Source organism: Cataglyphis hispanica, chromosome 2 (genome assembly GCF_021464435.1).
Source record: "Cataglyphis hispanica isolate Lineage 1 chromosome 2, ULB_Chis1_1.0, whole genome shotgun sequence".
NCBI classification, from domain to species: domain Eukaryota; kingdom Metazoa; phylum Arthropoda; class Insecta; order Hymenoptera; family Formicidae; genus Cataglyphis; species Cataglyphis hispanica.
In genome coordinates this window covers 9,340,733-9,456,003 of record NC_065955.1, presented here as the reverse complement: position 1 = coordinate 9,456,003, position 115,271 = coordinate 9,340,733, and the positions used below count along the sequence as shown (strand labels likewise).

The 115,271-nt window shown below is 34.1% G+C and overlaps 5 protein-coding genes across 8 annotated transcripts; 3 read left to right on the top strand and 2 right to left on the bottom strand.

Moving 5' to 3' along the window:
* Positions 1 to 2,835: 2,835 nt before the first annotated feature.
* LOC126855714 (monocarboxylate transporter 4-like) lies at positions 2,836 to 71,087 on the top strand. Its single transcript, XM_050603582.1, has 11 exons — positions 2,836 to 3,357; positions 35,270 to 35,719; positions 36,332 to 36,497; positions 39,355 to 39,465; positions 40,676 to 40,849; positions 56,129 to 56,297; positions 57,218 to 57,382; positions 63,153 to 63,435; positions 63,981 to 64,155; positions 64,736 to 64,942; positions 66,416 to 71,087. Exons 2-11 carry the CDS (start codon positions 35,549 to 35,551, stop codon positions 66,850 to 66,852), a joined length of 2,058 nt encoding a protein of 685 aa, XP_050459539.1. The 5' UTR covers positions 2,836 to 3,357; positions 35,270 to 35,548; the 3' UTR covers positions 66,853 to 71,087.
* A 375-nt stretch (positions 71,088 to 71,462) lies between these two features.
* Positions 71,463 to 84,477, bottom strand: LOC126855846 (beta-1,3-galactosyltransferase 5). 3 transcript variants are annotated; one of them, XM_050603863.1, is made up of 3 exons: positions 84,230 to 84,477; positions 74,483 to 75,079; positions 71,463 to 74,132 (listed from the first exon to the last, which is right to left on the bottom strand). In XM_050603863.1, exons 2-3 carry the CDS (start codon positions 75,039 to 75,041, stop codon positions 73,618 to 73,620), a joined length of 1,074 nt encoding a protein of 357 aa, XP_050459820.1. In that variant the 5' UTR covers positions 75,042 to 75,079; positions 84,230 to 84,477; the 3' UTR covers positions 71,463 to 73,617. The 3 variants fall into 3 exon arrangements, with proteins under 3 accessions (XP_050459820.1, XP_050459830.1, XP_050459838.1); XM_050603873.1 differs by lacking the exon at positions 84,230 to 84,477 and adding an exon at positions 83,777 to 84,194; XM_050603881.1 differs by lacking the exon at positions 84,230 to 84,477 and adding an exon at positions 76,260 to 76,514.
* A 612-nt stretch (positions 84,478 to 85,089) lies between these two features.
* Positions 85,090 to 89,765, top strand: LOC126855831 (NAD-dependent protein deacetylase Sirt6). Its single transcript, XM_050603823.1, has 7 exons — positions 85,090 to 85,567; positions 85,749 to 85,876; positions 86,371 to 86,489; positions 86,589 to 86,712; positions 86,900 to 87,073; positions 87,301 to 87,424; positions 87,513 to 89,765. The coding sequence occupies exons 1-7, from the start codon at positions 85,502 to 85,504 to the stop codon at positions 87,987 to 87,989; spliced, it is 1,212 nt and encodes a 403-aa protein (XP_050459780.1). The 5' UTR covers positions 85,090 to 85,501; the 3' UTR covers positions 87,990 to 89,765.
* Positions 89,766 to 90,908: 1,143 nt separating this feature from the next.
* Positions 90,909 to 97,933, top strand: LOC126855862 (uncharacterized). The gene is made up of 2 exons (XM_050603894.1): positions 90,909 to 91,164; positions 93,307 to 97,933. Exons 1-2 carry the CDS (start codon positions 91,134 to 91,136, stop codon positions 94,206 to 94,208), a joined length of 933 nt encoding a protein of 310 aa, XP_050459851.1. The 5' UTR covers positions 90,909 to 91,133; the 3' UTR covers positions 94,209 to 97,933.
* On the bottom strand, positions 94,894 to 114,902 carry LOC126855577 (ras-responsive element-binding protein 1). Of its 2 annotated transcripts, none has more exons than XM_050603384.1 (4): positions 114,151 to 114,900; positions 103,669 to 103,745; positions 98,937 to 103,370; positions 94,894 to 98,619 (listed from the first exon to the last, which is right to left on the bottom strand). In XM_050603384.1, the coding sequence occupies exons 1-4, from the start codon at positions 114,233 to 114,235 to the stop codon at positions 98,023 to 98,025; spliced, it is 5,193 nt and encodes a 1,730-aa protein (XP_050459341.1). In that variant the 5' UTR covers positions 114,236 to 114,900; the 3' UTR covers positions 94,894 to 98,022. The 2 variants fall into 2 exon arrangements, with proteins under 2 accessions (XP_050459341.1, XP_050459349.1); XM_050603392.1 differs by lacking the exon at positions 94,894 to 98,619 and adding an exon at positions 98,623 to 98,761 and having other exon boundaries at positions 114,151 to 114,902.
* Positions 114,903 to 115,271: the final 369 nt, after the last annotated feature.

The window sequence follows — 115,271 nt, the reverse complement described above, 5'->3', positions numbered from 1 at the left end:
AAAAATGCCTCCTCTAAGAACGTATCCGCGATAAAGTCCTTTTCTCGGGAGCGTGCGGTGTATTTGAAAATCCATACCGCGAGGTTTCGATCAATATTGAAAATTAATATTTTATACACCTATACAGCGAGAAGGACTTTACCTCTTTTCTCCGCCTGTCATCAAAATAGCTCGTTAACACAATGTCAGCTGTGTACGCGCTCCTGTGGCGAGGATAAAATGCGATCAGCGATATTTAGTTCGTGGTTTTCCCGGAAAATCTAAAGTCCAAATAACGCAAATATCTCCTTTAAACTCATATCTATCAGAATGTAATTAAGTCAAACTTTTTTTTTTTTTTTAATTGATATATTTATATTATAAAGTGTCTTTTCTAAATAATTTTCTGAAAACAAATTAAAAGGAAGTCAACAACAATTCTTTGTATGATCGAAGGTTTCTTCTTTATATAAAAAAGTAGCAAATTTTATATAAATTACTACTGAATTAATTATATTCCAATGTATATATATTTTTTCACTAGAATTTGTCTCTTCTAATCAAGTTGATTATACCAAAAAAAAGTAATTACAGATTTTTAATTACAAAAAATGTAATAAATAGAACGTGATATTTGTAAAACGCGAAATATATTGGTATCTACATATAATGGAGCGAACTACGAAATATGTTATACATGATGATCAAATAGCGCACCGCGTTGCAAGAAAAAAAGTGGCATTACTCTGCAGAATTGATCGCGCGTTCGTTCTTTTGACACGATCGAGATAGAATTGCATACGGGTAAGCAAGTACATAAGGGGCTAAAAAAAGTTTTTTTTTTGTACTACGAGCATGGTTACATAAATATTTTGCTGATGAAAGAGTGTTAGCATAGCAAGATACAAGAAACTTTGGTAGCTGCTTCAGTATGCAACAGTTTTATCGGTACACTTGATAAAATAATCTACTAAAAAAATTACTACATAGTAATAATAAATTATTGAGAAAAATTGACAAGTAGATAAATGCATTATACAATTAATGTGCTATTTAACTCGTCAGTTCTCTGCACGAAAAAAAAAGAATTTATAGAGGAATTATATTGAGCGGAAAAAAAAAATATGTATTATATATATGTATATATGACGAATAAAGTACCTGTCTAGACTTTCAGGTCTTTTTCTACAAGGATGATGTCATCTTCACCTTTCGTATACGATATCAGTATCGAAATTGCTATTTGCAGACAGATCTCCGTGAGAAGCATGAATTTATCGTATCGCAGAATATAAATCGGCAGCTGGATTGACACTGTGGAGTGAGAGCGCAAGAAAGTGCACTTGCGTTTCTCTGGGTTTTTACCAAGAAAACGAGTCGAATAAAAAGTATCGTTTCGTAAAGGCTATTCGTGCTACTTTAATGGATTATAATGATCCGTTAATATAAGAAAAGAAATTTTATAAGAGCGTCGGAGATAGCGGAAAAAAGAATCGGGAACAATTACAATAAAAGTGTGCGTTAAATTTTATCATTATTCCGAAAAAATCCTGCTCGTGAATATAAAACTTGGACAAAGTTTATCTTCAAATTCCAATTTAGAAGAAAAGTAGTTTTGCATAAATTGATGAAGTAATCATTATTAGACAGATAGAAAGTACGGATAGTACGCGGAGTGAATGGGGAATAGATTACGGAATAGATGAATCCTATTTTAAGTTAAAAAGTCTCCTAATTTTTTCTCTCTCTCTCTCACACACACACACACACACATACACGTACACTTACATTCAACTTATAAGGACCGCTTGAACTAACGTCGATAATCTCTAATCCAGTTTTCCTTCTTCGTCTATATCATAGGCAGGATCATAGTTTATAGAAAGGGATAGCGAAATTGTTAAGTCGGGTTGTGAACTAATTCCTACTGTTGGTGTGCTATTCGGTTTAACTCCCATACTCGCTGGGGAATAGTTAGTGTTACCTAATAATCGTATTTCCTTTGAGACGCGGGTTTTCAAACTTGCTCCAATTCCTCCTTCAAATCCAATTTCCCCGCCTTTACATAACTATATTCTCTTTATAATTTAATAGATGGGAAGATATGCGTGTGACGTAGATTATGCGTGTGTGTGCATCATATTTCAATTCTGAAATAAGTGCTATCGATGTTATCGGTACCTAAATAAAACCAATGTTGTACTTCGTATCGTAATACATTATTAGTTTGAAATAATAAAAACAAATTTTTCGCAATAATGAATTAATGACACAATATCAAAATATATTTATATATGCATTATAATGCATTATGTACATCGCATAAAATGATATATTGAATAAAAAAAAAAAAAAAAAACTAAAGTTTAAATCAAGAAAATATTTTTATATTTTATATTCGATACTAAATGTCAAATCTAGATAATGTCACAAGTTTATAACATCCACATAATGATCATTTTCGAAATGTCATCGAAACAATGAAATCAAAGAAAGGAGTATCCTATTTCTCATCAATACTTAATGTCAGAATACTTAAAATTTTCTAATAGTGTTGAAAGGGAGAGAGAGAGAGAGGAGAGAGAAAATTATAGCCAATCTACATATACACACTAAAATTGCAGAACATGACACGCGCGAAAGAGGATATGGAAGTGGAAGGATGCGGAGTAATGGAAAGAGGATGGTGGGGAAGAGGAGGAAAGAGGTGCCACCACAACCGAACCGAGGGGTGGAAAGAGAGGCTAAAAGAGAGTCTCGCGCCGTGGGACGGCAGAGGGTGCGGATGTACCGCGGGGGCAGGCAGAATAGGGATGCTGCGAGTGAGCACAGAGAGAGGTGTTTCAGTCGCGCGACGGCTCTCGCCCCGGCCAGTCGATACAGCTGATCGTTACGTCAGTGGGAAATAGCCGTAACACGAGAGGCGCTTCTGCCGCGCAATTTTTATTCCCGCGGCCTCAACTCTAATAGCGTCCGTTCTCGCGCTCTCTCTCTCCCCCTCTCCTGTCTTTCTTTTTTTTTCTCTCGAGTACAAGCAAGGTCAAATAGTCCCGCGCGTCAACCACCTGTGTCGTGTCGTCGCAATCGTCATCGTTATCGCATCCTCGGATATAGACGGCGAGATGCGGACGCGTACGTATCGCGAACGGATGGCGCGCGACTCGTAAACGCGCGCATTTCCGGACGCGGCCGTTCCGCGCGGAAAAACGCGGCCGCGTAAGCTCGTCGCGAGAAGTAATTCCGGAGTCAAGGTCGTCCAGTGTAGCCTCTGTTTTCTTCCCGTCGCTCTCCCTTCCCGCGACCTCTCGAGGGCGTTGGAAATTCGACGAGTCTGCGGATCGTCGAGGGGATACGAAGGGGGACATCTTCTCGATGGAGGTAAGATTATTATTTTCTGCGCGCGTTATACTGGAAAAAAAAAGTCGCGCGCGCGAAGGTTTGTCTCTCTCGTGTTTTTTTTTTCTTCTCTGTTTTTCTTTCTTTTTTTTTTTCGCTTACCGCGAAGCGTGTTGATTTGAATGCAACAGGAAGATGGATCTCGAACGAGAAACAGAGAGATTCTCCCGCGGCAATTTGCCTGACAAATGCCGTTTTTTTGTTACGCGACGATTCGGCATTCTAGTTTCGATCGAAATTATCAAGTTTGAGAAAATACCGTAAATTCGCGCGCTGACCGTTAATGCGAGTTTACATTAAGGTAAGAATTGAATGCATCTGCTTTTGATCTCGACAAAATGCCGCAATCTAATTAATATTTGTATGTATGCATGTATATACAATATGTACATACAATATTATATATTATATATTATGTTCAATACGCTCGTGTTAATATTATATATTATGCTCAATACTCTCGTAATTTATTGCACTTTAGTTTAATACGCGCGAGATAATTATTAATCTATTGTATAGATTATATGATATTTTCAACTTGACGCATTCTTAAAATTTTACATGTTATTGGGGGTAGGTACTTTCCCGGCAATACACGGAAATTTAAATTGCTCGATAATAATAATAATATTGAAAACCGATGTATAACGGATCATACGCGATGTATATGGAAGAGAGAAAATGTCAAAAGTTCCTTTCTTCCTCTCTTTCTATTACAACAACATCGCTTCGTGATAATAATATTTTTAAGAAATGAAAATGTTATCTCGCTGTCTTGAACAACCTTGTCAGAGCAAACTTTAATTTGTTCAATTATGACTTGCAATCAACAATATATGTTAATTGTTTTTTTTTTTATTTATAACACAAGCGAGATAATTATTAATCGCAATAATTTCACTCGCTTTTTTATAATTGATTATTTCATAGCAAGAAAACTGTATCACGAAATATTTGTTCAATTCTTTTTTATGTCAATCTTATTAACGAAATCAATGTCATTCGTCCCGAAAAGAGTGTTAGGTAATCGTGTTTACGATTCGCACTCAGCTTTGCGATTAGCGAGTGTGTGTGTATTTGATGACTTTCTGATTGATGTGCCCAATTTAGGCAGCTTGTGAAATTTTAATTGAGATATGCGTGAGACCAATTATTTTTGTGGAAAATATTTCTTTTTTTTTTTTTATGAATACTAACTAATATTGGCTCATAAAATGTCGATTCATCACACATGTGTCATTTAAAGCAAACATGTGTCTCGCGCTGAGCTCGTATTCCAACATAAAATAATTAATATATGAAGGACACTTATTTTAATGATGGCATAAAATTTCATTTTTGTCTCTGAGTTCAAAAACAATAGTTTTCCATTTATTAATTAACCTTTATTCAACTATCATATTCACTTACATTTTTAAAGCATTAATTTTTTTTATTATAATTTATTAATTAATGATGTGTACGAAGGATAGATATATTATTGCAGCTATTTATCAATTTATAACTCACAGCGTAAAATATCTCACAAATCAATACTTTTATCAAACATTCCCTCGACAGTTAATATGAAATTTTATGGTTCGGGATTATATCAAAATATTATTCTAATAAATTTTCAATGTCGGGTGATACATACATATATCATGGAACACACAATTTTCGAATAGATTTCTCGCACAGCTTTCTCTCAAAAACACGCGTGTTGTATTTCTCTCAAAAAACATTGAGATGTTGCGATGTATGTACGTAGTAATTGCTTTCGTGTGCGCTCGATCTTTTTTCCATCGGCCAAGCAATTGATCAACGTAATCTCGCTCGTATCTCGTGCGAAAGGCAAAAAAAAGGGAGAGAGACGATGAGGTATCGTACGTATATCGCTACGGGGATTCTCTTCTAGGAAAATGTCTGACGCGCTTTCACGACGATTTGTGTGCATAATCAATTTGCACGTACGGATTGGCGAGAGCTCGATAAAGCGCGACGACGTTTGATCGCATATGTAGGTAGGTAGGTAGGTAGATGGAGAACTAGTTGAAAAGCCCCGCACACAAATGCCGGCGTAGGCGAAACCTCACCCAAGTGTACCTACCAACCCTATACCTACTCGACGCGTACAAAGCGTACGGCTTGCGTGCTTGCATTGCGTACTCGGCGCGTCGCGAGCGCGCGTGTATAGCAAATGCCTCAAAGCCATCCGCGCCGCGCGCGAGTAGGTGTGCCCAAACAGACAAATACATTTTCATGGAATGCAAAATATGGAGCGGCGGTTACTGCCGCATGAATTAGTGAACACACAGTCTCCATCTCCATGCGCATATTTCACCGGGCTGATAGCGAAATTCCTTCCTCGCCGTCTGACAACCATAATTCATAGTTCACGCGGTTAAATGTAACCTTTGCCCATTCAATCCGCCTACTGTTCGCGAAATCACTCAATCAGCGTAATATTGAAACGTTTCATTTGAAAATACGTACTAGTATTATGTATTTCAATCTAATTGGATTTGAATTTGAGCATTTCAGCGTTATATGAAAGAAAATTGGAGATTTTATTAAAATTTTTTATTAATTTTAATTGAGACATTAATTTAAATTTGTTAAATAATGATAAACGATAAGTTTCAATTTTATAAAATATGTACAGTCGTACGAGATGCATTTTCTTTAAAAATTTTTATTTTTATGAAAAATTAATTTTAATAAATTCGAAAGATGAGAGAAACTTTTTTTTGTTCTCTCTCTCTCTCTCTCTCTCTCTCTCTCTCTCTCTCTCTCTCTCAGTTCATTTTGAACCAAATACTAAGGCCAGTTAATCTGTGAAACAAGTTTACTCACAATTTATTATTTACAAAGTAAATCTTTTATTGTTCATAAAATCTTTATAAAAATAAATTTCTCGATATTGTAAGAGAAAACTCACAATCAGATCTTGTACGATTTCACTCTCGGAGTATTTGGTTGTTATATTTATCTATCAGTGGAACGGTGGAGAATCGTTTTCTTGTCGTCTCATGTATGTGATTTGTAGCGGTTTTTCTGCAAACACGTGTGTATTCGATTACAAATACTGATAATACATGTTTTATCCGATAAAATCAATTTATCGTGATTATATTACACAGAGCCGGGATTAGTAGATCTCCGTCTTGCATCCGCATTTGCTTAAAATCTCTATTACTTTTTTCTTTCGCATTTAAGGCCACTAGTTTTTATATTGGCAACATATAAATTAAAATATCGAATATTTTTGATATTTAAGAATAAAATGGTATTTTTATAAACATATACATATAGAATTTTTTAAGAAATCGTAAGATGTAGTTCGATTATTTATAAATTAAAAGAGATATAAATTTTTTAATTTTATAATATAATATTAAAGAAACAGTACTATACTGTTTGTTACTATTATTGCTATTTATTACATTGCAAAATAAGAATTATTTTTTAACTTATGAAAACTAATCAATTATTTGAGTTAAATACAAAGACATGTTTGAAAAACAATATTGTCTTTCTCTCAAAATATAAAAATATTTTATTTAAATACAAGTATGTTTAAAAAAATATGATTCATTATAATTGAAATATATTCGAAAAAATGCACACGTGTCTATATATTTATATTGAATATTATATGATTTTTACGTGGCAATATATTTACCGTACCATAAAATATTAGCATAACGCGAAATGATAAAATTTACACCGTTCCATTATGAGGCTGTAATAAAAAACGATAATCTTCTCGTTATTAATCTCTCGGAGATCGAGATGAAAGAGAGATAAAGATAGGGAGAAAAGGGCCTACTATAAAATTACGTTAAAATTATTACCTCCACGGTATGATATAATTAATATGTCAGCCGAATAAAATGCACGTACTACGAAAGTATAATCCGTCATATATAATTAAATACTCGAGAAAGAGAGAAATACTTTTCAAAAACATAAGCGAGAGCAACATATTTTTTTTTTCTTTTTTTTTAAATGTACGCTACAAACTACGAATTTTAATGACTGGTTTCATGATTTTACATATCTCACTGATAAATGCGCGCGCGTAACATCGGCCGCAAGAATTTCCACGACTTTATAGCTCGTATATTTTATTATCTGTAATTTTTCTCGTGTCACACGCGCGACTGTTAAATGGTTGACCGAGTTTTATGTTTCGAGCAACAGACTCCGTGAACATAATCAAAGGTAAAATAACACGGGATCGAAATCAACTAGACTGGAAATCTGTTATTGTTGCAGCAAGATAATTTTCGATTCTCTCTCTCTCTCTCTCTCGTTTCAAAACATAATAGTTGTTTTTATTGAAAAAAAATTATATTCTCGATCATGAATGGTATTCGTTTCATCATATGTTAAGGGGACATGTTCATTACGTTAATTACGAGAGGATATCATAAACAAAAAAGAAAAAAACAAACAAGACCATCGAGACAATTAACACGAGAACATCTTATTCTCATGTTATATCGAATCTTGGCGCATTGATTTCCATGAATGTACCAATTTTATGGTTGCAATGTATCGTTGGTTCGCTCAATAAATACTGTAAACCCGCGGCAGAGTCTTGCGGTTCACCGAATCGATTCATTAAGGGATAATCCGACGACGGACTGTGCTTAATCGACTGTGCTTAAACAATGCACCTTCTCCGCGCTCTGCTATCGTGCTATAAATAAACAAGCACTTTCTCGCCGAAATTTTCCCCTAAATCCGTTACCATTTTCACGCGGAACGGCGCATTTAGGCCGATGAAATACATAATCTCTGTATATGTCTGTGTCTCCTTTGCATATTTAACGCCAAATATGGTTGCCCGATTCTCTAAACCTTCGTTTACATTCGGCAGAATACCACGTAACCGTGTTCGGTATTAAATTCGGGATAGCAATACGAGCTGAACACCTCATGCATACCATCTATATACCGTGTGTGCTATTTCTCCTCTATGTAATGTCTGTGTAATATCTCTTTCTTATAACGTAGCGGAGAACAATGTTTTATGCACCCATTAAATATATGTGATGATGCTGTCAATCAATACAAAGTGCCTAATAATTGATGCTAAATATTTTTAAATTTTCCTCGTTTCGCTAAAACGATGCAAATGGAAAACGTCCTTTCCTTAATTAAAAAAGTACGAATTGTATAAACACTTTTGTATAATACTTCTGCATTTTTGAAAATTTTGATAAGGACAATCATATTAAAGTTGCATGCAATTAGGCACGCATTATGAATGTATCTCTGTGCGTGATAATAAGTGCGCAAGGAAATTAGAGAAGAGCACATTTTCCATATTACGTAAAAAGACAAAAAGTAAACAGTATAAAATCCATTCCGGATTTTTACTCGAAAATAACGAAATGTTTGAATTTTGCACGACTGTTCGTTTTATTGCATTCCGCGCATCTTTAGTTCCAAGTCGGGCGCTATTTTAGTTAAACAACTTCTCTTATTAATCGCGTCAATATCCCTGCTTCATCGAGAATGCGGTTCGCGACAATGAAAATTTTGCTATTTTAAAAGACGCTATAAATTATTTCACATTGGCCTATATTCTGACTGCACTTTTATCCAAGTTTCCAATATAAAATTCAGTTCAAACGTTAACATAATATTTTATATTAACGTCATACATTTTATTTATACAGTGCTTTGTGGAGAGAGAGAAGAGACTCTTTTATTGATCAAATTAAAACGTTATTAATTTTATTGGATCTTTTTTATTTTTAATATTGAACATTTTGCTAACGAGGAGCTTTGTGCGAAAATTCCCTTTTGTAGAGATATAGATTAATAAATAATTATTTGCCGCATTAAATTTTTCTTCATTTTTAACATGAATTTTTATAATTGAAAAAAAAAATATATATATATTTTTTTTTTAAATTAAATGTAACTACTATTTATACATATACAAAAATTAATTTAGCAGATAAGTACATTTCTGAAAATTGCAATCACCGTTACAAAAAAGCGAAAATATATTTCGTCATCAAATAAAGCTTTAATCTTTGTGTATGTTTGACACAAGAGCAAAAGCGCTCGGCTTGAACCGTGGACTTTATCGAGTAGGCGGAAAAACAATTGAATTTTTATTCTATCGCGTGTTTCACGGACGGCATTGGGACGCAGCATATTTTTGCCTCTGTTCATTTATGGGAACCGTGCCAACCGATAGAATGGCAATGAATACGATGAATTATTAGCCGTTGTGTCTCTCCTTTCACGCGCGAATGCCAAGCGTAAGATTCGATGAAAGCATTTTTGCGCATTTGGCATATTCAATGAACGTCTTTTATAACTCGCCAATTTGCCGTTAAAATCTTTTTGAGCGATTAAAAGATTACTTTTGTGAAAGGAGAAGCTATATTCTTTGAGTAACATATGCCATTAAATATGCCGAATAAATTCATACAAATGATACTCACGGCATACATTAAATTCACAGGCACTCTGTTAATAAATACAAATGGCAAGGCCTTAGCACGTCGTAGCTGCCGTATATGAACCGCTTTGTCTACCAGATTATGATCATAAATGGTGCCATTGTAATATGCATATCATGAGAGAAGGGCAATCTTAGCGCGTTTAAATCTTTTAAGCTTACAGGGAGCGACATAATTCTCGCTCCATCATCAGCTTATTTACTATTAAACGAATTATTTGTAAAGCCCTCTTGTATCGATCATAAAAGATCAAATGGCAACGTAATCATTAAATGAACGCGGTTAGGCAAGATCAACACATTTACGAGCAACGTCATATTTGAATGATATATGTGACCGAGCCGGTTTGCGGTTTCGCTTCTCATCATATATATACCACTGTCGTATATCAGAGTAATCAGAGAAATATATCCGTGCTTCACGCACAAGGGATATATGCAGTGATAGTTTTTCTTATTTAATTAATTAACCGTAATTTTTTTCACAATTAAATTAAAATTTTAAAAATAGCCTGTTTAAGATCGGACATTATATTAAAATATAAATTTCATTTCGCCAAATATTGCAGTTTATTATTAAGCCGAATTTTTCGACATTATTTCACCAGCTTAATTTATTACTAACTCACATCTCGCGATCATGCCATCATCATGCAGCAGGATCCGTGTGGCATCCTTTCTGGCGCTCGACTGCGTGCACGGGCGAATAAATTTCCGTCACCGCCGCGCTCCGGTGATTCATTTCTAGCCGGCGATGACGGAGAAAGGTCGGCTTCTTGTCGGCCCGGGTAAAAGAGCGGGGGCGGGTCCGCATCTCGTACACGGGAAAAACGCGCCTAGCTCGTCGGCAAACTAGGAACTTAGCCATTGAAATATCGTCTCGGGGAAGATGTTCACGGGGAGGTAGGGGGTTTGCAAGGGCAATTAGTTACTGCCATAAATTACCATTACGAGGACGCGCGCGCGCGCCGAGTGCGAGGCGGCGTCGGCGTTTTCACTAGCCGGGCCGATCTTTTTTATTCATCGTCCTCCTGATATCGGGTTAATGAAACGATGCACTGCGAGCCATCGCAATCGATTTTAGTTAGATGCGAGGGCTGTGACATCGCCCGCGCAAATAACGCGTCTTATAACGCGCGCCGCGAAGAAGGATAGCGATCTGGAAAAAGATAGAGCGCGAGACTATTAGGCTGGAAATAACATTTCTTTAGAATGACTTTTCCTTTTCCAATAACATTTGGAATCAGTAAGAACGGAATGAATCTTTTTTTCGGATGTTGTGAGAGAGAATCAGCGGCTTGATTAATAATTTTAGTATTGGAATTGAATATAACATTATTCCGTTTATTGATTTATGAATATACGTTCATATCATTCAATGTGAATTATATTTTATTATAACAAATAATGTGTTGAAACAAACATATGTGTTTACAAATTAATGCCTAAAATAATGTCGGTTTCCGTATTGGAGAATTATTATTCAAGCTGAAAAATTTATAATATCTATTGATCTAATTTATTATTGCTGATATATACGTCAATTATTATTAGGGTACTTTAAATGTATATCGCAAATTTGATTTAATATATATTGATAATATATATATTGATTTATTTTGTGGGACAAAGATAAACATGGCATTTAAAAGCTTGTTTATTCTCTTATCTAAAACGTTATTAATTTAACGTAAATATTTGCAAACCGAACGGCTAGTATCATAAATCATTAGTTAACGATGACTGCTGCTGTCAGGGTGTGCGGTCATTTGCGAGATATCGACGTGTCAGGATTTCGGGGTACTGTCACACCGGAAACACTCGTTAATGGACCGGCTGGAGGAAACGCCGGAGATACGCGATGTCGACCGGCGCGCCAGGGATTTTTCCGGTGACAATATTGAGGGTGGAAATGCGAGCCATTGTCCCTTGGGTTCATATAAATCTAAACTTGTTCGCGGATTGTTATATACACATGAATCTTCCGCGCGAATGCGCATACACGCGGTGTCGAAAACGTATTAAAACGTGTGAAAATGCCTCGGCCGCTGAAATAAAAATGAGAACGTGTTACTGCGTACAGTGTATTTTTCAGTCCGTCGAGACATATATAAAACACTTCTTCTGCTCTCTTCTCACTTTTCTTTCTACTATTTGTTGCCTTTTGTTACGAGCAATTTAATTTTCTGTTTTCGAAATTATTTCCTCACAATTATAACACTTGCATCTCGAATCAATTCTTTATAAAAAAAAAAAAATTATATTAATTTTATATTATATATATTTTATAAATATTAATTTATCTATATATCTGCATATTTTGATTCTAAAATTTAAATAGCTTACCTGTGTGTTATTGACATGAATATCAGATAAAAAAGAATTCTAAGAAAGAATCAACATGTGGAAAATGGAATTTGACATTAATTAACAAACATATATTCTCCGTTGTTATCTTTTCGCTCGAGACGAATTAAGGAAAATTCAATCGTTATAATATGAAAGATATGTCGTGGGCAAATCGTCGTACCAAAGAGCTATTCGCGTTCGCGGTTACCGAATTCGGCCATACATTTCGTTAATGAGACGGGACAGGCGCTCTGTAGCGGGGAACGATTAAGGCTTGTAACCTGTGGTTAAGTCTCGGTGGTACCTCCGGTTCACACGAGCGAACGTCAGCTCTGCACGAACACACGCGCACATACGCATACATATACATATACCGTTGGCGCGGGAATCACCGAAAATGGAAGCGAATTATCGAATTTTCAGGATATTGGCAACCGGAGCGACGTCGCATCGTCTCGACATTATGCAGGATACGTAATATGCAAGGATAGAAAATGCAAGCGTGACTGGAATAATGTTTGTTTGCAAAGATAATTCGCAAAGTTGCAAAGGATATTGTTTTAATAAAAATCTAATTTAAAATTTCGTGCGCTCAAACTTTTTGACATTGAATATTCTCTCTTTTAATAAAAGTCTCGTTAAGCTAATGACTCTGGTAAAAGATGTTAAGAATATATTTAATACTGACGTAAAATTGCCTAAAGACCTCTGGTTTAGAACTTTGTAATTTCGAAATTCTTTTCGATCAGAATATTTTATGTTTTTCAGAATCTTAAAATGAGAAAAGAGTCCGTAAAAATTGTTTAATATCTTGTCGTTTAGAAAACGCGCGGTTTATTTGCAACTTCGTGATATTCGAAAATGTTACTCAATTGCGGCTTATGGGGAGAAAGGTTAATTCTTCAGGATTAACGCTTAAGCTTTATTGGATCATTGTAATTCGCACCCGGCCATTTTCCCTTTCATTCATTCATTTGCGAGATTCGAATTGGCTGGCTTTGCGTAGATCTCATAAAATCGCGTTCCGCAAGATACGTGGTATGCAGTTGCATTATTCAAACAATCACCGAGCGACCGCTCACCAAGTTTTCTCACGGTTCAAATGTTTTTCTACACAACAAAATCCACAAAGCCTCCTGCCTCTCAGCCCCAACGAATTTAAATTCTTCTGCATTTTCATAAATATTTCTGGCATATTTGTTTCGTAAATCGCGGAGCGACGCTTTTTTTTTTTTCCAGAAAACTGGTGACCGTAAATGTTGCACTGCGAGATAAAACAAACGCGATCTCGTTGCGGTACACGTGATCTCGCGTACATACATGTTTTCGGACAAATCTGTCGGGTGTTGGTTTAATATCTCTCGTTGAAAAACCAGCGTGATTATTTTCAAATTTACCGATTATCAAATACCACGGTGAATATTTTGATTCGCGGCTCTTTGCAGTTTACTCACCGGTTTACTTTTTCTATATTTTATACGGAAGCTTCATTAATTGAATCGAACGACGAGCAATTTTCTCGGATATTTGCCTTTAAAAAAAAAAGAAAAATGAAAAAATAAATTTTCGACATGATGTCCACGCATTAAGAGGGAATGTAACAAAGCGAGTTGTAAAACAAAAAATTAAAAGTAATTTTTCCTCTCATATTTCAAGTCCCTGATGGTGGTAAATGTCACAGTAAATATGTATAAATATGAAACGTTACTTTTTGTTTGCGGGTGAAACTTGGCGGTGACATTACTTCGTAGTACACAAAGGAAATGGTTCCACGTTTCCACAGAAGAAGCATCTGTTGTTTATTTTATAAAAAGACATTACGCTGCTTAATATCTCGAGAAAGTAATCGTTCTTTTGTAAAAACATACATAAATTTTCTTAAATCTATCTGTCAAACACACATTAAAATGATTTTCTAAAATTTGTATGCAATCGTGCCAACGTAAAGAGAGATAGATATCTGTGATATAGAATAATTTTAATTAATTTTAAGAATTTGTCTTTTTTTGAGGGGGAGATGATATTCGCAGCGATGTTACTTTCCTAGCAAAGTGCAAAGGAAAATTAAATATTTATCGCGTATTTTGCATCGCTCATATTACGCGTACGCTATAATATTAAAACTGATAATACACATACATAGATATGTATCCTGCGAACGATGTTTTCCTACGCGGAAGCACGGGTTCGTTCGGGTCAAACTGGGACTCGCAACAACCAATTTCCCGGCGTGTCGTCGCATGCGAGTGCAACGTAATGGCGCGGGTATCACGGTCGGGTTTCTTGCTCCACGAGCGCGATCGAATCTCATCGAGCGGAACAATGTAAAAAGGGGATTGAAAAGGGAACAGCGTCGGCGGGAAAGAGCGGCGTTTATACTTCTGTAGAACGACTACAAACAAGAAATACTTTCTCGCGCCAGACACATGCACACGCACACATACGAGACTCCGAAGATTAATTTTCCAAATGCACGGTCATTCGCATGTTCCCACCACGGCCAACCAACCCATTCGATATCATTTACCTCGTGTGACCCGAGATCGAGCTCGATGCGGTGATTGCTATCCTGTCTATATTTCGAATCCTGTAATCTTAATTAATGGGAAGACACGTAATTATAACGTTAATGCAATTATTCGAGATGAGATGGTTGTTAAGATATTAATAATGCATATCTGTTTTTATCAAAATTAAATATATATATATATATATATATATATATATATATATATATATATTGTTAAGTCAATTTAATCATTATCTTTAGTATCTAAAGTATGTGTCTTAATGATTTACATGACATTCTTTGGGCTTTTTTTTTTTAATGATATAATGCATCGCTCATTTTTAAGGCCGTTTTTATTCGAATATTACATATTAAATATTCGAAGGGACAGATATATGTCTGTGATACATAAAGCATCTTTCTTTCACATGAGCTTTGAACAGTTTAGGATTACGAGATAAATGGATAATACCGCATTCTTTGCCTCTTTCGCGAGTTGCGCGAGGATGGTTTTTCAAGCGGCGCTTAATGGGAAATGGACGCTAAGATAAATTCAGGCTAACTCCTCAGAACGAATAAAATCAGCGAACTCTCTTGGTCCTCCTGCGGTTCCTTAGTTTCCTATCGTATACGCTTTTTTCGCGGACTTGCCGAGTGAGTGCAAGCTTTTAAAGATCTTCAACACTGACGGTTTCAACTCCGCTTCACCTAAATCTTTGTTCCATCGACTGGAAAGATACTCTCTCTTTCTTTCCCTTTCTCTCTTTCTCTGGCACAAAGTTGTAACGAAGAGATGAGATGAAGAGACTGCGCGAGAGCTCATTGACAATGCGTTGAAGAAACGTTTATACAATTATTCGTATAGATTATAAATTGCGGATGTCAAATTGAAAATGATTAAAAGTACGATAAAATAATAAATAATAATCGGATATTAACGTCATGTTTAAAAAAAAAAAAAAATTGTTTTTTAAAACGTCACGCTCATCTTAATTCTTGTTTATACTCTTTTTCACTTAAAAAATTTAAATAAAGCTTCTTAAATAAGACTTAAAAATGTTTTAAATAAAGCTCGAAATATTTTATAATTCTAAATATTAATATTATTAATTTGAAATATTAATAAAGCAAGAAATATTTTCGTACAAAAATCGAACATTGCATCATTTCAATCAATATAACATTATTTCTGGCTCTTGATCAAAATTCAAAATTTACAAATTGACGGGCATATTTTTGATCACACAATTGATACAATTAATAGTCTATTTCTTTCTTATCTCGATAGATTTGCAGACGATTATAATGGCGGGTATTTTATTTCTCTATTTTCTTTTCTCCATCGATCTGCCTTCGAGTTGCGTAAAAAAGGATTTAATATCGTGAAAATATCGGTTAACCGACGTTCTCAAGACGTAAAAACCCTTGAGAAATTGGCGCACATGTTCTTGAACGCGCAATGTTAGATATCATTGTGAATGTATCTCTCAAGATGCTTTAATTTGCCCAGATCTCTTCGTTCCTTCTTAATCCCTATGGATTTCAATGACGGTGTATCTACGAATCGAGGCAATTACCGAGGAAAGGCTAGAATCGAGAAAACGAACGTCATATAGTATTATCTAACGATGCTTCTCAATACACTAACTAGATTTTTTTATCACGCTAATTGATGCGATGGATAATTGTATATTATACAAGTCTAGATAGGTAGATGTTCTGTAAAAAAATATTTTACGATAAAAAAGATCCGTTGCTTGCACAATTTATTCCCGATCGCTCATTAGTCGTTTGTCGGATTTAAATTGAGAATTATTCGGTCCGCGAGCAACGCAAATATCGCCATGAAGAGATCGTAAAATTGCTTAAAAGGCATCTTGATCTTTTAAAACGTGCCTTTCAAACGTTTGTTGTCCCCTGTTGTTTGAATTTTTCTTCTTAATTGAATAGGACATCCTTCGAATATATATTTTAACGAAAGAATTGTGCACTGTACAAAAGAGAATTTTAAAGCTAGATATACAATTACTACGTACATATGCGTGCCGCATCGTGGATGGAATAATATTTGTGAACTCTTTTAAATTATGCCGCGTAGCAACAGTTTATTCTGTAAATATATCTTTGTATTCTACACTCATACTATTTATTTATAAAGAAATATATCATCCAAATGATAAATGTTTGATCGGACGCGTACATTTAAATATAATCATATGGAATTTCATAGAGTGAGTTTCTTAAAGTTCAATGTGACCAATCGATCAACGATGATAATAATAAAATCGTACAAAATCAATTTGGATGACATCATCGCCGACATTTATTGCGCGCAACAAGTTTTGAGATAACGGAGCCAACTATGCGTGCGATGTTTAAATAAAATTGAGATTAACGTGTATGTGTGTGCATACATACGTACAACGCGAGAAAGAAATCAAGCTCGAAACGCAATTGATATTGCAATTGTAATTTGATGCGAATTAATAAACGCATAGCTTTCGAATCAGATGGCGGGAAAAAGGGCAATGAATCAGCTAAATGACAGAAGCGGCGAAGAAATTTGCGCGCGCGTACCTGACACGTATCAGCTGTTTAATACATATCTGGCTGTGATACGTGTCGCTGTGTGTTTCCCCTCGACTCGACTCGGCTCCCCCCGCCCTCCCCCCCCCCTTCCTCGCTTCGCCATCATCGGGATTCTGACGCCCACATTCCCGTGACTGGGGATCGCGACAATTAGGCGAGAATCGTCGGGAGCTGGAGCACAACCTGCCTCGAAATTAATCCGCCGGGAGAATAACGTCCGTTCGCCATTTTGATACCTGGCGGCGATGAGCCAGCTGTTCGCCATCGAGTCGCACTCGCGCGCTACGATGTGAGAAGTACGCGTTACTCTTTTCCGCGCATATTGAGTGTTGCAGAAATAATGTAAAAAATAATTCAGCGAGTTATTAATTACTTAATTTTTAATAGTGAGCGATCAAAAAAAGCATATGGAAAATTTTAAAGGTTTTTAAGTGTAGAAAAATAAAGGAGAACACTTTGTGTTTTAGCAGAATTTTATATCGAGCATCCCAGGGATATTTGTTGTGTAATAAAATTAATATATAATAATATAGAAAAAAAGTCGACATCAAATTTCGCCAAAGAATCTTTGAATGAAAGAAATGACTAGGTAATTTTATAAGATAATTTTAAAGAAAAAAAAAAACAGAAGAAAGAAGTATTTATTTTATAAATATTTAATTTACATGATCGTTAACGCAAGAGATAAATGACAGCGAGAAAAAAAATCTATGTACGAGACTGTCTCAAAACGCTTCGAAGATGGATAGGACCCGGACGTGCGGCCGTTCCGTTTTCGAGAAGAATTATGCACAGGTTGCATAGATATCACAGTTACTTTCCAACCGTGTCGCTATCCCGCGCACGGGAAGTAATTAATAATTGACTGTCCGAAAACAAAAGATTTAGGCTCCGGACATCGTGGCCGACCTCTGAATCGTGCGGGAACAAAGAGCTCTTCCAGCTCGCGCGCTCATAATTCAATCCCCCGTATTGTCCGCGCGCGACACCGCGTTTCTCGACGGGTGTCGTCTTTCGCCATTAAGCAGAGTAGCTGGACAAAATGGACGCGATTCGCTATTAACCCTTTCGGCTTTAAGAGCGAGAGAGAGAGAGAGAGAGAGAGAGAGAGGAAAGTGTGCTCGCGGTGCATCGTAACTCTCGCCGACCGGCCACTCTTGCACGGTCGATGCATTTAGCACTAGTCGCACATAATGCACTCCAAGTAATTCCATTTGTTGCGTTTCCTCGGAGATTAAATCGTAGTGTATATACCGTCGAAAACGTTTCGGCCTGTTCACTCTAATAGCGAGATCTCTATCCTCTTTTAATACGTACAATCCTGCAATTGAGATGGAAAATTACTTCTTCATACGCGATCTAGTTTGAATTTGAAATGTGGCGTATCACATCCCTATTCGCGTATAATTTATTCGGGAAAGAATAGAATAAAAAGAGCATGTAGGATATATGCAGCGGTGAATATATCTTGAATGAAGCTCGGACTTGGATTGCGACGCGTCTAGTGAAAGAAAAGAAAAAAAAAAAAATCCGATGAAACGGCGATTATATTTTTCTCACGTACGTTAAGTATCGTGATTTGATGCGAAAGAGCTGCTTTAATTATCACCGCTGCAAAGAACTTAAACGTTGCGTTCACCGATCCGTTATAAATGGCGAGCTTTATTAAAGAACTTTTAATTAATTATGGGATTATATAAATCCGTATAAACATCAAAGAGACAAAGTTTTCTTTTATAATCCCTGTCGATGAAATGTTTTATCTTCTGTTCGGTATTTACAAGAATGAACTAGGATACTATTGTCAATAATGTATAATGCCAGAGCACAGAATAAGACTGTTAAGGAGCGATCTTTTAATGAATGCTTAGTTCTGTTTAAATAGTAATTATAGACATTTAACTGATCTTATATGTTTTATATATATTTTATATTTTTCAAGTCTATAAGGAAAGACTTGTTATGACGACTAAAAATCAATAATTAAATTTCCACTATAGTAATATTAGTACATACATATATATATTGTATATATATTGTAAATGCGCACTCTATTCTAATTTAGAGATCCTAGACATGCAGATTAGTCTTTTGATCGAATGAATCTGACTCTTCGCGATCATAGTCTATCTTCGAACTTGTTGAATTAGTCGACAAATTGAGGACCGATGTTGCCGAATGGATAGAAGTTTCGTGTACAGGCAAAGCTTAAACATGCTTCCGAAACTATGTGATCTCAGTAATACTGCATGAGAAATAGAAAGAAGATTGATTGAGTGTTAATGTAATATCATATTACTTGCTTCTCTTTCTTCCCCATCCTCTTCTTCTCTCTCTCTCTTTCTTCCTTTCTTCTTTCTCTCTTACTCTCTCTTGAAGCGTGATATTAATAATACATTAATATGATAAAAACTTTATTTTATTTTATATTAAAATATATATATATATATATATAAAAGTTATTTATATATATTTATATACATATATATTATTTTATATATATATATTATTTTATTAATATTATATTTTTATATGTACAATATGCTATTAATCCCGAAGAATATTTTCATTATATTATTTCTATCATATATCATGCTCTTGTAACAGAACTTTTTTTAATCATGCAAATTTTTCATCATTTTTCATATTAAGAAAGCTAAATGCGTTTACATAAGCATTAATAAAAGTATTAAAACGTTAATAAAAAAGCTCATATTTCAGATCGATTGGTGTATAATTTAATTCTATTATTCTATATCTATTTTATTGTTTCAAAATATATATCTAAAAGTACGACAAGGAGGACTTATATTCATAAGAATAAAAATTTGTTAGTGATAGTAATAATAATGTATACGCATAATTACAGCATTATATTACTTAGCTATTAATTTAATCACTACTGTTCAATTTAAATATCGAATAATTATTTGAATTATCGAATTAACGTTCAATCACATCTTACAATCTAATTAATAATTAATTACTACATAAAATAATTATTACATATTTATTACATAATTCGTTAAATAATCGCGGGCTTTTATTGAAATTAAAATCAGAATGTAATCTGTCTGTCGCCTCTTGTTCACGATACAGTTTCTATTTATCCGTTTGACAATGCGACGCGCTGTAACTGCGCTTTCGAACGTGTTTACAATGACACCAGCCTAGATACACGATTCTTATTGTCTTATACTTAACGAATCGACAGTGCCTTCTCCATGCTGTGCCTCTTTTTTATGATTATGCAACTGACAACTTCTAAAATTCAAATTGAAACAGAATTACGCGGACGAGATCGAAAATAAATGAAAATGGGAACACGCGATACTGAAAAACATCGCCCTCTTCTTTCCAGCACTATTTACGATATCATCCAACTTTTATAGTGCCAGCAATGTGCGTCCAATATAATAGCTGTATGCACTCGGGACTTAGTAATGACGGCTGAAAAATGAGTTTTACTCGTGCATGACGAACGCGCGCAAGCGACGAAAGATACGCCTATCTCGAAGCTGAGTTTGCAAATCGCGATACCATCGCCCCTTTAATGGTCCATCAACAAATATCGACAGCTATTTTTTACGCTAGCTCGACGCCGCAGAGATTGGCATAACTGCGTTTTAGTGTAACGCGTTCAAAAGCCGCAAAATGGTGCCAGCGATCGGTCCGCCTGATATATATTTGGTTCGCCGAATCCGGCATTTTTTGTCGTAAATTTTTCAAACGGCATTTTCACCTGCGAGAGTGAGTTTTTATTATTTTTAAATAAAGCCGGATTGTTTAGGCGATTATTTGATAATTCCAATTATCAAATAATATCCGCGTTGAATTCTTTCATTAAATAATTTATAAAACATTACCTTTACGTAATTGAATAATTGATTCCAATACCGAGGGAAAATAATTGCGCGCATGTTTGTTCTAGAACAGCTATTTTATACGCATTCTCTCCATCTATCTCGTGCTTCTAAAACCGCAAGTAGAAATACCACAGTCACAGGACAGACGGTCCATTTCTTCTCGTGCTGTCTCCAAGCATGTCCCCGTTTAGTTGCCACTCTACTAATGGTCCTCTATCTTTGTCTTAATTCTTCGAGCTACGACAATGCTGGTAGACAAATGGCATCGTGCGCATAGTTTCGAGGGGGGAAAAAAAAAAAAAAAAACTCACATTTGGTCATTTGAATTGAAAGAACGATAGCACTGATGATAGCACAATGTCGATAAGTTCCATTTGGTTATAATTAAATATGCCAATTTTTATCTCATAAAAATTGAGAATTTTTAATTCTGGTAATTTCTTACCCGGCGCTCGTTATGTGAAATTAATCTTCTGAAAATAAATTAAATTTTAGCATCGTGAAATCATTAGTACAATTTTTAATCGACGCGAAAGATTACCGCACGATTAAAATTAAACTTGAAGGACTTTCTAATTTTGTATCTAATAACGTATCGCGTCATTGAGAGTGCTTATCGATTAATGTATAATAAAACAGGTGAGGATGCTCTTATTGTTGATATCGCTATAATCACGGATTTGCATGCTTCCGCCCTTATAATGATATAATTAGCAAGAAATGCCAATTAGCATCCATGTCGTCAAACATGAAACTAATGTGCGATCTACGCCTTGTTTACTGAAACGAACGATCGAATGCTCGGCTACAAGCAGAAATTCGCAATCCGTTCGAGCGTGCACGAATATTAACGGGATATAATCTGCGTAAAGTATCGCATCGTTCACACATATCTCTATTTGCAATCCGCGAACCATCATGATTTATGGTGCGAACTGATTATCTCTTACCGAACGTTTTTGCTCGCACAAAAAGCCTATTTATTATGCCCCGCTGAAAGAGAAAGAGAGAGATTTCAAAGCTTATCTAGGGATTTATGAACAAAATGTTCCAGATCTGTAGTACTTTATTTTAGTTTGAAATTCGTATATGTGTAATAACGCTTTTGTAATATTATTTAACGTGTAATCGTAATATATTTTTTTTTTTTCATATTAATGTAACTTTAAATTTTATATGAATTGTCGAAGCGAATTCTTGCGTGGAACTAACTGGAAATTAAGAGTCTTAATTACATTCCTATCGTCTAGAAAAAGAGAATTAAAATAGAATTAATGAATTTTTGTATAACGCAGTTATGAATAAAAGCGATAAAAGAAATTGTTCCCCTTTCTTTTTTTAGTTATTTACATTTTTATTTGCACAACTTGTATTTCGGAGAATTAGATTGGATTATATATCACGTACTCTGTTGCGGAGAGCCCTTAAATTGCTCAATTACCGCAAGGTACTTCATAACACCCGCAATAATAATTGAATTAAATAGCACTTGGCGCAATAATGCAAGTACGGAATCGAGCGACCTTATTTTTTGCTATGTGCGCAAAGAGCCGGGCGTCCGAGATTTTGACAGGCAGCTGAAAAAAAAAATGCGAAGCTTGTCTTTTTTTAAAAAAAATTCCCTTTGCCGGTATCGATCTCGAGCCTAATTAATCGGCTCAGCGCGCGCGCGCGAACACGTCAAGCGCGTCCACGAATTGCGCGTTGAGATTCTTGGTGCATTAGCATCGTTGCATTTAGTTCATTTCGTAGTCCTTCGATGTTCAGTGGCGCTTGCGATCTTTCTGATTTAACTATCGATTTGAGAGATTAGCTATTTATTTTGTTTCAGAAGTGTCGATGGAAAGACGCTTCCGATCATATAATATATTGGTCGCTTTAATATATTTTGTAATTATCATATAATATATTTCAATGTAATTTATACTCAGGTAAATTTACCACCCCAGTAATGAGATAATTTAATACTTGAAATGCTCTTCTTTCTGCTAGAATATGCAAAGCAATTGCTAATTATGTGAAAATGAGCGAATTACACGCCAAGCATATGGAAGCTTTGAATAAATAAAGTTTAGGAGATAAAATTTCACGTTACTTATATATGTTTATACATGAATGATATTTTATTTTAAATTTTCTAATTAAACTCATGTTCGCATAATATTATTTAGTTACAAAAATTGTGTGATTTTGGCGTCGAAAAAGTTACCTAAAATACATACACATTGCAAAGAATAATATCTCGAAGAGATAAAACGTCTCGTTAGTTTTTCGAAAAACATAGGGGAGTTAGTTACCTCTTTACATCGGTGCTTATTAAGTTCAAGAGAGCTCGGATGCGCCGAGAGATCGTAAAATCGAACTGTAATGTGCGCCGAACGACCTATTTATCGGATTAATTCGGCCTGCTAGTCTCTTTGGTGCCTACCATCCGAAGTTTCCATACTTTTCCGATCTATCATTGGGTAGAAGACGGAAGTTGGCGACGATGGAATGGAAATCGAATTAAAAAAAGAGGACGGGAAATTTGCGAGAGCGAGCTGGATGTGTGTTAGTGTGATTCGATTCGATCTGCTGTGCTCGCTCAACTGTGTATGCATTGCCTCTTGAAAACTCACTTCCGTTTATGATTGCTTTAAGGATTTGTTAATGAAGTTCAAACCTAAACGAAGAGCAGAGCACACTAACTCGATCTAGTCATTGAGGGTTAATAACGTCCAGTTTATTTGACCTAATTCCATTCGTCTTTCTCTTTATTTGAGCTTTTTTAAATTAAGAAAAATATTGAGCAATCTCTTATCTTATATCGTTTAAAATCGATATAAACTAAAAATAATGAATCTTGCAAATTTTATATTATGATGTAGAATCGATTTTAAATATTCAATTCAATTTTATATGAAACAAAAGGTAAAATTTTTTTATATTATATATATATATATATAAAATTTTTTTTATATACAATTAAATTTGCAAACACGCAACTCTCATCGCATGATAATCTCTTATACATAAAAGAATTTTAAAGGAACACTATTTTGAAATTCTAGTCGCATTTCGTTGAAATTGCATGAAAATAGAATTCTAACATTTTTCTACTAGCGAACTTTGCATGCGTGTTAACAAAGGACTGCTTTTTTTTCGACCGAATTCTCTCGATAATTCGGCCGCATTCAGTTGCGCGCGAAGATCGAAGGGCAATCGGATTAATTCCGAGTGGTCGATCGCCCATTCTACTTTTTCTTTCGTTTTCCGTGGCCACGAATAGACAGGATAACGAATAGCACGAACGACGATCGAAGACAAATAGCGACTTGTTCGCTATGTATACGGGGAAATCTTCAGTCAATGGTCTAACTCGTACGTTTCGGATAAATGCCTTCAACAATCCGTTCGTGCACGTATCGAATTGCACGTAGTATCAGTTGAAAAATATTTATGAAAATCGATATTTGTCAAATAAAAAATATTTTCGTAACGATTGTTTTCATATTCATACACATTTTCATACACATACACGAAGAAGTAAAAAAATTGTCTATCATCAATAATTCATAATAATTAATAAAATTAATTAATTTTATTTTTTTTTTAATTTTTATTTTCTGAAATTTTCTGAAAATAATCTTTCTTTTAAATGAGGAACAAAATTAATAAGTGTAACACTGCTTTATTTACAAAAGATATAATCGGAGCTTTAGAAGAATAGACAACTTTTGAGAGATAAGAAGAAATAAGAGAGATAAATATTTTATCTACATATGTATAATAATAGGAAATGTCGAAATCTAGAATTTATTTTAAATTATTTTACGTCGAGAAATTGTTTGTGCGCTACATTGTTACCGACATTGTATGAAATAAAGAGATGATTCGAATTATCTAGCCCAATTAGAGTGACAATTAATTACACGTTGTCGCTGCATGCATTTGTAAAGTTGTGAAACTCGTTAATTTTGAAATTGTAGAGAATAAGCGTCGGCAATGTTTCCGTATTTAAATTAAGACCTTTTATTTTGCTTTCTATCGCAACTTTCTACCGCATGTATTATTTGTTTCTTTTTTTTTTTTCACGTCTAAAGTCGTGCGATATTATGAAACTCATTAAACTACCGTTGTTCTGTTATAAAGTTATGTAAATCTGTCTCTCTGTTAATTTGAAGCAAACAAAAATAAAAAAAAAAGACTTTATTCCAGTTATTTTTATTAATTCAATTTTAATGTTTGCAAGAATAGCTTTCTATTATTTTTAAACTGAAACATTTAATTTAATAATCAATCTTGATAGCTTCACTTTTAATAGGTGAAAACTTGTCAAGCTTGTTATGTAATTAAAAATTGAATTCAAACATTTAATATCAAACATTTGATGTCTGAAGAAACTAAAATCCTCTCAGCAATTTTAATTTATAATATTTATTATATCTTTTAGAACAAAGTTTTTAATATTTTAGCAATACTTGTATTATTATTATTATAATTAATAATAAAAAAAATTAATAATATTAATAAAAATCAATAAAAATTAATAATAATATTAATATAAATTAATATTATTATTATTATAACATTGTAAGTATTTTAATTTATTAACATAGAAAAAAAAAAGATGAAGAGAAAATCTTGTAGTAAATATAATGAATTGTATATAATTATACATATACTCATCTTTTTCCATGAAACAAAAGTTCTATCGGAAATGTTTGTGCATGAAAATTTGTTTGACGCCTAATGCAATTATAAACCATGCGGAAAGAAAGGGAAATTTCTCCCAAGAAGCATGCAGAAAACCGATAATCCAGCCATAATAACGTCAGGATCAGCACGTGCATCTTATCCTTTCCGTCATCCTCGTATCCATCTGAATCGCGCGGCGTCGAGAACTTTATCAATTTTTCCGCGATATATATCCAGCGATAAGCTCACTACCCTTATATTCACATCGAAATCTCTCGTGGATTGTTTCGAAATAACGTATAACGGAGATTTGAAACGATCCAAAGCGAGATCGCGTTATGTTTGTGATGATCTCTTTTTAATTAAATTTAAAAAATTGGCAATTTTGAAAGTTATAAATTCCGCAGTGATCGTCGATCTTTTCGCGCTTTTGTTCCCCGCTGCACTATCTATTCAATGTCCATCTAACAGCTGTTACACGCGCGCTTCTCCTATATTATCCGAGATCCCCAAATATATGTCCGCGTTTACATTCGCCGTGCAAAACGTAAACCAGCATCGATATCACTGCCTGGGTCGACGATGGGTGGGTTTTTCGCGACTTTTGGGACATCCTGTACGGAAAGGAGCGTGGGAGAGAAGAGGGTTTCACGGGATGAAATCAATAATACGCCTCCATTTAAAGCCGCCGTCAATGTCCTTATGGTCGTGTACGATAAACGTACCCCGGCATCGCTCGCCTCGTTTAACATCTTAATTACCTGTGTTTCGGGAAACACTTTCAATCTCGAAGACGCGCCCGATGTGTGATTAGCGACGCAGCAGTGATACCCTTGCCTGGGGTGTACACGAATACTTGAGAGGCACGTACATCAATCTTCCGCGAGGCATTCCCGTCTGATGCAACACGCGCTCCAACATAGTATCAGTTTTCTTGAGGGAGGTATCAGTTCGCCGGCAGCATCATAAAATCGAAGATACCTCATCTCTCTCTCTCTCTCTCTCTCTCTCTCTCGAGTGAAATATCGTGTAGGGATCTCTATATGCTTGTTTGTTATTGCGTTATCGATTATCTGGATTATTGGGAGCGGTGGGAGAATAATTAGGACGATGGTGAATAAATTTGTCATTGCAATTTTCTCCAGTAATACAATTAACGATCGTTACGTGAAAAATGGTAAATTGATAAAACGGTAGACTTCGATATGTTTGCATGAAGAAATAATTAAAAAGTAATAGCTCGTAATTATTAAGGATGATATTTATCTGTAGCGATTATTACGATCCAATCTATATTTTTTTTTTATTACAATTTTAAACGTTTTAAATTTTTATTTACCATACTTTTATTGATTCGTATCACATTTATTTTCGATATTTAATTGTATAAACAAATAAAAAATAATAACTTGATTATTGAGGCTGATATGTTCTCTCTCTCTCTCATAATTGCTGCGATTAAATCTATATTGCAGTTTTTTATTGACCGTACATTTTTCTCTTTTTCTATATTTCACGCGCATCATATTTACTTCGATATTTACATTCGCGTGGAAAAGAAAAAGAATAATTAAAGAGAATAGTAATTTGATTACCGAGAGTGATAATTTTTTATTTGTTGTTTTTGCGATCATATTGCGAGCTCCGGTATCCATACTTTATCGCAGTTTACTTTTAACCAGTACTTTCATATTTGCTGTATCTCATGCGTGTCACATTATACCGAAGAAACTGTTCTAGATGAAGATAAGTATTTATTCATGCAGATCAGCGGCAGCGCAGAGACTTCTTTCAATTTCCGCGCAAAGCTCGCCGCAATTTTAATAGTTGCCAAGTACACGTCGGTTTCTCTTCCACGAGCAACTGTAACTCGGCATTGAAAGAAGGAGAGGAGAGGGCTTCGCTTGGAATTTGCAAGTCGATATCGGCTGCTGGAGCAGCTCGTCGTCACTCGCAGTTTATTCCCGAACGCATGAATCGCGCTCCGCCAATCCGATGAAGATGAATAGATACGCGCGCGCGTATCGACAATTAGAATCTATATCTTAATCACATCAAGAGAGAGAGAGAGAGAGAGAGAGAGAGAGAGAGAGAGAGAAAGCATTCGCGATATGGGTCATGGAGTTTTATCGATTGGCGCTCTCTGAAAAAGATGAGTATCGGGAACACGACGCGTTTTCTTGTTATCAATTTGCCAGATACACACGTTTTGTTTAAACGCTTTTTTGCGTGTAGGAAATCGGAACAAAAACGACGCGCACGCAGCTTAAACGAATTTCGACGCAGAGGATTAGTTCCCACGAATTAATAATCGAATTAATAATCGAATTAATAATCAATTAAGAAGATGATTTATTTATTTTGCTTCGTCGTATTACAGAGGAATGTGGATTATTAGAACCATAAGCTCGACCACGCATGTAAAAAGATGTTAATTATAGATTAACACATATTATAGAGATGCAAATTCCTCAGCCTATTTTTATAGATTGACGGAAAAATATATTAGTACATGTATATACATGTATTATGATATTTATATATATATTTTATATTTTATTATATTTTATATTTGTCTTTTGTTTTCAAAAAATATATGAGTGTTTTTACCCAATTTATTTATTATTATAGATTTTTATTATTGCTACTAAACTACAAATCTATTTTTCACATTTTCACATCTTGAATATCATAATAAATATATATTAATTAAAAATTATTTATTTTTAAATATTTATATATGAATATTTATAAAAATTGAAATTTCCGCATTTTATTAAATTAGTGGCATGTGATTGCAATTTCACAGCCTTTGTATAAAAAATTCATAATTTTTTGGATTTTACTCTTTGTATTTATTCGTTAAATCGACAGACTGATCGTCAAGCAAATAATTAATCTGAAAAGTTGATGCGAGCAATCAATCAGAAAACGCACGATCGCTCGCGTATATATATTTAACCCCAAGTGGCACATATTTAATCGTAATCGTGAGCGACGAGATATTCATAATGCAACGATCAGCGACAAATGTGTCGAATCGTGATCTGTGATAAATAGATAGCTCGTGATTCAATAGCTCTCTCTACTTTATTTTGACCGGTCAATAATGCATTTCGGCATCAGTTACCTCTGCGAACACATAGGAATAGCCACGATACGATCAAACGGCGCTGATATAGTCTGTTTAAGTGTTTAATGTTTAACGAAACAGCATGATTCAGGTTATAGGTTTTTTTGTCTCATGGAAAATATCGTGTCACGATATCGCACAGCTTGTTAGATCGATCATAAATCTTAAAGAATTTTCCGAGCCCTTCGAAAATGGCTTTTGCCTTTATTTCGCATATCAAGATATTTTCAATTTTTCAATCTGAGAAAATTTTTCATTATGAGAAAATTTTCCAATACGTTCTGAAACAAATATCAGAGGAATTTGTTGAAAAGCTTAATTATCTTTGTTCGTTCGTTAGGAGTAAGGAAAATAAACGAATTGATTAATCCAATTGAAACGAATTAATTATTTTTGTTGAACTAAGGACTATGATTTGTAACTGCGAAATATTTCATAACTGTGATAATAGGACTACGAAATATCTTGTAATCTAATGCGACGCGAATAGGTTGAAATCGGGAAGAACTCCCGCACGTTTTGCGGTTAACAGCGTTCGCATTTAAACTGTTTCACCTGACGTGGTGTCAGTTTCGCATTGCGGCCATGTCGGACCAGCTTGATGCGTACGTTTTGTCCCGGAATTACGGAAGCGTTTCGTTTAACAGCGCAACGATATCTTATTTCAAACGATACTTACTCAACACCGATTTTAGCTATAAATTCATCCGAATTTATTTAATTTGTCACGTACATTTTTTGAATATTTGATGAAATATTTTGTTTTTGTTGCATATGTGTGGGGCAAGTCAAAGTTTTTTTTTCTTTTTTGGCGTTTTCAAGCGATAACTTGGAATTATTCGTCTGGTGACATCAATAATTTTTTTTTTCTTTATTTATTATCACGGATTAAAAGTTGTTCTAATTAACATATTATATATATATATATACTATATATATTATATATACGAAAACATATTATATATATTATATATTATATTATATTATATTATATATTATATTATATATTACATATTATATTTATATTATATTATATATTACATATATATATTATATATTATATTATATTATATTATATATTATATTATATATTATATTATATATACGAAAACATATTATATATATACTATATATATATTATATATACGAAAAACTTGTTAAAAATATTTTAAATTTTTAAATATGAAAATATATTTATTTCATATATTTACTTTATTTTTTAGATCAATATTGTCACTGTGGTAATAATTAATTCGTACAAATCTAAAATGGTGATTAGTTTAATTTAATAGAAATAATTAATATATATATATATATATATATATATATATATATATATATATATATATAATAGCTTTATATCAAATTAATATAATAGAAATAATTAATAGCGTTCTATCAAATCAATTTACATAACATAGTACTGCTTAAAAATATAATATTTATTAAATTAAATTTATATATGTATAATTATATGAGAAAGAGATTATATTTAACAAATTAAAAATATCTTTATTATACGATATCGCACGGTTAATACATTATAATACGAATATACGAGTAATAAAATATTACTTTAATCAATATTTTACATAAAATAATTTATGTGAGATTAATTAAAGTTAACTGGTTTCACAGATTCTCTACCCCCTACTAATTTCGTTTCAACGAAGGTCTGAGAAAATCACATAATTTTTCACTAATCTTAACTTAAATGTTTATGAGAATTAATTATAACTATGTTTATGAGAATTAATTATAACTATGTTTATGAGAATTAATTATAACTATATACACGCGGGTTGAAGGACTCTTACTATGATTAGGACAGGCGTCGTCGTGCACCTCTGAATGATTCGTGAAACGCATTTGTTTCCGAAACAACTATTGCTCTTGGCACCGTCTCAACTGTCATCCGAGAATGGCCCGGCTGCTATTTCGCGCTTCAAGTTGCTCGACAGAGACTCGAGAGTCGACGGTATCTTTTGCTCGCACATCCACCCATCCCTCGGGCAAGAGGGATGTTTTCATAGAAAATTAGACGAGGACGATGAGGGAGGAGGAGGCTAGAGAGATGACGGCTCGTGACGGCGATAGTTACACGATCATCCACCGTGATCACGCGGGGGATGCTCGGGGGTGGATTCAATCTAGCGGGATTACCCACGACTCGGTCTCTATCGTCTGCTGTCCGCCCCCTGCGTACCCTGTCACGGACGAATCCTTCCATCGGCCTGCTATTCTGAGCCAGACCGGAATTTCCTGTGTGTCAACACGCATCTTTTCGTCACGCCCGACCGCAAAGTGTCTTAATCCTTCGCGCGCCGATAATCTCGCGCGAGAAATAGAGCGATATTAAATATTCTATTTTTGGGATGCTTCTAGCGCCTGACACATATCTTTCGAATTTTCAATATTTCATTTTAATTATATAATATATTTTTTTATATGGATTTTATGCCAGATATGGAATAATAATTTCTATCAGTAATATAAGTGATATTAAATTATTATAAGAATATATTAAAATTATTTTTTTTAATCAAAAAATTTAAAAAATTGGACGGATTAATTAGCACAGACTGTTAATGATTTTAAATTTTTAAGCAGTATTGATCTCTATTGATGCTTCCCCTTGAAAATTTGTTTTATCAATGTTCGAAAGAGAGGGAGAGCGTGTGATCACATTTGTACAATCAATATACACTGTGTCCATTACACGCATGAAAGAACCCGGCAAAAGCAGTAAGGCAATGTAAGCGTATATCATATACAATAAAGCGATTGCGCGTATCCAGTTAATTTCGTGCCTGCGTGCATAAATGATAATTATATAGCGTCGCTTTATTTGTGTTGATACAGATTTGTTTTACGACACGCTTTTGCGCATGCTCGCTAATTATAATGTTATTCGATATTCTAGTCGGCCAGCATATGAAAATCCAAAACATATTTACCGAGGATACACTCTTCTCCACTCTCCGAAGGACTCGTAAATGCCCTATAATTAGAAACTCGGTTATATCATATGTGTATCTCGGCAATTATAATGAGTCGAGGATAATGAGGTGCGCTTTTCATTTGTTATATAATCAGTTCGTTACATATGCGCAACGCATTTATTTATCTTTTCAAATTTGATTATTTTTTTTTATTTTGTTAGCATAAGAATCTGCGCGTAATATTAATCTGCTAGACATGATTTAACTTTAACTCACGTATACAATTCTTTCTGTTGTATTATGTATTTAATTTAATCGCGAGTGATAATTAAACGGTGTAGCGATATTTGAGATGAAAATAATAAAGGAGCAAAAAAACACTATATTGATTCCTCACATAAAAATATACTTGAAGTTTGAAACTACGATGTCCATCGTATATCCAGTCGGTAAGAGAATTCTAGCCATTTCAAATTATTTATTTAAACGAATACCGAGTCATAGCGTCGACTGAATTTGATTTGCGTTTGAAACTCCGGAAGACGAGAGGGATTATATTAATATTCCTTTCGGGAAAGATTATGTACTCATCAAAATGATTTTCTTGCGTTACTTTTTAAAGTTACGCTGGATGATGTAAGATTGAAAAATGCTTTGAAATTACATCGACAAATATTACAATTTTTTTTTTTTTTTTATTAAAGATTTGTCAAGGATGTTAATGAAATAACGAAGCGAGTTTTTTTCTTTTTTTTGGGGTAGAGGGGGGGGAGCAAAGAGGATGGTGACAAGGAGAGAAACTCAACATACGCGTTGTCGGCGCAACGTCGTGCATTTCTGGACTTCATCCGTTTACTGTGCCGATTAAAAAGCGCTTTGTGAAAGGATTTATGATCGCGGTATTCTTAGGATCGTTGCGAAAATTTTCCTCTTTTCCGGCGCGATGCTCGTCGACATGAGTGCTGAAATATACGCTGGAGAGGCGAATACAAATCTGCCGCTTGTTTTTACCGTTTGTGTTATTCTTATTTTGCGAGAGACTTCACTATATGTATACGGTATATGATATCGAGCTCGCAACAGAGCAAGACGAAGGATAAACGGTGTGCACGATGGCGGGCATAAATCTTGCGGGATAAAAATTGCAGGAGATCCGATGATACGTAATCTAATTCTAAACGCAAATGATATAATGCGAATGAATGCGATTTATTATTTATATTTTTCCGATATATCCAAATGTGGTTAGTAAAAATTACTATTGGTAAAAATATATCACAATTGCACAATTTTTATAAAAAGAATATAAAATTCATTGTTATAGGATAATTTTTTTTTTTTTTATTTAAGATTTTTATATTTTTTTTAAGCATTATTTTTACATTACTGTATATATATATATATATATATATATATATATATATAATACAATATATATATATATATATATATATATATATATATATATATATATATATATAATATATATATAATATAATATATAATATTATATATATATATATATATATATATATATATATATATATATATATATATAATATATAATATATATATATAATATATAATATATATAATAATATAATATAATATATATATATATATATATATATATATATATATATATAATATTATATAATAATATAATATTATATATATATATATATATATATATATATATAGAAAGTAATAAAAGGTAAATAAATTTTATATTGATAACTTCTCTACATGAAGCACAGATGGATATAATATTTGTAAAAAAATGTTAAATATAATAGCGATCACATGTATCAGAGAGATTATAGGGAATTTATAATTAACCAGATCATTGTATAATATTGTTATCATTATAAGCTATACATCCTATGAATATTTCAGAACCAGAAGCGATACAGGCTTGCGGTAATGCGGTAATGCATAAATATTAATATAGTTAGATTGATGGAAATGCACCTATAGTTATTATGATGTTACGTGCGATTGAAAGATCACAAATGCTTTTAATCCTATTAATTGATTCAAAATTCTTTTTTGTAAATTATATACTTTTAGGAGAAAATGGCTCAATTTTTAGGAGAGAATCAAAATCGTATAGTATACATATAAATGTCAGGAAAACTTTATCGATCTAATTGTAGTCAGAGTCTTAGTCTTAGCTCGAATTTCAGTTATAATAATTCTTTTAGTTATTAATTTGAATTGTAATAAATATTTGATGGGAGATATTTATGTCGCGTGATTTCTTCAAAATAATAATATGAGATATTAAACATAAGCCACGTAATTTACGCAATAAATTGCAAAAGGATTTTTGCTGAAAGTGCAAGATTCATTGTTGATTAAAATTGCGAAACGGTCAGAAATTAATTGAATTTCTTCTGCGAAATGGAATATGTTTTCGGCGTATATGCCAATAACTCCAAGCAACATAACTTGCGCATACGTGTCCGCGCGATATAAATCCGATATCAATTTTATTCATCCTTATCAACTCTCTTCTTGAAGTACATACATAAAACATTTATTCTATAAATCTTCGTCTATAGATCCAATGAATTTTATCTGCATATATTTGATATATATTTGATTTTATATTTAATCAGAGTGTCTACTCTCTGGAAATATAGGATTTCTCAAGTATTTTCTTTGTATCTGGGAAAAATCAGGGAATAATTCTATTCCCATAGAATTTTATTGAAACTCGGAAAATTAAAAAAAAAGTTTTTTTTTTAATAATTTTTTTTCCTATTGTAAATAGCCGGCAGGCCAAGTAAATTATGCGTTCAGAATATATTATAAATATATATTTATTTCTGTTTATCCTATATTTAATATTTTAACAAAATATTAAATATGGAATACATATTTTTACCTTTTCACTAATAATCAATTATTTTTAATGTTATAACGTGATCCATAAAATTTTATCATCTTTATTTGCGGTATAATAATACAAGGATATTGCTGCTTGTTTTAATATAATTGTACATTGAAATTCATATTGCAAAAATCCATTTGAGAAATGATTATACTAATTAATCAAAGGGAGTGATAATAAACTAGTTTTAACACAGCATAACCAAATGCATCAGAAAATTTGCGCATCGATTCTAAGCATTAAAGTTTTTACTGATTAAATTAAAAATTATAATTTTCCTGACATATATTGCATACTATATCGAAATACATTATTTAAATAAGAAATATTGTATATACCCACCTGAATAGAGAACAAATTCAAGAAATTTATACGTGGATATGTATATATAATATAATTAATAATTAATTAAAATAAATTAAAATTACAAGTCAGCACAAACGTTTTCTCTTCTCTGCTTACAGATCGAAATGGAAAATATTTTCCTAATTTCGAGCATGCCGTCAAATGACTGTCTTCACAATCCGCCGAGACTCGTCTAACCGTTGTCTAGCCCGTAGGCGGAACTCGAGCCGAATTTGACAGTAAGCAGGAAGGATGTAATTTACCTTTCCTCCGATCCTCGACGACGAAAAGGGGGTAACGTGACGTGAATAAAGGTACATCGAGCGAGAGAATAGAAGCGATCGTTGACAAGGGCGATGTCGGAAGCGTAAAACGCGGCGCGACCATTCGCCCCGAAGATGCTGGTAGACGACTGCGGAAACGGAATGGGGTGGACTTCGGCTAGCGTGCGCGGGGGATGGTCCACCCCGGGAGGATGCAGAAATTCAGCCATGAGCTTCGGCGGCAGCGTGCCATCCTTGCATCCGACCGGTTCGATGAGATCGTTGCGCTCGCAACATTCTATGCAGGTGAGCGAATAAAGCGGCGCCGGCGTCGTCTATTATTATCACGTCTGTTGCAATCAATCTCTAATTAATGCATTCTTTAATCTCTAATTAATCTAATGAGTTTTTCGCAATTGTTGGTTAAAATCAATAAAAGGTTTCTTTTAATTTTATTTTTGGAAATAAAATTAGAATTACAAATAGAAATTTGTAATATTTTTAATGAATATTAATATTTAAACGCGAATATTATAATTTTAAAGGACTTTACTTTGTATACAGATGTAAGTAAATTTTTAATTAAAAAATAAATATCATTTTTTTATGAAAAGTATCATAAATAATATGATACTTTTAAATGTCAAAGATTTTTCGGAGAGAGTAATATGAATTTTTAGTTTAGAATTTTGAACGCAATACTGATAGATTGCATTAATTTTTTAATAATATTAGCAGTGCTAAACAATTCCTCTTGTGTTATATTGCATCTTAACGTCAACGCGCGCTGAGCAATATTTCGTCATAATAATAATAAACATGGATGATTGTACGTCTATGAATTTCTCGACATCGTGTTCTCTCTCTCTCTCTCTCTCTCTCTCTCTCAAGCGCTTTGAAAATTTATCTTGCTTGCAGCCTCCGCCCGAGACACCGCGAAGATGCATACATTGTCATCCGGTACATGTTGCCAGCACCCCCAATAATTACATGCAACATCCTATGCAGTATTATACGCCGACTCATTGTATGGAGGGTCAAAATGGCACGTATACGCCGCATCGTGGAAGTTCATATCACGGCGGTGAGTTTACTTTTCAGTTGATAATTAAATGAATTTTTCAAATAATATTGATCTTGAATACTCTTCAGTAAACTCTCGTTATACAGGATTTCAAATATTATATTCTATTCTTTTTACTCGTTTACATAATTTAATATTAAAATATATTCTGGATATTATATTATCATTACGCATTTATAAATTTAAATTTAATGTATAACAAGATTATTTTGTTTATCAAACTTGTGGGCGTTGATATTCAGATATTTAATTAAATTTACTCTAATTATACTAAATATATTAAATTTAAATTAATCTAAAATAATACAACATATTTCCAAGAGTTTATCATAATTTCGCGAATCATGTACTTAATTTTTGCGAAAAATATAATATCTGATGACGGTAGAGACGGTTATATATTGCAGAATTCTTTTAGAATTCTTCTAGAATTTTCTTAATAAAATATTTTCCTATCTGCGCTTTGTACACAGTGGACGCGTTATTCTCTCGTAGAGTGTATCGATAACTTTAGAATTTTTAGCGAAAACTATTGTTCAGTTATCATTTCTTTTGTGTCTACACAAAAGCGAAAGCCAAAGGAAATGGGACAAGATGAAAAAGGTTGTACTATGAGAGATACGGTAGAGTAAAAATCAATTCCACTTAACAGTGCCAAAGAGATACCTGAATGCCGAGCTTGATGTATCGTCGAAAACAGTGTCTATCAAAAATATAGGTCGACCGTTGGTTTTCAATCTCGACCGACGGAGGTGAATCTGAGTGGCGCGCTCGTACTTTGCCTTACTTCTTTTGTTCGAAAGAATCAACAATTCCTATTATGAGAGGCAAAAAAAAGTTCATTATTTTTTTATATATTGAATTATGCAGGAATACAGAAAATGTCAATGCGTATACGACTTTACTTCAATTTTTCGAGGATGTAATATAAATGATACAATAAGAAATAATGAAAACATCGTTGATTATCATTTTATTGCAAGATATTTCAAATAACGAAAAAGAAATATTTTTATAAAAACAAAAAAACAAAAAAATTTGGAAAATATCCACGAAGCCGAAACTATCGTATTTATTATTCAATAACGTATTCGCGCACATTCGAGAGCCCTTTTATATCCGAGCCTCTTGGGCATTTATGCATTTATTGCAATCAATGCACATTCTCGATGCTCTTCGCCGCAGGATTTTAGACATTTCGTTTGAATTGCACACTGCGAAAATGTGTGGCTGTGATTCCACTAAGGATGCGGCACGTTCGCAAGAACTGCGAACGTGCCGTACCTTTTACGGCATCACGAGGGCATCCTCGTAACTCGTTCCACGGCAATTTCGCTTTCCCGGCACCCAGGATCATCCCCGACAATTTCTGTGTCTCACATCATTTTCAACAAAATACCTCGTGTCGCTCGTCCATTCTTTTCCACTCCTCGGCGCGTTCCTCGCATTACGCGTGCTCTCTCTCTCTCCTTTCGTTCCTTATTTTCATTATATACCGGGTAATGAAGAATATCTCTCGTTCTTGCTGTTAATTTTTCCTTCGGAAAGCGTACGCCTGTCCTTATCAGCGACGACGACAACGTTGACGATAATGTGGCGTCGTACAAATAATCCGCCCCCTAAATGATTTTACGCGCTGAACGTTAATAAGCAATAGAGCTCGCGTAGAAACTTATCCACTTATGAACATAGCTGGGATTGAATTGCATTGCAGCTTAACTCGCGTTTGCTGACACAGTGGTACGATAATTTATAACGGATGTCAAACCGTCATGTAACAAACCATACGAGCGAATTAATGAAAAACTACGAAATATACATTTACCAATCCAGCGTTATAATTGCGTGAATAAAACAAAGCGATGAAATTAATTTGCGTGTACCAAAGTATATTTTACAAAGTATAAAATGAAAAAAGTTTAATATATATGTTAGAGAATCGCTGGGGAACAGGAAAAAAGGCGATTTCATTTTTTTTTTTCATTTTAAATTCTCTCTCTTTCTGGAAAAAATATTATTTTCTTTATATTTTTAATTAAAACGGACCAAAATATTAATTAAACGGATTAAAATTATTTGATAAGATTAATTATCAGACTTGCAAATTTAAATGATTCAATGTGGATCGAAATGAAATTTTTGCCAAGACGCATGAGAATATGAAAACCCATGGGTGTCACATTTAATGCGGCTAATGGAAAAGTTTATACTGGTTAGGACGCGACTAAGGGCGATCTCATACACGGGGTCGCCCATAATTCAGTTAGATATTTTTCCTCGTTGCAAAAAAAAAAAAAAAGAAAAAGTAAAAGAAAAACAATACAGCGACCGGACGCCGTAGTCTTTATTTCACAATGTGGAACGAGGCAAACGCCGCTTTTCTATCTCGCGATCATCAACCCTTCCTTTCCTTCCGCGACCTGCCCTTTGCCCTACCCGACGTTACCTTTCAACCCACCACCTTCGCCCTTTCAAAAGTGCATTTACCTAACCCTCGCCTCCACTTTCCACCTTCGCGCAGTTTCTTTCAACTCGTTTCTTACCCATCTCGCGCCCTGTCTCATGCAAACCATGTTGCCAGCCACAGGAACCGTCGCCACGAGCGTCTAACAGCGCTCGCATTGTGCGGAGGAAAATTCCATGCGAAAAGTATTGTCTCAAGTATTAAACATTTCAATCCAACTCCCTGCTCGAACGATGGCGGTAATATTTAATAAGGACCACCCAAGGTTTCCTTCAGCAAACTGTATTTCAAGAATTATTATGGAAAGTCGCCCTTCTCTTAATCAATGCCCCCTCCCCCCAATTAAAAAAAAATTGTTTAAATAATTCTGTTTTAATTTATGATTTCTTTCAGATACTCGTCTGCGTTACATAGACGGGGACGAGAGCATGGGCGCTAATACCAACTGGGTTCTGGGCGATCTACGCAGTTTGCATCGCTGCGTACCCGCACTTCGTCGTACAGGTAATCTTCTTCTCGAATAATTATACAGGGTGAGTCTAAACGTTGAGTCAGAGTCTCTTTGAGATTTTATAGGAAATTTAATTCTACATAAACGGTTTTCTATATGCATGGGTTGAAAAATACTTTCTTAAAAGATTAGCATCTCCAAAAATCTCTGTAATCGCGGTTTTATTTTATATATTTTTACAAATATCAGTGAAAGAATGTGTTTTTTAATCAAAAGTACCGAAAAAAAATTGTAGAGAATTAAATTATCTTTCAAATGAGATTAAAATGATTGTAGTATGTTCCATAGGTTTGAAATAACCAGTCAAATGTACAAAAAAGTTTTTCAACTATCGACGATAGAATTTTTTAAAAATATTTTTGTTTTTAAAATATTTTATAGTAATACTTTAGTGTAAAAAGAAGAATTATTTTATTTTTATGAAAGAAAAAGATTGTTATTTTTTATCTTTATTGATTTTTTTTCCACGAAATTTATTAAGTTTTTTTTAAATTTTCTTTTCTTTTCACTTTCTGCTCTTCCTTTCATCCTGCTGTGGTGATTTGTTTAAACAATGCAGAAAAATAAAATTTTTTTAAAATAACCAACATCTACAACCATCTCTACAACCTTTGTTTGGATATTTTTTGTTAAAAAATGCATATTTTTTCCTGATATTTGTAAAAATGTATAAAATAACCGTGATTTTGTTGGACGGTAAGTTTACCTAAGAAAAAGAAAACATTTTTTGACCTATATTTATAGGAAACTTTTTGTTCAAAACAAAATTTCAAAATCTGGCCGGTACGTTTAATTCCATCCTGTATACATATATTCGAATATTCATAATAATAACAGAGATAGATGTTTATTATTTACAATATCGTCGCTCAGTGTGCATATTTTTTTGCAATGTTACATGAATAAAAAATTAAATAATGTGATGATTGTGAAATAAAATTAATATAATATAATTATATAGACGACACAATAGATGCTGGTTATTAATAATAAATTACACGCAAAATTTAATTACTAATCGAAGATTTTTACATCAAGACGTATAAATTTCTATTTTTCTCCAAGTTTTTCTTTTGTTTTTACTCTTTTACATCTAAAGATAAATGCAAAGCATCAAATCCGTTGCCCTTACGAGATATTCCATTATTGATCGGGACGCGATTTATCTCCGAATTATAAAGAGAATAATCTTTTCTATCTCAGGCATAGACGTCGCCGGTATGCGGACGCATTTCTATCCGGAGGGTGGTTGGGGCTGGTTAGTCTGCGCCGCCGGTTTCCTCGCCCTGTTGCTCACCACCGGGATGCAGCTCGCCTTCGGAATGCTCTATCTTTACGCCATACGACATCTCGGTGACGTCCACCTGATGGATATAGGTATGTCAAGCATCTTAAATATATATATATATATATATATATATATATATATATATATATTTTATATATATATTTTAAAATTATATCCTAACTCATTGTCAGAGTGAGAAAAAATATAATAATAAATAAATCGTGTAAGTAACTATATCTATATTCTCACAGTGAGCAATAATGGCGAGTTTCTTCGCAAATGCTTCTTCGCGTATTTGTAAAAAAAAAAAAAAGAGAGAAAAGGAAAAAGTCGTTTGTCGAAACGATTAAATCTGCAGATTCAACTCCATTTCCATGTATACATTTCCGTGAAAAACGCAACGTTTTCCGGTGCTGCCGACGATTCCGCTCTCGCGCTCATTAATATTCCACCTTCTCGCCGAGTTGCTTTACATACGCGCGTATATCCCGTAACGCGAGGCGCGCCTGCTGCTGTTTTCTGCTGGATGCACGTTGCCTTCGCGTAGTTTTCGAACTTGAACGTGTACATTAAAGTTCTATTTCTTAGAATAGCGACAGCGCAGCTTTTTACGGCTGGTGAGAGCAACAAATTACGACGTGACTCGCGTAATTCACGGCACGGTGTTGTTTTTCCAACAGGTAACGTTAGGGGAGGGGGGAGGAAAAAAAAATGGTAAGCTTTGTAACATCTCATTCTTTTCGAGTAATTTCACGTCGACGTATTTCCCGGACAAAAGTTAATTCGAAGCATTTGTCTTCAACGTCACAAATTGGATTTCAAACGAAACTTTTGTCAAGGCGAGGACTACAAGGGATTAATTGGGAATTAAATAATCCTATTACGCATTTGTGTTTGTAACTTTTGACATTTCATTTATCAAGATTTTTATTTAATGTTGAACATGATTACGCTTTTTGCACCTTTCAAACGTTATGGCATCCGTTATAGGGGCGATTAAGCAATGAAATTGCAAAAACAATTTGTGAAAGGAGCAATTTATTGCGGAAATTTGAATATTTACCTAATTGCAAGTTGATATAATTTGCGTGTTTCGTTGAAACAATACATTTCAATTTATATTCATACGTTGTCATACACTGCACGCGACACATTGTGCATTGGGTGGAAATTTAATCCTATTTATTCATAATGCATTTTTGAGTTATTCTACATTTTTCGATTTGCGTTGGTAGGAATTGTATTACTGCTCTTTATCATATTGTCATTTCCACTGTGCTAACGTTCGAGCTTCTGTGAATTTATATATTTATCGCGATATAAATTTACCTTTTAAAAAATCCGCTATCTATCACAATTCAATAGACGCGTTAGCAATGATAAAAAATCGAACTGATATCGATATTGCGGATTGATTCGTGGTATAAAATTTAATTCGTTTTTGATAAATAAATATATTTGTAATAAAAAATAAATTTGTTTTTCATAAATAATTATTTGCTAAATTATACAGATTTATTTTATCAGAGAGCTCAATAGAATTGAGTAGCTTATTAATCAGCTGCTTATTATTAAGCAGCTGATTATTAAAAAAACACGAATTTCTAGAGCGCAACGTATTGGAATGTTAATAGAAATTATCAGATATTTAAAATCTCTTTTTTGATTATAATCAGTTCTTTACGAAGAGAGTTAATGATTATATTTATATTTGCTATATTAATATTTATATCTGGATAAAGAGGGATACATCTTACTTTTATAAATTTACTTTAGAAATTATACAAAAGAAATAGATTGCAACGCGATACTATAATATCAATTTTATATCAATTTTTTATTTTTCAAAAATATGAATTATCTTGAATGTACGATATATAACTATATCTACTGTTTGCATACAATTTTATCGGATAATTAGAGCAAAATAGCGGAGATAAAATCTAACAGGATAAAAAACTGTATTAACAAAAAATAATTTTTATTTCTTTATAAATAACATAGATAATGCTATCTTTATAATATAAAATGTAGTTATATTATTATATAATTACATTAATCTCTCTCCCCTCCCTCTCTCTCTCTCTCTCTCTCTCTTAAAATGTTGAAATAATATATATGTTTACAATAATAATTTCTTTTATTTATTATTAATATACTCTACATAGAATTGTGTTAAAGTTTTTTGCTCTGCTTGGGTTGTTTTTATTCTCCATTATGCATTTATTTTACTTACGATTATATTATAGTCAAGGTATCGTATACCGAAACTAAATAGAAGAAATAGATTTCGTTTATTGAGCTTTCACGTAGCCTCAAGTAAGAAGCCCTCATTTGCCCTGCAGGCAAAACGAGGAGTCAACCTTGTTATTGTGACTTATTTTCCTAACCAGTGAAGTGTTAAGGAACGCTTAATTTCTACGTTATTCGATTAAAGGTTAAACGGCAAACTGTACCGCGATCAACGGGATGAGGTATGGACGTATATATATATATTTACCATGAATATAAGATAAAAGTGAAAGGTCTTTCCCCTTGACATGACATTTTCCCGACCTTAAAGTGATTAAAGTGAAGAGTTTTGTATATTGATCGAAAGTGCTTGAGCTTCCTCTTCCTAGTTTTTTTAACTCGAGATAAAGGGGGTCTGTCTATGCTCGAATAAATTATATGAAGTATATAAATAAAGAGAGAGAATGATATATACAACGTGCAGTTGTATTTATTGTATTATTATTTGTTTACGCAAAATTGCCTTTGTCTTGAAAGTTATTGGTTATAAAACTAATCATTGCTACGATTAAAGATGAATGTAAATTACACGTATATTCATTAATTCAGTTTTGACATAAATTTTTTACAGACTTTGCATACATGTTCATATACTTGTAAGATTATAATAATGGGATAAAATAAATAGACAAGATAAAGTGTATGGAAAATTATAAAAATAGCAAATAAAGGTCATTACGTAAAGTGTAGAATAATCAATCAAGAAAATTGACGTAATAGCACACACAATATTCTTAATTAAATTAACCCTTTCAAGTATCGTCACATCTTTGATATAAAAATAGATACGTTGTACGGTTATTAGATGCACTTTATCTTGCTCTAATAATAAAATGCTATTAACATTCAATGCTCGTGATATAAAGAGAGATGTTGAATATTCCTTGTGTGAACAAATGGATATCCGTGAATATATTTTATTATTTTTATCATGTCTCTGAAGGAAAGTGAAAGTGATTTTCCACTGAAGAGAGTTACGTATATTTTTGTTGAGCATCTTCGGAAAGGATAAAATATCGAAAGAGAAAATGCCTTTTAACGAAAAGACATGAGTTTTACTTATCTCTGAAGTCGCGTCGATAGCTTACATTTTCACACAATGCGCGCAAGAATCGAACTATGGGACGCTACATATAAGACGAAATGGCGGAACGAAACTTGTCAAACTTAGCACTCAATTTCGGTGACACAAAGAGGCAAAAGTTTCCTATCGCGAGAACAAGATCGTCCCGTTTCCAGGAATCCGCAGAACTCGATTCCGGATTTCATTCTTTCATATTTTTCGAGGAACGGGAAAATCTTGTACAATTCTATGCAATATAAGCGAGAGTGGAGTTGGGTGATGAAGAATTTCATCGTTAATATCTTCCGGATCTCATGTTCGGTATTCGAGGTGACAGGCGTCGCTTCGGGAAATCCGCTTAAGACTCATCAATAAACCGATACATAGCCCGATGACGTGAAAAATATTTTAACACCTCACTTCCCTTTCCTCCCCACACCATACGTCGTCTTATTAAATATTCCTCCCTTTCCCCCTCTTCTCCGCGTATTGACAATTTCTCGATATTTGTCCACGTTCAATAACGTCGCCCGGGTATATAATGACAATGGGTATTGATCGCTCCTTTTCGAGCTCCTTCAGCCTATGTTTTCGGAGACACAGAGAGTCCTAAAGCCAGCTTCGAACATATACGAACGTATCCTTTCCCGTACATGTTTGTACGATACGATCATGGCGTGTTATTTGTCGATTGACCTCGCGCCTTTCCCACAAAGGAGATCTCCGGCTTGTGTATGCCCGGAGATATCCTTGATGGTATATTTCAACTTGCACCAAATACAGGTCCCTGTCCTCGAGCTTTTCGCCAAAGTACGATTAACGTGCTGTGGCACGCGCCGGTCATCCCATCGTTTGTATATATATGTGTGTGTGTGTGTGTGTGTGTGTGTATGTGAGATATACACTCTCGATTTCGTCCTTTTCCGCTTCGATCACTTACATAAAACAGTAGGCCGTTCGATGAATCGGTCCCGCTAAAAGCGTTTCCTTTCCAAAAGTGGATCCGGCTAAATAAGACAAGAGTCGAAGGGAATCGCCTGGAAAATGTCCGAAATGTGCTGGATTTGGGTATATTTATTGCTCGAAACTTGTGTCTGACAGAAGCACGGGTATAACATAAAGTCCGATCAATTTTTTATCGGACGTCACATTGAAAAAATGATGACGGGGGAGGAGCTCGTCCGAATTGCAGAATCGCTCTGTTTAGCAGTTCGTTGAAGCAGTTCTATAATGAAATTGAACAATAGGAGCAAATAATCCCTTCGACACTGCACGAATTTTCTTTTTTTTTTTTTTTTTACAAATCATTATCCTTTAACGGACATTTCTTATGCATACGTTGATTACTTACAATCTTGGAAATGCCGAAAGTCCTCGATAATCCGAACACATCCTTGCATTAATTAATTCGGATTATGGACTTTGCACTGTATCTGTGTAAGCCGGCGTGGAAGAGGTATATTACGAGCGTAAGATTTTGGTTTCACGCATCTTCCTCCAGGTAGATAACGTCCGTTAAGTCTTTAATGGCCTCTCAAGATTGAACTTGTCGACGTTCATTCACGATTGTTAAATTGTAAATCAAATGGGAGGATGTAAAGAAAGTCAATCAATTTATCAATTTATCTTCATGTTTTCTTTCTTATTAGAATTATTATTTCAATAATAATTCTCTTTTTTTTTTCTCTATTTTTTAACTTGTTGAAAATTTCAAATCCAGTAGGAGAAATTTACGAGAGATTAAATAACGTCTATCTTATAGATCTGTCATATAGAGTTATTTCTCTCTTACTAATCGCATTATCGCGAAAATAGCATTATTGTTCTTTTCATTTATGTTTCTTGCTCCCTTCAACACACTTTTCTCTCTCTTTTTTCCTTCTCTTTACTACCAGCATCTAAAGCAAGGTGCACGTAAAGGAAACAGTCTTTATTGCGTACTTGACAAATAAATATCAGTTGATTTTTACAATGTTTTTTATTGAAATAAAAAGCATAGCTAACCTAATTAACTACTGATATAATTCTTTTCTAGGTATTTTAATTGGGTATTGTGTTAAATTTTTCATTACTTAATATTCTAATTCTTAATTATGTACTGTATAAAGGGAACGAATCATCATATCTGTAATATGATAATTTTTGCAAATATTCAGAATGAAAAAAGATTAAATAACATGAGAAATATATTTTTAGATATGTAAATTTATTATAGAAAACAAGAACGACGTAGGAAGTACTAAGATTTTTGACTACGATATGATAAATTTGACATGAATAGTTTCAGTTTCTATACAGAGGATTGTTCAAAGTTTCGTATCTTCCATGTTACATCGTTGCACCACACATCACGCCAGTTTGAGATTAACGCTGCAGTCACGATATCGGACTTTGTGTCGATTTACTTACCACTCTCCGGAACGACAATGTCAAGCTTCCTCAGAACAAGCGCGATACAGCATCGCGTTCAGGAGTGGAAAATTGCTCATCTCCTGTTTGGAAGCGAGTTGGGCCAACAACATCGTTGCCAAGTTAGAGAGAGCATCGGAATGAGATGGAGAGAATAAAAAGAGAGAAATAGAGGGATAGGAGAAGGATAGCGAAGATGGAAGCGGAGAGAATGGGAATGGCAGAATTTTCGGGTTATCAGCAGAAGTTGCTTCATTATTGCCGCAATAAACGCATAACAGATAAACGAATAAGAAAGAGCGCTATTTGATGTATATGTGTCATATGTCTGAAACATTGACAAAAGCATGAAAATTTCGTAGGCTGTTCTACTATTTCTTCTTCTTTCCAATATGTCTGTGCAAAACTTGAGCACAATTTTTTTAACGCTTTGGATATTATTTCAAATTAAAGTTACTATCGATTCTTATGAAAAATCGTAAAACATTTAGCACTTATTAACAGGGGAAAAACATTTGCCAACGAAATAAAAATTTTCACATATATCAAGAAAAATCTAATAAATATTTGCGTAAAACTTGACTTAGATCCATTTATTCATTTAAAAATTACTAAAAATTGTAAAAAAAATATTATTTGTCTCTCTCTTTCTCTTTTAGCAAGGTACTTGTTTTTCTTTGTTTCTTGCAATTGATTTTAGAGGGTATTCACGATCAAAAGTTTTTGTTATAAATTAGAAAAAATATTAGTAACAATTATTTTCTTTTATGAAGAAGTCAAAAAGCAAATTATTTCGTGATATTTTAATTTCTTTTATAATCCGGATTTATTTACTTGATTTTTCAAACGTACAGCCAAAACATACTGTATAGATTTACTTTTTTGAAATATAAAAAACATTTTTTTATTCTTTGCATAATAATGAGTTTATCCTGTATGATAATGTTATAATAATAAGTACATATATTTATCGTGCAAATAATGAAAAAATTATATTTTATACACATACATATATTAAGTCTTCTCTCTAAAATGGAAGATGATAGTTTCACGAATGTTGTATAACATTCCGTAAAGAATTAAAAATTCCTTTTATGCATACATCTTCTTTATATAAACGTAACTTTACCATTCTGTTTACTCTATCGAAAATTTCACCTTATCTTAATCACATGACAATTTTATTTCGTGACATAGATGATATAATTTATTATGCAACCTAATAACGCACTTTATCACTTCAACGTCAAGATTGTTTCATGATAAACGTGAATAATTCAAGCTCTCGTGATGATTTAATAAAGCTATCCTCATTTTGTCAAATATCTATTGTTCAGGAATGACAAGGAAAAGAATCTTTCTAATTTCTTACACAACTTGAGACAGCAATAAAATCTATAATTAGAAAGATATGTGTAAAAAACATTTCAATGCTTCAAATAATGGCGCGGATCTTAAAATCGTGATGTGTGTTGAAAAGTGTTCATTTGGTTTAATAATCCGCAGATGAAAAAAAAAAAAAAAATTATTATTATTATAAGACACCTCATATATGCAAATAATTTATAAACAAGGAAAAGATACGAGAAAAATTTTATTTGTTAAGACAAATGTTTTCACATACATATCTTCAATTATGTCGAGAAATATACGATGAAAGTGCGCGGTGGTGGCTTGTTTCCACTTTACGATTGTTTACGTTAAAATAGAATCGTCCTTAGTTGTCGAGATCGATACAGACGAGCGACCTCCCTGAGGGGGAGAGGTGATAGGTATGGGATATCCGCGTCGAGGAAAACGTATGCGTTCGACTAAACGACGAGAGAGAGAGAGAGAGAGAGAGAAAATGAGAGTTTGCGACGTGTTGCTTTGCCGATGTCGAGATCTATTCTTCTCGGTATTCTCCCGATTGGGGTCGGTACATAAGCTGGGAAAGACGGCCGAAGCTTCGGGGATTTCTTCCTCCTGCATGATATATTACGATGCATCGCGCCGCGTTGATGCACGTAGAGAGAAAGCCGCCCTGCTTCTAGAATACGTCCCAACCTTAGGAGATAGACCCAGTTTCGCAAAAGTTGTACAGTTTTTTCTTTTTCGTCCTTGTCTTTCCAAATTGATGGCTGGAAGCGGAAGGGCGCGACGACGGTGCTCGTCGTGAAGAATATCTCGGATCATTAATATCTTCACTGTCGACCAAAGTATTGACAATACTTCAGTAATTAGCGTCAAACCATAATATCCGCCATGGGGCGAAATATGAGCGACGTGCATGCGCTGTCAATATCTTCAGTTCATGCCGAATTATCATGATAGAGCTTCATATTACTGCTTAATGCTGGTCTAGGGAGAAGAGCCTTCTGAGCATGACAGCTACTCACACTGCCTACCCGCAAATTTGCGAATAACGATGAGATGATAACGCTGAGATTATATCGAGGAATTAATCGATCCCGGTCATGTTTTTAAATTAAAATTAATTAGAAGAGTTATTTCACACGATGTTTTAATTGAATTTTTCGGCTTAACTTCATTTTTTGAAACCGCGACATTTTAATTTTCGACATTTTAGATGATTAAATGCAGCTTGTTGATAGACGTAACAAAATTCCATCGATGAAGAATATAGATTAAAATTAATTTGCCACAATTACCTTAGTTTTAATTATTTATAATACAAAAATATTAATTACTTTGATAATAAAATAAAAATCATTTCTTAACTGTTGACTTATTTATGAAAGATTAAAAACTGATGGACTATAGAAAGGCATTGTTTTATTTATTTAACAATTATTTTATTTAAAACTCTATTATTTGACAATAAATTCTGATATCTTTAGGTGCTACAAGATCTTATTATCAATATATTGAAAATAAATATCGACTACTGAAAAGCCGCTTATGTTAGTGTGTAAACTGGGTAACCACTCTCCTACTTTTTCTGCTTCTTTTTCTTTTGCTTCTACGGCATCTGTTACCACACTGTATATATTTTCGAACTAAAAATTTCAAAATTATTATACTACGAGTGTGTTCATTTTCCTCGATAAATTTATTTCAATTTTTTTTTTTTTTTTTGACTTATCGTGAAAATATCATAGATTTTTAATTTACACAGTCTTTAATTTAACAACTCCTCTACACTTGTTTTTCTCATTATTTCAATTTCCAATTATTGTTTGTGTTTTAATCTAACTTTTTTACACGCATGTATTACGACTACTTTAATTGTAAATCGTACGCTATTTTGTTTTGAATTTAAATCCTACTTTTAATTTAAGTTACCCTTTTTATTGCATTTTCAGAGGCGAAATTTAATGTTAATAAATCACATGGTTAATTTGGCTTAGCTTTACTTTTCAATTACATTTTTATTACATCACGAAGAAATGTACGGCGATGTTTAAATGAAAGAAATAGATTTTTTCCTCAGAACCTTCGTAAATGATTATGCGTCGGCACTTGGACGGATATATTTTAGATCCACGAGAGAAAATGTACGGCACATAATGTACCGCAATTGCATTTACGTTCAAAGTTTAGCGCTGCAGCTTCCGATTTGATTAACTGAACTAGCATTAAGTAGCATTACGTGTACGCGGGGGTGGAATGATCGATGTGGGAGTCATACTTCTTATTTTACGAAACCGCAAGCGTGAAATTTATCACGCCATTTTCTTTAATAAAAATATCCGCATTTTTCATTTACCGTAAATCAGACGCGCTCATCCATTTATAATTCATAAAAGAGATATTTTTTATCTGGAAGCTAAAAATAGAATTATACACGATATCCTAATTATATATGAAATAAAATTATAAAGCATATTTCATTAAAAAATAAATATCTTTATCTAATTACTTAATATTCTTTATTATAAATTGCACATAGGATTACACCGTCAATTATAATTCTATCTTATCAAATTTATAACACTTAAGTCAATGGAACATATGATTTAATTTAAATTTATAATTGCATTACTTTGAATTAAAATGCAAATTGGACAGAAAGCCAATGAAATGAAAATCAAACAACGAACTTATATTAATTAATTAAAGTAATTAAAAGTTTATTAACACTTTTGTCTTAAAACATATTTTTAATAACTTTCTGTAAAATTCAAAAATCCTTTATTCTTATAAAGATTTTCATTCAAGAAAATTAATTATTAAGAGATACATTCCTTGCAAATTAAATAGAGTTTCGAAAAAATGTCAAATCAAATCAAATTTTCATCGAGAAAAAATTAACTTCAATTTCTACATCATAGTTTCCCAGGAGTTTTGGTCATATATGATACACGCACATATTTCAAATATACAATTCAGGGCATATCGCTAGAGGTTTCTCTGTTTGAAAGTTTCTTTCTTAATATATCCTTTCCGAGAACACTCAAATTGATTTGCGAGGACGATTGAAATATGGACAAGAAGTTTGCCATAAAAGCAACGTAAACTAAATAAAAAGCGACTGTAGCAATGTCTCTACGATATTACCGAAAAGTACAAAAGCACTAACACGACTTGTGGCAAAATTCTTAATGCAGCAATTTTTTATCAGCCCCCATTTAGATGATAGTAACATATATATATATATATATATATATATATATATATATATATATTATTATAAATAAATTTATTCGAAAAATTGCTCAATAAAAACTATTGCTGATTCAGAGTTACATCTATATATATATATATATATATATATATATATATATATATATATAATACTATTGCTGATTCAGAGTTACATCTATATGTATATATATATATATATATATATATATATATATATATATATGAACTATTGTGATTCGCAGAGTTACATCTAATATATATATATATATATATATATATATATATAGATGTAACTCTGAATCAGCAATAGTTTTTATTGTGCAATTTTTCGAATAAATTTATTTTTATGTTAGTGAATATTCAATTGGTTACCGCAACTTTTGACACCTTGCTGATTTATAACTGAATTAAAACGCAAGAAACTAAAATAAGATTATATAAGCTTTTTTCCTAATCTCTTTAACAGATTACAAGAGAGAAATTCTAAACTCTTTGACGTGGAGGAAAGGAAATCTTCTACGGGTAATAACTTTCTAATATTTTTTTTGCCTCCTGAATTGTACCTACAATTACTTACACAGAGATAACGGTAATTGCTCATTGAGACAGCAACAATCGCCGCCGGCAGTCGAGCGGAAGCAATTGCGGAAAGTGTAATTCGTAATATCCTTTGAAATGTGCGGAGAGAAATGACGTAGCGTTAGATCAGCCTTTTATTGACGTCAAAACACATGGCGGAACTTATGCTCGGGATAGAGCATCGGCTAAAATATTCTTCGGGGATAAAAGCGATGATATACAAGACGGGTGCACTTTTGCAAGAAGAGAGGAAGAGAGAGAAAGAGAGAGATATATATCATTGAGCGTTACAAGGGAAATGCGTAATGACGGATGAGTATGGAAAGACAAGCATGAACAAAGGCTTTGAGCTCCATCGTCCATCGTTCTTTGTCGCTACTAAGATCGCCGCGAATGGGTCTTTTATCCGTCAAAAATGTATTTAAAGTGTAATGTCATCGGCGTGTTTTTTCGTCTTACTTTGACAAATTATTCCGCCTCGTCTAGCGACGCGTTCTCGTACATCATCACGGTGACGTAACATAAACTCTCGTATTATATTGCCTTTCAAGTACTTGTACTCTCACTATAGAAATGTTTAAAAAAAAAAGGAAGAGATGATTTTATAATTATCTGTATTAGTGAAGTTTTACTTTGTTTACCCACCTACGTTACTTTGAAAATTATAATATATACCGCTTGTACAGAAAGATAAAATAATCGCATATATCTGGAGATATGAAAAATCGGGTATAAATTTAATCTCGCGAATAAATTTAATCTGACAATGAGTTCGAAAACGCATCGCGAATTCAATCCGTAAAATTCTGATGCGGGGGTTCATCGCGCCACTTGGTTGCGCTTGTGCAAATAGCGCTAAAAGCATCCAGACTCATAAATTATTCGCACAAGGACGTCGCCGAAGTCGCTACCTGTTGAAGCTTTGGCGCACCAATATCCAGGTTTCTCCGAGAGTTTTTTTTTTTTAAGTCGCAGAGGAACTGGATGATGCATATTCATTTCGAATCCATCGTTTCGATACTCCATCTATCAGTTTTATCTTTAATACCGGGATTACAAGCTCAGCTCAAGATCAAAGATTAAAGGCTAAATTGCATAAATTTCACACGGTGTGAAAATATAAGAAGATCGATGTCTCTTACTCTTGAAATGTTTTCCGATAAATCCAGAAAAATGTGATATGTAAGTTAATAAATCAATGTAATATAAATTAATTTTTTAATGACGTTAATGAAAAATATTATTATCTACCTTTATTTTCAAAGGAAAAAATCTGTTCTTCCCGGGACACCCCGTATATGCATATATTTTGCCTCGATATTTGATACGTGTTACGCAGAACGTTGATGTTATGTTCCTGGATTTATGCGGAAATGTGCATGCGATTCTCACAAGAAACACGAAGAAAAAAAAAAAAGAAAAGAAAAACGTAAACAAAACACGAAGCCAAGCAACGTCCATCGTGTGCTCTTCTTGTTATGCATATAATTATACGCGCGAATCCCCCGCGTGGCAAGTAGCAATTTTCGTAATACGGTTTTCTGAATGTAGTGACGTAATGTTTGCCTGGCTCTTTCGTTTTGAACGTAATATCGCGCCTTGGGTGATATTTTCTGTTGCATCGTTTTCCTAGTCCTTAGCTGTATACAGCCAAGGAATACATTTACATCTTCAGTAAAGTTGACGCGCTCATTTGCAAATGTATAGGATTTCGCCGAGAATGTATTTAGTTGCAACAATCTGTCTTTCTTTTTCTCACAACTTTCGACTATAACAATTTCTCGTGAAAATCTTAACGTGGCTTTAAAAATACAATCTAACGAATTGATTTACATAAAATACATAAAATTATATGTGCAAAAATAATGTAGAATATTATTTCTAGATTTTGATTGTGATATAAAAAAAAAAAGAAAATAAATTAGTTTGACGTTCAAGTCAATTAGATCGAGAATATACATCGAAGACTCTCGCGTAATCTCGAAAGAGGTGTAAGCAGTAACTGACAGGATCTTGTTTCTCAATTAATTACGGTGACCTTTTTCTTGCCAAGAATTCAATTTTATGCTTAATTAGTCAGCCACTTTACGTTTTAATTGAAACATTTGGATTAAGTTTGTAACGAGCAACCCAAATAAATTTGTTTCTTATTTAATCTACATAGATATTTTATTAATTAAAATAAAATATTTTAATATTTATTTTAATATATTTAATAATAATTTAATCTTATTATTAATTGCTGTTTAATCATGCTGAACTGCTAAATAAATTATAGCATTTTTAATAAACGCGATGGCACTAATTTTTCGTTATACATTTAAAAATATTCCAATGTTGTTTAATAATTAATATGAATGATTGTTTTTTAATTTAAATTATTACTTTTAATGATTTACTTTTAAGTACTTACTTTTTCAACTATTTCAATTGCTATATTAATTTTTTGTATTATTTAAAGTATTATGTATATAAATGTCACATTAATTTTTTGTAACAAATTTACAAATTAAATTAATTTTTTATATTTTTCTGTATATTTCTCCGAAACTTCTCGTTCAAACTATTCACACCGGTCTCAAAACATTTGTCGAACACTCAAAATTTCTAGACCAATAGGCAAATGGACAAGTAGATGGACGGACAGATAAGTTGACAGAATCGAGCGAACAGATGGGGGCTTAACTTTCGCACCGTATAAATGTATTTCATATTCGATTATTCATATCTGCCTCGTTCGAGATCGAAGATACGATTATGCGAGACATTTGCGAACTCCGCTATATGATTTGCGAAGGTGGCACGGTGTATTTATAAAGAGAGAGAGAGAGAGAGAGAGGCGTTTCGCCAAGTAAAAGAGTAAAAAGTGATGCTTTTATAGGATTACAAGAAACGTACGTCGATACGATTGACGTAGTCCCGTCCAATTTTAGCATTACTAGAGAGAGAGAGAGAGAGAGAGAGAGAGAGAGAGAGAGAAGAGAGATCAACCATAGTGCGCTTTGACACGATGCCATTAAATCGCTCGACATTCACATTTCGCGATGCGATGTTTTCTCGCGTTGCACATCTTCCTCAGATGTCAGAATTTTTATCCGCAGCACAGCTGCGACAGGGTGTAGGATTATTACATAAATCTGTATGTGCATCTCCGAGTTACGATCTCAGGAAACCCACGAATTGCCCTGCTCTCTCTCTCTCTCTCCTCGCTATATTTCTTCAATTTTTTTAAATGTATAGATATGTAAATATATGCGAATATGTTAATATACGTTTAAGTTAATTTAGATTTTTTTTAATTGCAGATTTATAAATTATTCATGCAAATAATTAGTTTTTTTTAAATTATTATTCTCTCTTTTTTTTTTTAAACAAGCAATTCAGGCTTTTCGCACATCATCGCTAAATCCGTATAGACAGCAATTTAATGTTCATCAAAGAACATCATCAGTGACTCATGTTATGAAGATTTCCATCGTAATTGCGAAATCTGAGCATTCCTTTGGGAGTAATTACGAAGAGTCGCGCGATAAATCCGTGCAACGATGACTGCGTCGAAAACATGGTATTCCAGAGAACGCGGAGAAACTTTGTGCGCTCTTCTCGTGATGCGTCACGTTGTTGCATGATAACAAGATACAAATAATCAGAGTTAAATAACAACTGTTGCAGGTCGCGTGATACAGTTATCCAATTGTTCAAAGTTTTAAAGATATATTCCGGGTAACGATCTTTTCATCGCGAGACATTTTTCTTGACAATCAGGCTGACATTGTCTGACAAAGAGAAGCAAAACTTTTATTTTTCCGGGAGGTGAAAGAAATATTTCTTGAAAAAAAAAATTACTGTTTTTCAAACCGTACGAAAAACAGCATTTCCTAAAAATATTCACATCTTCGAAGTTTTCCATTATATTAAACGAATTTGAATTTTGCACACAACGTGGTTCCGAGTGTAATAAAAACAAACGCGAATATTGGCAGAAATGAAAAAAAAAAAAAAAACACGTGAAAAATTATTCTCATTCATTTCTGAGAGAGAGAAGGAGAGAATGAGCATCCGAGCTTCGTCGAAATTCAAGAGAAGAACGGATTTCTCGTTAGCGAATACGATGCGAATCAATCAGCAAACTAGCTCGCCACTGCGCTGGTCCAGTATTGCTGGTCCAGAGCAAGAGAAAGAGAGAAAGAGAGAGAGAGAGAGAGAGAGAGAGAGAGAGAGAGAGAGGGAGAGAGGGGACGGGGATGAGAGAGAGCCAAATAAAACGATCGTCGCTTTTGCGGAAGCTGCGTCTAATTGGGGGACCGCGAACATCTCTCTATCCCCACACCCATCCCTATCCTCACCCCCCCCCCAACCCTTCTCGCGTCTTCCCTCGATCCTCGTCGCAGTCGCGCTCTAATGATTGTCCAAAGTGACTATCGGATAAACGTTTCAGTGTGGGCGGGGGCGTTGAGCGCCGCGGTTTCTCGCGGTTCCGCACCCCTGGTCGTCGGTGCGTGTCGTCGTGGCAATACAAGGCTTACGGCGGTGATCGGCGGCCTGGTGCTGGCTTTGGCATCCCTCTTCACCTCCTTCGCCCTCCAGATGCATCAAGTGCTCCTTAGGTGCGTAACGATATTCCGTTATCGAGTGCTTGAGATATGCTTGATAATTGTGGATAGATAAATACAAGAGAGAATGGCGATTTTTTTATTATTAATTTTAAATGCATATTTGAAAGATAAATATAATATTTAAGCACAATTTGCACGTATATATGTGTGTGTGTTTTGTTGAAAATCTATTGTTATTGCCGTGATAAAATTATATTGTTATGATAAAAACGAATAATTACGTCTTTATCATCTTGTCAATTTTTTCGTCACGAATTTTGTTATCAGTTTGAAAAGAAAGGAATGATGTATTCTGCACAAAACCTAGTGTTACGCACCAATTTTTCGTAAAAATATAAAATGTAATAATGAAACTCGTATATGTCGAAGCTTTACAGAACTTTTACAGCGAAAACGAGTAATTGCGTAAATCTTTCTCATTTTAAAATTTTTTTCGGAATTTTTCATGAATTCTATCGCTAGTTTGTGTGAAAAGAAGGGAATTTTGTATTTTACAAAACCTATATTGTTACACAGCAAAAATTTTAGTCGGCATATTAATAGTCGCCGTGAACGAGAAATGTCATTCCATTATATGTAGAGCAATACACAAAGCTACATTTCTGCGGTAATAGTTACTTATTCAGTTTTGCTTTCAAAGTGCAGCTTTCAACATGTTAACGTTTAACAGCGTCCCATTTTTCATTCGAAAAAATCAGGTTAACTAAAAAAAAAAAAGAAAAAAAAGAAAAGAAATCAAGCTCTCTTTCCAAATTTCTTTGAAACGTCAGTGGTGGTGATATAGCTGTGCTCTTTCCGATAAAAATCGTCCCACACAACTTATCCTCGCGCGCAAACTCGACGGATGTGTGCGCGCGTGCATGTGTGTGTGTGTATAAAGTCATACGATTTACTTTTACAAAATGCAACAGTTACGGGCTGGTGCTGGGTACGGGTGCCGGCCTCGTGAGGGAAACCGCCGGTCTGGTATTGGGCAATTACTTCAGAAAACGGCGGGAGTTCGTGGAGATGGTGGTGCAAGCCGGCACCGGCGTGGGAATAGCACTTTTCAGCGTCTTCTACAAGGAAGCCGTCGGGTGAGTTGTTACACGTTATCATGGCTTATCGCGGGAATATATTACACATTAAGCAGTAAATATCCAAGGGATATCACGCGCGTCTCTGTACTCAAGCTGAGCGGGAATGATCCGATCGACCTTCGGATCGTTATTTCTTCCAACGCGCGTGGGCACTCGATACACTTTGAATATCGTTAATTAGCAATGTCACAAAAAATTACAAAGCCTTCGGCATTATTCTCGTTTGAAGAATTTATGAGAATTTATTATCAAACTAGTCACAGTCATTGCACACGATCCATCTTTAATTCGCATCGTTAAATATTTATTTTATGAAAAGGTGTAATGGGATAAAATAAATTATATGTGCATATATATTGTTTTTTAAGTAATATTTTATTATGCTTTTACATTTCTAAACATTTCAATTTTTACTTAAATTTAAATAACATAACGTGTATAATTTTTATCTTGATACGTGATAGTTTTAGTTTGACACTTTAATTGGAATGAATATTTTACAATTGTAAAAAATTTGACATATTGCACTAAAATTAAATAACACGAGTGTGTGTACAATTTTTATGATTCTATTACAGTTAAACTAAAATAAAAATTGTACACATCGTATTATTTAATTTTAATTAAAAAATTCTATTGCTGAAATATATAAAAATGTATGAAACATTTTGAAGAACGAATTGTAGAAATAATTTTACTTTGTTCAAAATTTAGTTTAAACCTAAAATTATCAATACATTTAATATTAAAATATTTTCAAAAGCTGTAGGACTCGATAGTTTGTGGCTGAGACGAATAAATCTGGGAGAAATCTTTAAACTAAACCGATCACAAATACACTGCCACTTTTTGAGGAAACCCTTCGAAAATGATCATTGAAAAGAATTTCGCTGGTAGTAGTTTATTCGCCGAATAACAACGACTCTCGAAACAAATCGGGCACGTCGTGAAGTCGGACGGCCGCGTATAACATACAGGCAGAATGAACTGTTTTCAATGCGTACCACCCTTTTATCGTAGGTTTTCGCGCGACTGCGTGTCCCCGCGTAGCACCGCAATGTCCGCATACGGTTCGCGGTGCGACAGTTTCCGCGTACAAAAACAGCGAGCAGATTCGACGTGAAATAATTGAACATTCTATTCGAATTCAACTCTCTATTTTCCCTTTTGGTCGCGCTCTCTTTTTTATTTATACCTTTCACCGACGTCAGAACAATTTGTTTAATGTTTGTTACGAACGTTTGTTAGTATCGTTGATTTGTTCACTCATCCATGATTGTGTTTGTCAAACTTTTCTAGAATTTTATACATGTCTCTTTATTTTGAAACATTTGCCACGGATTCTATAAGCTATATTTTTAATAATTTATTTCTTTTTAAATAATTTTTTTAATCTTATATAACTATATATAATATATGGTTTACATTAGAATTTTATTTAAGACAATTTTTTAAATTAATTGAAACAAAGTTTTTTTTCGTTATCTAGTTTCCAAAAGAGAGCCTCTAATGTTATTCTTGAAACTTTTAATATTTCATATTAAGAGGTTGAAACATTTGCCACGGATTCTATAAGCTATATTTTTAATAATTTATTTTTTTTAATAATTTTTAATCTTATATAACTATATATAATATATGGTTTACATTAGAATTTTATTTAAGACAATTTTTTAAATTAATTGAAACAAAGTTTTTTTTTCGTTATCTAGTTTCCAAAAGAGAGCCTCTAATATTATTCTTGAAACTTTTAATATTTCATATTAAGAGGTTGAAACATTTGCCACGGATTCTATAAGCTATATTTTTAATAATTTATTTCTTTTTAAATAATTTTTTTAATCTTATATAACTATATATAATATATGGTTTACATTAGAATTTTATTTAAGACAATTTTTTAAATTAATTGAAACAAAGTTTTTTTTCGTTATCTAGTTTCCAAAAGAGAGCCTCTAATGTTATTCTTGAAACTTTTAATATTTCATATTAAGAGGTTGAAAGAGAGAAAAAAAGAAAAAAAGAATGAGAGATGCTTCGATATTAAAATAATGTTCGTTTTTTCTTCTTAAATTATTTTCTTCAATATTTGTGTAATTAAATAAACATCAAACGGTTTTGTACAAAAGGCGGGCGTTTATACGCATTTATTACCTCCCAGAAAACATAAAAGAATAATTTATTTTATGGGACTTATGGAAATTGAATAATATTAAGATGCGTTGTTTGAATTTTTTGTTAACAAGGCAAATCATATTGTGTTTTAATCTTTGCATATGCAAACCTGCATGTAGATAAACGACAGATCGTTGCACATGCGGGTTATTAAACTTAATAGCCGTTGCTATGCGGCAATTTCTGTTAGGTACAAAAGCGTGATCCAATTAGAGATCGGCCTCTTCTGGACCGACGAGCATAATATCGTTTGGTTAGCGGAGTAACCTGTTAAGTCGATACAGCTTACTCAATAACCCAAGTAAGTTTCTCCAGTAGAGAGTCAACGATATCCGCCGTACCACGTTACGTGTTGCAGTATAAGAATTTATGATAGTTTTCAAATAATTGGAGTGGTACGTCGGATATATAGTTGTAAGGAAAATTAAAAAAGGGAGCAATAAAATACGCACGCAATACAAAACTCTCATAAAAAGTCGGTGAAAAAAAATACTTTCTCACATCAGATTTTTTTTCTTATGATCTTACATCATATTCTTTCTTTTTATTCGCGCGAGGCATTAAATTCAAAAATTATACCGGAATTTTTAATGGAATTGTATTGATCTTGAAAACCAGCTAAAAAATTTCTCCCCGAAATAAAATATTTATCTAAATGTCGATAGATTATATAATTTGTGCTTTTGCAATTTTCCCTTGAGCGAAAAGTTTTTTGTTTTTTTTTTCGACACACTGCTCGTTTGTTAATGGATTAATGTTATTGTATCGTTAGTCGCGAACAATCTCCGTGTTTCATCTTGCGTGAGAATCACCGCAATGCGGATACAGTTTACCAGATGTTACGAATTTCTTCTATGATTATGGTAGTGATATCAGATTTGTTCTTTTAAGTGGCATCTCTCTTACATTCTCGCGTTCTTCATTTCCTTTATTTTTCTTTACAAAGAAGTAAACGACACTTCTTTTCGAACTTGAAAAGTGCAACTGCAGAGAAAATACCCATTAAAGTACATTTAAGAAGATTCTTCTTAACGATCAGTTATTCTTGTTTGCTATTCATTGACTAAACCTATCGAATTAAATCAATATGACAAGGATATTTAATACTTGGCAAATATTATTAATGAATTAAATTTAATAAAACTGAAATATATATCATATTATTTATTCAGCATTACGGTTTATGCAATTTATTATGTTCACGTATAAATTATATAAATGAATATAATAATAATTATTTACATAATGTGATCTCTGCAGAGAAGGAGAGAGAAAGAGAGAGAGAAAAAGAGGAGATAAAAGCAGAGAAGAAAAGATATAAATTAATTTCAAATATATATTCGCACATTTACCATTATATAAAATTTATTGCCGCAGAATTGAATATCTTAATTGAATATCTTATTACAAAATACTATCTATCTATAAATTAACGAGAGTAAAAATCTCGGGGGCCCCATATTTTCGCAGTACAATTTAGACTATCGAAAAGAGAGCGAGATGTGGTAAATTTTTTATTCCTTTCCATTATACGGAATACAATGCGAGTCCACGCGTACACGTGGAAAAAAAAACGATATCGTGGCCATATATATATATATATAATTCCGTGATAACGACAAACCCGTGGGCGTCAAAATGTGCCTCCAATTGCGTATGTGCCACGAGTCAGCTTTTTGCCCGATAATTTTCTCTCTCTCTCCCTCTCTCCTTCTTCCCGCTCCCTCCTTCTCTCTCTCTTTTTCTCTCTCTGCTTATCTGTCTCTCTCACACAAACGGACACCATCCAACAAGGCGGTTTCATACACGCGCTATGCGTTATCGAACCGTCATCTCATCTCTGACCTGGGCGCATACGCGATAAACATTTAATGCGCGTAGGGATTCGATAGGGAGCGAATGAGGGAAGGTATACGTCTCGCACAGGTGGAGGAAAATAAATTCAACCTCTCGCGGAGATAACACGGTCGTGTCCGATGATAAAAACGTACGGGTGTACTATGAATAGTCATGAGACGGGGTCTCATTATCCTCACGCCGAGGGATTAAAGCGCAACTTTTGCTCCCTACTGATATGTTGAATACATTCCGGGGAGAACTTGAGGTTTTATTTCTTATTTTATAATTTCTTTATGTGCGTATTCGCCAACATTCCCTCCATGCGCGGCAAATGAGAGGGTTTAAAAAAATTGTTACAACATCGCTCGCGCATTTTTTTCTTAAAAAAAAAAAAAAAAAATATCCAGAAGATATAACGTGTGGTGGTACTTGTTGAAAAATATATATTCACCCCGTATTCTTTAATAACTAGCGAGAATTGATGCTAAAATTATATGGAAATTTAATTATTATATTTTTTTTTCTAGCAGATTAATTTGAGTTAAATGCTAATACGCTTTCTTTTTTAAATTTTCCTTCATTTCTTGATCTCAACTTTATAATTTGCCAGTCGACGATTCATGTTCTATCGTTCATCTTTATGGTCAGGTATAATGTTTTAAAACATTTTGCTTAAGTTTTCATCTCGGTTTAAATAACGGTTTAAATTTTTACTTTATTTGACTAAATATTGAAATGAAAATGAGATTTTCTCACGCAATGTTCAGATTACGCTGTGAAAATATTAAAGATCGTTTGTGAAGCATTAAAACTTAAACAAATCTAATATTTTCTTGTTAAGAGTTTTGCGAAAACGAAAGAGAAACGCGGTGAAAATAAATGTTTCACTCAAATTAAACGTAATATCGCTTGATGATTGCATTTGTGTACACGTGAATTTCGCATAACCGCTTGTAAAAAATGCGGAAACATTGCGTTTCATAGATTGCTGTATCAGCTGTATCAGCGTGTTGTCAAGTGAAAGTCATTCCATTATACAACTTTTATTACAAATTTCGGAAATTGCGTGCATGCGAAAAATAATAATGCATAATATTTGATTTAAAAAATCTACGTGATTGTGTTAAAGTTTATCATCTTATTATCTCCTCGAAGTAATTATAGAAATTTTTGCGAAATTTTTATTCTTTCATAATCTTGTCTCTTCTAAACGTGTAAAAATTCTTTATTTTTATAAAAATATAATTGATGAATTGAGCATCCGCTCTTACATTATATGATCTAATCAATTTAATCTATATCTTCTATTCTTTTATACTATTCTTTTATAGCGTCAGATATTTTTATATCTCGTATATATTATAATAAATGTATTAATATGACTCATTATTGTTATTATAATTAAAAAGAAGATTATTAATGTTTTATAATACATGCATATAATTATTATTTTTATATTATATTTTTTGAATAAATTTTCAAATATCTTTTTGCAAATATTTTTCGACATAATTCGCGAATGAGGATAAATACAACTAACTAAGAGCGACGGAGAAACGTGTCGGGAAGCGAGGGAGAAAATTTTCTCTCAGAAATGCAAATGCGGTGGCTTTAGCCGCGCGATATGAAACGGTAACTAGGGGATGTACTAGGGGCGCACGAACTCCGGATGTCGCACGTAAGAAGCGCCTGCTCAGCTGTGTGATTCAACACGATCTGCGGATAGTCATAATCGCGTCTCCCTTCTTCCCAGGAAGCTGGGCTGGCGGCTGGGGCTTCAATCGGTGACGGGCGCGCTCTCGTTGGCCTTCTTTCTGGGGCTTATATACCGGAGCGCCTCGCTCTATCACCCTCAACGCCGGGCCATATTGCATCTCAAGAGTCAACGCAGCAAACTCAAGGAGAAGAAATCCGCGAACAAGGTGCCGAAGCAGCCCCTGGTCGATCTCAGCCCTCTCGGATCGCGTCCTGTGAGAATGCTCATGCTGGCCGCCGGCGCCGCTGCTTTCGGTCTTTACACCCCCGCCTTCTACATCGTAAGTGCACTCTATCTAAAGTGCGATCGAGAGGCAAGGAATCTGTCCTTTCCTACGAGAATATCGATGATCAGCGTAAAGTCACTTACACTTACTTGATGTAATATAAAATTTCACTCGCCATTTATTCGTCTTCTCTTCAAGATTTAAAATTAAAAAAAAAAAAATATATATATATATATATATATATATATAAATATTCATGCAAAATCCACCAGACTTGATAAGGAAAGAATTTGTTAACATATTTCATATCAAAGGATTAACGACGCAGATTTTCCTCCACATCGCGCGTGTTATTTTGAAGAGAATAATTGCTGGAGACAGTAACGATAGCCGATCGAAGAGGTATTTTACGAGATAGTCGAGTTTCCTAATCCCGCGATCTCTCCCCCGAAGCTAATCTCGGAGAGTTGGACGAGCCAATTTCGATAATCGATACTAGACGCGCGTCATTACCGGCGTTATTGTAGCGGCGTTATCAGGGCGATTCGATATAGCGCGTTTTCTCGGCGCGAGCTCTTAATGAGAAACATCGCTTACAGGCTCTGCAAGGCTTCCAGGACGGGTTAGAGGCCAGCGCTCTCGTATTGTTGCAGACCTGTCTTGGCTTGGCGGCGGCACTCGGATGCGCGGCCTGGGGGGTGGTCACCGCCAGGCCATCCGCTCAGTGCCTAGTGTCCAGGCAATATCTTTGCCAAGCGGCGCTCATCGGGGTCGGTCAGTAAACTAGTCTCCTCCGTAATCATTTTTGTTTACACGCCAACGGGTTTAACTGCGAAACAAGAGCTGCGAATCGGATGTTGGCGTCTCATCATCTCGCCACTGTAGATCTACTATAAGATTTCGTATTAACGTGTTTTTTTAATTTAACGGAATAAGTATCCTTCTTCCGTAGTGTCTTATTTATGCTTGAGCGTCAACTATGTATACTTTATTTTGATTTGTTTTTCTGAAGAAAATTTCGGAAGGAGAGAAAGATTCTAAAGTTATTTGCGTATTTGGAGTGGATATCTTTGCTGTGAGATCTTGAATTTATCTTGGAATAAATTTTTTTTAAAGCATCGTTCGCGCTATCATTGATAAGAGAAGATCGATTGTTGTCGGCGAATCTGTGTGCGGAACGCCTTTTATAGGGGAAGAATTACGTAAAGGAAAATGCGATGCTGCAAAAATATTATGCTGCATAAATTTTGCTGTGTAAATAGGTGAAGATTGTAGATTCGAGAAACTCCGTCCTTCCCCTCCCTCCCTTTCAAGGAGGCTATCGATCCGAATTACATTTCCTCTTTGCTTAAAGCTGTAGCTCAAGTGGCTCTTGGTAGCGTACAAGGTTATCACGGACTCGTACTGGCCTCCGGGCTTTACGGAGCCTCGCTCGGCGGCGCGCTCTACTCCCTCAAGATGTTGGCCCTCGAGAGGCTGCGAGCGAGACATTTCGCCAGATCATGGGCCCTGGTGCAGGCCGCGGAAGCTCTGCCAATCCTTCTCGGAGTTCCTCTGACTGGTAGGTAAAAATTGTAAGATCCAATTCCCGAAGAGGCATCCTTTGAGCTTTCTTTATTTATTTGAAAATCGCTCAGACTCTTTGCATAGAAATCATCAACTGGGATCTCTCTTTACGAGATGCAAGTTCCTCTCTTATATGTATATTAAAAATTTGCGAAAAAATTTTTAAGAAACTTACTATTCAAAAAGAAGATTAGTTTTATATTACTTTTGTACATACGATGTTTCCACTCAAGTGATGACTGAATATTGTACGATGTAAAAAGATGAAAGAGACATTACATTGCTTACCGTAGCAATGTTTCCATAAAGATTCTTGTCGCACCTGCTCGTTTATTTTATAAAACCTCTACAGGTATTTTTTTTCTTTAAACGCAAATTCTTCAAAGACTCGCAATAGTATTAGAGTTTTAAAGCATCAAGGTGGGCGAAATCCGCTCCACTTGCTCGCTAAATCCGTCCCCTACTAATAGTCTTACGGTCCTTGTGGTTCTTGTGTATGAATTTAATGCCGGCATCCTTAATAATAATGTACGGCGAATGTAATGTTGGAAAATACTGCTTCGTCTACTGCTCCGTGTCGCTGAGAGAATACTCAAGGAAACATGACAACTGTCATATTCAAGCGCTAGTACAACTGTACAAGTTTTGGTCACTTTGAATAGTTTAATGTAGTCGCCGGAATTTCGTGCATCGCTTTTGTTATATTGCAGATTATTTTAAAAGCTTTTGAAATATATAACATCTAAAAGTGTAGAAAATTAAATGGTAAAATTAAATTTGTGAGAGAAGGGAGGGAATTTTGTAATATATTATAAGTTAATTAAAATGTATGACAAATTTTTTTCGTCAATACATTATTTTATCGTAGCTTATGTATGATTTTCAACAATTATGATAGCGAAACATAATTGACCTTACTAATCAAGGATATTGATATTCATTATCAATTTGAAGAATTTAGAGAGAGATAAAACGTGATAAATCTATAATTTGTCAAAAGATTATATTTAAAAATTTTTTTTCAAGGGGTCATATTTAAATGAAACTTAAAAATTATATGGAATCTTATCGCATTTAAAGCTTTTATTTTCAAGATAGATTATTTTCAAAATTAACATTATATAACAGGACAATCTTCAAAATTCATTAATTATCGTATATAAAAAAGCGAGGATGTTGAAACGACAAATCACAACCGTACCTCGCATAAATTCCCTTCGAGATTGCAAAATTATCGCCAGCCTCCTTTTTCCTCTTCTTGATTCAGCATAAAAAAAAAGGTCCAAGCTTTCAGAAAATATCTATCGTGCCATATACATATAAGCGCGGTTCTCTCACTGTCAGCATCCCTAATCATCTTGCCGTTTCCAGGCGCGAAAATAAATGACAAGGAATTTAATCGCACCCCGGTTTTCTCCCATTTTCCCTCCTCCGCCTTCTCCCTCCCCGCTCCCACTTCCTCCTGCAGGTTACATGAACGCCAACAGTCCGCGGGTGGGCTACTACGCGTGCACGTTGAGTTCCTTGTGCGGCGCGGCGCTGCTCTTCCTGGTCGGCTGGGGACGTCAGCCGGCGTCGCCGCTCCTGCCGGGGCCGCGGCTCTCGAGCCTCGGCTACGGGGTCGTGCCGCCGCCGTGCGCGTGCCCGCCGCCGCCGCGGCCCCGGCTGCCCAAGTCGCAGTCCCTCCACGTGCCCCTGGACGTCGTCGAGGACGGCATGCGCGAGCGGGACTACGTCGAGCGGATGCACGAGACCACCGACCACTACTGTCATCCTCAATTCCACGCGCCGTTGCGGCCCAGCAAGAGCGTGCCGGAGGGACTCGGCCATCAGGACCCGTACCGAATCCGGCCGCGACGTCATCGCGATATCACTGTCATAGAGCAGATCACCACCAGCGTGTAGGAGCGAAATGCGTGCGATCGACCACCGCGCGCGCGAGATTATTATTAGGCTAATGGAAATACCCGACAATTTTTTTTTTTGTGGAATCTGAAAAATATGCTCTTTGGAGTTTGTTGTGTCATTGTAGAGATAGTGGTATAATGCTCTCTTTATTGAAATCTAAATTCTATTACGATCTAAGTGGACAGTTATAAGTTGAAAAGAAAAAACAACATTTGTATTGTATTTTTTTAATAATTTATATCGCTCTGTTGCGCTATTGTTTACACTGGTTTTTTTTTTAGTTTGCTCTTTTTATCCTGTGCATTGCGTCGTGTAAATGTAACTTATCGGGCAATTTGGGTTTGCTCTTAAGAAAAAAGAAAATTGTGTATCATTAGTGGTAAAAGCTAGTTCCCAGTTGCAAGCATGAGCGGAAAGTAAAATAGCTATAAGAAAAAAAAAAAAAAGATAATTCGCGCACCGGATATTTATCGGATATTTAGGATCGTGGAATCAAGGAAGAATGATAGTCGATGCTCTCTTTTTAGAGATACATCCCTATACAGTCTTTTCCTACTAAATGCTAAGATATAAGATCGATTATTAAATTATGAATTAGCATAAATAGCATTAATAGCATAAATAAAGTTTGTATTAGTTGATATATCATATATAGATCAAATTGACGCGCGTCAGGGAGGTACTCATTCGTGTTGATACGCTGGTTTGAAATATTACTGCCAGGGAAGTAATTCTGTCCGCCGAGACTAAACGTACGTTCAACAACAGGATACAAGACGGCAGGGCGGATGCGAAAGGAAATTACAGTTTTCAATTAAAAAAAAAAAAAAAAAAAGAAAAAGTTGCTCTTTAAAAAGTCTTCGATGAAATATTATTTTTATTCTTTCTTAAAAAAAAACTTGAACACGGGAAAAATGTAAATAATAATATAATTACAGAGAAGAAAATAGTGCTGGGAGAGAGGAAAAAAATGGCCTCCATTAATTTATAAATATATACTATACCAAGCTTCTATCTAAAATCGTGATAAATTCTGCTTCTATTAGCGTCCACTTTGACGTTGATCCGATTAGCTGATGCGAATGATAATTAGCGCAAGTTATCGACGGACCGATATCTTCCCTATACAGAGTTTCGTGCGAGAAATAGCGTATTCACATACACACACACACACACATATATATATATATATACATATGTGTGTTTGTGTGTGTGTGTACATGTAAGTATAAATTAAGCGATCAAAAGCACACACTCATCGTTAAATTTCCCTATAGATGAAAATATATGTACAGCGCGGAGCTGGTCTCCGGAAGCATCGTCATAGAGATCGTTATGTATTAATAAGGCTAATAATACACGTTTCGTACACCTAAATACACACACACACACACACACACACAACAGACGGACGTTTCGAACGCGAACGATTCCGAGATGAAACCTATTTGAAAGATCCGTGAAAAAGGATCGATGGATATCTATCTCACAAAGTTGTCAACTGTTTTATTTCCTTCAATTAGACAATTGGATTTGCAATTCGCGCTAAGTTCATTTATTTCTGTCTAAGCGTTTCTATCACCTTATTCGGGATTAAGAGGTGCATTTCGAGCAGTCATGCTTCTTATTCTATGTATTATCGCGAAGTGTCGGCTCTATTCCTATCAATTTATAAGACTAATTATAATCTCAAGTCACATTAATCACGATAACGTAATTAGTACCTGACTATTAAGTGCTCTAGGTATGTACCTAATGCAGTGAGTGACGACGTAGCGATGTCACTTCACTTCACTCGTTATTTAATTATTTCTACTTTCTCGTGTGATGTACTTTGTTATCACTACACTATGTCGAAACTAAACATTTACGCATGAGTGCGAATCATACCGTTTCCTTATGCAATTCATAAAAATTGATAAACGTAGAAAGTATCGCAACGGTGTTTGCGGAGATTATAAGAAAGTAGTAAGTAAAATGTAGGCAGGCTATTTAGAGATCTCTGTAGTTGAATTTGTCACGTTTTCCGATACGGTGCAATATCGGAAATATCGCATCTAGTGGCAACGACAGTTGAATTTTATATATAGAGAGAGAGAGTACGATCGGATTATTACTGAGGAATTCTACATATGGAATTTCCTACACAATTTAATAAAATTAATGCGGCGACGGCGATGCCGTATTGATTTAATCTCTGAAAAGTGGAACAATCTTCGATTCATAAGATGAGCAATTTTCAATTCGCGTGTCACATCTCTTGCTCGAAAATTATCAGAGACTCAATCATAATATATTCTTCGGCATTTTCTTCTCAGCTGTACATTCATGTAAAAAAATTGTGATTTTTTTTTTATAAGTTAACTAAATCATATAAGTAAATCATTCTTAGAAAGTTAAAGCAGGGGGATGCATACACGGGGTCAAGATCGAGTTTCAGTCACAATTTGTGCAATCGTTTTCCAATTAAATGAATGAGGAATAAAATCTCTTTCAACCATTTCGCATCTAAATAGCTACAAATTGGTATTAGTAAAATTCTATCGCTATATATGTGATCTTTATCCAATCTAAAAATAATATTGCGCGAATGAAGACGTTATATTTCGTACAGGCTCCTTCATTGACTCCGTAGAGTTTGTTGGAATTTCCAAATGTGTGCTCCTGTTGAAGCGAAAAATAATGTTTTTATATAAATTACATACGTAATTATCGGTGAGCATTGTGCGGCGAATTTGTTAGATCGTAAAAGTTGTAGTTTATAATGTTGCAGAGTCTCTCTTAGTCGCGTTAAAAAAATATTTCTTTCAATCAACATATATAAGGATCAAACGTATAAACGTCACCAATCTTAACGTTCGTTATGAAGACTTTTTTAATATATATACATATATATATATATATACATATATATATACATATTGACTTTTGATGTGATGAATTGTTTGTATACTGCCAATTTTTATAGGATATAATCGAATATTCGATTTTCAATGGTTCAATGCACACAATGAAGAATTTGCTTGAGTACTTTTACCAATCCACCAAAGACGAGATTAATGTTTCATGTTGAGACATTTATAAATAATAAAATATTTTCTCCCAACTCTCTCGAGAATTCTTCACTGAATCAGGATTGTTAACGAATTTATATTAGACAATTAGCTCACCACAGACTGTAAACCGAATCTCGATAGAAACTATGGGTTCGTTTACTCTTCATATATGACTTTGCAATTATGTACAGTTCTCATTTTTATATTAATTTTATTTCCTTATTTCTGCTGTAATTAATGAAACACATTATCCTGATTGATAATAGATTTTATAAACGCAAACATGGATGGTCGATTTTTTGCGACCTTTACATGTGTAAATATATATTTTTATGTAACGAAATGCACACATTTAAAGAATTAAAAACAAAAATTAATAGATTACATTCGAGAAATTTAAAATTATAAGAAGATACATTTTTAAATTATTGAAATTAATAAAATCGTAACGGTAATTCGGATATAATATCAAAAAATTACAAATTTATCTATTCATCTATTATAAGACTCTCATAATACATATTTGCACGCATATTATATTATTCAAAATGTTTTTTTTTTTTTATTGTTCCCATTAATACTGCATTACGTGCAACCAATGATACATACGTAGATTGGAATTTGATTGATATTTGTTTCATTTTTAGTTATTGATAAATTTTATCATCTCCGTATTGTTATTAAATATTATAAATTTTCAGTATATTATTTTTGAAAATTACTTGTGTGCGTATCTATGTAAAATATAAATGTACAAAGGGTTAAACGCGTGCCTCGCAATGTTTGAATGGCATTTAAAATTCTTTTAAACATTATACTCGAATTGTTTAATAACAATATTAAATATTCTTAGCGAATCTTTCTAGTTAGAGCGAAATCCGAGCTTGAAGGTATTTGCACAATCATGAAACTGCATTTATAAAGGAAATATCTCAATTCGGAATATCATAATCCCCAAACATTGGAGGAATCTCTGCGATAATTATATTTAATGTTATATAATGTTATGCTTGTCGTCAATCGATTTTTAGAAATCGCGTAAATCCGTTGCCTTGTAAATATACCTAAGCAAGGTTCCCCTATTGCCCTACCCCATGTTGAACATTTTGTAAAGTTTTATAAATAGTTCTACGTAGTTAAACACAGCTGGACCAATAAAACATATATCCGATTGTATGTGTTACGATTAATCCCGTTCTCTATTGCCCTCCTTGGCAACTGTAATATCCAAATTTCTTATATTATCACAGATGTAATGTTATTATCTATATTTAAATATTTAGATAGAGCAATTATTAACAGTTAAAATAAAAGTTTTTTACATAGTAATAATGCAGCATATTTAATTTTTAATGTAGTTAAATTAATATATATTTCAAACATTACTTCTGCTGAGCCAAATAAATTATTTGTATACATATCTTTTTTACATATTAATTATATGCTTGATATGATTGATAACATACATATGATTGATAACATACATACACATACACGAAGATGCCGAAGTTACATAAAATTAATGAATAAAAATGAGAAATACACTGTGTATTTTAAATAATCCATTATTTATTGAAATTATTCCATCACAAGAATTATACTATGCGACTTCACATTATCGCGATAGAGAGATAATTACCCTTTCCGAAAATAATATATATAAATAAAATGATATATGAGAAAAAACTCGATACATCAGTAAAAACGTCGGAGAATATCCATGTCGAGAGGAATATAATGCATGAAATCCTTAAATAATTAATGTAATCCTATAGTGTGAGATACGAATATGCTGTCTAGTTTCGGAATTTGCAAATACTTGAGTTGACAGTAGGGCCCGAGTCATCTCCATTATATCACAAGAAAAAATTCGGGTCTGAGAATGCTGATGTGCTAACGAGTGGAATTCTGTATATTTTATTCTGTAGACATATTCGTTGTATTTTCAGATTGAAAGAGAGACAATACAAAGTGTGAAGTAATATCAGAGTTGTCACATCGATCATCGATATCCTACAGAAATCACTAAACATAACTAAAAGCTAAACAGACAATTTACATTTCTTGACACGTTATAATTTACAGGCACGTACTTTTTATAGTACCGAATATAATCGTGGATGATCAAAAGAAAACAAGAAAAAAAAACGGATTCACATAAAAAATTTACAGACATTTAAAAACAGACAAATATCTGCAATCTCTGTATCTAATTGTGAGTGGACCCTTGTTTTGGGGTTGTACTTGTTGCTACATAACAATATTAATTCGATTCATTAATTGCATAACAATGTCTTAAATTTGTTCGTTAATTACATTACATTTAAGTACATTCACAAGTGTGGCTCCATGTACGAACTCTCTCATTTCTTGTCGCCGATTAATAAATTTACAATAAAGTATAACACACTCATATCTCGCAAATTTTTATCACTGCGAGAGGAGAATGTCTTCCATCACGAGAAAATTCTTTAAATATACTAATATTACTCTCCCCATATGTTGGCATGAGGGCATTGTGTGTTGGCATTTTTATAAATATAAATAAAAAAATATGTGCTGTTTTATTTTTTTAAATTAGAATATTTTTGTGATCTCTCATATTAGATTAACTTAATGTAATATAACTTAATTCAATATATGCAATAATCAGGGCTCATAACGGTTTATCAAAAATTAATTGATTCTCATTTCAATATACAATATAATCGAAGAATTTTCTATTTTGCGTTAGAGATTTTGCAAAAAAAATGTCATCAATTTATTTTGAATAAATAGGAACATTCTTGTCAATTCTCTCTCTTTACATTTACCATAGAGATCTATAAATGTATGTGCGTGCATATGTCGTGTGTGCGTGTGTCCTATATAATGGTTGAATTCGTACAACTATATATATAAAAAATCAGGTATCAATTGTGCTGCAAATTATTAAATACTGATATCTGTCTTGTATGACGATGATGACTTGAATAATTCAGAAATTAAAAAATCTGAATTTATATAATTAAGAGCGTAATATCCTTTTAGATAATTATTTTAACGTGAAACAAGTACAAGCCCTGATTACAAATTGGCAGTCTAGAAAAGGAAAAAAAAATAAGTTTTTTTTTCTTAAACTTTAAAAATAAGATATTTGATTAATAATTTTCTTTTCACTTCGGAATATTGTTCTAAATTGTTCTATTGTGTAAATATTTGAGTATTGAGTAATGAGGGATTGAAATCAGTACTTTATCCAACTGAGTTTGAACTTCAATTCTTCACAAATCAGCAAAGTTTGATCCCTATGTTATTCGTGACACTGGAAATGTGACAATTGATTAGGTGACATTGCATTTAGTGCGAGAAACTGAATTTAATGAAATTATACCGGTTTCAATCCTTGTTTAAATAAGACATTTGTATGTTCCGTAATATTTTGTTACACATCATATGTATAATATTATACACCATGTAACAATATGTTACACACATATGCACATATATGCACATATAATGCACTATTACATATGCATTATACATAATATGGCGTTTGTGCAAATAATCGAACACTTAGATTGGACTATTGTACAGATATACGCATGTATATAGAATTAAGATACGAAAGTATAAGAACATTCACTGTTCGTGTTTCTTCTCCCTCCTCTCTTTCTCGCGTTACACCGCGCTCGAAATATAACCAAAATTGTTCTATTAGACATGTTTAATTCAATAGGCTTTCACTACTAGGCCGTGGTTTAGTAACCAGACTATGTAAGGCTCGTATCCCGCTCTCCGTTAAATCCGGAGGCCCAAACAGAAAATCTCGTCGAGTACTCGGGTTCGACAACAGGTCCCGCATACTCTCGGTCGTAAGCACCCAAGAGTGTAATGAGGTTTGCGTTAAATTTACTTTCCTAGCCAGTGTCCCGGTAATGTGCACGTCATCGATCCAGAAGTACGGTTCCTTCTGGGCTTCGCGGTACAGTATAAATACACTATCGGGGGAGTATAAGATCGCCCATCCGGCACAATACGCGGGATAAAGTCTACCGGGATACTCCTGAGGAGAGACGCGCCACTTTGAGCGCCAGGATCTCTTCACTGTGGAAGCCGACAGAAGATCACAGAGAATCAGACGTCTTGCACCCCACGGCGAGAGGCCACGCGTTAGAAAGTCCAGCATGGCCGGTAAATGAACAAAAACGTCATCATCTAATTTAAGAATATATTTGGCACCTGAAACGATGTATGTCAAAGTTATGTATGCATAATATATTCGTAATATATTGTACATATTAGAATAATTAATGCACGTTTGAATGAAAATTAGAAAAACAAAATGTTATATTTAAAAAATCATATTTTTTTAAGAGCAATGTAAGAAAGAGTATGTAATCAAATCGACATTTAATTATCTCGATCATCTCGTTGTTGAATTATTTTATGAATCCTAATGTACAAATATATTTGAAATAAATCGATAAGTATCTAATATATAAAATATAACTGAGATACGTGTGAAAAATGAAATAAAATAACGGGCTATATAATTAAGATGAGAATATAAAATTTCAATATCATCTTACTTGGACAGAAATAGGTAGCCCACTTTAATCCCATAACGTGCTTGTAGGTCATGTTTCTATAGGCATCAAGAAAGTTTCCCTGTATTAAGTCTTGATATTTCTTGTTCTCCTCTTCGAGTCTAGATTGATACTCTTCCGAATATCCCACGAGAAACAATAAAGTCACGTCCGGCGCTTGTTGGCCCCAGGTTTCCCGCACGACATGCCTCTTCGGAAAATTTCCCGGCGCCGAGTGAACTAACATTAGTAGCAACGGTTGCGTGCGATTGCAGGGATTATGGTTCATGATGAATCTGAAGTCCGTGATGTTGATCAGCGTGGATTTATCATCGGACGGAAGTTCGTTTATCGAATAGGGCTGCGCGGAGGGCGTAACGTTTCCGGGAAATATAAGGATATATCCTGGCGCGGCCGCACCGCCGCTGGAGTAAGGGATCGGTGATCCTGAACCATCGATGTGAATCCAGAACGAGAAGCATCCAGTTAGTGCCAGAACGACCACGAAGATGAGGGTGCATGGCGACGTACCGGAGGCATGGAGCCGTCGCTTATCCAGCATACTAATAAGCCCCTTTCATCATACACGTCGGATTCTTGCTGTAAAAAAAAAAAGAAAAAACGCACTCGAATTAGGCGTGAATCTCAGAATTCGCAAATTATCGCGATTTCGTGCATTGCGAGGAAGACACCTCACGTGCGACAACAATTTTATTATTGAGATTATAGACTCCATTAATTTTATAAAATGCTTTTTGTGTTACATATATAAATGACAAAAATTTTATAAATTTATATCATAGAGTTTAGACTAAAAAGAATCGATTTTGTAAAACAACTGATACTTATATGTACAATTTATTTACGAAAACCTGTAGTTGAAAAATTATCGAAGAAACGAGTGACAGACAGATTTTTTATTGCATGTATAGCACTTTTTTTTTTAAAGTTGAACAATCGTAAGCTATGTTTAAACGATCACCACTCCATAAGTCACGCGACCATGCTGTCCACATACTTACTAATTTCCAGATAAAAAAATCGGTGTTCTATCTACTATCTGTATCGTGCATTATCGCACAGTGTTATTACATAAACACATTTCATAAAAATGCTGCTTATGAATCAAAGATTTTTATTTATGTTTTTTTTATTTAACTTTTCCTATATATCAATATTTAATTATATGTAATTCAGTTTGAACCATGAATAAATAAATTGCATATTGTATATATACATACATACATACATACATACACACACACACACACACACACACACACACACACATATATATATATATATACACAATATGCAATTTATTTGTTCATGATTGAAACCGATAAAAAATATCAAACATCGAAGAAAGAAAGAGTCAATTTAGAAATTGTTTTTGCAACGATGCACGAGGAAGTATCGCGTACATTAATTTCTCGCATGCATGTTCAAGGAGAAAGCAAGTTCTAAAAGTTTCAATAATAATCTCGCTCGCTTGTAACTCAAACGAAGTTGAAAGTAATATTAAGCGATGTCGTTCGCAAGAAATTTCCCACACAAATCAATGAGAGGTCAACCGCGTGTATCGGATATGATATACGACAAGCTTTCGACGCCAAGATAAAACTCTTGGCTGATAATGATTCTATTCTATTCTGATTCTATGATTCCATCGGTAAAAGAAAAAAAGAACATTGACGGATGTTCTTTTTTGCTACGTAATAGATGAGCACCTATCAATAGCTAATGATTACATAGGCGCATAAAATCACCTGCTACTTACGTAGATAACGATAAAAAAGCCTATTGTAGATACACTTGCGAGACTTTACAATTAGACTTACAAATGCCACTGACGATAAAAATAAGTCGTAAGTCGGATTACAACAAAAACTATTTACGTTCATAAAAACAATTTAATTTACATTTGATTTAAAAGAGAATTAAAATTAATTGAGACAATATTGAGAGAAAATATTTTCTGCCTCTGTGATAATAAAATATATTTATTATCTTTCGAGTTCAAATGATAAAATATTTTGCTAAATTATATTACGCCATTTTTCGAATGAAAAATTCAAATATTCATAAAAATTATTACATACAGAGTGTCGCGCAATATGATGTTCATACTGAAATTGTATTCTTGGTATCATTTTAAATCAAAAAGTCTTAAATCTTAATACATATATGCTCTAAAGTCGACCGTTTTAAAGTTATAGTACAAAAAAATAATTGCATAAAATAAGAACATATTATTTATTGAAAATAAGGATAATATTAAACAATAATTATCTACTTTATAAATTGTTCAAAATGACCACCGTTTTGGTCCACACACAATTCTGCTCTTTGAGTTGTTGATGTTATGAAACGCAAAAGAAGAATCGAACGCATATCTAAATATTTGTACATCATAACTGATTGAACTTCTAAACAGCTATTATTTTATCAATTAATTTATAATATCGTAAAACTCTTTGTTGTTCATTTTGTGATAATATATCCAACTTGTTACACGCGTCAAACGAGCGTTTACATATGATTTTCGAGACGTAGAATTATATAAAACAAGAATTATTAAAAACAATTGCTTGCGTCATCATAGTTTTTCCGAATCAAATGCAATTTTTTTTTGAAATAATTACTTTTGCATTTTTTCGCTATAAATTTAAAACACTTAACTTTAGGACATATATATATATATATATATATATATATATATATATATATATATATTTAAGATTTTTTTATTCAGGATGACACCAAGAACATTTACACAATTTCAATATCACGTTGCGGGACACCCTATATAATGTCTAAAAATATTTTAGCAATAATGTTATTTGATAATACACAGCTGTCTGATAATTCTACAAAAATCAATAAAAAGATTTTTTTTACATATTCAACATAATATCTAAAGAATTCAAGATAACATTATCGGGAATTTCAAGTAACTATAGATAGTATTATCGCTTTACACATTATTCACTTAAATATACATCACTTATTATAATTCTCATATTAAAAATTTAAATCACAAAAGTTTTCATTATTATATTCGCCCGCGCCAAGGAATTTTCATATCATCGCATTGTTGATCATTTGTTGATTTTCTCAAAAGAAAAAAAGAATCACTTTCGATGACAGGAGTGTATGTCTAAAGCTTTAAATTACACATTATATAGTACTTTAAGAGTCAACGAGAATGATAAAAATATATTATATGAGTTGAAAGATTATAATTATTTTTATGTAATAGCTTGACGATAAGCACACAACTGTGAATTGTGCCAAGACGTAACGTACTTTATGCTGCCACTATAATTACCAAGAACGCAAGATGGGAAAGAGGGAGGGGCAAGCAACTTGTACTATATATTTTTCAGTCATACGTCAAGGTCACGAGAAGTTCACGAACGAATAACGGTGGTTGGTTAGCACGTATGGGCTCGTTTAATATTGGATCTAGACTATTACATTAGTGGCGTGTTATTAAAAAGCTATTTAATTTACGTCGAAAATGATCGAACAGCCTTAACATCAATTTCAAATTAATAAACACGTGTCATTTGCGCCACAATCAATGAATTATATGAATACATTCTAAGATATCTATATATTTCTAACATCTCCACCTTCTCACATATGCAAGGCTAAACTCTACTACTAAATATTAAGACCGTATGTAAAATGCTAATATCCGAGATGGATAGATAACATCGGTCAATACTGTTCGCTGCATTCTTATATGTTCTCTTATGATAGAGCATAGCTCGCACTTTTATAGTTTTCTTTTTTATTTTTTGCAAGATTTTTTGTCATGTTTCTTTTTGAGAAAAATTTTAATATCTCTTCAATATATGATAAAAAATAAATATACATATAAATGCAATAAAACAAATTAATCGATTATCCCATTTTTTATTATTTATTGATTCTGTTCTACTGATTCCTTTTAAATCAATAAAATCACAAAGCGAGATAATGCGATGCATTTATATTATATTTAATATATTAATTTATTTGATACATCAATTTGTTTGAGATATTTTTTTTTCATAATCTGTTTTTTACGAAAATCTCCATTACTAATAATATATATTCATTGTCGGAAAGTACTAAATTATATAAATATCGCAACCAATCGTGATTGCAATAACGTGATTTCGAAAATAATTTCGTCTTCCGGTGCCTCGATATTATTTACAAATGTCAGCGAGTAATTAAACGACCTCTCTAATTAATTCGAAAGTGCCGAAATTTATTCGAATCAGTACAATCAGTTCGTTCTTTAATATTTTATAGAATAGAAGAAGCGAATTCGCGTAATACGAAGGTTTCAATGTGATATGATCGGAGGAACAAGTGCTAATTTTCGTGTCCTATCATTGCTACAATTGTGTGAACGTGTCGTAATCAAGGGTCACAGCAATTTTAGCTGGTCTAAAATTTAATCAGAGAATCTCAACTGAGAATCGAGTGCACGATGTTACAATCGCCGAAGGATTTTATAGTAATGCAACTGTTCGCTATATCGTTTTAATGCATGGAATGCTGTGCATACAAGGGTCGATTGCTTTGATCCTTGAATCATTGGTTTTCGAGATTGACATTATCGATCCGGTGAGTTCATCATGCACTCTGTGGCGCATGTTAGACTTAGACCTTAGACCAATATTATCACTTGAAAATCGAACCGAGGAATTGTTATGAAATTTCATAAAATCAATAACGTAAAATGATATTCTATAAAAGCATTCGAGTGTGAGAATCATTAATTCGTAAAAATGAAAACGTTTGCTCGGATATTTTTTTTGTGCATTTTATAAACTGTATATTTAATTCTTAACTTTAATGAGATCGCTAACTAATTAACGTTCAAAAATAATATTTTGTATCCAAAGTACTTTAAGAAAAAATTTTCTCCATTAAAAGTATCTTCTTTTTATGTGATTCCATCTTATTTTCTTCTGATTATATACTTTCAGAGAGATTAAAATAAAAAAATAAAATTTTTGACAAAACACGTGAGAAAAATTAATGTAAATTGATGTTACCTTAGATGATAAGAAAATAAAATATTGAGAGAATTAAAAAATTTTACAATACAAATGACACTAATAAGTTATTTAAATTAAACCTCAGAAAAACTTAAATTCTCTTTTATTTTATAAACTATATATTTAATTCTTAACTTTAATGAGATCGCTAACTAATTAACGTTCAAAAATAATATTTTGTATCCAAAGTACTTTAAGAAAAAATTTTCTCGATTAAAAGTATCTTTTTTTTGTGTGATTCCATTCTTATTTTCTTCTGATTATATACTTTCAGAGAGATTAAAAAAATAAAATAAAATAAAATAAAATAAATAATAAATATATAATAAATAATAAATAAATAATAAATAAATAAAAAATAAATAATAAATAAAATAAAATAAAATAAAAAATAAAATTTTTGACAAAACACGTGAGAAAAATTAATGAAAATTGATGTTACCTTAGATGATAAGAAAATAAAATATTGAGAGAATTAAAAAATTTTACAATACAAATGACACTAATAAGTTATTTAAATTAAACCTCAGAAAAACTTAAATTCTCTTTTATTTTATATATTATCGCTTTCAATTTACTGTTTGTAATATATATTGCAAATAATTTTATCTCTATTTCCATTGTATATCCTCGAGTTACATAAAATATCCACGAAGAATAGACAGGAGGAGAAAGGCATTTGCGCGCGTAAATCGCGCATATAAAAGAAAGAATTCACGCGATTATTCACGACACCCTTTAACACGCGCCCTTAGGTTGCCGACCCTCAGTAATACGCTACATCGAGTCGAGAAGAATTGTTCCACGCACGCGCGAGAAAAAAAAAAAAAGAGGAAATCGACTGACGACGAGCTTGCCACACTCTGAACTGACTGAAACTGGGTGATGACGCAAACCCTTCATCTCTTAGGTCCAACATGCCAAACAACGTAACACCAGACCGGCGCCTGTCAGGGGCGGTTCTGGAGGAAAGTATCCGGAAAGGTCTTATGTTACCTAAGCTAGCTATGAAAGAATAATTTTTCTCTCGATATAAGATTCATGCGAATAAATTTTGTTTGTCTTCTCAGAGGAATTTTATTTATTTCGATAAAATATCGAATGAAAAGAAAAAAATGTACAATCGAAAAAGAAGTTTTGAATTATGTAATGTTGTCGTCTCAAAAGAGACACGTGGAGAAACAAGTTTTTTTTTTTTAATATAGAGGAATGTTGAAAAATTGATAATTATTTTTAAATGAAATAATGCCGCGGGTTCTCTTGCGAATAATTAAAGACCTGTGGATAAATTTTATTAGTTTCTATATAAATACGTCCTTGGCTGTACCATAAATAAAGAAGGTTTCGAAGAAACGTATATAATGCATAAGAACAAGACGTAAATCGCTGACAAAAATGTCTATATGTTAATTGACAAAAAAAAATGCATGATTTAAAGAGATTACGAATGCCAAAAGAAAAAATTTTAAAACAAGCGTGTTCTTTGATAAAATATTTCATTTATTTCTCGATATAATAATTAATAATTATCGAAGAATTTTATATATATATATATATATATATATATATATATATATATATAACATATTCTTTTCTTTTTAATTTTAATTTCTTTTTTCGATATAATAACCATACCATTAATAAAAAAACTGATATTAGTTATTATCATATCCTATACTAAAATAATTGAAATAATTTATTCTTTGACCAGTCGTGTAATAAAAGCCTCAATATCACGCAAGAAGATTCCTCCGTCAATATTTCATTTTGTGTTATTACATGTAAAAGAGCTTTCAGTACATTTACGACAAGGCGCGATATAAAAGCGTATCCCTCAAAGGACGCTTGTGTAGAACGCGCAAAATTAAATAAAATTTTTGCACGACAATGATCTTTGTAATACTGAATTTTTTATCGGAAAGTTCGAAACAAGAATCATCTGACCGCGCCTACGATTTAGTCATCGCGTACAAAGTTTTCGTGTCGTGCGTTACGAAAGTTCATCGAATGTATTTTTTCGCTGACGAGTCAACTAGCATATGAAAGGAGCCGAACCGATGCGTGACATTTTCCTCAACGCGTCTAACGATAATAAGAATGCGTGTTTTCAGAATCGTCGAAATTCTTCGCAAATTTTTTAAAAATTTTTTGTGATTATTTACAAACGCGATTCAAAGTTTGTTTTTACGTTTTATCTCACTTTTTATTACAACATCCAATATATCGAAGAAAATATTGTCACAAATTACATCACGATATAATTTAGCTCTTTATTTTTCATTATTTTTTTTTAAATTTTTTGTGAAATATTATTAAATATATTTTTAAAATAAATACAATTCAAACTTAATGTTGTAAGATTTTATTCTCACTTTGTAATTATCTATTAATCGTGTTTCCAAGAGAAAAATTTTATTTTTCGCACGCATTTGCTGAGCAGAAAACATGCCTTATTGAAATTCAAATAAGATTGTTATAAAAATAACAAAGCATTTATGAAATATTGCGATCTCTAAATATGCGTTATATTTAACAATCTCTGAAAAGAAATATGCAAAAAATATATATCCATTATACATGTTCATTTTTGTAAGAGAGCTCCTTTGCCAAGGAGCGAGAAAAGCTAAGGCCGAATTTATTAAAATATATGTATGTGCCGGAATAACATTTGTGCGCATGTTTCTCTTTCTCTCTCTACGACTATATATAAAATAAACTTTCTGTGTGCTTGCTTGCTACGACATCTCAAGCGAAAAGGGCAGAATCCAGTGCCGTAACTAGATGAACGAGTTCTCCAACGTTTCGAGTATATATACAATTCTCGAACAATTTAGGGGAGGACGGCGGGCGTGTACGATTATTGATCACCGAGTTATCTAATAACTATCTTCTTTAATAACACTATTTTGCAATTTGTGCAAAGTAGATTGAGAGACCTTGCGTAACAACAGACACTAAATCGGCGTAAAAAGCAACGTTGCGATAAGTTGTGTATTTTCTCATTAGGTGCACAAGGTCCCTCATTATTGTCTCTTTTTAGCGCGGCTTTTTAGCACTAAACGCGGACACCGACTCCTAATTGTTTTATTTATTCAATGACAAGATCGTCTTCGCGTAAAATCGATACAAGTCATTTGAAAACTGAGACTTTTTAAATTTCTATATTTCGTATTTATTTCAAAACGCTTTTAAATTAGTAGTTTCAAAAAAAATCAAGAAAAATATATATATATATATATATATAAAACAAATAAATACAAACATATATAAAACAAAAAATATATATAACAACACTCGGATTAAAATACAGATATTTTTATTATCGTATTTGTAGATTTATTCAAAAACAGAAGCGCTTTTTAGTATATAAAATAATGATATATATATATATATATATATATATATATATATATATAAACAATTTCTTAGAATATTAATTGAGATTTAATTGACTTCTTATTTCTCGAAGATTTTGATTAAGTTAATCGGTTTGATTAAGTTAATTGTTCATTCAACTGGTAGATATGTTTACATACTCGACAAAATTCCAATATAATAATTCATCATTATTAATTTTATCTTTTCTGTCAAAATAATTAAGTAATAATGCATGTTATCAGAATATTGCAAATAAATTAATGACATACCCTACATACATATATTGGCCTCAATTTTTTATTTAAGCGAAACAATAAAAAAACAAAAAGCTTTCAAAGTAAAATACAGCATTTAATCAAGAAATTATAAAAAAGTGTTTTGACGAAACTTTAGTCAAAAATTTCCTGCCGGAAACACTCATATCGGCTTTCGCCCAAAACAATTGTTTTTGAGTTTGCTAAGCGAATCTCCGTTTTAATTTCGAAACAAGAGTGCCTGTAATTTTTGATTTGAATGTTTTATATACATGTAAAATCTAAGAACACACGCACGCGACAGGAGATGTCACTTCGAAAATGCATCCTCCGAATTCCTACAATCCCCCTCAAAAAAAAAAATGAAAAAATGAAAAAATGAAAGAAGCTGGAAAAATGACAGAGAGAAACCGCGAACAATTTGGATGATTACAAACTTTCCTCGATATGTTTATCTACGGGAACGAATCTCGGCGATTTTCGCGCGTCCAGCAATCGAGGACGCGCCAGATGGGGAAAAAAATTGTGGACGCGGTGCGTGAGCGCGTTACACCATATGCGGCAATTTGGAGGAAAGCCGAAAAACTAAATACCGTACTTACAAATCGCATGTGGTGAGAAACTCGCGGAGCTCGCTAACAGCCGCTGCGACTGCAGAAACCGCGCCACGCACATTCGGAACCCCGGTTTAGCCGCGGAAAACACACTCGTCGAGCGACGCGACACGAGCTGGCCGACGGTTTGAGGTTATATACCAGAAAGGGTGTGAGTTTCTCAACCGAGCGAGAGGGGAAGAGTGGGAGAGAAAGGGACGCGTGAGAGGGACGCGGTCTAAGAGGGAAGGAGAGAGGGAGAGAGAGCGAGAGAGAAGGAATATTTTCTTGCGGAATCACCTGGTCGCGCACGCACGTCGATGAACGTGAGGAAAAAAAACACGCGGCACTTGTCACCGTCATTCGCGCGCGCTCGAGTATACGTATGTGTGTAATGGGATGCGTGTCATTTATTATGTATGCAAGGGGGCGAAAAGAAAAAGGGAAAAAATCTATACGTACTCAGAAATGCGTTTTCTTTTTTTTCCTGACACCCCTCATCTTCCTTCCTCGATGCGGCGCGCGTTCCTTCCTTAGTCGCGATGACCGTGTCACTCGAGTTGACGCGACTGTAGTAGACGTCACTCCATCCGGCATGCGCGAATAGAGATCCGCTATATAGCTATAGGACAGTAATCGCGAGGAGATGAAAGATGAAAGAGAGTCGGTGAGCGAAATTGCGAGAAAGAGGGAAAAATGACAGCGAGATGAGTGCCATCCAAGTCCATCGCCATTTTCCGGAACTTTCTAGCAACTTCCTTCATCGTTTTTTAATTATCTATCGATACAAAATCGCTCCTCCGATAAGTCTGCCTCGCACTGCTTCAATTTCGCGAAAATTATATTTTTGCGCGCGCGATGTTTTTCTGGGAAATTAATTTCTTCATATTGTAAACCGTGCGTTGCACGAGCACGTGCCTTGTTCTTTCACGCTCAATGAATCGACGATGAATTGGAACAAATGAAAAACAAATAACCTATGCTTTGTGCTCGACCGGAAAATTATAACACGATCGTGTTTTTCGAACTATTATAATCGCTCAATTTTATAATAAAAAAAATAAATAAATAAACAATTGACACACACGTGTCTGAGAGATGATTCATTTTTATCTCTATTTTAATAATCTTAAATGCAAATGTATTTATTTATTTATTAAAAGGTGGAAGGTTAGAATAAGTTAGAAGATGATTTTGTCGAGTACTTTTCTCAGAATCGAAGAACAATCGATTTTCGATGAGAGATCGAATTCGAAATTGCCGCCAAACGCGTGGCTCGGTCGCGCGACTCGTGCATGAATTGAATGCACGCGAGAGGAACTCGGGCTAACTCGAGCGTCCATGGCGTCCCGGATCGCCGCTCCTACGGGACGCGCGAACCGCAAGGCGCATGCCTCGGGCGGTTTATTATCTTCTTTCTGTTCAAGTGCCATTTCGTTGCATGCAGTGCAGTCTATAAAACAGAATGCGTTCCCCGCGGGTCTCGAGTTTCCTATCACTTATCGTCATTCGTAGCGTATAAACATAACAGCACGCGGTCATTAGCTCGATTCATATTGTGTTTACGTATCCGTTCTGACACATGGGAGCGCGGCCGGAGCGCGGCTAAAATCGCGTCTCAGCTTCATCCATCCACGGCGATCGTAAAAGACGGGCCCGGATATCCGTTCGTGGCGTCCCCCAGGCGTCGTCTAGAATATCCGATCTCGCCCCGAGACGAGTGAGCGCGCAAAAATGTCATCCAGCTACGCGGACGGGTTATCGCCGTACGAAAACAAAGGAGTGTTGGGACTGGAGGAGGTGAGGAAAAAAAAAAGAAGAAAAAATATTCGGCGGGATAAAATCTTTTTTTTTTTTCATTCTTTTCATCTTTTTGAGACTACGATGTAGGCGATGTTTGATTTTAAATGCTTCGAACGCGATGTTTCATTTTTTTTTTTTTTTATTTCTCTTTTCCTCTCTACTCTCTTATTCTCCTCAGAGATACGATAGCGTTGAGACTCTTCGGCTGAAATGCGGCCTCCTGGCCGATTGGATACAGGGTGCCCGTCACGTCGTGGTCCACACAGGCGCCGGTATCAGCACCGCCGCGGGTATCCCCGATTTTCGGTGACTATCGCCTGCCGACATTTCTGTCCAAATGTCAAAATTTTTGATTGTCCCTCTCCCTTGCCTTCCCCTCTCTCTCTCCGTCCGAATTCACTTCTGTCACTCCTTTCTACCGAAGAGAGCATTTGACATTGTATAACAGATGTGATATACGAAGAATCTTGAAGGATGAAGATCAAGTATGAAATGAAAGCATGTAACAATGCTAAGATGTTTGAAACAATGCATTTTTATGAAACAGAATCTTTTTGCGATTGTTATATTTTAAAAATGTATATACATGTTTTTAGAGTTTCTCTAAACTGCTGATAATTTTGTAACTCTTATGTTGAAACTAGAACAGAAAAACATGAAAAATCTAAATACACGAGGAAAGCTTAATTATTATTTAAGAATTTAACAACAGTACATTGAAAAAAAATTTAATAATTAGAATATAAAAGTATATTATGTAGGATATCTTCTATTTTGAATGATATCTTCTTTTACGTTAGGGGTACAAATGGTGTGTGGACTTTGGAACAAAAAGGCTTAAAACCTTCGATGAACATTTCCTTTGATGAAGCAATACCTACAAAGACACACATGGCATTGAAAAAATTGATAGAGGCCAGTAAGTGTTGGTGAATGAAAAGAGCTATAATAACAATTTCAAGAGTCTCAGAATTCTCTTTATATCTGTTACAAATATCTGTCACAAAATTTTTTTTAGAAAAAGTAAAATTCATCATAAGTCAGAATATAGATGGATTACATTTACGGTCGGGAATACAGAGGCAATATCTAGCAGAACTGCATGGAAATATGTTTACAGAACAATGTGATAAATGTGGCAGGTTTGTACGTAAATATATGACTAAAAAAGGATATACATATGTAATTACATGTTTCCTTAATTTTGTATATAGAAGAAATGTGTAGAAATTAATAAATATAAAAAATGGAAAACAGGTTAATTAAAATGATAAAGTACATCAATTTTATTACAATAAGAATACTGAGAATTTTTAAATTATTTCACAGGCAATTTATTCGTAATTTTGCAACCAAAAGTGTGGGAAAAAAATCTTTAGATACTGTATGCAGATCAGAGCAGATAGGCGGTCGTCCGTGTCGCGGCCGAATGCACGATACTATTCTCGATTGGGAGCATAATTTACCAGACAGCGATTTGACATTGTCTGATTTACATTCCAGGTAAGTAATAATAATATTCTGCATCAACATTCAACAAATAATTGAAACATACTAATATCTGAAATTATTACGCATTACAAAAAAATTTTTTTAATGTTATTATTTTATATATATATATATATATATATATATATATATATATACATAATAAAAAATTATATTAAAAATTATAAATAGCATTATCTATCAATATCATGTGTAATATTTAAAAGCTTGCATTCTTTTAGTGTTGCTGATCTAAGCATATGCTTGGGAACAACGTTACAAATTATTCCAAGTGGTAATCTACCTTTGTACACGAAAAAATACGGAGGTCGTCTTGTTATATGCAATTTGCAACCAACAAAGCATGTAAGATTATTATACAGCACTAAATTTATAAAAATATATATGTTTTGCGACTTTGTTAAAATACAACTGAAATAAACCGTAATTACAGGATAAGAAAGCTGACTTAATTATAAATGGCAATGTTGATGAAATTATGATCGCAGTCATGAAGAAGTTGGGATTGGAAATTCCAGAACATGAAAGCAGTATGGATCCAACACGAAATTCTGATACAACGGCTAAAGAAATGGATTGGACAATTCCGACCAGTAGAATAAAAGAAATGAATGTGCTGTACAAAAAGGTGTGCAAGCCAATGCGAAGAAAACGGAAAACGTTTATGTACGAGAGAGAAAGAACAGATACGATAAGAGAGACTAAAGCCAGAAAGCAAGCATTTACAGTTAAGCAAGAAATCAAATCAGAAGATAAAATAACTACATCAAATGAAATATGTAAAACCGAAAATGATCACATGGTTAAAAATCCTGTTAAAATAGAAGAGAACGTAGAAGAAACATATAGATATTCGATGGAAGATACAACAGAGCATAACACTGATCTGGAAATAAACCAAACGGTGTAGCAAGTTTTAACAGAGCGATAATTTTCCATTCTAATGTTTCAATTATTCTCAGTGTACGCTACAGTTACTTATGAGTGCATATCGAATCATTCATTGTATGTGAAAAATATCCAAAAGTGGAATAGGTTTGCCAACATTCAATAGACATTTGAAACATATTTGTTGCATATTTAATGTTAAATGTAATATACATTTGATATAATTTTCTCTTCTTTTCTTTTCTGTCTTTCTTTTTTCGATCTCTTTAAAAAATTTTGTTTGTATAGACATATATATAAAACAGATTTATTTAGGACAATATTTAAAATAAACTTATATCTATTATTTTTGTTGGTACTATATACTTAAATGATAATATTAGAACTTGTATTCAGAAGCAATAACAAATATTTATGTCAAAGGTAATATTTTAATTTTTGTACGATTTTGGAAATGCATTCTGATCATAAAACATTTATTTAATGTTAGATATGCAATAAAAATGTAAGTTTATAATTTTTGTTTACAGAGAACATGTCATTTATGATAAATCGAAAATATTCCAATAACTGTATATACTCTTATTAGTATCCGTAAAGAGTTGCGTTTGTGCTGCATCTGCTTTTTACAACTCGCCTATATATTGACGCATATGCATTAGATATGTATTACGGCGAGAGATTCGACGTGAATTAGTTAGATCTCTCGACGAGCAACGTGTTCCAGATTTCTCGTGCATAATATGATACTTTTTCCACTATAGATTACTAATAAGATAATTGGATAAAAGAGATCTTCCTATAACATTTTGCTAGTAAGAACTTCCGTGAGCTTTTTTTTTTTTTAATTGAGTATAGTTAGATTTGAAGTAGTTGCCGAACGTAATAATAAAAATATTTCAGATATATATGAGCTGTTTAGTAAATAAATAATTTATACTCATTAGTCATCAAAAATAGTGTGTGTGTGTGTGTGTGTGTGTGTGTGTGTGTGCGTGTGTGTGCCTCAGCTACATTTTTACATTATTTACTGAAAAACAAAATATAATATAATTTTTTTATTCCCTCAGATTTTTTTTCATCAATTTCAATAATTTTCAGCGATCACGATATATATAAAACAATATATATTTTCATTAAAATCATTTTGAATGTTTTACGTGGCTAAAAAATTATAAATCCATTAAAATAAAAATAATCTTTTAATAAATTGTCATCATGCATTGAGTCATAATGAAACTTCGTTTCTGCTGGCTATTATATATATTTTTCTAAAGATTGCTTGCATGAATACACACAGACATATTGTTCCATGTTCCGTGTGCGTTTAATTGTCCTTGATATTCAAATTTGTTCGCCTTACAGAAATTGACAGTAGACGAGATCGATTTATGACTGCGCGTCATAATGTGTTATAGCGCGCATGTTTGTGTGAGTAAGGTAAAAAATATAGCACCATATTGCTGCAAGCTGATGTTAGATCAACTGGTAAATTCAAATGTTGAATTTTTAACAGAGTGCGCCTTTTTCCATATAGTGTTGAAAGGAATGTTGAAAGTAAAAGTTTTAACGATATCTCGCAATTAGTACGCTAAACGATTTTCGCGTGTAGATGATATAAACTGCAACGTATATAGAATGCATTCCGTGATAGAATGCAACATAGCGAATCATGTAATATTTATATTGTACATAGTGATGTTTGCTTCACTCTCATCGTAATACATGACTTTATTTAAATAATCATTATTACTCGCCAGATATAATATTCGAAATAAAAAGTACATCTATGAAAAAGACTGTGTGATGTATGTGTCCAACAATATTGTCCGAATTATATATTCCCTCCCGCCCCCTGCATTCATTCATAAAGATCAAATGCGTAATTTTTTAGCATTTTTTGGCATGACATGAAAAAAAATTATATAAAAGTGATTAAATTACAAGATATTTAATACCAAAAATTAATAATAATTTATATTCTTTTTATAATATACAATAAAAGAGGACTCATATTTATGCTACATCAGAATATTTTACGCAAGCGTACCATTATATAAAAATTAACAGTTCCCTAGTATTTAATTGGGAATGTCTCTAGATTCGAAAATGAATTATATATGTATAATTATGAAATTTATTATAGCAATGTGTGTGTGACTGACGACTAATATTTCGATAAAAAATTGACATATATTGATTATCGTTTCTTGCAAAGCATCTATTGACTTTTTACTTATAATATTTTTTCCAGGGAAAACTTGGATTTATTGTTTTCATTGCAAAAAAATGTTATTTTGCCATATAAAAATAATAATTAAATATAACAATAATTGTATAAAAATAATAATTATATATAATTATAAAAATAAGTAATTATTTTAGTTTCTAATTTACATAATAATTATAATTATGTAATTATTTGAAACATATATTTTTTCTATAGTATTATAGTTATTAATATTCTCTCATCAATTACAAAATAAATTTATATATATATATATATATATATATATATATATATATATATATATTTATTTTGTAATTGATGAGAGAATATTAATAACTGTAATACAAAATATTAATTATAATTTTATGAAATAATCGTCATAAAACTCATTATATTTTTACGTTTTACTCAATGTTCAATTTTAATCTTAAAATTGTGACCACATATAGCGAGTAATTATAAATATATATCCTCTCGAAAGAGAATAAACCGTTAAAAGAAACGTGCTAAAATAACATATATATATATATATATATATATATATATATATATATATATATCTCATAAGGCCCTTTGTTCTTAATCTCTCTTCCATTTCTAAAAATATTTTTTTCCAATGATCAAAACATATGATCATTCTCTTGAGAAGTATCCCTGCCCTCTCCTAGCCGTGCGGTAAACGTCTGAAAGCTCCTTTGTACTCTTCGGGACTCGGGACTCTCTTTTTATAGTAGTAGTGAAGAGACAATCGCTGCATATCTACGTGCGAGTAAGCGCTCCTTGCGTTCCGCTTGCTGTAGAGATAGTGCGCAGATCCAGTGTATTGGATCCAGCTAAATTGACGTTTTATCGTTTCAATCAATTTTTCAATCGATTTTCGTAAAAGTGAAAAACTCGGAGATTAAAAGCATCGAGAAAGGATACACAGAATCTAACATGGAGAACAAAAATAGCAGCGTCGCTAAAGGTATCTAATATCAAGAAATTTCAGTATGTTATATATATATATATATTACATATATACAATAAGTGTCTAATCAAATACAGGAACTGCGTGTGTGTGTGAAAGATTCATTTAGAAAATATTATTTAATCTAATTACGTGAGATACTTTGCATGTCAAATCATGATCATTGTGACGTCACACGGGAAGTAAACTTTTTTTTTCTTACACTATGTGAAAATATGTGAAAATAAATTGATTTTTTTTATACATCGCGTACATTAAGGATTATAATTGTCAACCAAGTGTCAAAACATAAAAATCTTAATTTTGATCTGCTTTATCGAAACGGAATGTAAAATAAATAATTCTTTCATGACGTGCGAAGTGGAAAATTTTTTCGCATTCTCTCTCTTTCTGTCAATTCTTCAGGAAAAATGTGACATTTTAATATTCTTATATCGATTCAGTTTCGCGTCTGCGAATATTTTCTTCGATTAATGGTAAAATGGAGAGCAATTTCGCTTTATCGAGCTTTACAATCACCGATACTATATAGCAATGTTTCTTTTACTGCGGGATTGAAAGATTTAGCGTGTGTCGGCCAACATCAAACGACAATGTCGACAATAAAACGCGGACCGGTGGCGGCACGTCAAACGTATCGTATATTGCATTTCCCATATATCTTCAGTTATCGCGAATTGCTCGTTGCGCATGTGATGAACCTTTACATATGTGATCGATTTTTCATTTCTCATTGATTCCTGTAAGAGCATTAAACAATATTAATTTCGTCATTGCCGATAAGTTAAGCATAAACGCGATTGTTACATTTAGTTCGAATTAATAAAATGTATTATAATCACTTATATCACTCATAAATTATAATTATTAATAAATAAGAATAATAAAATTGTATAATTATTCACGTATATTACGATATATAAAAAATATTTATATCATATACATGAATATATATAACTTTTAAAATTATATTAATTTTAATTATATTGTATATATCTCACAGTTGTTATTATTATTTGCTGTATACAAGATTGTGGCTCATTATCAGTGCAATAATTGTGAGAATTGAATTAAATCATATTCTTGGAACTCAGTGCATTATCATATGATAAAGTTACAAGTTATTTCCTCCTGACTGCAATACTGATGATTAAAAAAAACCAAATCATCTATTTTAATAATAGTTATATATTAACGTAAATTATTTTTAAAAAATTGCAATAAATATTGATTTAATTATCTTTATCTTATCCCTATTATATGATATAAAAATATAAAATATAAATTTAATAATGTATAAATTCTTCACAGTGCACGTGCGCAGCATCTGAGTCAATCGAATTGACGACGGATATGTTCGCTTAAACAGTTTAATCTAATCTCTAAGAATCATATATATCACTTTACAAATGGCTCGCATTTCTTCTTCGTGTGGTATCAGATTTATTTTATGTAGACTTCATTTTTTATTCGATCTGTATTAGTGTCCACGTAGTCAGCACATTTTTGTTATATATTTATCAATATTTTTTAGATGTTTTTAATGACACAGATAGACTTTATAGCTCGAGTTCATATTGATTCTCTCATAGGATATTTGTCATATATATCTCTCTAAGTCTATCGATTTTCTCTTAGATGTTAAGATTTTTGCTGACATATTATAAGTATTATATATCATTATATAAACACATATACATATAATAAATAATATTATATCAATGTTTAATTTATTTAATTTTAGATATCTAATTATATAATCTTGAAGTTTTTTTTTCCATTTTCTTTTCTTTTTTTTTTATATTTTTTGCTTCTCTCTTTTCTTCTAGTTGTAATATAAAATATTTTTTTTGGAAAAACTCATAAAATGTTAATATTCTCTATTTTTAGCAAAAATTACATCATATTTTTTAACGATTAATATGCATTAAATAATTTGAGTTTTGTGGTAGAATATTTCTTTATAAAACATCACAAAATTTTTTTAAGATTAAAAAAATGACGATTAAAATTCATATTGATTATACTGTAATCTTTCTTTATTGTTATAAAATTTGTCGTGTTATTCTGTCTTATTGTTGCATTATATTGTTATATTATATTCTAATTTTACTGATACAAATAATATTAATGTTGCAGAATCGGAGTATAAAGACCAATATACAGCGGCATTTTTAAAAAATGGACTAATACGGGGTATTACATATCAAATAAAAATATTAACATGGGTCACATGGAAGATGCTGTCCAAGAAAGATGCTGAATGGTGGTTGGGTACGGAGGTACGCGACGCCCGAGGATTTCACGATCTAGTTTTGAGATATGTTAATAATGCCGCAGACGAAAACGGAAAAACATCCGATAAAAAATACATGTATCGTTTCGTGCAAATCAAGCACATGACGTGTTTGACCGGGGGCACGAAGATCGACCTTCGCCGTCTATTGTCCACGGATAAGGAGTATTGTCAGTACAGTCTTATCTACTTGTTCAAATCTTATATGCATATGATCGACAGATTTGAGAAGATAACGCCGGAGCAGATCGTAGACATGACGGTCTTCACAAACAGGGACATTAATACTTCGCTGAAATTTTTAGTCCCTGTAAAGAGGGATGAAATTTTTGACTTCGAAGAGAAGGGCAAACGATATCGCTTCGATTTAGACATACTGCGAAAAACACCGAACGTTATAATAGAGCGTCTGCGAGCGATGTCGCGAAACGATGAAACGCGTGTATGGAGCTTCTTGAGCAAATTGGTATTCGCGGTAGGCCAACCCTCCGAACCCGAATTGGAAAAACTTATCACCAAAAATATGGGGATGATTTTCAATACGCCGCAGATATTCTATAACGATCTATTTAAGCACGTAATGGACTGGTTTCTCATTCTCGAGGAAGGTAATGCGCCATATCTCACCGAAGAATACATAAAAAAGCATCTGAAGAAGATGGTAGATATGTTGTTGGCTGAAAAAAAATCGGATACTTCTTTTACTGCCGATTCACTTTCTCTCTCAAACCTGTCGTTAACATAAAAGAAAATTTTGCAATTCTCTCTATGTAAACTTTTTTTTTTTGCAAATATACGATATAAAGTTTTCATTTTTTATTTTTTATTTTCAAGAGAGAGAGAGAGAGAGAGAGTAAAACAGGAGAATATAATTTCTTTTTTGTATTTTTATATTATTTTTTTGTAATATCCTCTTAGGTGTCCAATTTAAGTTTTTTATTCTATTTTTATTCTGAAAAAATTCTTATCTATAAGATAAAATAAGAATAATATTTATGATGTTATATTTGCTCATTATATGTGTCTAATATTAATCTCATTTTTATGTCATAATTTGCTTTTCCAAAAATGCTATTAAGTATAAATATATGATATCACAAATTAAATATCTATTATTACATAATTAATATACATAATTAAATTTACTGAAGGAAAATACATTGTCTAATATAAATTACGTTATTATTTTTTTTTAAAAACACAATACATTTACAAAAGACACAATATATTTTTATAATTTTTGAGGATTCAATTAAATGACTTTATAACTAAATTATAATTTCAGTTACAGCATGTTTATTCCGAATTTTTATATATTAAGAAAGAAATATTTGTTTCTAGATTATTTTAGATGAATTATCTAATTTTTTAATATATATGAGACAAATAACAGATCATAAGATAAAAATAAACGATGATTACGCATATCGTTTAATTGCATGCTGTTTATTATTCTAAGTTTAAATTAGAGAATACAACTTATCCATGTACACGTGCGCTACAATGATTACTTGATATCTTAGAGCTTTCGTAATAGTCAAGGTAAATTACACTCAAAAATATTCAAATGGATTCGTCCGCTTCGATAAATATAGCTTTCCTTCATTCGCCTACAACATATCTATAAGGATCTTAATTAATACATCGGCGCGTTTGATGTGTTTATCGTAGGATATTTCTAAATTTAGTCCTTTTATACATATATAAAAAAATTTAGCTTTTTTTATAAACACTATAAAAAAGACGATGTTCTATCAAAAGGCTGAATTTTTTTAATGCGAGGATTGAACTTACAAACATCCTGCGACAGAGACGTCGTAAAGACAATGCGCACAAGACGAGATCAAGAACGATGTTGATAGACAATTATTCTCAACCTCGGTTTTCAACGTGGCTAGAACCGCATCATAGCCATGTGTACAATCGTCTTCACTATAAAACAATACATATTTAAGAATATGATGATGGAAAAAGAGGAAAAAATATTGAATCAAAGAGATGTAAGTAGAGAGAAAGGGATAAGATCGGGTAAAAGTATAAACGAATGAAATGGATAAAGATAAAAGTTGAAGGAGTAGGAAACACAAATCGTTTTCCTTTGGCCTAGTCAAATCCGCCATCTATTCATCCCGATCGCTCTAATATTATGTAATTCAACTATCTATGCCTATAATGAAATTAATAATTTGGTATAATTGTATCCGCGAAGGGATAATCAAATTATCTATATACATTAAGATCCTTAGAGTTAATCGAACGCGATTACAATATTTAAATGATTTAATATAGTGACAAATTTTACTATATTGCTTTGCACATTTCCACATTTCGTTTATCCCTATAAAAATTGCATTTCTCGCTCGTTTTCCATTGAAAAAAAAAATCGATATAATATATAATAAATACAAGATATCTAGATCCGAGATATCGCGATCCTTGAATGTACAAACGAGCTTCTTTAAAATAATCATTTTCGTTTTTATTTTTCTTATGTCAAACATAGTCAGAAATATTTTCGCGGAATGTTTGAGTCGGAACGTAGTATTCATTGACAAAAATTTACGTTAAATGCATTATAATAAAATGCTTATATGTATATATTATATATCAGTTAAATTCGCACTTAAATCTATTATTTTTCTCACTCTTTTATAGAAACACATGACTAACAATAAATAAAATTATAGTGCATATGGCGCTAACTTTAATTTTCATTGCGTGAACAATGAATTCTTTGGATTTAAATGCAGTTTCGCCTTTTGCAGAATATTTGTAAACTTTGTTTTTTTCTTTACAAAAAAGTCTAGATGCTTCCTTATTATTTTTTTTTTTTTTTACAAATATTCTGCCACAAATAGCAATGTTATGACTTAGTGTATGTACATTAGGAAATGTGCATTAGAAATCGGCAAATATTTGTGTTTGTATTTCTTAGCCCTTGTTCACACAGTATTAGGCAGTAGTTGCGAGATACAAACGCAAGTTTTCAATAGTATCATGAATATGAGAATCTTGCAACTATTGCCTAATACTGTGTGAACAAGGAATAAGGAATACAAACACAAATATTATTTGCCGATTTCTAATGCACATTTCCTAATGTACATACATTAAGTCATAACATTGCTGCTGATAAATTAATTATTACTTTTGACAGAGGTCTTTTTCACGTTCGCGAAATCGTGAAGTCGAAATGATACTATCCTGCGAATAATGCGATGTATAATTGTACAATCCACCGCGAAAATTCTAAGTATGTATGATCAAAATATATGATTCACATATATGTACAAAGATATCTGGAGTCATACAAATGACGCGCTTCTCAGAAGGAAAATGAAGACTTGAGGCTTTATGAAGGAACTTTTATCAGAAGCGTTGCTACATCGTTATGCGCTTGCAAGATAGCAATCATATATATATATGTATAACGTTTTAAATCGATTAAGTGACACAACTATAGAATAGATAAAATATGCAGCGCAGGTACTTTTCAAAAGTAAAGAAAACGTGCGCGAGAATAATAGCAAGTAATACATTTTATTGCGAAAATAATTTATTGCAAATATGTTCAGGAAATAAAAAAGAAAATAAGTGAATTTCTCAGAATAAATCGAAAAGAATTCGTTTCAGTGAAACTAGACGTTTTTAAAATCGAGGAATTTTTAAGATAAAATATCTTTAAAATTAAAAATTGATTAAAAAAAAATTATCTCTGTTTAAGTTATATCTTCATATAATTTATACAATTTTTTCTTATTATGTGTATATATATATATACATATATAAATATATAAATATATAAATATATTATTATATAATATATTTATATATTATAATATGTATATATACGTAAAATTTTGTATTTTATTTTAAATGTTTCCAATTTTTTTTTTTTTTTATTTTTAATTTTACATATAATAAAAATTTGAAATAGAAATAAAAATTCCTAATTATATAGAATGAATTCCCATCGATTTAGTTCACTTATTTTTTACATGTTTACACTTGTTATAAACTTGTTATAAATGATAATATGATCTCGTTATAACTGTACTCGTTATAAACTGTAAAATTTTACCTCATGGAGCGCATAATTTTATTCCGGTTACTGCTCTTTCTGTCTCTCTTCAGAATTTTATTTCGATAGTAAAACTCTTCGAAATACTACGGTGTTTTATACAAATACGTGCGACAAATCGATCAGGAATGTAAGGCACGATCGTGAACCTTAGACGGAGGATTCTGACGATTAATTTAATGATTTTCTGTGCTTACGAACAGTAGAAGAAAACGATGTACGATCAGACGTTGACAACATCTTTCAAGTGGCGTTATCGCAAGAAAACGGGGTTTAATCCTCTCTCACTTATCAGACATGTTATATATTTATCGTTACTCAGATTTAGTGTATTAATTAACATCTCCAGAGCTAATTCAAAATAAATTATTCGACATATTTAACTACTACATATTACACTTAATTTATATATCTTTCAAATGCGCAGTTTGCATGTGTCCGATCGCATCCTGCTTTCCACATGCGTTTAACGTGTCTATCACTCGCTATGATTGACACCCAACAACTTGGCCGCATCGTCCGCTGAGCTCAGAAGAACCTTATCAAGCAAACCTTTCTCGCGAATGCCCAGCAGATTGGAGATCAAGTCGTTATCACCGCTCTCGCTGGGCACCTCCGCCGGAGGTGGCGGGGAAGGCAGAGCAGCAGGCGCAGCGTTCTGCGAGTTGTCATTTGCCATTCTGCCGGTGAGAGTAGCCATGTTGTCATAGTGATTGTATCGCATAAGCGCACAAGGTGCCGCGTCCGCTGTTGCAACCGCCGCAACAGTCGGCAGAGAGATTCTGTCCTGGGTACGAGGCCTGCTAGTATTTGTAGAGATTGGCGAATGTTGTTGACTTCTAGGCGTTATCGTCGGTGGCTGTGCAGGTGAGTTGTCCTCATCACCGCTGTTACCTATATACATAGCAGAATCCACAGACTCGTGTTTTTTACGATGGCGCAGCATGCTGTGTTTCAGCGTGAACTTCCTCGTGCAGATGTCACATTCGAAGGGTCTTTCTCCCGTGTGGGTCCTCATGTGACGCCGGAGATCTTCCGCGGACCAGAACCGTCTCATACAGAAAGCACATATAACCTGCAGAAGTAAAGCATTAATTGAGCTTCTTAGAAGCCAAACTGATGAATGTTTCTCTTGTAAATTTTTGATATTAGTGCTCTACTATTAAAATTAAGGTATTTAAAAAAAAGAGAAATTGATCAGTTTGGTTTTCGGAAGGCTATCATCAATTAATGCAAATATAATAACTCTTTGCAGCCTTCTTTTCGGATGTTACAAATTAATCTAAACTACAAACTGGAACAAAGCAAGTGCAGACTAAATATGTTTTTATTTTTTTTTATTGTAATTATTTTTTTAAAGAGGCAAATATTAAAGAAATTTTTTTCTTATACCTTTCTATTACTGTAATCAGGAAATCGACCCCTCTTCTCTTCGCCGTCACTAGGATGTTGCTGTGCCATCTGATCATCATTCGCGTCTATATTCATAGATGCCATATCGAGGGCGCCCTTGGCCTTCAGCATATCGTACGAGCGCTTGTGATGTATTTTGATGTGATTCAAATTATCTTGACGCTCGGAAAAGCCGCTGTCGCACAAATAACATTTGAAGGGAGCATCGCTGGGACCAGGCGACGATCTTGGCGACTTGCGCGATCTGGTCATCTCATTCATCGATGTTAGAGACGTTGTATTAGAATTCGCTTTCACGGCTGCGCTAGCGGAATTCTCCATGTTCTCGGACGCGCTCGACGATCGGCTCTCGTAATCACTATGATCGTTCTGCGTGTTGGAGCACTGCGGTGGACTATTCTGTTGATCGCTGGACTCCGACCGAGACGTAATCTTACGATGCTTGGTCGATCGATGCTTCTTCAGATTGCCTAATGTAGAGAAGGTCGAGCTTGGGCACTGATTGCACTTGTATGGTCTCTCGGGCACGTTTCTCATGGAGAACATATTGTTACTGCTACCGCTGCTGCTGCTAGCAACCACCTGTACCTCTGGCGAGGAGGAATTTCTAACACGGCGCATTTTATTGGCCTTTGCCTTGTGTTTTCTCAACAAGTGGCGGTCGCAATTGGACTTTGTGGTGAAGTAATGCAAGCAGTGTGTGCACTGAAAGGGCTTCTGGCCGGTATGAGTGAGGATGTGCCGTCTCAGCGATGAGCTCCAGGGGAACTGACGCGGGCAATAAGGGCACGGGACTCGATTCGGTGCCATCGAATACGCGGACTTCTTCTTCTTCTTTTTTTTTTTATTTGACGAAGAATCATTTCCGGAGTTTAAAGAATTCGAGTCGGATTTTTCGCTACCGGAATTGTTGCCACTGGTCGAGGCAACAGGGCCTTCTTCGTCGCTCAAGTATTGCGGTTTGAATTCCTGATACTGCTGAGACGCATTGTCCAATAGTTTCGAGACACTCGCGAGATCGGCTGCTCCGTCCTCGAGTTTGCCCTGCTCTTTTCCAGAGGGTTCTGTCTTGATCGTCTCTTTGCTGTGTATCGACTTATTTTCAGTAGCCACAGGTTCATCAGCATTGATCCTGTCTATGCCGTTTCGTGCAGCTTGTTCACCGTGAGATTCTTCCAAAGTCTCTTCCGTGGGGTCAATTAGTTCCTTTTTCACGACAATGTTTTTAACACCCTCGTTACTCTCTAACTGATCTCTCAGCAAGCTTGTGCTACGCTCGTGCTGAGCTTGCGGCTCCTGTGCATCCCTGTCGCCTGATTCTTCATCTATTACCATTTCGTCCTCCGAATCATTGTCATCTATTTTATCGGCTTTTAATTGTTGTGCTAGAATGGCATACTTTACTTGATCTGAAATGGGATGCGTATTATAGTCCGATGTAATCATGGACGAGTCGACGTTTTGAAGAATATTCGGATATGGTTGAATTACTTGCGAAGTTGACGGGGCGGAATTCTGCATTGTATTCGGATTCGCGGGCGGTCTGCCTCTAGTTGAATGTCCGCCGCGGGGTCTTTGGCTCCAACACTGAGGATGCTGTTGCTTAATATGTCGTTCCATGTTGCTTCGCAGTGTGAATCTTGCCACGCAGTGCTCGCAGCCGAACGGTCTTTCGGTGCGGTATCTGCGCTGCTTTTGTTTGGGTATAAGCACGCCGTTTTTGAGTACCATTTTCACAGGATCGTTGGATGAAATGTTATCCGCTTTCTCGCGGCTCGGTGCGACCTGGTTGGCTATCTGCGCGTTCATCAAATTCGTGTAAGCATTGTGTTCGCTCGAGGTTTGCGGGATATCCCGCGCCTGCGCGTATGCTGCCGCGTAACTAGTGCTGGGCAGTGATGGATCCACTGGAAAGGTATTGCCGCCGGTCAACTGCAAACCTCTGACTAGCTCTTTCTGCAATTTGCTTTTCTCGGTCAATTCCTGACCGAACATGTGAGGATTGAGAAAATACGGCGGTATCATAGAGGCGCCAGTTAACGTGTTGAGATTACGATAGAAGGTACTTGCACAAAAATTCTCCAATGACGTAGTCGAATTTTCGCGTGCTCTGTTCAGTAGAGCTTGAGTCAGCAGCAGTGCCGGATTCGCGGCATACAATTCTTGTTGATTGTTCTTATAATGTTTCTCCTCCTGAGAATTTTCATTCTCCCTTTTACGTTTCCTGCTAAGATCTAGAACAACGTCCATGGATAAATCCAAAGGAGCGTCCTCTCCTGAATTTAACATGGAGCTTGTCGTGGACTTGGTCAGATTTATCGGACTAGCTTGAATTCTTTGGTGTGTATCTGTTTTGGTATCGCTGACTAGAGACACGCTGCCATCCGATGATCTTGACTCAATGTCCTCATCGATCTTCGAATAATTAGACTTCACGATCAAATCATGAGATCCATTCGATTCCTCGGCGGTTTTCTTCACGAGATTCAGAGCCGTTGGTCTATGGAATATGTCCGGCTTTTCGTAACAATTCATCAGTATCTCAGCACAAACATTTGAAGGTCCTGGATTACAATCCATCGATACAGATGGATAATGTATCTGTTGTTGAGAAACTTCTTCACGCTCGTTCGGATAGACGAGCGTTTTTCGCACGTCGTCCCTGATACCTCTTGGCGAGCTCCTTTCGACATTTTCATTCGTCGAATCCTCGCTTGGATGATAGATCAGCGCACTCTTAACATCCTCCTTGCTAATCATTCCATGGCGATTCTTTACATGCCTCTCGCAATTTGCCTTGGTGGTAAACGCGTAATTGCAGAGGGAGCATTCGAAAGGTCGATCACCATTATGCGATCTCAAGTGCTTCAACAAGGCCCCTTTGTCAGTACTGGTGAAGGGGCACATATTGCACGGATACGGCATTCCCGGCTCCACGTTCATATGCGCGCGATTGTGTCCTTTGAGCGCTCGCAGATTGGGGAATACTGATGCGCACAATCTGCAGGGAAACTCGCCCTTGAGTTTCATCTTTCGGAATTCCGCAGTGAAAGCATCCTGCGCCTCCTCCTCGTTATATTCAGACGAGCAGGTGCCTGAGGAACCCGAAGAGCCGATATTCGGATTAAACTTGATGTTCTCGGGCGTGCTGGTATCTGATCGCGGAAAAGTCGGCAGCCCATTCAAACTGACGGACAAAATGCTCGGGATATCCGCTAGATCCTTCATCTCCTTTGTCTCCTTGGTCTCTTTTGGTTCCCTGGATTCCTTCACTTCGCGCGCCAAGGATTTATTCTGCAGATCTAACACGGCGAAAAAGATCTCGCGCGTCGTTTTCGGATCGTCGGACTGCGGGGACGGAGCGTCTAGTTCCGTTTCGAGATTGTTATTGGTATTGTTATCATTGTTATTGTTACTGTCATTGCTATTCCTCTTATTTTTGTACGGACCCTTGCATTCTTTTTCGTGATCGAGCTGCGCCTGTCTGCACGGAAACGCATGCAGGCACTTCATGCATTGGAATCTGTTGACCTCACCAGAGGCTGGTCGATGCAGTTCCTGCTCGCACATCCGTCGAGCGATCTCCGAGAATTTCGCCGCCGAGAAGTCCATGAACGTGAGATCGCCGAAACCGTCCACGGTGCTGCGACGGCTGTTGTTGCCGCCTGCGTTCTTCTTGTAGTGACTCATAGAACGATGGAGGTTCAATTGCCGATGATTCTTGAAGGTCATGTTGCAGATCTCGCAGGTGGCCAGGGATTCCGGATGCACGCGTTCCATATGAGCCTCTAACATCGCGCCGCTCACGAAGTCTTTGCCACAAATCATACAACCGAATGTCATCTGCTCCACATCCGATTGGCATCTAATCATAATTCTGGTATTATTCATAAGAGTCTTGTGCCTCTTCTGCTCCTCCGTGTCGCTAGCGTCATCCTGCAAGCATTTTCGTTTGTTCGCGCGATGATTATCGGGCGATGACGGTTGTTGCCGGTCGTCGATTAGGGTCGGCGAATTACGCCTTGCTAATTCGTTGTTGTTGTACTCATCCTGATTCGTCGTCACCGGTCTCTCCGAGCCGTTGCTACCCTCGGAGTCCGTGCAACTGTTGGGCGATGCCACCCGATGGGTGCACCTCACGTGACGGTTCATATTGCCATTCGTCGTGAACGACATGTCGCAGTATTTGCACTTGAACGGCCGTTCGCCCGAGTGTACCAAAACGTGTCGGTCTAGCGAGCTTGCCGAGCTGAGAACTTTGTTGCAAACCCCGCAGCTGTAATCCTCCTCACCGCTGCAGTCTGTGCTACGAGGTGAGTTATGGCCGCGCAGATGATTCGTCAGTTCGTGGCAACTGGAAAATATTGACGAGCACATTGGGCACGGATGCGCGCCATTCTCCGATAGCTCCACCTATTTTTCGAGAAAAAATATGTGATATTAAGATATGGATCTAATGAGTAAAGATGAGATTTGCGCTGTTAAAAATATTTTCATTTGTTCGTCTATGATATCATCTATGATTAATAAGATTGTCAAAATTTTTAATTATCTAATGTTTTTTTTTTTTTTTTGTAAGGGATTAGAGTGTTTAAAACTTTTAACTTATTGACATAATATTACAATTTCACTAATTTCATACTTTTATTTTGAAGACTAATGTTTTAGCTGTTAATCATATATTATTATTTATATTAAAATAAATACTTACGCTTGATGATGGTGATGCAGCATCAATTTGTGTTTCGTTCTCCTGTTCTTGATCAATTCCATTCTCGGATTTAATCGCTGCAACATAAAAAGCATATTTCAATAAAAAAAAAATATATATAAAATGTAAAATATGCTTAATTTAATGATGACACAACGCAAAGAATAAGTTTTTCCAATCTCGCTTATCATCAACCATTTTACAGAAATTAATTTAGTTTTATTAATGTAGATGAAAAGATCAAATGTGCATTTTAATGCGAGTTTAATGCGTGACGAAATCAAGCGTTTTAAATTTCTTAAAAATGTTACTAAATCATTTCGCAGACAGAGACTGATCTCAAGAAGACAGGAAAAACCCGCAGAACAAGAGTGATCACACACACACACACACACACACACACACACACACACACACACACACACACGCCACGCACACGCACACGCACACGCACGTACCACGCCACGCACACGCACACACACACACACACACACACACACACACACACACACACACACACACACACACACACATATATATATATTCTGGACCACAATCTGCTGACGAAACAGGAAAACCAAGACATCGAATAGTAAGAGAGCAACGAATTTGTAAATTGAAGCTTTAGTATAACAGAGAAAGAATATTTAAATTATTTTACAGAATGTAATTGTATATCTCTAAATATATTTATTGCAGTTGACTTTAATCGATTGCTGCGGCTTTACAATCATTATATTTGTTTTTATTTCGATTTATTTATTTTCTTCTTTTTTTAAAAAAAAATGCTCAATTTATGATTTACATCCTAAAATTTGATTGATTCTATGATCCTAAAAAAAAACATGGCTGTAACACGATAAATATAACTGAATTATAAATATATATATAATTTTCTTATTGTCTGCAATCATTAGAATAATTCAGATCAACGAAAGATTTATAAGAGTGTCTAATCAATGTTTAGTATCGCATAGTTTCTTTTTTTACAAAAATTACTAAAGAGCCTTCGCTCGACGAAAAAGCAACAATTCAGTTGATCTTCGCAATCATTAGGGCATAATTCAAATTTCGTTATAATGGCGTAATAACGTAGAATATATCGTACGATTGGCGCTGTCCTTAAAACAGCGGATAAACAAGTGCCGCATACCGGATTTTCGCCGGTGTGTCGCGTCCTCTCTTCGGAGGTCTTAAAGAACTGTGTCAGCGCGATACATAGGACAGGACACAAATCTGACCGAGTATTCCGGAAGCTGATACCCCGAACCGCAAGTGAAGCCGGGACAATAACATTTATCAACGTCCTCCGCCTGACGTCCTGACCGCACTCGACCGTCTATTCTAACTTGGAGCGAGGCACTATCGTGTCTCTTGATTTACACACGCTTTTGGAGAACGCAATTAGCGTCTCTTAGACGAGAAAAGTCGGCGATTAAGTTACACCGTTTGGGATGCCGCGAGGCAAAGCCAGGTAGACATGAAGAGAGGGACTTTTTCATCACTTTAATATTTATCGATTCGGGAATTGATCAAAGCTGGTTTAGGCTCTTGAAAGATCACGATCAAAATTCTCTCCTGTATCTTGAATACGAGATAAACTATGTTTACCAGTAATATGTTTTCGATGTTTATTTGAGAAATTTGAAATCTTTTCGACTTTATTGCAAGTATATCATAATCCTGTTTGTGTGACTGAAGATGGAATACAAACAAAAAAGTGACAAGATATTATATTTCATATTTGTGTTATTATTTTGATAGAAAAATATTCTATTTAAATTTTAAAATGAATTTTAAAATTTTAACTTAAGATTGATTCTTTAATCGCTGTGTGTGAAGTAGTTTAGAAAAATTAAATTATGTCCTTTAAAAAGAAGACATTAGTCTATACAATTATTAAAAATTACACACACACACACACACTTTTATTATTGATGCAAAATGAGATAAAGTTACCAGAGAGAGAGAGAGAGAGAGAGAACATAACATCTTTCGATGCGCTAGATAGAGAATCATCTTTATATAAATTTTTTTATCAATGAGATTAAACTTTGAGATACTATTTTGAAAACAATACCTCGGAGATGTATCTTAAGAGCAGTGACTCACACTTTTCCTTTCTAGGGATTTACCAGAACAAAGCAATATTACGAGAACATCTTACGAATCATATCGACTCAATATCATGTCTTGGTATTAACTGTTTTGAAGATTCCTTATCATGTTTTCGTTGAAATTAGAATTTGTTCAACATTTCGCGGATAACGAGTAGCAAATTTTCACATGAAATACGAGATCTGTTAAAATCATGTAGCGTTGTTGAAAAAATAATCACTTTTTTGTCTCTTAATAAATTTTTGCAAAATTCGAATTTATTCGAAATATTTAATAATTGTAACTGCGAGATTGTGGTAAGAAAAATCAGACGACTGGCAATATCAAAACAAGAAAAATGGCAATACATAAATTTTACAAGATTTTCACAAAATATTGATAAGATAAATAAGATTCTTATTCGTCTATCTTCCCATCTATCTGTGTAGATTCGAACCCATTATAATTATTAAAGTTATTAAAATCTGGCGTGTATACACCTCCATTTATTCTCTATCAGATAATAAGATTTAAAATGAATGCTTATTATCAAATTAATAACTAGAAAATATATGCGTGTAATCTCATGCAACGGTAGACGGATACCGGTGTTAAGCATAATAACTGACACCTTTAATATAGTCGAAGGACGTAATACGGCTTTGCATTCTCTTTCCAGAAATCTCGCATTTGACTCGCCGATATTTATGCGCATCTTACGATAACACATATTAATTGTCACGTAGCAAAAAAATGGAATAGTTTTCAATCAGAAATTAAGATAAAACAATACAAGTATTTCAAATTGATATCTTTTTTCAATGAAATGTTGTTATTCTAATATTATGATCACGCTGTAATTAAAAAACTGTAATTAAAAAAATTAATTTTATCTTGCACGAGATACAGGATTAATGGGTCCCCTGAATATCATATTACACATAACTCGTCGATTAAATGTTACACAGTGGTCGTCATGTGGTCCTAAGCGAACCTGTTCGATGGGCGCCTATATAAATACCTACCTGTCGGCAGGTGAACTTTATTCATGCGCGTAAATCATGCGCACGCCCTGGTCAAGTGTGGAGAAACGGGTCTGATCAAGTTCGTTTGCGGTTTAACGCGTGCCTGATTATTAAAATAACTCTTAACCCCTCGTGACCAATCCTAACTGCTTCTAATTGAGTATCCATATTTATGTTGTATGAATGAAATTATTATTTTTATGATATTCTATATAAATAAAATAATTCAATTCAATTTTGTATAAATTAAAATCTGAAAATAAAGTTACTTGAAATTATCTGCAAACTTTTTTTCATTTATTAATAGCGTTTTTATAATATTTCGATTATATCTGATTTTGTAATAAAATGTAATAAAATGTAATAATTTCTAATAGAATTTTTTTGACAGCATTGCACGATTTATCTATAGTATGTCGTACTGTGAGAACACATAAGTAAGAAAACATCAATATGCTTGTATCGATGACGAGAAATGCGAGGCAAAGAAAAATAGAAATCGTTTTTCGTGGTTCACGGAACGTCGTAACGATGAGTCTCCGATCGTTAGAAATGGAAAGCACCGCGAGGGAAGATTTCCAATTGCGACGATTAAGAATCTATATCGAATTTCACTCGAGACGATCAATATGCGACAGACACGAGAAAAATTGACAGAATATCCAGAATGTGTATTGTTGTAATTACACGATACGAATAACAAAGTTAAAAAATTACGAAGTTTGACAAATTTATTATTCATTTCATTTATTATTCACAATTTATTATTTATATAAATATAAAATTGGCATCTTAATTTTTTAGAATTTTTTTTTTTAAATTTGCAATTCCTTTTATTGTTTTTTACTTGAATTTTTTTAATAACCAGGTATTTTGTAAATCCTCTACACTATATTCAACACTTTACGATGACGATGATAGCATAAACATCTTCATAGCCGGTTTATGTAACAAAAGTACAGAAATAAAAAAGAATTCTCCGCTCAAAGATGAGATCAAACGATGGAATTAAATGCGCTTTAACTTGAATAACATGTAGATAATATCACGTCTCGCGCACGTGGATTTTTGCTCGAAATGTGTGATGTAAGAAAAAATAAATAATTATATCGTAAAACTGCAAACATTTAATTACAAATAAATAAATGCAAAAACTTTACTTTATTAAAATTCCATAAATCTAGTTTTGATATAGTGCATGCACGTATATATATATATTTGTATATGCTGTATAATATGTGTGTGATTTCTACTTTTATTATACTTATATTCATGTAACTTTAGGCGATATAAAAGTTTATTTTACGTTATTAAGAAGGAACTGGACGAGTCAAAAAAATTAAATCTAATTTAACATTTCAAGAATCACGAATTTAACATTGCACACATACGCAAAGCACGTTTAGCCTTCTAAAATATAAAATTACAAATTAACTTATGAGTGAAAGTAAAGATTTGCCCTGTAGAATAAAAATTTTTATTTTATAATTTTTGTATATAGTTACTATAAAAGTTTTGTAGTTATTATAAAAAAGTTAATTCAATATAAGATAATTTACGATTTTTAAATTAAAGTATAGTCTATAGGCCAAGTCTTTACTATAACTCATAAAATAATTATTAATTTTATATTTTAAAAAGCTGAAATTGCTTTGTGTGTATCAAATTTATGAATCTCGAAATGTTAGATTTATTCACTTTTAACATAGCCGATCCATCCTCAGGGTCTCTTTAATAGACTTGATGCATATTTAAACAACTATAATATTAATTTCTGTTTATAAAAAATATTTCGCCTTACGAAAAATCAGGGATTAATGCAGGAAAAAAATGAACGAATGTGTCGAGAGGAACCAATGCGGGAAGGGCGACTCCCGATTACTCGCACGGTTTCAAGGGAATCGAGAGCGAACGAGCTGAAGGACCAGAACGCCACGCCTATATCTGCATTGCACCCTCGCCGGGGGAGCCTTGAGGGAAAAAGGGAGCAGTGTCGTGCTGGGCACAAGGGCGTACATGCGCATTTCCGTTCGCTCGCCCCGATGCCACCTACGAATCGTAGGATGCTGCGCTGAAGCCGCCGTGGTGGGGATAGACGACGACCCGACCGCCGTGCCGCGCCGCGATTGGCCGCCGCCATTCATCTCTCCCGGAGGCCTTTTTTTAATCTCCTTCTCCCCCCCCCCTCTGCCGCGCTCTCCCTCCAACGCACCCACCCTACCGTTCCCCTCTCGAGCTCGCCTGACTCGCTGATCTCCTTTATCTCCGATCTCCGTTCCTTCTCTCTCTCGCTCTATCCTTCTTTCCCTCCTTTATCCATCCGCCACTGCGATTGATCACCATTCTCCTCTTCGTCTTCCTTCCTGCGTCCGTAGCCGCAGACTCACGCTCGCGTTTTCTCTCTCTCTCTCTCTCTTTGCTTTCCCTTCCCTTCTTCTTCTCTTCTCATTTTCGTAACCCTGCTATCTCATACTCGATTCCCTTTTTCTCCCGCTATCCTCTCTCTCACTCTCTTTCTCTTTCCCTTTCGACGTCGGCGCTTCTTTCCCTCTTTCGTCTCAACATCCCCTCCTTCCGTCCAGTTCTCCCTCATCATCCCCGCTTCTTCCACGCTCGGATACACCCACGCACCACACAGGAGAAACAAAGATGGCGGTATGTTTCGAGAATCGTCTCTCTGACAACCTTGGATTTACCCATCCGTAACGCACCGGAGCAACCCTTCGTACCCGTGGATGACTATTCTAATTTGCGCACGAATATCCCTCTCCTTTTCTCTTGCCCTTCCCCGCTCTGTAATGTCATCCGATTATCTTGTTTCCTTATTGGTTGCATTAACGATACACATGCAATCGATTTAGACGTTTTCCAAAAAAATTCTTAAATAATATATTATATGACTCAAACGTTAAGGAATTTCAATTTTTCTCACGAGATGAATAGATAATCGGCTCGAGATGATAAAAACATTTGTTTCGAAAGCCAGTATTTTCATAATCCGTAGCATTCTATTTAGATTCTTTGCTTTGTGAAATTTGAGAGAGAAATTCTTTTAAAGAATTCAGAGTTCGAATTAAATTCAAGTCAAACTGAATATCAAACTTAAATAATTATTTTATATATTTTAATAGTAATTTTTTATATACAGTGGCTATTAATATATTTGACATTATGTTGCGTTGTTTTGCGTGTAAATCAATAATTGTTTAATTCTTTTTCGAATTTGTTTATCCGCGCGTTGATTCCGCTTAAATAAATAGATAAATCATTAAAAATATAATTAAATTTTTGACATAAAATATATTATTAATTTTTGCAAAATATAAGTTTCTTGATATTGATAGCATAAAAAAATACTTCAAAACTAAGATTACTCACTTACTTTTCTAAATTGTATCTACTACAATTTTGCGAGATTGTATCGCGAATTCACAAAAGTGAAAAGAATTGAGATGGTAAGAATTGATAGCATCTTTTAAGTAAGATTTTTTCCCAATTTATTTTTTGATTTATTACCAAAAGTATTTTTAGCAAAGTTGCTATCCTCGCGATTACTTTCACGTTTTTATTTCGAAATTCATGAATTACGCAGCTTCCGTAACTTAACTAGTAAGTTCAAACTTTGTTCTTAAATTCTTTCAGAAATTTAGATTCGTCATTTCTTGATCGCTAATTTTATAATTTCCGATTCTTATAATGCCGATAACTTATAAACTGCATTCCAACGATTGCTTTCAACGCTCATATCTTTATATCATACTATAGAGGTAAAGATAACGAAACTTGTTAAAAAAAAAAAAAACAAAGAAATATTTAATATTAACCATAATAAAATCGACGTTCTGATTTCCGGTCAACGGAGACGTTCCCAAGGGATGCGCGACTCGACGGTTTATCAAGACACGCGATATAGAAAGCAATTGTCCGTCGCGGCTCATTAATTTCACGACCGTGAGAGGGCGAATAGAGTTTGCGAGGTGCCTTGTGGAGGATGTCCCGCAAAGTACCAAACGTATACGTGGCCCAACCAAGTGTTTCCGCATGTACCTAGAAGCGTTGTCATACCGACCTACCTATCTACGGCCGCATCTATAGATATGTCGCCGTAATAACGTCTATACAAATCCTAGACCGACCTTACAATGTCTCGGGAGGGGGGGAAGGGGGCGGAAAAACTATGATAAGTGCGCTGGTCGTGGCGGACGTCTGATGTTTAGTCGCCAGTTAATATTGATCATAGATCATCAAGTTTTTTGATAAAAGATTATATATAGTTTGGTTTCATAAAAAATATTCTATGATCTTGTGTTCTCGCACGAAAAATCGAGATGTCACCGTCGTAAGACTGAAATTTAAATAGTAAGCTGCCATTTCATTAATATTGAATTCATGCAGCAGTTCAATATAATGTATTATTAAGGGTTATTAATTATTATATGAAATCTCTACAAAAATAATTGGTTTTAACTAGATTCGAATTTTACTAAATAATTTATACATTAATTAAATGAATTTTTCGATCGTTAGTTTATCTCTCCGATCAAATCTTAAGAATAGAAGGTATGGGACGACAGCATAAATCTTTTTCAGAATTCTTTTTCACTACCTTCGATAAGTAAATGATGATAAATTAATCTAGCCTTATATGCAATGTAAATAGTATAATCTTTACAACGCATTTCCGAGAAAAATCCATTAACTGGTATTCTGTATTTTCTAACATAAAATAAGGACGAACACTCGCTTAACGTTTTGTTTTTCATTTTATATCCATCGATATCAATCTGTACGAGATCAAATGAGATACCTTTCGTTTTATCTTTCGAAATAGATGCACTTCTTTATAAACATTCTGATCAAGAATTTCTCTGATTTTTATCTGACAATGAGTGGTATCATATAAATTAGAATAATTATATTTTAATATTAAAAAAAATATATTTAAATACAAGAAATTTAAGAATTTTTTAAAAAGTTATAGTAATATGTGTGCTCATTAATACTGATTATAAAATATTATTTGATTTTTGAATAAAAAATTAAAAGAGTCATCTGTTATCAATCACTTAAAAATTTTCTTACCATTATAATAAAAGTAATTAAATTTTTTTATCGATATATTATTTGAGAAAAGTATTACGAACTACGATTTATTTCGATAATTGATTTATGCAGGCGGATATCCGTTCGTACTGCAACTTTTTAGTTGTCGCGAAAAGCTTCCCGAAAGTTTTAACAATGCGTGCACTTTCTTGTCAATATAAACATCGCTAATTAATCTATCTCGTTACCAAAGGGCGCCCCTTTGCTGGGGTGAAAAAGGGAGCGGTTGACTTTCCGCACCACACCCTAATACAGGCTTTGCGAAGCCGCTCGTATAATCATCCTTTGCTCTCTTCTCTCCAAAGGAAAGAAATTTTTTTCGGATAACGTTCACACATCCGCTTGCACAAATGTAACTTAAATAGTTTAATTATAAATTTTAATTCAAATATAGTGCATTTTTTGCTAAAAACACTCAACACGCACATATAAAATATCATAAAGATCAAAAAAATAAAGACAAATTAAATCAATATTTTTATCAAACAACTTCTAACGATGCTATTAACCCTCGATGAGTTGTCATCATTAATCTTCCATATCGTTTTTGAGAAGGATTTAGATGACTGCCTCGTGATTATAATCAGAGTTAGTTTTCAAACTTTCATATCGTTGAAAAAAGAATTATAAATATTTTATAAAGTTCTATTAAATTCTATTTTTAATTCTAAATACTATTAAATGCTACTCTAAATTCTAAATTCTACTCTATTAAATTCTGTTTTATTAAATTTTACAGCGCGCAATATGTTATTTTAAACATCCGATATTATCCATATCATTATATTACAATATCTTAATCATTCGAGATTAAAAGCAAAGATTTTTGTCCTTCTTTTACGCGCTTGGAATTTCTTCCAAATATAATGTGTAAATATTATTAAAAAGAAATAGTTATATATTTATAAGAAAGAAAGGAGAGTTTGTGTAAAGAAAACTCTGAAATAAACTATTTTTTCATAGATATAATATTTTTTTAGCTTTGAATTACATCTCTCTCGCTCTTTCTCTCTCGCGTTGCAGCTTCTTTACTGTAGTAGAATTATTTATGTTTCTTCAAATCCATAAATCCATTACATCGCGTGTGTTCAAAGTTACATTATAAATATTTTTCATATCTCCACGAAATCGCGTACTACATATGGAAAATATTTGCCTTTGACGATATATGGGAAGCAAAGATATCGCTCGGACTTTCACAAAAGCGTTTCGACGGCCAGATAAAGGCTCTTATCTGCTTAAATTTGGACTACCTGGATTCATTTCTCCTTTAAATACATGTTATAAAGAGATTAGAAGTTTTCATCGCGATGTGTAGCTACCCCCTTCTGTCATCATCATCAAGAACATCGATGAGACACGCATTACTCATAAAGAGAAATTATTCCAAGAAAGGGAGAGAGAGATGATTCGATATCGATCGATTAATTTTCACGGCAAAACAACTTTTAAACAGCATTTCGTAACAAAATATTTTTTGTGCGTGACAATTTTTTAATATCGTTCCTCCAATATTTTTCATTTTCAGAAAAAAAAGAAAAAAGATAAGCTCAATATTAATCATCAATTTGTCGAAATTTAGTATAATGCAAAAATGTAGTAATGTGTGACGATACATTTTGGTCCTCTCTCTCTCGCTCCAAATCTAACAACCTGAAGGCGAACTGGACGGACACAAAAATCCGCTGCGAAGATTCGCTACAGATTTGATGATGGAAAGCACTCGCGCACGATACCTCGAATTGCGTCACCAATACAATTCATGTAATCTCGTTATCTCGTTGTGAGCTTCGTTCGTGGAATCTCTTATAACTCGCTCTCTCTAATATGACCATGAAGAGAACAGGTGAGTGCGCGGCCGCACGCGCCATTTGTATGCTTAAATATTGTAAAATTTCACGTGACAAGTTAGCATACAAAAGGAACGCACGTGTGCGCAAGATATTTAAATGAAATAAATTCTCTCCAGAAAAGGAATGACGGAATATCGAAGAAAAAACGCCTTGCATTCTCGACGAAGTTTGTCGAGCCTCAAAATCACGTACGTCACGAGATTCTTCACGAGAAAAAGTTCACGCCGCGAGACAATACAATGCATCATAAAAAAAACTGTAAGTAAATATTAGTAAACATGGCTAAACGGAGATCGATACGCGCGAGAGCGCGTAGAGTCAGATTATTTAACGGAATAGCTTTATTTTTATCGGTGTCTTTTCCCGGAACTGTGCGAAACTTGATTTCTAAAAAACGGACGTACCTTTCTTTGAATATTCCATGATGCGGAATTCGCTGCTAGCTAAGGTATATCGCACCGTCGAGAGAAGAACTCCAAATTCCAGCATCCGAGAGTGAACTGTGATTTTTACACTTTAACACCCGTCTACGAAGAGGAAGTATGGGAGTATGCCAGGACACCCGACACACACCTCTCTATCGCGTACACTTTGACGTTATCCTCCCCCTCTCCCCCCACCCCCAAGTCCGGGACCTCGATTGATCCGGAGAGATGCACCTTTCGAGAATGCGAACCGCTACTCGTGCTCGTCCGACAGGGAAAATCCAACGAGACGCTCATAAGAGCGCTATCTCCGATAGCTCTCACTGCGGATCCTCACTCTCTCTCGTTCGCGCTCCTCTCGCGTCTCTATGGGATGTTAACACCGATCGAATATCTCGTTCGAAATTGCGGATGCGAGTGGACCCCGACTTTTCGATTCTCGTCGTCACCGTTCGGCGTACAGCAGTACACTGAGAAGAAACGCGCGTAACAGGCCGTGGCGTCCGCTTCGTGATACTCGGAGCGTCTGAGCGCAACGACGGTGATCCCGAAACGAGAGAGGGACCCCCCGATCCTCTCGATGGAGAGGAGAAGAGCGTGGCGGGGGCGACCACCGAGGCGACGCTCCGAGTAGAAGAGTAGGAGCAGAGTGGAGGAGGGTGGGCGGGGGATGCGATTCTCTCCGTCGAATGCGCGTGGTGGGGAGGAGAGCTACGGCGAGAAGAGAGGATCCCGGGATCCATGGGGAGAACGGGTCACGACGGGCCGACTCGCCGCGCGGTAATGCCTCTGACAGTTTCTCTCAGCCTGTGTGCGTCGCTACCTCCATCATCCCTTCCTCCGATTGGTCCGACCCTGCGCGCGCGCGCGCGCCTTCACCGTCTCTCTCACCCGCACCGTCTCTTCTCTCTTCTCCTCTCGGCTTCGCCCGGCGATCATCCCCCTCCACTATTCGCCCGGCTCTCTTTCGCCCGCAACCCCGCGCACGCCCCGAGAGAGCCACATTCGTCGGACACATCTACGTGGATACATGGGCGCCCGAATGGAAATAACTTCTCTCCGAGAAACGATTCTTAAAGGCTTTTTTTACTTTCCCTCGA

Coding starts and splice junctions, on each gene's coding strand:
- LOC126855862 (XM_050603894.1), top strand. CDS start 91,134: ATGGAGAACAAAAATAGCAGCGTCGCTAAAG. Junction 91,165..93,306: donor AAATAGCAGCGTCGCTAAAG/GTATCTAATATC, acceptor TTAATGTTGCAG/AATCGGAGTATAAAGACCAA.
- LOC126855831 (XM_050603823.1), top strand. CDS start 85,502: ATGTCATCCAGCTACGCGGACGGGTTATCGCCGTACGAAAACAAAGGA. Junction 85,568..85,748: donor GAGTGTTGGGACTGGAGGAG/GTGAGGAAAAAA, acceptor TATTCTCCTCAG/AGATACGATAGCGTTGAGAC. Junction 85,877..86,370: donor GCGGGTATCCCCGATTTTCG/GTGACTATCGCC, acceptor CTTTTACGTTAG/GGGTACAAATGGTGTGTGGA.
- LOC126855714 (XM_050603582.1), top strand. CDS start 35,549: ATGCTGGTAGACGACTGCGGAAACGGAATGGGGTGGACTTCGGCTAGC. Junction 35,720..36,331: donor GCTCGCAACATTCTATGCAG/GTGAGCGAATAA, acceptor TCTTGCTTGCAG/CCTCCGCCCGAGACACCGCG. Junction 36,498..39,354: donor TGGAAGTTCATATCACGGCG/GTGAGTTTACTT, acceptor GATTTCTTTCAG/ATACTCGTCTGCGTTACATA.
- LOC126855577 (XM_050603384.1), bottom strand. CDS start 114,235: ATGCTGGAATTTGGAGTTCTTCTCTCGACGGTGCGATATACCTTAGCT. Junction 103,371..103,668: donor CTGCATCACCATCATCAAGC/GTAAGTATTTAT, acceptor CTCGAAAAATAG/GTGGAGCTATCGGAGAATGG. Junction 98,620..98,936: donor CTGATTACAGTAATAGAAAG/GTATAAGAAAAA, acceptor TTACTTCTGCAG/GTTATATGTGCTTTCTGTAT.
- LOC126855846 (XM_050603863.1), bottom strand. CDS start 75,041: ATGCTGGATAAGCGACGGCTCCATGCCTCCGGTACGTCGCCATGCACC. Junction 74,133..74,482: donor GGCTACCTATTTCTGTCCAA/GTAAGATGATAT, acceptor ACATCGTTTCAG/GTGCCAAATATATTCTTAAA.